The sequence below is a fragment of the Pristiophorus japonicus genome, chromosome 1, assembly GCF_044704955.1.
Source record: "Pristiophorus japonicus isolate sPriJap1 chromosome 1, sPriJap1.hap1, whole genome shotgun sequence".
Lineage (NCBI taxonomy): Eukaryota > Metazoa > Chordata > Chondrichthyes > Pristiophoridae > Pristiophorus > Pristiophorus japonicus.
The window spans coordinates 35,100,787-35,244,965 of record NC_091977.1 but is presented as its reverse complement, the minus strand read 5'-3'; positions in this window follow the sequence as shown (position 1 = coordinate 35,244,965).

Sequence of the window (144,179 nt, the reverse complement as noted above, 5' to 3'; positions counted from 1 at the left end):
TAGCCTTTAGCCGACTGTAATGCTGCTTTGCTGCTCCCAAGTTGGGTTGCTGTTTAAGGCTCAGAAATGCCCTGCATTTGGAGTCTATTAGTTCTTGAATCTCCTGATCATTCTCACCAAACCAGTCCTGGTGTTTCCTGGTTGAGTGACCGAGCATCTCCTTGCGGACACAGGTTATGGAGGCCTGGAGGACAGACCAAGCGCTGTGGGTACTTCCCCTATCTCGGGAGCCTCCTATCAACCAGAGCAGGCATTGATGATGAGATCCAACACCGCCTCCAGTGCGCCAGTGCAGCCTTCGACCGCCTGAGGAAAAGAATGTTTGAAGATCAGTCCCTCAAAACTGTCACCAAGCTCATGGTCTACAGGGCCATAGTAATACCTGCCCTCCTGTATGGCTCAGAGATGTGGACCATGTACAGTAGACACCTCAAGTCGCTGGAGAAATGCCACCAGCGATGTCTCTGCAAGATCCTGCAAATCCCCTGGGAGGACAGACGCACAAACATTATCGTCCTCGTCCAGGCCAACATCCCCAGCATTGAAGCACTGACCACACTTGATCAGCTCCATTGGGCAGGCCACATAGTTCACATGCCAGACACGAGACTCCCAAAGCAAGCGCTCTACTCGGGACTCTTCCACGGAAAACGAGCCAAAAGCAGGCAGAGTAAACGTTACAAGGACACCCTCAAAGCCTCCCTGATAAAGTGCGACATCCCCACTGACACATGGGAGCCCCTGGCCTTAGACCGCCCTAAGTGGAGGAAGTGCATCCGCCCTAATTGGAGGGAGGGCGCTGAGCTCCTCGAGTATCGTCACCGAGAGCATGCAGAAATCAAGCGCAGACAGCAGAAGGAGCGTGTGGCAAACCAGGATCCCTGCCCACCCTTTCCCTCAACGATTGTTTGTCCCATCTGTGACAGAAACTGTGGTTCCCGTATTGTACTGTACAGCTACCTAAGAACTCATGCGAAGAGTGGAAGGAACAAGGAGAAAGGCAGCAAAATATGGCCAGAGTGAGAAGGCCCAAAAGGGCTGGCAATAGGAGGCCTTACCCTTCAAGGGTATTCTGGCAGCAGTTCTCCGACATCAATTTCACTGAGGAACAGTGTGTTCGTAGACTGCGCTTCAGCAAGGATGTGGTCACAGAGCTCTCCAAAATCTGCTGCAACCAGACCTGAAGCCTCAGACCAGGGTGAGGATGGCTCTTTCAGTGGCAGTCAAGATCACTATTACACTCAATTTCTACGCCAGTGGATCCTTCCAGGGAGCAACAGGAGACATCTCCAACATCTTCCAGTTTGCCATCTATTGCTCCATCCACGAGGTCGCAGATGCTCTGTACAGAAAGAGGAGGGACTACATCTCCTTCCCCATGATCAATAAGAGCGTGCATGTGGCTTTGCCGGGATAGCAGGATTCCCCATGGTGCCGGGTGAAATTGACTGCACCCACGATGCTTTGTGGGCACCGCATCACGATCCTGAGGTATTCTGTAACTGCAAAGGCTCACTGAATGTGCAGCTGGTCTGCGACCACACACGTTGATTGCCTACTATCCTGGCAGCAGTCACGATGCCTTCATCTTGCACCAGACTGGTGTGCCTGCTCTGTTCCAGCCACCACATCAAGTTCGTGGCTGGCTGCTCGGAGACAAGGGCAATTCGCTCTCCACCTGCCTCATGACTCCCCTCTGCAACCCCACCACTCTTGCCCAGCACTCGTACAATGAGAGCCATGCTGCCACCAGGAATATCATTGAGCAGACCATCAGAGTGCTAAAGCAACGGTTCCGCTGCATTGACCGCTCAGGAGGAGTCCTCCAGTACTCACGCCTGAGCGGGTGTCCCTGTTCGTCGTCATCTGCTTCATGCTGCACAACCTTGACATCATGAGGGCACAGCCATTGTCACCAGGCATAGCCGCACCACCTGAGGTGGAGGAGGAGGACGAGGAGGAGGAGCAGGAGAAGCAAAAGGAGGAACAGGAAGAAGAGCAGGAGCAGCAACAACAGCGACGGAGGAGGCAGCGAGCCCATCGCGATTCTGCACAAGTGGTGTGCGACCGTCTCTTCACAGATCACTTCCACTGAATTCCATCCCACTTCCCAGTCCATCTGGACGTTCCCTTAACCACATCCATTTTCCCTTCCGTTCTCAAGCCCCAAAACTAAAATGAGATATAACAGGAAAGAAAAAACCTTCCAATCCAAATTTATATCAGAACAACAAACGCTTACATAATGGGCTAGAAATTCCCCAGCCTGTCATTATTTGATAAATAACGTCATTTTAGTGAATAAATAAGAATAAAAATGTTGCATTTTTTAAGGGAGTAAATATGGCCACAAAATACGCCTATCGTTAAAAAACAGCGTTGCCCAACGATTCGCGTTAAAAGCCGTGATCTCGCCAACTTTAACCATGGTCTAATCAACGCCAAAAATTCAAATATCACAAAACATTTCCAAGACCCTTAACTAAGTAATTTCTACAAAAGAATTAAAAAATAAAAACTTTAACTTAGCTTTCTTGCAGGTCTTCCTACTTACTGACGTTTCTGAGGCTGCAACGCCTGTTGTTCTCGTACGTTTTTTTTTCCATCCGAGAACGGGTTCGCCGAATGGCCAAACTTAGACGGTGCGATTTTTTTTCGCGTTGCACATTGGCAATCCGCTTTTTGACGATATTTTGAAAACGCCATTCTTAAAGTTTGGGGAATTTTGTGCACTTAATTTTAAGAACAAAAAAGCACTTTTAACGTGAAAAAAAATCACGTTATAGCATGGGTCTGACTGGGGAAATTCTAGCCCAATGTATTTACTAATCACACTTGTGCATTTCCTTATATCCACTCTTTGCTTTAACTAATCTAGTGCTCCTATACAATCTGTCCCCTGTGGCTGCAGCATAGCTGGTGGAAGGCCGCTGTGTGACAGTGCCAGAGATTACAGATGGCCTGGCAGGACGCCGGATGAGAGGCAGTGACAAGTGCAATGGCGGAGTGCCAGTGGTGGGCTCAGGAATGCTGTCATCCTGAGAGGGGACAGCACGTTCCTGCTCCACTGACCCACTGCCACTCCCCCAGGGCAGCACCTCAGCATCCCCACCAATCTGCTAGAGCAAGGTTTGGTGGACTGTGGTGGACCCAGCGGCAATGGCATCAGTTACAGTCTGAGTCTGGATGCCAGCAGTCATTGTCTGTGGCATCATAGAAACATAGAAACATAGAAAATAGGTGCAGGAGTAGGCCATTTGGCCCTTCGGGCCTGCACCACCATTCAATAAGATCATGGCTGCGCATTCACCTCAGTATCCCTTTCCTGCTTTCTCGCCATACCCCTTGATCCATTTAGCTGTAAGGCCATATCTAACTCCCTCTTGAATACATCCAATGAACTGACATCAGCAACTTTCAACCTGTGGAATTCCTTACTGTAAACAACTCTCTGAGTGAAGATGTTTCTCCTCATCTCAGCCCTAAATGGCTTACCCCTTATCTTTAGAGTATGTCCCTTGGTTCTGCACTTCCCCAACATCGGGAACATTCTTCCTGCATCTAACCTGTCCAGTCCCGTCAGAATTTTATATGTTTCTATGAGATCCCCTCTCATCCTTCTAAACTCCAGTGAACACAGGCCCAGTCAATCCAGTCTCTCCTCATCTGCCATCCCGGGAATCAGTCTGGTGAACCTTTGCTGCACTCCCTCAATAGCAAGAATGTCCATCGTCAGATTAGGAGACCAAAACTGAACACAATATTCAAGGTGAGGCCTCACTAAGGCCCTGTACAACTACAGTAAGATCTCCCTGCTTCTATACTCAAATCCACTAGCTATGAAGGCCAACATGCCATTTGCCTTCTTCACTGCCTGCTGAACCTGCATGCCAACTTTTAATGACTGATGTACCATGACACCCAGGTCTCGCTGCACCTCCACTTTTCCTAATCTGCCGACATTCAGATAATATTCTGCCTTCGTGTTTTTGCCCCCAAAGTGGATAACCTCACATTTATCCACATTATACTGCATCTGCAACGCATTTGCCCGCTCACCTAATCTGTCCAAGACACCCTACAGCCTTTTAGCATCCTCCTCATAGCTCACCCTGCCGCCCAACTTAGTGTCATCTGCAAACTTGGAGATATTACACTCAATTCCCTCATACGAATCATGAATGTATATTGTAAATAGCTGGGGTCCCAGCACTGAGCCCTGCGGCACCCCACTAGTCACTGCCTGCCATTTTGAAAGGATCCATTTTTCCCAACTCTCTGCTTCCTGTCTGCCAACCAGTTCTTTATCCATTACATTGTCCCCAATACCATGTGTTTTAATTTTGCACACCAATCTTGTAGTGTATGGAGAAAGAGTCAGACTGAACACTGTGAGCTCAAAGTAAAGTGTTTGACCTTAGTCTTTTATTGCAGGTCTCCAGAGTGCCTCTCCAACCTGGGCAGCACTCTTAAATACCAGTGCTCTCAAGGGATTATGAGATCCCTTGGGACTCCAGAGAATGAGCCCTCTGGTGGCTGTACAGAGTATATACAAGTCCAGATACATAACAACATCCCTGGGTACATTGCTTAACTGCGAGCATGTATTACATCTGTGAAGGCAGGACTCTAAGTCCGCATCGATACCGGGCCACCACACGTGTGGTCGGGCTATCGCTTTCATCATTACGATGCCTGGGTGGGTACTGTGGAGATCATTGATGAAGGTGTCTCTGCCCTTCTTGGGGACCACGACTTGATTGCCTCACAGAAGGCAGTCTGCCTGTATAGACATTTCATCTTTGCGCCACTGGAATGGCTTTATCTCTTCCTGCATTTCCACTGAGACACTGGAGCAGCTCCCATGAAGCACACAGCTTTTGACGAGAGATAATGGGCCCAAGTTTCCACATGATTCGCGCCTGATTTTTAGGAGCAACTGGTGGAGAACGGACTATTTTAGAAATCGCAATTCTCCACATTTTTTTTTCTGCAGTTCTAGTCAGGTAGAACAGTTCTAGTTTAGAACAGAATTTTTTCTTCAAAAGGGGGCGTGTCCGGCCACTGACGCCTGAGTTGAAAGTTTCCACAGTGAAAATGTACTCCAAACTAAAGTAGAATGGCGCCAGTGAAGATTTTTGTAGAACTGAAAAAACCTGTTCTACACATTAAAAAATCAGGCGCAGGTTACAAATTAGGCGTCCAGAACGAGGTGGGGGGGAGGGGGGGGGGGAGGGAAGTCATTAAATTCGACAATAAATCCTTATTTATACTTCTACAAATATTATACAAATAAATCCAACCTGAATAAACATTTAAAAGTCAAGAAAAGATTAAATAAACCATCTTCCTACCTGTGTGAAAGTGCTTCAGGCAGGGAGAATTCTGCAGTTGTTCGTGCCGCTGAGCAAGAGAGGGAGGGAGAAAGGGGAGGGAGAGAGGAGAGGGAGGGAGAGAGGAGAGAGGGAGGGGAGAGAGGGAGGGAGGGAGGGGGGGGAGAGAGAGAGAGGGAGGGAGGGGAGGGAGGGAGGGGAGAGAGAGAGAGAGAGGGAGGGGGGAGAGAGAGAGAGAGAGGGAGGGAGGGGAGAGAGGGAGGGAGGGAGGGGGGGGGAGAGAGAGAGAGGGAGGGAGGGGAGGGAGGGAGGGGAGAGAGAGAGAGAGAGGGAGGGGGGAGAGAGAGAGAGAGAGGGAGGGAGGGAGGGGAGAGAGGGAGGGAGGGGAGAGGGGGAGGGAGGGAGGGGAGGGGAGAGGGAGGGAGGGGAGAGGGAGGGAGGGGAGAGGGAGGGAGGGAGGGGAGAGGGAGAGGGGGGAGGGAAGAGAGGGGGGGGTCGGGGAACAGGAGCGGGTGTCGGGTCGGGGGGGGGGGGGAGTGGGCCTCGGGTCGGGGAGCGGGTGTCGGGGCGGGCGGGCGGGGGGGGGAGAGCGGGTGTCGGGACGGGGGGGGGGGGGCGGGAGAGCGGGTGTCTGGTCTCGGTCGGGGCGGGGAGGAGCGGGTCTCCGGTGTCGGGTCAGGGGGGTGGGGGGGGAGCGAGTGTCGGGTCTGGTCGGGCGGGGAGCAGGAGCTAGCCGTGGGAGGAGCCTCATTCACGCACATCAGTGAGGCCATTGGGCCAGGGCTAGGGGCTGGATGCTTCGGGCCCCTCCCACACAGTTCGGCGCCTGGAGCTACTGCACTTGCGTGCCGACTGTAGCGCGCATGTGCAGAGGTCCCGGCACTGTTTTCAGCGCAGGGACCTGGCTCCGCCCACCCACAGCTCGTGCCGGCTGCGCCGAGTGCCACAGGACCTGTAAGTCGGTGGAGAATACCGAGGATTTTTTTAGGCGCCGTTTTAGGCGCGAAAAACGGGCGCCCAGCTCGGAGGGGCGCCCGTTTTTTTTCTTGTGGAAACTTGGGCCCATTAAGGGGTCCTGGCTTGTCCAGGTTTTGATCTGCCGAGCAGTGATGGGTGATTGCTCACTCTCAAATGCTTCCATAACCATGGCTCGATCTGCGGACTGTGCCATTTTCACCCCCGTGGTCGGCAATGGCAGCCTACTGAGAGCATCGGCGCAGTTTTCTGTGCCTGGCATGTGGCGGATGGCGTAGTTGTATGCGGATAACGTGAGCGCCCATCTCTGGATGCGGGCCGATACATTCGTATTTATCCCTTTGCTCTCGGAAAACAGGGATATAAGTGGCTTATGGTCAGTTTCCAATTCGAATTTTGGCCCAAACAATTATTGATGCATTTTCTTTGCCCCATAGACACACGCTAACGCTTCTTTTTCAATCATGCTGTAGGCTCTCTCAGCCTTAGACAGACTCCTGGAAGCAGAAGCAACCGGTTGCAGTTTCCCAAAATCATCAGCTTGTTGCAATACACACCTGACGCCAAATGACGACGCATCACATGCTAGTACCAAACGCTTACATGGATCACACAACACAAGCAATTTGTTTGAGCATAACAATTTTCTCGCTTTTACAAAGGCATTTTATTGGCTTTTGCCCCAAACCCATTCGCCTACTTTTATTAGTAAGACATGTAGGGGCTCTCGCAGGGTGTTGAGACCCAGTAAGAAGTTACTAAAGTAGTTCAAGAGTCCCAGGAACGACTGCAGCTCTGTCACGTTCTGTGGCCTCGGTGCATTCTCAATTGCCTCAGTCTTCGCGTTGGTGGGCCTGATGCCGTCCTCCTTCCCAAGAATTCCACTTCAGGCACCAGGAAAACGCAGTTGAGCGTTTTAACCTGAGCCCCACGCGGTTAAGCAGACTAAGAACCTCCTCCAGTTTCTGTAGATGCTCGACTGTGTTCCGACCTGTGACCAAGATGTCGTCCTGAAAGACCTCGGTGTGTGGAACCGACTTTAGTAAACTTTCCATGTTTCTCTGGAATATCGTGCCGAAGATCGGATTCCAAACGGGCATCTTGTTATAAACAAAAAGACCTTTGTGCATGTTGATGCAGGTGAGGGCCTTCAATGATTCCTCCAGTTCCTGCATCATGTAGGCTGAGGTCAGATCCAGCTTCGTGAACGTCTTTCCTCCCGCCAGCATTGCAAAGAGGTCGTCGGCTTTTGGAAGTGAGTATTGGTCCTGCAGGGAGAGACGATTGATAGTTACTTTATAATCGCCACAGATTCTAACGGTGCCATCTCCCTTGAGGACTGGGATAATAGGATTGGCCCATTCGCTGTATTCAGTCGGTGAGATGATGCCCTCTCTTTGCAGCCGGTCGAGCTCGATTTCTACCCTTTCTCTCATCATGTACGGTACTGCTCTCGCCTTATGATGGATGGGTCGCGTCCCCGGAATTAGGTGCATCTGCATTTTTGCTCCTTGGAATTTCCCAATGCCTGGTTTGAACAGTGAAGGAAATTTGTTTAAAACCTGGGCACACGAAGTGTCGTCAGCGGGCGATAGCGCTCGGATGTGGTCCCAGTTCCATCGTATGTTTCGCAGCCAGCTCCTGCGGAGCAGCATGCGACCATCGCCCGGTACCACCCAGAGTGGTAGCTTGGGCACTGCTCCATCGTAGGAGACCTTCACGGTAGCACTGCCGATTACAAGAATCAGTTATTTCGTGTAAGTTCTTAGTTTCGTGTGAATTGGAGTTAAGACTGGCCTTGAGTACTTGTTGCACTACAACCTTTTGAAAGTCTTTCTGCCCACGTTGGACTGGCTCACGCCCGTGTCCAGCTCCATTGACACTGGGAGTCCATTTAGTTCAACCTTCAGCATTATCGGGGGACAATTCGTGGTGAATGTGTGCACCCCACGTACCTCTGCCTCCTCTATCTGAGGCTCTGGTTCGTAGTGATCCTCCGTGGATCTGTCCTCCTCTGTAACGTGGTGGTTTGCAGGTTTAGCAAGCTTAGCAGCTCTCCTGCACACTCATTGGAGGTGTCCCCTTGTTTCATAGCCCTTGCCAATGAATCGGCATCAATGGAAACGATGATCACCCCCGCAGCGCCAACAAGGTGTTAATGGCTTTGCATTCATCACCCTTGATGGTGGACTCTGAGACATCTGCGGATGTGTAACTGCAGCTATGTTTTACCTGTCCTGTCCGTTACGATTCGAAAACAACATTGCTTTGTTCACAACACTTGCAGGAGCACTTGTGTGCTGAGAGATTTGCTTAGTATTGTCACTGGTGGCACTGAACGCTTGGGCTATCGCTATGGCCTTACGCAAGGTTGGGGTCTCTACAGTCAAAAGTTTGGGAAGTATGGTTTTGTGGTCAATGCCAAGTACGAAAAAGTCTCTGAGCAAGTGCTCCAAATGTCCTTCAAATTCGCAATGTCCTGCAAGGCGTCTTAGCTTGGCGACATAACTCACCAGTTCCTGGCGTTCAGACCTTTCATCGGTGTAGAACCGGTCCCTCGCGATCAGAACGCTTTCCTTCAGGTTCAAATGCTCTCGGACCAGTTTGCACAAATTGCCGTATGATTTCTCCATGGGTTTCGCTGGAGTGAGCAGATTCTTCATGAGGCCATACGTTTGTATCCCACAGCCTGTGAGGAGCATCGCTCTATGTTTGGCAGCACTCTCTACCCCATCTAGTTTGTTGGCAACGAAGTATCGGTCGAGACGCTCCACAAAAATTTCCCAATCATCTCCCTCCGAGAATTTCTCCAGGATGCCCACTGTTCTCTGCATCTTTGGGTTCGCTATCTGTATCTCATCGCCAGTTGTTGTGTATGGAGAAAGAGTCAGACTGAACACTGTGAGCTCAAAATAAAGTGTGACCTTAGACTTTTATTGCAGGTCTCCAGAGTGCCTCTCCAACCTGTGAGGCACTCTTAAATACCTGTGCTCCAAGGGATTATCAGATCCTTTGGGACTCCGGGGAATGAGTCCTCTGGTGGCTGTACAGAGTATATACAAGTCCAGATACATAACAAATCTCTCGTGTGGGACCTTGTCAAAAGCCTTTTGAAAGTCCAAATATACCACATCCACTGGTTCTCCCTTGTCCACTCTACCAGTACATCCTCAAAAAATTCGAGAAAATTTGTCAAGCAAGGTTTCCCTTTCATAAATCCATGCTGATTTGGGCCGATCCCATTATTGCTTTCCAAATGTGCTGCTATTTCATCTTTAATAATTGATTCCAACATTTTTCCCACTACTGATGTCAGGCTAACCGATCTATAATTACCCATTTTCCCTGTCCCTCCTTTCTTAAAAAGTGGTGTTACATTAGCTACCCTCCAGTCCATCGGAATCGATCCAGAGTCGATAGATTGTTGAAAAATGATCACCAATGCATCCACTATTTCTAGGGCTACTTCCTTAATACTCTGGGATGCAGACTATCTGGCCCTGGGGATTTATCGGCCTTCAATCCCATCAATTTCCCTAACGCCATTTTCGCCTAATAAGGATTTCCTTCAGTTCCTCCTTCTCACTAGACCCTCGGTCCCCTAGTATTTCCGGAAGGTTATTTGGGTCTTCCTTCGTGAAGACTGAACTAAAGTACTTGTTTAACTGATCCGCCATTTCTTTGTTCCCCATTATAAATTCACCTGAATCTGACTACAAGGGACCTACATTTGTTTCCACTAATCTTTTTCACTCATCAAGCTGAGACTACATGAGAGCAGTCTGAGCTTCGATGCCACCAACCATTGTCTGTATTACAGCACCAGGACATTGAGTTGCTTCCACCTGTGCCGCAATGGAAGCTGCCACATTACCCATGACACGCGTCATGAGGTCTGGATTCACATGGTCTCTCTGGGAGTTCACCATCATCTGCAGACTGGCGCAAAGCTCTCTGCAATGCTAGAGGCAGACTCCTCCACACTCCATACCACTACTGAGAGGCACTCAGGCAAATTTCCCATTGCACCTATGATGGCAGAGTTCATGGACATTACCTTTTATGTAAATACCTCCCCTTCAAGATCCTCATCTGAGTCCTGTGGAGCAGAACTCGCGTGCAAACTCGCCCTCCCGGGAGATGGCTCCCGAGGTTTGCTATCCTCTTGCCCTTGCTGCAGCCCACTAGGCCCCGTTGCATCATGCAGTGCAGACCTGTCTACTAGCTACCCTCTAAGGAATGCGTAGTGACAGTATCTAAGCTGGTGCCTGCAGGTGAAAGAAGCAATGACACACTGTGCTCGACTCCTCCTCCTGTTTTGCCTCCTCTTCCTTTTCCTCCACAAGGGTCTTGAGGGCCTCAGGTACAGGATGGACATCTTCTACCTGGTTTGCTGAAAGCTTAAATGGCACAAGACTCGCATTAAGGGGAGGACAGTGGGGCAGAAATGGAGCAAGGAGTCCAGACAGTGTCGCGAGCTGGAAAGTGATAAAGCATTCTGGTGTCGGGGCGTGCGAAGTGATATGAGAAAAAGAGAGGTGATAAAGATTCCGCTGTTCCCTCCAGCGGGGTCGATGTCTCCGCTGGTCACGGCGCCCACCACCCATGAGCAACAACACTTGTTCCTTAAGGTCAGAAAGGGACCGCTGTTCAGTTTCCCTATCTCCAGTCCTGTGCGGTTCCCGTCTGATATGTGCCAGCTTGGTCTGCAAAAGAAAGGAACTCATGTGAGTAAGAGTCCAGCTATGAATGTGGAAGTTATGCCTGCCGTGGTTGAATGTAGGCAAGGTGTGAGATGAGGATGTGAGTGTGAGTATCTCCAGATGCTTGGTGGTTGAGTGGTGGGGAAGTGGTGGTTTGCACAGTGTGCACAGACAGAGGTTGAGAGGCTGATAGAAACATAGACATAGAAACATGGAATATAGGTGCAGGAGTAGGCCATTCGGCCCTTTGAGCCTGCACCGCCATTCAATGAGTTCATGGCTGAACATGCAACTTCAGTACCACATTCCTGCTTTCTCGTCATACCCCTTGATCCCCCGAGTAGTAAGGACTTCAGCTAACTCCCTTTTGAATATATTTAGTGAATTGGCCTCAACAACTTTCTGTGATAGAGAATTCCACAGGTTCACCACTCTCTGGGTGAAGAAGTTTCTCCTCATCTCGATCCTAAATGGCTTATCCCTTATCCTTAGACTGTGACCCCTGGTTCTGGACTTCCCCAACATTGGGAACATTCTTCCTGCATCTAACCTGTCTAAACCCATCAGAATTTTAAACGTTTCTGTGAGATTCCCTCTCATTCTTCTGAACTCCAGTGAAGCGGGTGTGGAAACTTGTACTCACTATCACCACCCGACATAGGTAATTGAATTACTTGCAGCACTGGGTGAGGCTTCACTGTACCACAGTGTGGGCGACTCTTCCTCGGCCACCTCTTGCTACATGGCACGGAAAACTTGCGGTGATGGCCTCCTTCCCGATGCAGGGAACAGGGACACCCTCCTGGTCTTGAGTGCCCCCACCAATCCCTCCAGAGCCACATTGTTAAATCTTGTGGCTCCCTCCCTTGAAGGGGGATTACCAGCAGCCATTTTGCAAGCTCCATCAGCTTCAGAGATGGGTGGCTGAACTTCAGCAATGACCTCAGGTTCAAATGACCTCCCCTTTAAGAGCCAGATGGAGCTGGAGTCAAGGATTGAAGGCTGACTGCTGAATGATACTCAATTGAAATTGGTAAGTGGCTGTGAATAGCACCCCTATTGTGCCCAGCTGAGGGCATTAGTGCCTCATTTACCGCCCCCCCCCCCCACTCCCCTTCACTCCTGAGGCGAAACGCCCAATTTCCCACAATGCGGGAAGGCATCTCGCTGGGTGCTAAATTTTCTCAAAGTAAAAAATTACCGTCCCAAACGGGGTGTTACCGCATTTCGCCCCCAAGAATGTGTATGTTACAAGACATTGTCGACAACATTCGAAGTGGTAAATGTAATTTACAGCTTTCTTAATTCTTGTGATTTTGGAAAATATGTGACGCCTTTGATGGCGTTGCATTTCAAGATTTTATTGCTTTATAATTTTATTCATTATAAGTTGCACATCCATGGGCCATAATTCTTCCTTGCCTTATGTTGGCAATTTGCTTTTTGTAGGCCTTTGAATAGCTCTTGGTCTGAGTAATTTTATTTTGTCCAGGCCCTTTGATGTAGACAAATGCTCTTTTGTACCCTAATTGCCTCCCATTTCCATAAATCCTTTTGCTAAAATATAAAGCCAATGCCCCCTAAAATGCAACTTATGCCTTAATGCTGTTTTCGAGACAAGTTTCCTTTGTTACTGCCAGTGGTTATAAAGCCTGACATATTAACAGAGGTCAGGAGGCTTATTTCCTGTTGTGAAGCTGTTTAATCTGCAAGGCCGTGTCTAAAATTCTATTGGAAAGCTTAATTTAGCGAAGTCTGCAAAGTGGTAAATCACACATTCACACTTGGATGGTAATTGTGAATAATTATCCTGCAGTTACTGATCAAAACTAAACAGCCACATATCAGAAGATTGTACAAAGGTGCACATCATTTCTGACAGATTAGAATAATAGCACAGGAAGATTCAGGTTTTATTTTTAGGCCGAGGCTAAAACCTTTCCTTAGTGGAGCTTTCTAGAACTCTTTGGCAGAAATTACTCAGTGCGTTAGAACTAACACGCATGCTAACTGCGTACTCGTTCGGTATGTTATCATTAACAGAGCATTGGAACATTTTGTTGAAGCTTTGAAAAGTTCGTCGGGGTCGGAACCAGTTTAATGCATACTGCTGCATAGCCTTGGTAATTGCATTATGTGGCTTGTTAGGGACTAATCAAAAGCAAACACGTAAATTTGCACAGATTCCAGAATCGGCAGTATTTTGCTTTTGTAAATTTGCACATGCTTGCCCTACAATCTATGAAGTGTTGCTGATGCCTGCTATAAAATTGGTGTTAAGGTAGAAGGTAAGTCATCAGAGGTCCAGCACAGAGAAGAGCAGGAGACTCTATCAAAGAGCAATTCATTTGTTTTTAATTAGTTCTGAAATGTGGGCGTCGCTAGCAAAGCCAGCATTTATTGCCCATCCCTAATTGCCCTGGAGAAGGTGGTGGTCATCAGCCTTCTTGAACCGCTGCAGTCCATGTGGTGTTACAATATACATAACATAATGGGTTCATCACCATGTCTTACTTTGCTTAATTTTCTGGAGATGGAGGATGATCAGTAAAGCAATGTTAGGGAAGTTCTAGACGATAGGAAGAGAACTACCAGGAGGCACTCGTAGACTGCCAGAATGTCTACCGCCAGCAGAATAGCTACCTTGACCTCACGGTAGTGTCGGCTGTAGCTCAGTTGGTAGCACTCTCGCCTCTGAGACAGAAGGTTGTGGATTTAAGTCACACTCCAAAGACCTGAGCACAGAAATCTAGGCTGACACTCCAGTGCAGTGCTGAGGGAGTGCTGCATTGTTGGAGGTGCCGTCTTTCTGATGAGACGTTAAACCAATACCCCGTCTGCTCTCTCGGGTGAGCATAAAAGATCCCACAGCGCTATTTCGAAGAAGAGCAGGGGAGTTATCCATTGTATCCTGGCCAATGTTTATCCCCCCAATTGACATCACTAAAAATAGTTTATCCTGTCATTATCTCATTGCTGTTGTGGGAGCTTGCTGTGCACAAATTTTGTTACTGTGTTTCCCATTTTACAACAGTAACTACCGTTGAAAAGTACGTGGTTGGCTGTAAAGCACTTTGGGACATATGATGGTTGTGAAAGGTACTATATAAATGCAAGTCTTTCATTTCTTTTGGCCTCACTGAGAATATAATACTTGAGGAGACAATGGCCAAAATTCAGCCTCCCAAAAAGGCTGCTTACCGCTGGAAAGTGGCAGCCAAGTGGCGGAGTTGAGTGGTCGCCGATTTATAGTCGAATGGCCGTCGGCAGTGAAATTCTCCCCGGTGGTTTTTCTGACAGTCCCCACTTCTGCCCCACTGCTGCCGACCCCGCCCAAGTACATCATCAAAGGTTACACCGCACCTTCCGCACCTCAATCAATATTCAGCACAAAAAATCTTCGGGCCTCCGAGTGGTGCCCCCAACAGCTTTTTCTGTCAGTGCACCTTGTTTTCTGTAAGTGGCGGCCATTCAAGGGGAGGGCGCACTCCGACTTCCAGATCGGCCGGACAATTATACCCCCCGGGTTCGGCCGGGCTGCCAATAGAGAGCCCGGCTGAAACCCTCCCAGATGGCCCAGTGGACCGAACTAAAATCTTCGTGGAGCTCACAGCAGCTCTCCCCTTTAAGAGAATCGGTTAAACTGTGATAAGATGATAGATCATTTACAGTTATAGGGTGAACTCCAGCCATCAGCAGCCCGAGCCATTAGAGGGAGCAGTGTACAGCGGCCCGGTCCGGAAATCGACGTGGTCTCGGCCTGCAAGATCATCAGGAGGTCGGAGCCATTAGAGGGAGCAGCGTGCAGCAGCATACCACTGCAGGGAGCAGTGCATGCTGCTGCAGGAGGGCAATAGCTGACTGCAGTGCGGGCAGACACAGCAGGAGCGGCGAGGTCGGGGCAAAGGGAAGGCAAGAGATCATAGAGGGATGTGATCTGGGCCCAGGAGAGGCGTGAGTTCGCGGCTCAGAAAAGGCGAGTGCCCAGTGGCAGCACGGGCCAGCCCACATTGCGATATGTGTGCGCACTAGGTCTGTGCAGCAGAGCTGGTCTCCAGTTGTCTTGGTTAATCCTTGCCACTGGACCAAGACCTAGCTCTGTCAAGCCCGTGTGGTGGCTGGTGTGCAACGGCCACCACACATTAAAAAAAACTCCATGCACAGGTTTCTTCCACCCTTCAACATGTAGTTCGGGATCCGGAATATTAGGTCCTTCATTGAAACATTTGTGAACTCAACCCTTTTCGGCATGGAAGCAAGTCATTCTCGTTTTGAGGGACTGCCGATGATGATGACTTTGGTTCTTGATGCAAAGAGTGATTAACAGTCCCAATGGTCTTCTGTGTAGTGGAGGCAAAATCCCTGCAGGAGGTTTGATGCTGGGAGGGAGGGACTGCAGGGTTTTTCTAGATGTTTGACCTAAAATGGGAATACTAATTAATAAAAGTTATTTCTGGTGCTGTGATAAATTATGTTTTCTCATTGAAAGCACAATGCGTTTTTGTTCAAAATTCACACCTAACCTAAGCTATTGGAGGTGAGGTTTTTCCAACTTGCAGGCATTAAAGCTTTTTGAAAGAGCTAAGTGGCTCTAAAGGACTTCATTTACCACCCATGCAGGCACACTGTAAAGTCCAATAAGTAACATCTTAACTAACAACTGCCGGTAAGTTATGAAGTTAAATGATATTATTCGAATCTTGTATCTCAGTGGGACATTTATCAACAATAATGTGCACAAACATATTACAAATGAATGAGCTATCAGGCACTGTTGGTGGTCAGCACCAACAATTTGCATTTAAATCACGCAGAAAAATATCCCAAGACACTTACTTCACAGACGTGTAATGAGATAACCAATGCTCAGCCAAAGAGGGAAGGAATAGGACTGGTGGCCTAACGTTTGGTTTTAAGGAGGTCTGAAAGGAAGAGAGGTTAGTGAAGAGGAGGAACGGTTTAGGGAAGGACTTCCAGAGCATGGGGCCGAGGCAGCTGAAGGAATGGCTGCCAATGATAGTCTGAGGAATGGAGAGTTTCGGGAGGGGGTTGTAGGGCTGGAGGAAGTCCAAGGGATAGGGAGGGGCGAGGCCCTGAAGGAATTTAAACAGGAGGATAAGAACTTTTAATTTGAGGCATTGGTAGCAGGAACCAGTGTAATCCCTGGAAGACAGGGGTGATGGATAAGCTGGTTAGGATACAAACAGCAGAGTTTTAGATGAGCTGAGGATTACGGAGGGTTGAGAGTGGAAGCCACCCAGGAGAGCATTGGTCAAGTCTGGAGGTGAAAGAGATGTGGGTGAGTGTTTCAGCGACACATGAGCTGAGGTGGAGGTGGAGGCAGGCGTGGAATGATGCAGTCCCTATGATGGAATGGATATTGAAAGAAAGAACTTCTATTTATATAGGGGTTGGATGGGATTCAGAGGTTTCAAAAAGATCGATTTTGCCAGAGACAGTGGCCAGCAGGGGGAATGGAGTCGGTGGATAGGGTATGAATCATGTGGCGAAAATGGCTTTGGTCATCTCAATGTTTAGCTGAAGGAAATTGGGGCCCATCCAAGACTGGATATCAGACAAGCAATCTAATAGCACAGAGAAAGAAAGAAAGCCTTGCATTTATATAGCACCTGTCACAACCTCCAGATGTCTCAAAGCACTTTACAGCCAATGAAGTATTTTCAGGATGTCATCATCATCATAGGCAGTCCCTCAAAATCGAGGAAGACTTTGCGTTGGCAATAGTAAGCTATATGCCTGCTTTTACCAGGCGTAAGAGTTTGAAGGACATTCGCTGGGCAGGACTTGGGGGAAAAAAGCCCAATCTCTGCCCCGCGGATGCACTTCCTGACAGATCAGAACAACCGTTTCTCAGTGCATGCGCATCAGCGTGCCGAGAACCGGCTTTTGTGAGGCCTCGCTGGGTATGTGCACACTTCGTACGCACCCGGCGAGGCCGCACTTTTCGGCCCAATGCATCCGGTCTTGAACCTAGCAATGTCTCTGAGGTGCTAGTACTGAAGCTTAGGAGTCAATAGCCGCAGGAGCCAGCACAGCACTGACCGCGAGCTCGCTGGGCCAGCTGCAACTCCCTTTGCATAACGCCCCGGATTTATTTCCCCGCAATGTGCACGGCAACTTTTTCAGACGTCAGCGCCACCAGCTGCTAAGTGAGGCAGCAAAAGTAAATTTGCCGAGACCGGCGCCAAGGAGGCATTGCAAGCTTACTGACGTCAGGATTTCCATGGCGGTAGTCGGCGGGCAGCAAATCTTTATATTTGAAAAAGGACAACTGAATTTCCCATTAGGCGGCACCCACGCTTAAGGCCACTTGCCAGCAGTTCACGCCCCGTGCCGCCTCACTCAGCTGGTGGTAGCATGCGGGTTTCGACCCCTTTAAGCTGGTACTTCGGTGCTGGATTGAAGAAGTGTTGCAATGTCAGAGAAGGCTAGAAATTTGGTAGGTTAGCGCCTCCCATTAGTGCCTGGGGGGGGGGGGGGGCAGGGGCGCTAACGGGATGCTAAAGGTTTAACGATCAGGCAAGGCGAATGCAGCGACGCCCGCGAACTTCACTGCCGGTTTAGCGTGGCCGCTAACACTTGCCGCCTGGGCCTCGAGAGCCTTGCAGATCATGACATCATAAAGTGCGCAGTGCCCCGTTACCACCCCGGATGCAAAATTGCCTCTCGCCAATAGTGCCAACAAGAGGAGGCGTTGTGAACTCGGCTTGGGGAGCTGTAATTAAAGGGAATGGTTCTCAGCTAGTGTGTCCTTTATTATTTGCACCAGTGTGGTGCCGATGCAAAGTTTTTCATGTTTCATTGCTGTACGATGTCCAAGTCCTCCACTTTATGAGAGTGTTTGGGGCTGTAATGGCAGTCGCGCAGATGGCCTTGCAAAACAGAACTGCCGACAACTGGCTTGTGCAGCATCATTGGCCCTTCTTTTTAAGCGGGGGAAGCAGTCTCTGACTCTGTTAGAAATTCGCTGCAAATTGTTCAGCGCTCTGCCACTGCCGCCCCGCTCTCGGTCTTTAGCATCCTCTTATGCCATTACCAATGTGCTTGAAATTGTTTAACACTCTGCTCTCGGACTTTAGCAGCCTAAGAGGAATGGTTAGTGCTTGATTTGGTGCTCTACTTCCCTCTTGGAGTGCTAAAACTGAATATCGCTGGAGGAAAGACTAATTGGCGCCTGCTGTTACTTTTTCCATTTTTCAGAAATGAACGCCCCAACCGGGCGTTACTGAATTTCTATCCCATTGTCCTTTGGATGAGCTGTTAAACCGAGGCCCCGTCTGCTCTCTCAAATCAATGTAAATGATCCAATGGCACTATTCGAAGAAGGCGGTTCTAGAAACATAGAAAATAGGTGCAGGAGTAGGTCATTCGGCCCTTCGAGCCATTCAATGAGCTCATGGCTGAACATGCAACTTCAGTACCCCATTCCTGCTTTCTCGCCATACCCCTTGATCCCCCTAGTAGTAAGGACTACATCTAACTTCTTTTTGAATATATTTAGTGAATTGGCCTCAACAACTTTCTGTGGTAGAGAATTCCACAGGTTCACCACTCTCTGGGTGAATAAGTTTCTCCTCATCTCGGTCCTAAATGACTTGCCCCTTATCCTTAGAGTGTGACCCCTGGTTCTGGACTTCCCCAACATTGGGAGCATTCTTCCTGCATCTAACCTGTCTAAACCCATCAGAATTTTAAACGTTTCTATGAGATCCCCTCTCATTCTTCTGAACTCCAGTGAATACAAGCCCAGTTGATCCAGTCTTTCTTGATATGTCAGTCCCGCCATCCCGGGAATCAGTCTGGTGAACCTTCGCTGCACTCCCTCAATAGCAAGAATGTCCTTCCTCAAGTTAGGAGGCCAAAACTGTACACAATGCTCCAGGTGTGGCCTCACCAAGGCTGTGTACAACTATAGTAACACCTCCCTGCCCCTGTACTCAAATCCCCTCACTATGAAGGCCAACATGCCATTTGCTTTCTTAACCGCCTGCTGTACCTGCATGCCAACCTTCAATGACTGATGTACCATGACACCCAGGTCTCGTTGCAGCTCCCCTTTTCCTAATCTGTCACCATTCAGATAATAGTCTGTCTCTCTCTTTTTACCACCAAAGTGGATAACCTCACATTTATCCACATTATACTTCATCTGCCATGCATTTGCCCACTCACCTAACCTATCCAAGTCACTCTGCAGCCTCACAGCATCCTCCTCGCAGCTCACACTGCCACCCAACTTAGTGTCATCCACAAATTTGGAGATAGTACATTTAATCCCCTCGTCTAAATCATTAATGTACAATGTAAACAGCTGGGGCCCCAGCACAGAACCTTGCGGTACTCCACTAGTCACTGCCTGCCATTCTGAAAAGTACCCATTTACTCCGACTCTTTGCTTCCTGTCTGCCAACCAGTTCTCAATCCACACCAGCATACTACCCCCAATCCCATGAGCTTTAACTTTGCACATTAATCTCTTGTGTGGCACCTTGTCGAAAGCCTTCTGAAAGTCCAAATATACCACATCAACTGGTTCTCTCTTGTCCACTCTACTGGAAACATCCTCAAAAAATTCCAGAAGATTTGTCAAGCATGATTTCCCTTTCACAAATCCATGCTGACTTGGACCTATCATGTCACCTCTTTCCAAATGCGCTGCTATGACATCCTTAATAATTGATTCCATCATTTTACCCACTACCGATGTCAGGATGACCGGTCTATAATTCCCTGTTTTCTCTCTCCCTCCTTTGTTAAAAAGTGGAGTTACATTGGCTACCCTCCATTCCATAGGAACTGATCCAGGGTCTATGGAATGTTGGAAAATGACTGTCAATGCATCCGCTATTTCAAAGGCCACCTCCTTAAGTACTCTGGGATGCAGTCCATCAGGCCCTGGGGATTTATCGGCCTTCAATCCCATCAATTTCCCCAACACAATTTCCCGACTAATAAGGATTTCCCTCAGTTCCTCCTCCTTACTAGACCCTCTGACCACTTTTATATTCGGAAGGTTGTTTGTGTCCTCCTGAGTGAATACCAAACCAAAGTACTTGTTCAATTGGTCTGCCATTTCTTTGTTCCCCGTATGACTTCCCTTGATTCTGACTGCAGGGGACCTACGTTTGTCTTTACTAACCTTTTTCTCTTTACATATCTATAGAAGCTTTTGCAGTCCGTCTTAATGTTCCCTGCAAGCTTCCTCTCCTACTCTATTTTCTCTGCCCGAATCAAACCCTTTATCCTCCTCTGCTGAGTTCTAAATTTCTCCCAGTCCCCGGGTTCGTTGCTATTTCTGGCCAATGTGTATGCCACTTCCTTGGCTTTAATACTATCCCTGATTTCCCTTGATAGCCACGGTTCAGCCACCTTCTCTTTTTTATTTTTACGCCAGACAAGGATGTACAATTGTTGTAGTTCATCCATGCGGTCTCTAAATGTCTGCCATTGCCCATCCACTGTCAACCCCTTAAGCATCATTCGCCAATCTATCCTAGCCAATTTATGCCTCATACCTTCAAAGTTACCCTTCTTTAAGTTCTGGACCATGGCCTCTGAATGAACTGTTTCATTCTCCATCCTAATGTAGAATTCCACCATATTATGGTCACTCTTCTCCAAGGGGCCTCACACAACGAGATTGCTAATTAATCTTCTCTCATTACACAACACCCAGTCTAAGATGGCCTCCCCCCTAGTTGGTTCCTCGACATATTGGTCTAGGAAACCATCCCTTATGCACTCAAGGAAATCCTCCTCCACCGTATTGCTTCCAGTTTGGCTAGCCGAATCTATATGCATATTAAAGTCACCCATGATAACTGCTGCACCTTTATTGCATGCACCCCTAATTTCCTCTCGATGTCCTGGCCATCAGAAACACATGATCTGATCATTTATTTCATTGCTGATTGTGGAAGCTGGCTGTAGCTGCCATGTTTGCCTATGGTACTACAGTAACTTCATTGGCTATGAAGTATTTTGGCACGTCCCGAGGATGTGATAGGTGCTATATAAATGCGAGTTCTTTCTTTCTTCTTTCTTTTCTATTAAATGTCAACTCAAAAAAAAAATGAATTCTTTTACAATTTTTCACATCCTCAGGATGTCCCAAAGCCTTTAACAACTACTGAACTATATTTAAAATGTTGCCACTGTTGTTGACCAATTCAGATGCTATTTTGTACACCACAAGGTCCTACAAACACCATTGGGATGAATAAGCGGTTAACCGGTTTCTGGTGGTCTTGGTTGATGGATGAATGTTGACCAGGATACCAGAAGAACACGCTGCTCTTCTTCAAACAATATGCTAAGAGATCTGTTGTGTGCATCATCCTGTCTTTTCACAAAACAAAGGGGCGATGCAGACACTGCTATGGAGCAGGAGGAGTGTGAAATATTAGATAAAATAAACATACTGAGAGTGGAGGTATTAAGGGGTTTAGCAGCTTTGAAAGTGGATAATTCCCCAGGCCCGGATGAAATGCATCCCAGGCTGTTAAAGCAAAAGATGAAATAGCAGAGGCTTTGACCATCATTTTCCAATCCTCTCTGGCTTCAGCTGTGGTACCAGCGGACTGGCGGACTGCTGATGTATTACCTTTGTTTTAGAAGGGAGAAAAGGATAGACCGAATAATTACAGGCCTGTCAGCCTAAACTCAGTTGTGGGAAAATTATTGGAAAAAATCCTGAAGGACAGGATAAATCTACATTTATAAAGACATGAGTTAATCAGGGACAGTTAGTATGGATTTGTTAAGGGAAGGTCGTGACTGACTAACTAGATTGAATTTTTCGATAAGGTAACCAGGAAGGTCGATGAGGGCTGTGTGTATGATGTAGTGTATATGGATTTTAACAAAGCTTTTGATAAGGTCCCACATGGCAGACTGGTCACGAAAGTAAAAGCCCATGGGATCCAGGGCAAAGTGGCAAGTTGGATCCAAAATTAGCTCAGAGGCAGGAAGGAAATGGTAATGGTGACTGGAAGGATGTTTTCAGTGGAGTTCCGCAGGGCTCAGTACTGGGTTCCTTGCTTTTTGTGGTATACAAGACTTGAATATAGGAGGTACGATTAAGAAGTTTGCAGATGATACAAAAATAGGCTGTGTGGTTGATAATGAAGAAGAAAGCTGCGGACTGCAGGAAGATGCCAATCAACTGGTCAGGTGGGCAGAACAGTGCCAAAGGGAATTTAATGCAGAGAAGTGTGAGGTAATGCATTTGGGGAGGGCTAACAAGGAAAGAGAATACACATTAAATGGTAGGACACTGAGAAGTGTAGAGGAACAAAGGGACCTGGGAGTGCATGTCCATAGATCCCTGAAGGTAGCAGGCCAGGTGGATAAGGTGGTTAAGAAGGCATACAGAATGCATGCCTTTATTAGCCGAGGCATAGAATACAAGAGCAGGTGGGTTATACTTGAACTGTATAAAACACTGGTTAGGCCACAGCTGGAGTATTGTGTGCAGTTCTGGTCATCGCATTACACGAAGGACGCGATTGCACTGCAGAGAGTACAGAGGAGATTTACGAGGATGTTGCCGGGAGTGGAGAATCTTGTTGGCTGGCACGGACACAATGGGCCAAAATGGCCTCCTTCCGTGCTGCAAACTTCTATGATTCTATGGTTCTATGATTCTACATGTAGGGCCACATTTTAACATCTCATCCAACAGTGCACAACACTGCCTTCGTACCGTACTGAGCCGTCAGCCTTGATTATATGCTAAAGACACTAGAGTGAGACTTCAACCCGCAAACTTTTATCTTAGAGATGAGATTGCTATGACTGAGCCAAGGTAAGAGAGGCTACAGAGGAGATTTACGAGGATGGTTCCAGGACAGGAGAATTTTAGCTATGAGGAAAGATGGGATCGGCTGGAGTTGTTTTCGTTGGAACAGAGTGTTGTGTATGGAGAAAGAGTCAAACTGAACACTGTGAGCTCAAAGTAAAGTGTGACCTTAGTCTTTTATTGCAGGTCTCCAGAGTGCCTCTCCAGCCTGTGAAGCCTTCTTAAATACCTGTGCTCTCAAGGGATTATGGGATCCCTTGGGACTCTGGGGAATGAGCCCCTGGTGGTTGTACATAGTAAATATAAGTATACTTATATAACACAATCTATATTAACGACTTGAAGTTTACATATATAACAACATTCCTTTTAAAGTCAATAGTGTAACTATTTACAATGTGAGTCGATCTGGGGCCTTTCTTGCCCTGGTTGATTGCCTTGGTGTGAAAGCTGGTGTTGAATCATTTGTTGGGCCCTCGCTGCGCTGCTATGCAGCTGGCCTTGCTGGGCTGCCTGGTGTGTTACCTTTGCTGAGCTTCTGTGGATGATGGGTTCTGCTTTGTGGTCAACCGTGGTGTCGGTTGCCACTGGTGTGTGTGTTGGGGAATCAAAAAAGGTAGGGTCCAAGGTGGGTTGCTCAGGTTCGTCCGTGAATCTGAGTTTGATTTGGTCCAAGTGTTTCTGGTGAATGAGTCCATTTGAAAGTTTGACCCGAAACACCCTGCTCTCTTCTTTGGCCACGACAGAGCCGGGAAGCCACTTGGGACGTTGTCCATAATTTAATACAAATACAGGATCATTGACTTCAATCTCGTGTGACACATTTGCGCTATCATGGTATGCAATTTGTTGAAGCCACCTGCTCTCTACCTGTACATGTAGATCAGGGTGAACGAATGAGAGCCTTATCTTAAGTGCTCTTTTCATGAGTATTCAGCAGGTGGGATTCCAGTGAGTGAGTGTGGTCTCGTGCGGTAGCTAAGCAGGACTCATATGAACATAAGATAAGAACATAAGAATTAGGAATAGGAATAGGCCATCTAGCCCCTCAAGTCTGCTCTGCCACTCAACAAGATCATGGCTGATCTGGCCGTGGACTCAGCTCCACTTACCCGCCCGCTCCCCATAACCCTTAATTCCCTTATTGGTTAAAAATCTATCTATCTGTGATTTGAATACATTCAATGAGCTAGACTCAACTGCTTCCTTGGGCAGAGAATTCCACAGATTCACAACCCTCTGGGAGAAGAAATTCCTTCTCAACTCGGTTTTAAATTGGCTCCCCTGTATTTTGAGGCTGTGCCCCCTAGTTCTAGTCTCCCCGACCAGTGGAAACAACCTCTCTGCCTCTATCTTGTCTATCCCTTTCATAATTTTAAATGTTTCTATAAGATCACCCCTCATCCTTGTGAACTCCAACGAGTAAAGACCCAGTCTATTCAATCTATCATCATAAGGTAACCCCCTCATCTCCGGAATCAGCCGAGTGAATCGTCTCTGTACCCCCTCCAAAGCTAGTATATCCTTCCTTAAGTAAGGTGACCAAAACTGCACGCAGTACTCCAGGTGCGGCCTCACCAATACCCTGTACAGTTGCAGCAGGACCTCCCTGCTTTTGTACTCCATCCCTCTCGCAATGAAGGCCAACATTCCATTTGCCTTCCTGATTACCTGCTGCACCTGCAAACTAACTTTTTGGAATTCATGCACAAGGACCCCCAGGTCCCTCTGCACCACAGCATGTTGTAATTTCTCCCCATTCAAATAATATTCCCATTTACTGTTTTTTTTTCCAAGGTGGATGACCTCACATTTTCTGACATTGTATTCCATCTGCCAAACCTGAGCCCATTCGCTTAACCTATCTAAATCTCTTTGCAGTCTCTCTGTGTCCTCTACACAACCCGCTTTCCCACTAATCTTTGTGTCATCTGCAAATTTTGTGATGCTACAATCTGTCCCCTCTTCCAGGTCATCTATGTATATTGTAAACAGTTGTGGTCCCAGCACCGATCCCTGTGGCACACCACAAACCACTGATTTCCAACCCAATAAGGACCCATTTATCCCTACTCTCTGCTTTCTGTTGGCCAGCCAATTCTCGATCCATGCTAATACATTTCCTCTGACTCCGCATACCTTTATCTTCTGCAGTAACCTTTTGTGTGGCACCTTATCGAATGCCTTTTGGAAATCTAAATACACCACATCCATCGGTACACCTCTATCCACCATGCTCATTTTCTCCTCGGGATAGGCGAGTCTGCAGTGAGCCTTCATTTACCCTCTTCAATCCTTGCTTGATGGTTTGCACTGCTCTCTCTGCCTGGCCATTGGATGCTGGTTTAAATGGGACAGATGTGACAAGTTTGATTCCATTACGGGTCATGAATTCTTTGAACACAGCACTGGTAAAACATGGCCCGTTGTCGCTCACCAGGATAATGGGTAAGCCGTGTGTGGCAAACATGGCCTACAGGTTTTCAGTGGTGGCAGCGGATATGCTAGCCGACATTATCTCACATTCAATCCACTTGGAGTATGCGTCTACAACCACAAGGAACATTTTACTCCAGAATGGGCCTGCATAGTCGACGTGTATACTAGACCTCTGTTCGCAGGGGCAAGATCATAAACTTAGCATCGCCTCCCTGGGTACATTGCTTAACTGCGAGCATGTATTATATCTGTGAACGCAGGACTCTAAGTCCGCATCGATACCGGATCACCACATGTGGGATCTGGCTATCGCTTTCATCATTACGATACCTGGGTGGGTACTATGGAGGTCATTGATGAAGGTGTCTCTGCCCTTCTTAGGGACCACTACTCGATTGGCCCACAGAAGGCAGTCTGCCTGTATAGACATTTCATCTTTGCACCACTGGAACGGCTTTATCTCTTCCTGCATTTCCACTGGGACACTGGACCAGCTCCCGTGAAGCACACAGCTTTTGGCTAGAGATAATAAGGGGTCCTGGCTTGTCCAGGTTTTGATCTGCCGGGCAGTGACGGGTGATTGCTCACTCTCAAATGCTTCCATAACCATGGCTAGATCTGCGGGCTGCGCTATTTCCACCTCTGTGCTGGTCAATGGCAGCCTACTGAGAGCATCGGCGCAGTTTTCTGTGCCTGGCCTGTGGCGGATGGCGTAGTTGTATGCGGACAACGTGAGTGCCCATCTCTGGATGCGGGCCAATGCGTTGGTATTTATCCCTTTACTTTTAGAAAACAGGGATTTCAGTGTCTTATGGTCAGTTTCCAATTCGAATTTTAGCCCAAACAGGTACTGATCCATTTTCTTTACCCCATAGACACACGCGAATGTTATTTTTTCAATCATGCTTTAGGCTCTCTCAGCCTTAGACTCCTGGATGCATAAACAACCAGTTGCAGTTTCCCGAAATCATTAGCTTGTGGCAATACAAACCCGACGCCATTTGACAATGCATCACATGCTAGTACCAAACGCTTACATGGATTATACAACACAAGCAATTTGTTTGAGCATAACAATTTTCTCGCTTTTACAAAGGCATTTTCTTGGCTTTTGCCCCAAACCCAATTGTCCCCTTTTCGTAGTAAGACATGTAGCGGTTCTAGCAGTGTGCTGAGAACCGGTAAGAAGTTACCAAAGTAGTTCAAGAGTCCCAGAAATGATCGCAACTCCGTCACGTTCTGTGGCCACGGTGCATTCTCGATTGCTTCCTTCTTCACGTTGGTGGGCCTGATGCCGTCCGCCGCAATCCTCCTTCCCAGGAACTCCACTTCAGGTGCCAGGAAAGCGCACTTGAGCATTTTAACCTGAGCCCCATGCGGTTGAGTCGACTAAGAACCTCCTCCAGGTTCTGCAGGTGCTCGACTGTGTTCCGATCTGTGACCAAGATGTCGTCCTGGAAGACCACGGTGTGTGGGACCAACTTCAGTAAACTTCCAAGTTTCTCTGGAATATCGCTGCCACTGATCGGATTCCAAACGGGCATCTGTTATAAACAAAAATACCTTTGAGCGTGTTGATGCAGGTGAGGGCATTCAATGATTTCTCCAGTTCCTGCGTCATGTAGGCTGAAGTCAGATCCAGCTTCTGGAACGTCTCTCCTCCCACCAGCGTTGCAAAGAGGTCGTCGGCTTTTGGTAGTGGGTATTGGTCCTGCAGGGAGAAACGATTGCGAGTTACTTTGTAATCGCCACAGATTCTGACGGTGCCGTCTCCCTTGAGGACTGGGACAATAGGACTGGCCCACTCGCTGAACTCAATCAGTGAAATGATGCCCTCTGATTGCAGCCAGTCTAGCTCGATCTCTACCCTTTCTCTCATCATGAACGGTATCACTCTCGTCTTCCGTTGGATGGGTCGTGCCCCCGGAATTAGGTGAATCTTCACTTTTGCTCTTTGGAATTTCCCGATGTCTGGTACGAACAGCGAAGGAAATTTGTTTAACACCTGGGCACACGAAGTGTCGTCAGCGGGTGACAGCGCTCGGACGTCGTCCCAGTTCCAGCATATCTTTCTCAGCCTGTTCCTGCTGAGCAGTGTGGGACCATCGCCCAGTACCACCCAGTAGTAGCTTGTGCACCGCTCCATCGTAGGAGACCTTTACGGTAGCATTGCCGATTACAGGAATCAGTTCTTTAGTGTAAGTTTTAGTCTCGTGCGAACTGGTGTTAAGACTGACATTGAGGCCTTGTTGCACCACAACCTTTTGAAAGTCTTTTTCCCATGTTGGACTGGCTCGCGCCCGTGTTCAGCTCCATTTACACCAGGAGTCCATTTAGTTCAACATTCAGCTTTATCAGGGGACAATTCGTGGTGAAGGTGTGCACCCCATGTACCTCTGCCTCCTTTATCTGAGGCTCTGGTTCGTAGTGCTCCTCCGTGGATCTGTCCTCCTCTGCAATGCGGTGGTTTGCAGGTTTAACAGGCTTAGCAGCTCGCCTGCATTCTCATTGGAGGTGACCCATTGTTACACAGCCCTTGCAAACATATCTTTTGAATCGGCATGAATGGAAACGATGATCACCCCCACAACGGCAACAAGGTGTTAATGGCTTTGCATTCATCACCCTTGATGGTGGACTCTGAGACATCTGCGGACGTCTAGCTGCAGGTATATGTGACCTGCCCTGTCCATTATGATTCGAAAGCAACATCACTTTGTTCACAGTACTTGTAGCAGCACGTGTGCTGAGAGATTTGCTTGGTATTGTCACTGGTGGCAATGAACGCCTGGGCTATCGCTATGGCCTTACTCAAGGTTGGAGTCTCTGCAGTCAAAAGCTTGTGAAGTATGGTTTCCTGGCCAATGCCAAGTATACAAAAATCTCTGAGCATGTGCTCAAATGTCCTTCCAATTCGCAATGTTCTGCAAGGCATCTCAGCTCGGCGACATAACTCGACACTTCCTGGCCTTCAGACCTTTTGTAGTGTAGAACAAATACCTCGCCATCAGAACGCTTTCCTTCCGGTTCAAATGCTCTTGGACCAGTGTGCACAAATCTTCATACGATTTCTCCATGAGTTTCGCTGGAGTGAGCAGATTCTTCATGAGGCCATACGTTGGTGCCCCACAGACAGTGAGGAAGATCACTCTACGTTTGGCAGCGCTCTCTTCCCCATCCAGCTCGTTGGCCACGAAGTATTGGTCGAGTCTCTCCACAAAAGTTTCCCAATCATCTCCCTCCGAAAATTTCTCCAGGATGCCCACTGTTCTCTGCATCTTTGGGTTCGCCATCTGTATCTCGTCGCCAGTTGTTGTGCATGGAGAAAGAGTCAGACTGAACACTGTGAGCTCAAAGTAAACTGTGACCTTAGTCTTTTATTGCAGTTCTCCAGAGTGCCTCTCCAACCTGTGAAGCCTTCTTATATACCTGTGGTCCCAAGGGATTATGGGATCCCTTGGGACTCTGGGGAATGAGTCCTCTGGTGGCTGTACAGAGTAAATACAAGTCCACTTATATAACACAGAGGAAGTTGCGAAGAGACTTAATTGAGGTGAATAAAATTATGAGGGGCCTAGATAGAGTAGACAGGAAGGACTTATTTCCCTTAGCAGAGGGATCAATAACCAGAGGGCATAGATTTTAAGTAATCGGTAGAAGGATTAGAAGGGAGATGAGGAGAAATGAGGAGATGAGGGTGGTGGAGTTCTGGAACTCACTGCCTGAAAGAGTGGTAGAGGCAGAAACCCTCATCGCATTTAAAAAATACTTGAAGTGTTGTAACCTACAGGGCTACGGACCAAGAGCTGGAAAGTGGGATTAGGCTGGATAGCTGTTTTTCGGCCGGCATGCACACAATGGGCTGAATGGCCTCTTTCTGTGCCATACATTTCTATGATTCTATCAATTTGTAAATACTGACAACTAACTTGCTGTATACTGAATCTCTTGAACAGAGATAGTAAACGCATTCCAGCGTGTTTCAAATTATAGTCGATTAGTTATTCCTGACATTCAATTCAAACAGACATAGATATCAGTCTCCAATTGTAATGCCACATGCTGCATAGATGCATGTTTAACTGTGCTGATCAAAACAGATTTACTGTCATTACAAAATAGATATTAATTTATTTTACTAATTCATCCATAAAATTAAAACTTTATCACCTGCTGGGGTTCAAGAACTGTGCCTTATCATTTGCGACTTTCATCATTAAACACTTTGCATCTTCTGAAGTGTTACACAGGATGGTCCATTCACATTTCTTCCTCAAGAGGTGAACCTCAGATGATTAATATGACCTTCCTGATGAAGAATCATTTGACCCCAAAATACCAAATTCCCCCTGTAGGTTTTAATGTATTTGATTTTAAAAAATGTAATAGGAAACATTTAGCATTGATTATTTTTGTAATTTTAGAGCTGTTTTTTCTCCGTGTCATTTCTAGCCTGGAAGTGCTGATTCCTGCGGAGATACAATTCATCAGATGTCACCAGGCCTCCAGTACCTCACAGAATCCATCCTTCATGTGTGCGCTCAGACGGTGTTTGCTGGTAGACGATATGACGGTGGAGGGTGTTATAAGTAGGGGAACTTCTTGCTTCATTTTAGGTGCTGGCTACACGTTCAGTGTCTTTGGGAGTCATTTTGACTTTTGGCGATAGTGTAAAATGTCAATGTCGGTTCGGCCACCCATTAAACACCTCTCTGTTGTTTTTCGTTCCATGTATGTGAGTTGTGGTTCAGTGGGTACCACACTTGCCTCTGAGTCAGAAGGTTGTGGGTACAAGACCCACTCCAGAGACTGGAGTGCAAAAAAAATCTAGGCTGATATTCCAGTGCTATGCTGAGGGAGTGCTGCACTGTCGGAGGTGCTGTCTTTCAGATGAGATGTTAAAACAAGGCCCCATCTGCCCTCTCAGGTGAAACTAAAAGATCCAATTACATTATTTAGAAGAGCAGGGGAATTCTTCCCAGTGTCTTGGGAAATATTTATCACTCAATCAACACCATTAAAAAAAACAGATTATCTGGTCATTATCAGATTGCCACATTTCCTACATTACAACAGTGACTACACTTGAAAAAGTATTTAATTGGCTGTAAATTGCTTTGGGGCGTCCGGTGGTCATGAAAGACGCTATATAAATACAAGTCTTTCTTCCTTAAGATCCGTATATCATCATAAACATCATAGGCAGTCCCTTGTATCGAGGATGACTTGCTTCCTCGCCAAAAAGGGATGCGTTCACAGGTGTTTCAATGAAGGACCTAATATTCCGGATCCCGAACTACACCTTGAAGGGTGGAAGATGCTTCTGCGTGGATTTTTTTAACGTGTGGTGGCCGTTGCACACCAGCCACCACACGGGCTTGACAGAGCTAGGTCTTGGTCCAGTGGCAAGGGTTAACCAAAACAACTGTAGACCTGCTCTGCTGCACGGGCCTACTGCGCACACATATCGCAGTGTGGGCTGGCCAGTGCTGCCCCTGGGCCCTCGCCTCTTCTGGCCCCGAACTCACGCCTCTCCTGGGTCCCGATCACATTCCTCTACATTCTTTCACTGCTCCTTCGCCCCGACCTCGCCACTCCTGCTGTACCTGCCCAAGCTCCAATCACCGACCTGGACCTTGATGACATCCCTATTCGCTGCTGTCGCCCTCCTGCACCAGCTTACGCTGTACCTTGAAATGGTATGCCGTCATGCTGTCCAGGGGCCACCATTCACCATTCCTTTTATGGCCCCGACCTGCCGCTGATGGTGTCTCCCAGGTCGGGGCAACCACGCTGTCCAGGGGCCGCCGCTCAGCAATACTTTTGTGACTACTTGGATGAAGGAATAAAGGGGCTGAAATTCCCCTCCTCTGCGCCGGGGTCCGGGAGTGGGAAGTCCCGCCTTGCCTTAGTTACGCCCCCAAATGGGTGTAACCGAATTTCACTCCAAAGAGTTGTATATCCAAGTTTGCAGATAACACTAAGTTAGGATGCACACCAAGTTGTGTATATGGAAGCAGGAAGTTACAAAGGGACATAGACAGATCGAATGAGTGGGCAAAACTGTAGTAGGTGGATGTCTATGTGGGGAACTGTGCGGTCAATCACTTTAGATCTAAGAAAATTCAGAATAATTTCTAAATGTTAAGAAGCTAGAAATTGTGGGGGAGCAGAGTGATTTAGGAGTCCATGTGCAGAATGCCTAAAAGTGAGTGGACAAGTACAAAAATTAATTAAAAATTATTGACGCCCCAGAAAGGCCAACCATTTTTGGTTCACTACTGTTTAATTATTGTGCTGTTTTAATAATCATAATGTATTTGTGCTTCTGTATATTTACTTTATAAATAAATCTGAACAAGTAGCTTAGCCTGTGCAGTTGATTTTATTTTCCACCTTCTGAAGTGACAGAAGAATGCAGTGGCCATTCTGCAGCAAGATAATTAACACAATTTGTTGTTACTGGCACCTTAGACTATAGATAGCAGGGAATAAAGACAATTGTCTGGAAGTATGAGCCATTTATCTTTCAAGACTATTTTAAGGGTTGTAAAAATAGCCATTTGGCCCTGTTTAATGCCATGATTCCTCTGGCTTGAAGTCTACAAACGACAGAAAACCCCTGGCTTAATAATTGTCGTATCAATACAGAATGCTGGTTAAACATCCTATCTTAATTGGCATTGCTCTTGTTTTTCATACAGTGTGAGATATTACTTAAAAGTGGAGTTTTTTGGTGAACTTTGCAGCATGGGTATCACTTCCGTCTGTCAACGTTGCATACTTCGGCGGCAGTTGGGAGCAGCGTCGAGGAGGTGCGTGGAGCGGCCTATAAAAGGCACAGCAGGGAGTCCGGGGCCCAGAGTCGGCGGCAGTCGGGAGCAGCGTCGAGGAGGTGCATGGAGAGGCCTATAAAAGGCACAGCAGGGAGTCCGGGGCCAGCGTCGGCGGCAGTCGGGAGCAGCGTCGAGGAGGTGCGTGGAGCGGCCTATAAAAGGCACAGCAGGGAGTCCGGGGCCCAGAGTCGGCGGCAGTCGGGAGCAGCGTCGAGGAGGTGCGTGGAGAGGCCTATAAAAGGCACAGCAGGGAGTCCGGGGCCCAGCGTCGGCGGCAGTCGGGAGCAGCGTCGAGGAGGTGCGTGGTGAGGCCTATAAAAGGCGGAGCTTGTGCAGCTACAGGGAGAAGGCAAAAAAGAAGTAGAAAGAAATCAAAAGGTGACGTCACAGCCAAGAGGGTAAGTGATTGGCTGGTGATTGATGAGTAGTTTTTCTTTTTTCTCTTCTATATCAGTGAGTAACTTTTAACACTGTTGTTGCCAATTTAAGTGTATATAAGGGTTAAGTCATGGCAGGAGAGCTCGGTCGGGTGTTATGCTCCTCCTGTACCATGTGGGAACTCGGGGACACTTCCGATGTCCCTGACGATTGCGTGTGCGGGAAGTGTATCCGCCTCCAGCTCCTGACAGACCGTGTTGCGGAGTTGGAGCTGAGGGTGGATTCACTCTGGAGCATCCACGATGCTGAGAATGACGTGAGTATCACGTGTAGCGAGTTGGTCGTACCACAGGGAAAGGGTCCACAGCCAGATAGGGAATGGAAGACCAACAGGAAGAGCAGTGCAAGGAAGGTAGTGCAGGAGTCCCCTGTGGTCATCCCCCTGCAAAACAGATACACTGCTTTGGGTACTGTTGAGGGGGATGACTCATCAGGGGAGGGCAGCAGCAGCCAAGTTCATGGCACCGTGGCTGGCTCTGCTGCACAGGAGGGCAGGAAAAAGAGTGGGAGAGCAATAGTGATTGGGGATTCAATGGTGAGGGGAATAGATAGGCATTTCTGCGGCCGCAACCGAGACTCCAGGATGGTATGTTGCCTCCCTGGTGCAAGGGTCAAGGATGTCTCGGAGCGGGTGCAGGACATTCTAAAAAGGGAGGGAGAACAGCCAGTTGTCGTGGTGCACATTGGTACCAACGACATAGGTAAAAAGAGGGATGAGGTCCTACGAAACGAATTTAAGGAGCTAGGAGCTAAATTAAAAAGTAGGACCTCAAAAGTAGTAATCTCGGGATTGCTACCAGTGCCACGTGATAGTCAGAGTAGGAATCGCAGGATAGCGCAGATGAATACGTGGCTTGAGCAGTGGTGCAACAGGGAGGGATTCAAATTCCTGGGGCATTGGAACCGGTTCTGGGGGAGGTGGGACCAGTACAAACCGGACGGTCTGCACCTGGGCAGGACCGGAACCAATGTCCTAGGGGGAGTGTTTGCTAGTGCTGTTGGGGAGGATTTAAACTGATATGGCAGGGGGATGGGAACCAATGCAGGGAGACAGAGGGAAACAAAAAGGAGGCAAAAGCAAAAGACAGAAAGGAGATGAGGAAAAGTGGAGGGCAGAGAAACCCAAGGCAAAGAACAAAAAGGGCCACTGTACAGCAAAATTCTAAAAGGACAAAGGGTGTTAAAAGAACAAGCCTGAAGGCTTTGTGTCTTAATGCAAGGAGTATCCGCAATAAAGTGGATGAATTAACTGTGCAAATAGATGTTAACAAATATGATGTGATTGGGATTACGGAGACGTGGCTCCAGGATGATCAGGGCTGGGAACTCAACATCCAGGGGTATTCAACATTCAGGAAAGATAGAATAAAAGGAAAAGGAGGTGGGGTAGCATTGCTGGTTAAGGAGCAAATTAAGGCAATAGTTCGGAAGGACATTAGCTTGGATGATGTGGAATCTATATGGGTAGAGCTGCAGAATACCAAAGGACAAAAAACGTTAGTGGGAGTTGTGTACAGACCTCCAAACAGTAGTAGTGATGTTGGGGAGGGCATCAAACATGAAATTAGGGGTGCGTGCAATAAAGGTGCAGCAGTTATAATGGGTGACTTTAATATGCAGATAGATTGGGTTAACCAAACTGGAAGCAATACGGTAGAGGAGGATTTCCTGGAGTGCATAAGGGATGGTTTTTTAGACCAATATGTCGAGGAACCAACTAGGGGGGAGGCCATCTTAGACTGGGTGTTGTGTAATGAGAGAGGATTAATTAGCAATCTCGTTGTGCGAGGCCCCTTGGGGAAGAGTGACCATAATATGGTGGAATTCTGCATTAGGATGGAGAATGAAACAGTTAATTCAGAGACCATGGTCCAGAACTTAAAGAAGGGTAACTTTGAAGGTATGAGGCGTGAATTGGCTAGGATAGATTGGCGAATGATACTGAAGGGGTTGACTGTGGATGGGCAATGGCAGACATTTAGAGACCGCATGGATGAACTACAACAATTGTACATTCCTGTCTGTCGTAAAAATAAAAAAGGGAAGGTGGCTCAACCGTGGCTATCAAGGGAAATCAGGGATAGCATTAAAGCCAAGGAAGTGGCATACAAATTGACCAGAAATAGCAGAGAACCCGGGGACTGGGAGAAATTTAGAACTCAGCAGAGGAGGACAAAGGGTTTGATTAGGGCAGGGAAAATGGAGTACGAGAAGAAGCTTGCAGGGAACATTAAGACGGATTGCAAAAGTTTCTATAGATATGTAAAGAGAAAAAGGTTAGTAAAGACAAACGTAGGTCCCCTGCAGTCAGAATCAGGGGAAGTCATAACGGGGAACAAAGAAATGGCGGACCAATTGAACAAGTACTTTGGTTCGGTATTCACTGAGGAGGACACAAACAACCTTCCGGATATAAAAGGGGTCGGAGGGTCTAGTAAGGAGGAGGAACTGAGGGAAATCCTTATTAGTCGGGAAATTGTGTTGGGGAAATTGATGGGATTGCAGGCCGGTAAATCCCCAGGGCCTGATGGACTGCATCCCAGAGTACTTAAGGAGGTGGTCTTGGAAATAGTGGATGCATTGACAGTCATTTTCCAACATTCCATTGACTCTGGATCAGTTCCTATGGAGTGGAGGGTAGCCAATGTAACCCCACTTTTTAAAAAAGGAGGGAGAGAGAAAACAGGGAATTACAGACCGGTCAGCCTGACATCGGTAGTGGGTAAAATGATGGAATCAATTATTAAGGATGTCATCGCAGTGCATTTGGAAAGAGGTAATATGATAGGTCCAAGTCAGCATGGATTTGTGAAAGGGAAATCATGCTTGACAAATCTTCTGGAATTTTTTGAGGATGTTTCCAGTAGAGTGGACAAGGGAGAACCAGTCGATGTGGTATATTTGGATTTTCAGAAGGCTTTCGACAAGGTCCCACACAAGAGATTAATGTGCAAAGTTAAAGCACATGGGATTGGGGGTAGTGTGCTGACATGGATTGAGAACTGGTTGTCAGACAGGAAGCAAAGAGTAGGAGTAAATGGGGACTTTTCAGAATGGCAGGCAGTGACTAGTGGGGTACCGCAAGGTTCTGTGCTGGGGCCCCAGCTGTTTACACTGTACATTAATGATTTAGACGAGGGGATTAAATGTAGTATCTCCAAATTTGCAGATGACACTAAGTTGGGTGGCAGTGTGAGCTGCAAGGAGGATTCTATGAGGCTGCAGAGCGACTTGGATAGGTTAGGTGAGTGGGCAAATGCATGGCAGATGAAGTATAATGTGGATAACTGTGAGGTTATCCACTTTGGTGGTAAAAACAGAGAGACAGACTATTATCTGAATGGTGACAGATTAGGAAAAGGAGAGGTGCAACGAGACCTGGGTGTCATGGTACATCAGTCATTGAAGGTTGGCATGCAGGTACAGCAGGCGGTTAAGAAAGCAAATGGCATGTTGGCCTTCATAGCGAGGGGATTTGAGTACAAGGGCAGGGAGGTGTTGCTACAATTGTACAGGGCCTTGGTGAGGCCACACCTGGAGTATTGTGTACAGTTTTGGTCTCCTAACCTGAGGAAGGACATTCTTGCTATTGAGGGAGTGCAGCGAAGGTTCACCAGACTGATTCCCGGGATGGCGGGACTGACCTATCAAGAAAGACTGGATCAACTGGGCTTGTATTCACTGGAGTTCAGAAGAATGAGAGGGGACCTCATAGAAACATTTAAAATTCTGACGGGGTTAGACAGATTAGATGCAGGAAGAATGTTCCCAATGTTGGGGAAGTCCAGAACCAGGGGACACAGTCTAAGGATAAGGGGGAAGCCATTTAGGACTGAGATGAGGAGGAATTTCTTCACCCAGAGAGTGGTGAACCTGTGGAATTCTCTACCACAGAAAGTTGTTGAGGCCAATTCACTAAATATATTCAAAAAGGAGTTAGATGAAGTCCTTACTACTAGGGGAATCAAGGGGTATGGTGAGAAAGCAGGAATGGGGTACTGAAGTTGCATGTTCAGCCATGAACTCATTGAATGGCGGTGCAGGCTAGAAGGGCCGAATGGCCACTCCTGCACCTATTTTCTATGTTTCTATGTTTCTATAATGAGCAGCAGCAGGAGATTCAAGGCCATTGTAGACAGATTTACAGATCTGCTCCTACCAATGCAGCATAAAGATCGCCTGGTTCCTGTTGGTGCATTGCACCTAATTGCAATAATGAGTTGGCGATTAGCAATAGAAGTGGTGAAGAACCTTACCAAAAATGGATTGCCCACTTCAGCGTGCAACATGTTGCTGGGGCACAGATATATGCAGAATGCAAAAACTGGTATACAAAGGGAAAAAAAAACTGAAATAAGTTAGTAACCCATTATCAATGTGTGAAAATCATGATGATAAGCATTTCCAATTAAGTGTTATATTAGGCAGGTACATGCTGTAGCAAACATACTTTTAACAGCAGTATTATGAAGAAGTGCTAGAAGATCCCAGCAATATACCAGTGTGCTTTAAGTATTCTCTGTGCCTGGGCAGTGAAGCAGAAGAGGGGATCAATATGAAAGGCGACCGTGATTCATCTCCTGTTACCTCACAAAGTGGCCACTTGCATCCCCGTATCCACTGAATCTGAAACTATACACAGAGACTGCTAGGAAAACACACAACTGTCATGTAAGTCACATCACAGGAAGAAAAGATCAATGCATGGGGAAGCAATTGTGTCATGAGCATGAGGCATAATTCACCGAGGCAACTGTCATTGTGGAAAGAGGTAAAATGTGGGCTGGAATTGATGAATGCAAACCGGGAAAGGATGGTCACAGCAAAGAAGGTCTTGGCAATAGAAACAGAGCTGAATCAATGAAAAGCTGTGCTCCTGAACGATGGACACCATGGGGTAGAGGTTAATCTGGGCCCGTTTGGTGACCCAGACTTGACGCTGCATGAGCAAACTGGGCCTCAGGCCTCACCTATATATTTGGGGCGAGGAATGAATGCTCTGGGATGCCAGCAGTGACCCTCAGGTATGTTCTGGGAGGGGGCATTGAAGGGTTGAATCGGGCAATGGTTGGGAGTTGAGTGTGGAGTCGGGGATAGATAATGAATATTTTCAAAAGAAGCATCTAACACTCACCTTTTGTTGGTGGCCGCGAGGGCTTGTTAGAAATGCTGAGTCGCACAGGCACTACAGCTGCCCCGATCATCGTGAAATAATTTCTGAAAGGGATCTTTTAACAGGCATTATGCCTCTAATTTACATAGTCAAGAAGACTAACACTTATTATAGGGGTCCTCCTGGGACACTTAACAAATGAGCCCCACAAATTTGACATTGGTTCATGTCACTGCTAAATTGGTAAACTTTGCACCTGTTTCATGTCCGAAAAAAGGTAAGGTTATCAAGGGATGCAAAGCAAAGGCGGATAAAGGGGGTTGAGATATATATCAATCATGATCTAATTGAATGACGGCTCAGACTCGAGGGGTTGAATGTCCGACTCCTGTTGTTAATGTTCCTATGTTCCATTAGGAACTGTTCCATCCATGAGAAGTGCAGTTTTTTGTGTCTCCGCCCACCTCATTTATTCTTCTGTAAGATCCCTCTATCCACCTACCTTTGCAATCTTCCTCCTCATGCCCTCCCATCACCACTACCCAATATGGAGCAGTCTTCTTCGCCCTCCCAATATGGTCTATTAGCTAACATCATTGGGCACATGATGAAATTCCCCTTCACCCAGAGGGTGGTGGGGGTCTTGATCTCATTGCCACAGGGATCGGTGCTGGTTCCTCAACTATTTACAATCTATATTAATGACTTGGATGAAGGGACTGAGTGTAATGTAGCCAAGTTTGCTGACAATACAAAGATGAGCGGGAAAGCAAATTGTGAGGAGGACACAAAAAATCTGCAAAGGGATATAGACAGGCTAAGTGAGTGGGCAAAAATTTGGTAGATGGAGTATAATGTGGGAAAATGTAAGGTTATCCACTTTCGCAGAAATAATAGAAAAGCAAATTATAATTTTAATGGAGAAAAATTGCAAAGAACTGCAGTGCAGAGAGACCTGGGAGGTCCTTGTGCATGAAGCACAAAAAGTTAGTATGCAGATACAGCAAGTAATCAGAAAGGCAAATGGAATGTTTATTGCAAGGGGGATGGAGTATAAAAGCAGGGAAGTCCTGCTACAACTGTACAGAGTATTGGTGAGGCCACACCTGGAGTACTGTGTACAGTTTTGGTCTCTGTATTTAAGGAAGGATATACTTGTGATGGAGGCTGTTCAGAGAAAGTTCACTTGGTTCGTTCCTGAGATGAAGGGGTTGACTTATGAAGATAGGTTGAGTAGGTTTGGCCTTGTAAGGGGGTTGAGTATTGTAAGGAGATAAAGTATTTTCTCCAAAGTGGAAGTAGACAGACAGATGGTCACTAAAGTGGATACTGAAGGCAGTGAATTGATCTGACATATAAAATAGAAACATAGAAATTTACAGTGCAGAGGGATGCCATTTCGTGTCAGCGCTGGCAGACACAGAGCCTCCCGGCCCTTGGTCAGCAACCCTAAAGGTTATATTTAAACCTATGACGAAAAGGCAAAGAGCACCCAGCCCAACCGGTCCACCTCACACCCCTTATACTGAAACATTCTACACTCTACCCCAGCCGGAGCCATGTGATCTCTTAGGAGAGGCAAAAACCAGATAAAAACCCAGGCCAATTGAGGGAGAAAAAAATCTGGGAAATTTTTTCTCCGACCCATCCAGGCGATCGAAACTAGTCCAGGAGATCACCTTGGCCGTGTTCTATTCCCTGCAGTACTTACCATTATATCTACGCTGTCCAACAAATGGTCATCCAGTCCAATCCCAATTACCAGCTCTAGGTCCGTAACCCTGCAGGTTGCTGCACTTTAAGTGCCCATCCAACCATCTCTTAAAAGTGCTGAGGGTTTCTGCATCCACCACTCTTCCAGGCAGTGAGTTCCAGATCCCCACAATCCTCTGCGTAAAGAAGCCCCCCCTCAAATCCCCTCAACATTTCATCAACCACCTTAATACTATGCCACCCTGGTAATAGACCTCTCCACCAATGGAAATAGGCCCTTACTATCCACTATATCCAGGCCCCTCAATATTTTGTACACCTCAATGAGGTCTCCTCTCAATCTCTTCTGTTCCAATGAGAACAAACCCAGCTTATCCAATCTGTCCTCATAACTAAGATTCTCCATTCCAGGCAGCACCTTAGCAAATCTCCTCTGCATCTCGAGTGCAATCATGTTCTTCCTATAATATGACGATCAGGACTGCACGCAGTACTCCAGCTGTGGCCAAACCAAAGTATTATACAATTTAACCATAACTTCCCTGCTCTTCTATTCTATGCCTCGGCCAATAAAGGCAAGCATTCCATATGCCTTCTTAACCACCTTATCCACCTGGCCTGCTACTTTCAGGGATCTGTGGACAAGGGTGGAGCTGTTGGAGGTGTGGCCTGATCATTTGGAGCCTGGAGCAGTGAGGGAAGGAGCTCCCTGCTTGAGCTCCTGCCTGAAGGCCTGGAGAGAACCCTGAGACCAGCCCAGGAAGAGGAGGAAGGGGCTTACTTCATTACAATCCATCCCCAAGGAGAGGAGGAGAGCAGAAAATTTATCAACTTTATTACTGCTACAGAGAGTTGGAGAGAGGGGGAAAGAACAACAACCTGTGTGCAAGGAGGGAGACTCCACAACATTCTACAGGTGGGTGTATTGGTGCATTCCCCTAAAGACATTGTTTTATTGGTGAGGGGAGAAAAGAAGATTTCTTCGAGGCCCGGAACATCGCTTACAGCTAGGCCCCACACACCACTGAAGCACCCCTCCCCCATTGCCTAGCCTGGGATAGCTGGAGCTACCTGGCTGAAGAATTATTAATCACTCTATTTAACATCGTTGGGTGTGTGTGCCTGGGTGGCTCCAGCTGCCCCAGGTGAAGACATCTTCTCCCCCACCCGAAGACCATCCTATAAGACTGTGTCTTGTTTTTTTCCATCATCTGGGGAGTGCACCCCAGAAAGCGCCAACCCATCGCTGTGAGGGGAGACCTGCCCTCACAGCTTCCCTCTTTCCCACCCCTCACTCTCTCTCTGTCACTCTCTCTGTCTCTCCCCTCTCTCTCTGAGAGCCCCTTTCCTCCATAATCAAAATTAAATTAAGACAACTGAGCAGAGGGAGCAAGGCCCCTAGGGGAGAGGTGTGCCCCACTAAGAGCTCCCTCTGCTCAAACACCAACGAGGCCAATTAAAGACCATTAAGGCCTGTGACTTTTGGGTGGGTGCAGCCCTTAAAGGGACCCCGTCATGGCGACCCCATCCACGCCGGCAGCAGGGCCAGCTTAGACGTACGCGCAGGCGGCGTCCACATCCACGGTGCCTCCTGCGCCTCCTGCTGCCCTGCCACCATTTAAACTAATTACAAAAAAACACGGGGTCAAGAGCTACACTCACCCCACAATGAGCACTGAGGAGTGCGTGCGGGCGATGGCTGGGGTAGTCAGCACCTCGGCCATTGTCGCAGCCTCCAAAATGTCTGGGAAGGCGATGTTCTTCCTGGGGTCGGAGCGGGCGGTGTCCCTGGCCCTTGAAAAGGGGCTCACGGTGGGTGGGACGTTCCTGCCGGTGGACCCTCTTGTGGGTCGTCCTCTCCAACGTCCCGCCCTTTGTTCCCGCTGAGCTCCTCCTCCCTCACCTGCACCAACTGGGGGAGGTAAGGTCAGGGAGTAACCCCATACCGCTCGGCCTCAGGGAGAACAGCCTGCGTCACGTGTTCTCCTTCCGCCGCCAGCTTTTTGTCCGGCTGGCGCGGGAGGAGACGACAGAGGGCAGTTTTAATGTGGCGCACGAGGGGACTGCCTACCGCGTCTTTTGGACGTCGGACGGCGTGCAGTGCAATGCCTGTAGGGAGGTGGGGCACGTTCGCAAGGCCTCCAAGGCCTCCAAGGCCGCCAAACCACCGAAGGCGGCCAAGGCTGGCGCCGCCGCCACCCCTCCCCCTAGTTGCGTCTGCGTACCGGCCTCTGGCCTCTGGCGGGTGGGAGGGAGAGCGTCCGGCCGGAAAGAAGGCGCGGAGGAAGGCGAAACATCTCGAGGCGGGTCCCCTCAGTGCGCCAGACAGTCTGATTACCGCGCTCAGCCCAACCTTGTCACCGGCGAGCGCGGGGTGCCCTGAGCCCGTGCCCGAGCCTTGACCAATACCGCAGAGGAGCTAGGGCGCAGGCAAGAAAAGAAAAAGGGGGGAGTGGAGCGGGAGGCCTCGGCAGACATGGAGGTCTCCCTGCCTCCGCGCCCCTCCAGGAACAAAAGGAGGCGCTGCTCCAATGAGGCGGAGGGGGAACAACATCCCTCAGCGGTGGAGTCGGTGCCCGCGTCCCCCATCAGCGCCCCCAAACTGCGCCGTAGGCGAGAGGAATCTGTCCCCGGGGAGGGTGGGGCAGTCGAGGCTGCCCAGCCTCTGCCTCCCGGGGATGGCGTGGAAGATCTGCCTGTCATGGGGGGTGTGGGGCCAGCGGAGGAATGCGTTGCCGCCGGGTCGAGCGTCCCGGGGACTGAAGCGGGCGGGGCCGAAAAGGCCGAACCTGAGCCCGCCCAGCTATGAACCAACTTCCCCCAGGAGTTGCTCAACCTGGAAGAAATAAAAAGTGTCAACAATTTTAATGATTCTGTACACGCTGGGCTGGGGGGTGGCGGCGGGGAGGGGGAAGAACACCAACCCACGCCCCCAACTTTGGAGCTGGGGGACTGGGTAGACCTGGAACATTTCTTTGATCAGGTCTCTCTGTGTTCTCCGGTTCCTGGGGCGGAGGAGGAACCCCTTCCGCTGTCGCTTCCTGACCCAGCACCGCTTTTAAAAGAGCCCAGTGGGGACTCCTCTGCCGACGATCCTTGGCATGGGATCAGGGCAGAGCAAGGGCCGGATGGAGCGGCCGGGCTGTTTGCCGTACCTCGTGCGGTCGATGGGCCGGCTGCTGGCGGTGACCTCCCGGAGGGGATCGGGGACTCGGTGGGGGACTCGGGAGAAGATCTCGAGTCCATCGCCAGTGAGGCGGTGGATCTCCTCATGCCCGCCGCTGTGTCCCCCCTCATTCCTGCAAAGGAGCTCCGGGACGTTTTGGTCCAGAGCCAGGGTCGCCGCAACCGAGCCCATCTGGCCCGGGAAAGATGGTCCGAGCCGGGGCTGCTCGTTGCGTCTGTCCGCGCCGCCGCTGAAACCATGGCCGCGGGCGGGCCCTTATCAAAGGCGCAAGGCCTTGAGCTGCGCCAGCTCAAAAGGTTCCTCGCTGGGCTGCTGAAGGAATGGAGGTCAACAAATGACTCCACTCCCCCACCACGATAGGTTAGGTAGAGGTTGCACTATGCTTTTGTCATGAAGATAACCATAGCCAGCCTCAACATCAACGGTGGCAGAGAGGCACGCCGCAGATTTAACAATTTTTTGCTCCTGCGGGAGGGGAAATATGCGGTGTGCTTCCTGCAAGAAACCCACACCGTTCCGGGAGACGAAGCCACGTGGCTCCTGGAATGGCAAGGAGAGGTCCGCATGAGCCACCTCACCGCCACTTCTTGTGGGGTGGCCATCTTGCTGGCCCCCATTTTCAGCCGACGATCTTGGGGGTCGAGGAGCCCGTGCCAGGCCGCTTGCTGCATGTCACAGTTTGCCTGGGGGACGTGCCGCTCCATCTCGTGAACGTGTACGCCCCTCAGCCCGGCCCGCAACAAACGCGCTTCTTCGAAGAAGTGTCCGCTCTTCTTGGCTCCGTTGACGTCGGCGACTGCATTGTCCTCGGGGGGGATTTTAACTGCACCCTCGAGGCGAGGGACCGCTCCGGTGCCCCTCAGAGCATGCCGGCGATGGAGAAGTTGAGGGACCTGGTCGGGTCCTTCGACTTGGCGGACTTCTGGCGAAATCTCCAGCCCGACTCCAGCGCCTTTACTTGGGTGAGGCCTGGAGTACGATGGTCCAGAGTCGACTGCCTTTACGTGTCTCGGGTGTACGTTTCCTGCGTCCCGGCGGCCTCCATGCGGCCGGTGCCATGTTCGGACCACCACCTGGTGTGGGCGGAGCTCGCTTCGCTCCGCGCGAGGACGGGATCCGCGTACTGGCACTTTAACAACCGGCTGCTGGAGGACGTGCGATTCCAGGACTCGTTCCGTCGATTCTGGTCCGACTGGAGAAGGAAGCAGGGGGGCTTCCCCTCCTTGAGGCTATGGTGGGACGTGGGCAAGGCTCACGTCCGCGTCTTCTGTCAAGAGTACGCGAGAGGGTCGACCAAGAGGCGGGCGGCCAGAGTCGGGCGCCTAGAAAAAGAGGTGCTCGACCTGGAGTCCCGTCTCGGTCAAGTTGTCGAGGACCCGGCCCTGCGGACGGCGTACGAAGCGAAGAAGGCCGCGCTGAACGACCTGCAGCTCGTCGGGTCCCGAGGCGCGTTCGTGAGGTCGCGGATCAGGTTCCTGCGGGATCTGGACCGCGGCTCCCCCTTCTTCTACTCGCTGGAAAAAAGGCAGGGTGTCCGTAAGCAGCTCTTGACGCTGCTGGCCGACGACGGCTCTCTCGTCTCGGATCCGGAGGGCGTCAACAACAGGGCCCATGAATATTACGGGGCTCTGTTCTCTCCGGAGCCGTCCAGCGAGGAAGCGCGTAGAGTTTTGTGGGAGGACCTGCCGAAGGTCAGCCCAGAGGGCGCCAAAAATCTGGAAGCTCCGCTAAGCCTGGCGGAGCTGACCAGTGCCCTCAACCAGCTCTCGAGGGGAAAAGCCCCGGTGCTCGACAGGCTGACTGTGGAGTTCCACAAGGCGTTCTGGGACGTCCTGGGGGGTGACTACGCGCGGGTCCTGGGAGAAAGTCTGGCGACCGGGGAGATGCCCCTCTCTTGGCGCAGGGCAGTCATCATCCTGCTGCCTAAGAAGGGCGATCTCCGCCTCCTTAAGAACTGGCGCCCGGTCTCCCTCCTCAGCACGGACTACAAAATCTTCGCCAGGGCGATGTCTGCTCACCTTGGTGCCGTGCTGGACCACATGATCCACCCCGACCAATCCTACACAGTCCCGGGCCGGACAATTGACGATAACATCCATCTGGTCCCGGACCTCATCCATCATTCCCACGAGGCTGGTCTGTCGTCGCCTTCATATCTCTCGACCAAGAGAAGGCGTTCGACAGGGTGGATCACGAATATCTGTTCGGGACTCTGCGCGCTTTCGGGTTCGGGATGCATTTCGTCGCCCGGATCCGACTTTAATATGCCGCCGTGGAGTGTCTGATTTGGGTTAACGGGTCCTTGACGGTGCCCCTTAGCTTTGGGAGAGGGGTGCGCCAGGGATGCCCCATGTCCGGCCAGTTATATGCCGTCTGCGTGGAGCCTTTCCTGCGCCTCCTGCAGACGAGGTTGACGGGACTGGCTCTGCAAGGGCCGTGCGTGGAGGTCGTCCTCTCGGCTTACGCCGATGACGTGCTCCTCGCAGTAGAGGATCCCGCTGACCTGCGGAGGATGCGTGAGTGCCAGGAGATTTACTCGGCCGCATCCTCCGCCAGGATCAACTGGGAGAAATGTTCCGGACTCCTGGTGGGTCAGTGACGGGTGGACTCCCTGCCGGAGGAGCTCAGGCCTTTTGCCTGGAGCACGACCCATCTCCTCTATCTGGGAGTCTACCTTAGCCCCGACGAGGAAGCCTGGCCGGCGAACTGGCAGGAGCTGGAGGCCAAGGTCGCCGCTCGCCTAGGGCGCTGGACAGGACTGCTCCGAGTGCTGTCCTACAGGGGTCGAGCGCTAGTCATAAACCAGATGGTGGCCGCCATGCTGTGGTACCGGCTGGTCACTTTGACCCCTCCCCCTGCGTTTGTCACCAAGATACAGAAGAAGCTGGTGAACTTCTTCTGGAACAACAGGAAGCACTGGGTCTCTGCCGCAGTCTTGAGTCTCCCGCTTGGGGAGGGCGGTCAGTCGTTGGTGTGCATCAGCGCCCAGCTCATGACTTTCCGTCTTCAGACCCTGCAGAGATACCTTTACGTTGAGCCCCCTCCTAGGTGGCGTGCTCTGGCGACGTATTTCTTCCGCCAGCAGCACGGCCTCAACTACGACATGCAGCTTCTGTTTGTGAGCTTGGGGGGCGTCAGGACCGCCGTCCAGGAGCTGCCTTTATTTTACAAGGAATTCACCAGGGTCTGGAACAAAGTCTCCACCAAGCGCAGCTCTCCACCGACTGGAGTGGCGGCTGTCCGTACCTCCACGACCGAGGTTTTTGGTGGCAGTCGGACGAGAGGGCTGTGGCTGGTGAGGTGACCATAGTAAGGGACCTGCTCGATGGCGGAGGAGCGGGCTGGATGGTGCCAGACACTCTGGCGCGGCGCCTAAATTCGGCTGACGTCCGCCGCGCGGCCGATGCCATCGAGTCGCTAAAAACAGCTCTGGGCCCTGACTCCGTTAGGTGCATCGAGGAGGCTCAAGCACGTGGAGAGATCCCGTCCAAAATGACCCCCGTCCGGACGGAATTCCTTGGGAGCCGGCGCCTCACTACTTAAGCCGCCTCGGGGAAATCCCCTCCGTGCCTTTCAGTTCCGCGCGGAGGGGTTTCCTGTACAGGCTGCACCTGCACACCCTCAACTTTTCCATCCTCACCTGCCAACCGGACACGCCATGGCGTACCATCTTGCCATCTGGAGGAGGCGGGGGTCCCCGATGGAGGGCACTCTACGCGGGAGTCCTCCCACTATTTATCGGGGACTTGGCCTGGAGGGTGGTGCATGGAGCAGTGCCGTGCAATAAATTTTTAAGCTGGTTCACGGGCTCCCAGGCCGCCTGCAATTTCTGCGGTCTGGTAGAGTCCGTGTTCCATGTTTTTATCGAATGCACGAGGTTGCAGCCCCTGTTTTATTATTTAAAGGGGCTGCTCCTGAAATTCTGGCTGCACTTCAGTCCCACACTCCTGATCTTTGAGCACACTGTGCGGAAGGGAGCGGGTAGGTCCGAGGGTCTCCTCATAGGACTGCTCCTGGGCACGGCCAAGGGTGCCATCAGCCGATCCAGGCAGCAGGCAGTCGAGGGGGTCGTTCATCCTGACTGCCTGCCTCTCTTCCGCACGTACATCCGGTCCAGGGTGTCCTTGGAGACGGAGCACGCGGTGTCCACCGGTACGCTCGCGGCCTTCCGCGAGAGGTGGGCACCGGAGGGACTGGAGTGCATCGTTACCCCCGGCAACCAAATTTTAATTTGATTTTATTTATTTTACAGTTTGATTTGTTTTAATTGCTGGTTTTAGTGTCCCCCTCCCCTTTTATAGTTGACACTTGTAAAATTAATGATTTTATGGCCCAAAATTTTTTTTATTTAAAAGTCAAAAAAAAAGTCATAAAAAAAACAAACAAAAAAAACAAAAAATGGCTGTTTGAAAAATGTTTGGAGTTTCCCCCAGATTGGGGGGCATTTGATTTAATGTTTATTTCATTATCCAACCAAAAAGAGTTCTGTGGACAAGCACTCCAAGGTCCTTTTGTTCATCTGCACTATTAAGTTTAGTGCTATTACTGCTTAATGTTTATACCCTTTCCTTATTAGCCCTCCCAAAGTGCATCACATCTGAATTAAATTCCATTTGCCACTGCTTTGCCCACCTAACCAGTAGATTGATATCCTCCTGCAGCCCATGACTTTCTTCTTCATTATCAACCATACAGCCAATTTTAGTATCGTCTGCAAACTTCTGAATCATACTCCCTATATTCAAATTGTTGATATATTCCATAAAAAGCAAGTGACCCAGCACTGAATCGTGCGTGAACCCCACTGGAAACACCCTTCCAGTCACATAAACATTCATTAATTATTACCCTTTGCTTCCTACCTCCAAGCCAATTTTGGATCCAATTTGCCACTTTGCCCTGTGTCCCATGGGCTTCATGCTTCATGACCAGTCTACCATGTGGGACCTTATCAAAAGGCTTTCCTAAATTCCATATATACTACATTGTACGCACTACCCTCATCAACCCTCTTGATTACCTCCTCCAAAAATTCAATCTGGTTAGTCAAACACGATCTTCCCTTAACAAATCCATGCTGACTGTCCCTAATTAAACCTTGCCTTTCCAAATGTAGATTTATTCTGTTTTTCAGGATTTTTTCCAATAATTTTCCGACCACTGAGGCTACGCTGACAGGCCTGTAATTACTCGGCCTATCCCTTTCTCCCTTCTTAAACAAGGGTGTTACATTAGCAGTCCTCTAATCCTCCAGCAACATGCCCAGATCCAAAGAGGACTGGAAAATGATGGTCAAGGCTTCTGCTATTTCCTCTTTTACATCGCTCAACAGCCTGGGAGAGATTTCATTCGGGCCTGGGGACTTATCTACTTTCAAAGCTGCTAAACCCCTTAATAATTCCTCTCTCACTATATTTATTTCATCCAGAATATCACACTCCTCCTCGATGGTCCAGATTAAAGGGCTTATCAGTATTAGGAGGTTGTGAGGAGTCAGGAATTCCTCCATCTCACAGTAGGGATTGTAATATATCGCCTGTTGACAGATTGTATGTAAAACTTGCTTATGTATGTAAAGCTCGCTTATAAAACTTGCTTACAAATGAATTTTTGGAGAAAGGCTAAGAAGCAAAGATCGATGGTAAATGAACCATCAGCTGTGTTGAACTTTAGTGCAGACTGATAGAAAATGGAAACTTACATATTCAGTACAGAACAACACCTACCAAGGACAGTAGGGAGTGGGCTGTCTGGAAACATAGATTGTAGCAGCAGCTGCACTCATGGGAATGAGATCGTTTTCATTGGAGTTCTTGGGAAAGGGATAATATTGGCTGATAAGAAACCAGGTGCACAGCAAACTCTGGGAAAAAAGGTTAACCAACATGTCTGAGGAACTGAGGCAAAGTTGACACTGTAGGACAACACATTCCAGAAGGGTGACATGTGATGGGAGATGGGCAGGTTGGGAAACCACTCAACAGCCAGCCTCATAGAAACATAGAAAATAGGGTCTGCGAATCAATGAAGCTCCGCTGTTAAGATATAGGCCAATCGGTGGTCATAGAAGTTTTGTAGGAGAGTTGCACACCTCGAAAAACTGTATAATTGTGCATGTAGAAACCCTTGTATTTCGAAGGGTTCATCGAAAATCTTCCCCTGCATATGCTTGAATAAATATCAGTTGAACCGAGGTTTCATCTCAGTGATTCCGTGGTTGATATACGAGTGGGTGTTGATACCTTATTTCAGGGGATTCACCTTGAATAAGAGAAGTCTTCTTTTTATCCAACAGGCCTATATACATTGGAGTTCAGAAGAATGAGAGGTGATCTTATTGAAACTTATGGGATAATGAGGGGGCTCAATAAGGATGCAGAGAGGATATTTCCACTCATAGGGGAAACTAAAACTAGGGAACTATGGGCTAGAACCTCCACTTTTTTTGCATGCTTAATGCCCATTTAACTCTCATTTTACTGCTAAAATGACGTATAATGCCAATATATTGTCCATTTTGGCACAAAATAGAAACTGATGGGCATTTTTCTGAAACTTATCACCAAGCGTTACTTTCCCCATGTGCTTAACGCTGGGAAAAAATATTACTGCCCGCCCACTTTTTTGGGGCAGAATCAGCAGAATGGGCGAATTCAACGCTCATAATATCACCCAGCGTTACTTTTCGCAAGGATTTAACACTGAAATTGAATATTAATGCCTGGAGACCATTTTTTGTTGTAAAGAGCATAGTTACCAAAACTAGCGGCCATGAGATCGCCCTGCATCAATTTCACCACCTCACACACATATTGCCCACAATATCGCTCGCCCAAAGAAACGCCCAGAAAAAGTGGAACTAACCGGAATGAATCACAGTGTTATGGATGCCATGTGGTCTCGGTCACATGTCGTGTCCTTTAAAAGGCTGCTGGTGCTTCAACCTCAGCGGAGTTTGGATGTACTCTACAGGTCGTTGGAGTTGATGTGAACATCTGTAACAACATACTGTGACCGATTGGAATTGAAGAGGTGTTTTCATTGGGGCATTCCTTGTTTGTGACCAATCGAGCTGCAGCAATGGGGCCTATCCTTTCTCACTCTCTCTTGGTGACCAATTACAGGTAGCACACTCGACATAGCCAAAGGAACACTCCATTGCATTATGTGCCCAATACAAGATATGACAGACAGATGAGGAGGACCAGATGTTACACCCCACGCAAGTACAAGGCGAAGCATTCTTACCTCGACTTGCCCTACACCATCTGCCTTCCACAAAGAGGTTATCACTGAGGTATGCCAGCTGATAAGGGCAGATTTGTAGTTTGCCAGCACCATCAGTACTGCACTGTCCGTCGAGGTCAAAGTCACCACGGCACTGTCGTTCTATGTCTCGGGTTCTTTTCAGGCCACAGCTGGAGACATTTGTGGACTTTCTCAGTATGCCACACATCGCTGCATTAGACAGGTCACTGAAGCCCTGTACGCACACAGGAGGGACTTGATCAGGACCAGGGAGGCACAAAGTGAGAGGGCTCTAGGATTCTCCAGAATTGCAAACATCCCCATGTTGCAGGGAGCAATAAACTGGATGCACATTGCGATGCAGGCACCTTTTCAGGATGCAGAGGTTTTCAAGAACCGCAAGGGATTCCACTCCCTGAATGTCCAACTGGTTGGCGACCACCAGCAAATTATACTGGCAGTGAATGCTCAATTTCCGGGCAGCATCCATGATGCTCACATCCTGCTTGAGAGCACTGTATCTGACTTGTTTAACAATGAGCCACAAGGTTAATGCTGGATTCTTGGTGACCACCTGGCTGATGACCCCCCTGCGTGGCACCCACACCAAAGCCAGAGGCAATACAACGAGAGCCACAGAGCAACTCGCAATATCGTGGAGAAAACCATTGGAGTGCTGAAGCAACTCTTTAGATGCCTAGACCACTCAGGAGGCGAGCCCCAATACCACCCTGAGCAAGAAGCTCAATTCATGGGGTGTGCTCCATTTTGCACAACTTGGCTATCAGGAGGGGACAAGAATTGCCTGATGAGTCTGACAATCCACCTTACCAGAGAGAGGAAGAGGAGGGCGAGGAGGTGGATGCTGACCTCGGGCCAGACAATCAGGCTGACATTGAAGCCATGCCCCATGTCCCTGTAGACCGCATGAAAGGGCCCGTGGTGGCATGATAGCTACAAGGCTGAAAGAACGTTGGTGATATTTACAAAGCTGACACACTGCTGGGTGTGCAGGTCATACATCAAAGGTGGGTAACGCCTTGGTGACAGTTAAAGTTTAAGTTGATTGAAGTTAAGTGTAATTATACCCTTTGATGTTAAGGAATCACCAGTGTGTAACGGTGCAGCTATCTGAGCCAATGCGCAACAAGGTTTTGTTAAATAAAAAACATTTAAACCGAATATTTGTCTGAAATCATAAGTATATCTGTAAAAACCAACCCTTCCCCCCCCCCCCACACTTCTCATCCCACCTCTACTCCTTCCCCTTCCTCTCCTGACTCCAAGCCGCCTGACCTCAGGCGATGCTTCATTGGGGGGCGGGGGGGGGGAATGACGGCTGAAGCGCTGCTCAGACAGATAGGATTGTCCCCGAGGTGGGAACGTGCTCCGAGCTATGAGCAAGATGTTGCTGCTGACTCTCATGTGTGGTTGGCAATGGGGCTGCAGCACCTTGGGGTGCAGTGTGGCGCTCCGGGACAACTCAGAGCCTTCTGCCACCAGTGTTCTGGCTAACAGCTCCAGGGCCTCCTCCATCCATTCCATGTTACATCTGATTTGTTGGACAAAAACTCGGTGCCAACTATGTTCTTGGTGCTTAGTGGGCTTTTTGCTGCTGGTGAATCTCCATCGTTCCTCCCACAACACCCAGACAAGCACACACCACAGCCATACACGCTTTCAGTCCCTCTGAGCTCCCTCTCTCTCTGTCTCCTCTTCTGCACATGTCATGATGACCCTTGATATCCTGAATCGCGGGAATCGAGCATTGCCGTTGCTAAGGACGGCCACACTTTATGGCAGAAGGTCAAAAAATTTAACGCTACCGCCCATTTGATATCGCTCGCGGTAACGCCCATTTTCAAAAATGGAAACTAAGTGTTTTGAGAATGGACGAGAAGCCGGCAATCTGAAAACCCTTTTTTAATGCCCACGCCGGAAATAATGCCCATTTTTGGGCGATAAGCATAAAAGTGGAGGTTCTAGTCTTATAATAAGGGGCCACCCATTTAAAACTGAGATGAGGAGAAATGTCGTCTCTCAGAGGATCGTTAATCTATGGAATTCTCTGTCCCAGAGAACTGTGGAGGCTGGGTCATTGAATATATTTAATGCGGAAATAGGCAGATTTTTGCTTGATAAGGGAGTAAAGGGTTATGGGGATCTGGCAGAAAAGTGGAGCTGTCCATGATCAGATCAGCCGTGATCTTATTGAATGGCGGAGCAGGCTCAGGTGCCAAATAGCCTACTCCTGCTCTTATTTCTTATGTTCTTATGTTCTTAAAAGATGGTAGAGGCAGAAACCCACGTCACATTTAAAAAGTACTTGAATATGCACTTGAAATGCAGTAACCTACAGGTGATGGATCAAGAGCTGGAAAGGAGGATTAGGCCGGCTTTCTCTTTTTCAGCCAGCATGGACATGATGGGCTGAATGGCCTCCTTCTGTATCATAAACTTCTACAATTTTTTTAAAACTTGCTTTTATATAGCGCATTTCACGGCCACCGGACGTCTCAAAGCGCTTTACAGCCAATGAAGTACTTTTGTCGTCACTGTTGTGATGTATGATTCTATGAAAGATGAGAAGAGTGCTGGTTTATCTCCATAATTAATGACCCACTAATCAAGTTGCACAATGTGGGCAGTTCAGTATAGAAGTAAAATGTATATGTGACAGAAGAATTAGATTTTTACAAACAAAGACTAAGATCCTGAATGACAACAATTCATTCCAACATATGACGTTATTGCTTAATGTGTTCATCTAACATTCCTCTCTCCACTATTTTATTGTGGTAATAAACTATTTGTCTTTAGAACAAGCAAATGCCACCACTAAAACAGTGGACAGAGGAATTTCAGACAAATATGGTAATCAAGTATGGTAAGCATTTGCACCTTCATATCTTTCTGCAAAATCTCAAGCTCTAAGTGACATTTTCTCCATTCAGCAAGAAAACCTGAGTCACAGACACTATGGGCTAGATTTTCAAAAATATCCGCCAGCGCTGGATTGCCGCCCAAAATACCGCTAAGATCTTAAAATTACCGCCAGTGAAAAATTCCATAAAAAAAGGAAATAATTCCAACCGGCAAAAAAAAAATGAACCTTATCCCCAATTCTCAGTGGAAAATGGAATCTTGGGCCAATTGGGCAGTTCTTAAACAAAATGGGCGATAATTATTAAAATTTACACCGAGGCTGTGGGTTGGGCCTAGGAGTCGAAAACACAAAAAATTATTTTATCCAAAAAACGTAAAAATCAGGAAACAGTTCACCTTAAGCACTGTAAGAGAATTTTTAAATAATTATTAAAAAAAACCTTAATCACTGTAAGATAATTTTTAAATAATTATTAAAAAACCATTAACTTATCTTTTTTTTGAAGGGCTACTTATCAACCGCCCAACACCACCCAGCTCCCACTGTTACTCGTGGGTGGTGTTTTTTCTACTCACCTACAGTTCATTGCTGTCAAAAATCGGGCAATGGTGGTCTATGGATGGTGCACGCTGGCAGTCCATTCCCCAGCGGTACTTCAAAACCGCTGGCGGTACCCTTTGTGGAAATTTTGGCCGACCCGGTTTTCGCCCAAAATGACCAAAACCCTGCCGAGAAACCGGGTGGCAAAGAACTGGAAATTCTAGCCCTCGGAATTAAAAACATTTTACAGTATAAAAATATCTATTGGAAGATAAACATTTATCTGCTGTTCTCCATCCTATGTGTACATCCGAATGATGAATTCTGGCCAATCCAAGCAAGAAATTAGTTCCAATATTTAAATTGACTCATTAATAGTCTGCAATATGCATTGGAGAGGGGGCAAAAATGGAATTCCTCAAAATGACAAATGTCAGTTGCCTAATGTGAATGTTTCTCCCTTTAAGTATCTGGCTCAAGTCATGGAAAGTAAAAAATCATTCTTCAGCTTTTCATTATGTGGCATTCAGAACTACTTTCGCCTCAAGAAGGTGGGGATCAGATTATCAGCCATTAAAATGATGAACATGTCCTGCTCAAACAATCCCTATTCCTCTTTGCTCGTAGCCACGGTGACAACTAGTAACGATCCTGCATCAAGGGCAGGTTGGAAATTCTATCACGTTTGGAAATTACACTCTTTGATGTCCGGAGGAAAGTAACATTTATTTCAGTGCTACTAACCCAACTGACGTTATAGTGGAAGGATGATTGGAGTCTCTATGTACGCTTTAAATCAGCAACGTTTATGGGGGAATTTTAACACCCTTAGCCCAGTAGCAATGGTGCGGGCGGTGTATTAAGATGATGGGAAGTTTGCGCCGATTTAAATCTGCATTCCTACATCCCCCCCACCTCCCCACTCCACCATTTTAATGAGTCTGAAATCAGGCACGGGAAGACCACCCGTCCCAGAGGAGCGGAAGCCTAATTTAAATGTCAAAGTCACACTCAGATGATGCCACTATTTTAACCACGTGCCCAATTAAGAATCACACTATCTCAAACCTGCCAATGAAAGCTGCTGCCAGCCAGGATCCTGGCCATAAGAGTACTCCTCCTGGCTCCACAAAGATATCTTGAAATTCACTGCGCCCCCGCCCGCCCCTCTCTGATCGTGGACTCTCTTGATCTCCCCCACCCCCATTCCTTACTTACCATATTGGGGACCATTTCCGTGGTCCCCGGTAGCATACTGGCCCCAGCGCCCCCCCCACACACCTCATGAACTTTGACCCCACCCACCTGTGGTGATGTCATTCCCACTGGCTTTGGGTGAGAGTCAATGTCAGGAAATGGTAATGCGGCCCGGGAATTAACATTTTCAGTGATTGATTCCGAAAAAGAAGGTTGCGTGTTCAAGCCCCGCTTTTAATTTAAGCATGTCATTGAGATTGACTCTAATCTCAGGTGGTTTCTGCTTTGTCAGAGGTGATGCCTTTTGGATCAGATGTTAACCCCAGGCTTGTTCAGGGGGACATATAAGATCTCAGTCCACTTTTGAAGAGCAGGGAGTTCTCCTGATGGTGTAATTGTTCTTCCCTCAAAAAACCGAAAGCTTAATATCTGAACATTAATTTACTCGCTGTTGGTGTGGGATCTTGCTGTGCACATATTAGTAACTGCATTTTCCCAAATAAGAATAGGGGCTGCATTTCAGCACTAATACAAAGGCTGTCAATCGCTTTAGAAGGGACATTCTGAGGGCTTAGCAAGGCACTATATAAATGCAGGTTATTTCTTTCTTGGCCCTTGTTGAATTTGGTGACCTCAGTCCAAATAGTGATAAACTACACCAACAAGCCACAGCATTCCTAGGCTAGAGAAAGAAATCAATGAAGACAGAAAGAAAGAACTTGAATTTGCATGGTGCATTTTACATCTTCAGGGAATCCCAAAGCACTTTACAACCCAATGAATTAATTTTTGAAGGGAGTAACTGTTGTTTTCCACTCCCTAATCTCTGTAATCTCCTCCAGTCCCACAACCCTCCAAGATATCTGCACTCCTCAAATTCTGTCCTCTTGAGCATCCCTGATTATAATCGCTCAACTATTGGTGGCTGTGCCTTCTGTTGCCTAGGCCCTAAGCTCTGGAACTCTGTCTCTCTAAGCCTCTCTGCCTCTCTACCTCTCCTTCCTCCTTTAAGATGCTCCTCAAAACCTACCTCTTTGACTAAACTTTTGGTTACCTGCCCTAAAATCTTCTAGTGTGGCTCGGTGTCAAATTTTGTGTTATTACGCTCCCGTGAAGCACCTTGGGACATTTTACTACGGTAAAGGTGCTGTATAAATAAAAGTTGATGATGTTGCAGAAAATGCTTACATAGCAAGGTCCCAGAAGCAGCAAAGAGATGAATCTAAAGTTGTTGGTGTTGGTTGAGGGATAAACATTGGTCAGAACATCAGAAGAATGATGGTCTTGTGTTGCTAACCACTATCCAGTGACCCCTCTGAGAAAGTATGTGGGTGTAGTGTAGGATTTGGCCAGTGCCAACATCAGTCTGTGCATGGGCCGGAAGGATTTTTGGACTTTTACCCTTTTAAAATGGAGACGCACATGGGCAGTGTTTCAAAATGGAGTTTGGACTTTTGGACATCAAAACGACTGATTTTTGGTTTCTGTGAAGTATAGCAGGAACTGTCAGTCTGTTGGGTTGCCATGGGACCAGTCTCAATGCTGACATCATGAAATGCAGGGGCCTTTTCATTTTGAACTTCGTGTGATTTGTGGGAAAACAGCTTTTGTCCATGGGGCCGGGATGTCTGGATGGACAATGAGGTTTGCAGGTGAAATGTAACACCTGGACTCTTTCAATGAAGGCGCAGTCAAGAACTCAACAAGCAGTTAGCACTTCGAGAACTGCTCATTTACAAAAATGGCTTACCATTGTTTTCATCGAAATGACTAATCCAGGACAGAGACGTCACCAGGAAGACCAACTAGCGGCTCTGCGACCATGGTAACCAGGAATCAACCAGCCAGTTTTGTGTATTATACGGGGTGTAAATATGCTGAACTTTGGGGATTCAGGGCTCACTTTTCTCTACCATCTGGAATGGGATTCCCCACGTGGCTATGCATTTGTCAACTCTCCAGGAACGCCCGAAGTGAGTGCCTCACCATATCGCCTGAACGTAACTCTCTAGGCCTCATCGCTTGCCTCTGTTAGGCATGGTTTTGTCTTTAGAGTTGAATGGACCCGGGGCCATGTGAATCAACAGCAAGGGCTGGTAATTATATCCAGCATACACCTTTGGAAATCCCCAAGACCGTCAGCGTGTTCAGCTGCTAAGGAACTGCAAGAGTCCAAGATACAGGCCAACACACGTATGTGTGAGCAGGCTTCCACGTGTGGGTTCTGACCAAACCGGGAAAGGGGTTTAGTTAGAAGGGTTTCCATTATCTAGGCTTAGATTCTGGGAAGGGGGTTGATTCGGCGTAACCGACAGGTAGGGTATTTAGTCTAAGGTTTTAAGCTAGGGTTGTCATTTTGTGAGTGTAATAAAAGGAATCGAACTTTGACCAACCTGAACCGCTTTGTTTTGTCTGAGTCAATTATAATCTATCCATAGTAACTCCTTGAGTCCGAACTTGGGGGTTGTGGGGCTTGTGGTTCGAGGTATAATTCGGAAGACCAACTGGGTGCCATCCGCTCACGGCCGGGTTACACAGTAATCCCACTGGGGACGCTGCGTATCGGGCATGGGAGAAGACCTATCTGACCTTGGTCTCTCTCTCTGTGGGATTACCCACTAATCGACGGGCTCGGCAGGAACTATTGGCAAAAATTCCTGCCGTCCAAAGGGAAACAACCCGAACCGGGGAGTTTAAAACACGGGTCGAATCAAGGGAGAGTCATAGAGACACAGAGCACACAAAACACCCTACAGTAGATGTTAGATGAGTACAGGATTGACTTCAGCTGTGATGCCTCCCTTGATTAAGAACCCACTGACAAATAGTGTCCAAGGTCCCGTTGGACAAATGCACTTGGGTAAAGTACAAAAGAATTGCTGGTGCCTGTGGTATTATACCCAAGAATGTGTCACCACATTCAGGGGGAAAAAGGAAAATTGGATAAGCATCAGCTGCTAATTGTTTCGAAAGTAAGTAGTTTAGTTCAATCCAAACTGGTTGGATGGCACTTTGTTGGCAGTGCATTTATGGAGATTACAACGAGATACACCCCACAAAATAAAGTATTGGATTAAATGGAATAGAGTATCAGCTAAGAAACTCGATTGCAATGTTGAGTAACATCCCTTCACTCCACCACTGTACCTTCAGCTGCTGAGAATCCATGCTCTGAAATTCCTTCCCTAAATCCCTCGAGTTCTCCACCTCCTTCTCCATTTTTTAGACCCTGCAAGAAACCCACCTCTTTGACCAAGTTTTTGGTCACCCCACCCAATATCTCACTCTTTGGTTCAACATCCATTTCTGCCGGATTGCACATCTGCAAGAATGCCCTGGGACACTTTTCTCTGTTAAAGCCACTGGGGCTGAAATTCAGGGTCTCAACGAGACCTGTTAATGCGTGTTTGCGGTGACCATTCTTAAAAATCGAATGGGACGAGGTCAGGGCGAGGACGGGTCGGGACGAGGAAAGGGGTGGAGGCGAGGTCGAGCCGCCGAGAGCCGGGGTAGGTTGGACCGATGAGGTAAGGGGGCGAGGTTGGGCCGCCGAGGTAAGGGGGCGAGGTCGGGTCGATGAGGTAAGGGGGCGAGGTCGGGTCGATGAGGTAAGGGGGCGAGGTCGAGTCGACGAGGTAAGGGGGCGAGGTCAGGTCGACGAGGTAAGGGGGCGAGGTCGGGCGGGGGCAACATAAGGGGGCGAGGTCGGGCAGGGGCAACGTAACGGGGCGAGGTTGGGCCGATGAGGTAAGGGGGCGAGGTCAGGCCGCCGAGGACCGGGGTGAGGTCGGGTCGATCAGGTAAGGGGGTGAGGTTGGGCTGCCGAGGTAAGGGGGCGAGATCGGGTCGATGAGGTAAGGGGGCGAGGTCGGGTCGATGAGGTAAGGGGGCGAGGTCGGGTCGATGAGGTAAGGGGGCGAGGTTGGGCCACCGAGGACCGGGGCGAGGTCGGGTCAATGAGGTAAGGGGGTGAGGTTGGGCCACCGAGGTAAGGGGGCGAGGTCGGGTCGATGAGGTAAGGGGGCGAGGTCGGGTCGATGAGGTAAGGGGGTGAGGTTGGGCCACCGAGGTAAGGGGGCGAGGTCGGGTCGATGAGGTAAGGGGGCGAGGTCGGGTCGATGAGGTAAGGGGGCGAGGTCGGGTCGACGAGGACCAGGGCGAGATCGGGCTAGGGAAAGGTAAGGGGGCGAGGTTGGGCCGCCGAGGACCGGGGCGAGGTCGGGTCGATGAGGTAAGGGGGCGAGGTCGGGTCGACGAGGACAAGGGCGAGGTCGGGCTGGGGCAAGGTAAGGGGGCGAGGTCGGGCCGCCGAGGACCGGGGCGAGGTCGGGTCGATGAGGTAAGGGGGTGAGGTTGGGCCGCCGAGGTAAGGGGGCGAGGTCAGGTCGATGAGGTAAGGGGGCGAGGTTGGGCCGCCGAGGACCGGGGCGAGGTCGGGTCGATGAGGTAAGGGGGCGAGGTCGGGCCGGCGAGGACCGGGGCGAGGTCGGGTCGATGAGGTAAGGGGTGAGGTTGGGCCGCCGAGGTAAGGGGGCGAGGTCGGGTCGATGAGGTAAGGGGGCGAGGTTGGGCCGCCGAGGACCGGGGCGAGGTCGGGTCGATGAGGTAAGGGGGCGAGGTTGGGCCGCCGAGGACCGGGGCGAGGTCGGGTCGATGAGGTAAGGGGGCAAGGTCGGGCCGCCGAGGACCGGGGCGAGGTCGGGTCGATGAGGTAAGGGGGTGAGGTCGGGTCGATGAGGTAAGGGGGTGAGGTTGGGCCGCCGAGGTAAGGGGGCGAGGTCGGGTCGACGAGGACCAGGGCGAGGTCGGGCTGGGGCAAGGTAAGGGGGCGAGGTCGGGTCGATGAGGTAAGGGGGCGAGGTCGGGTCGATGAGGTAAGGGGGTGAGGTTGGGTCGATGAGGTAAGGGGGCGAGGTCGGGTCGATGAGGTAAGGGGGCGAGGTTGGGCCGCCGAGGACTGGGGCGAGGTCGGGTCGATGAGGTAAGGGGGCGAGGTCGGGTCGACGAGGTAAGGGGGCGAGGTCGGGCTGGGGCAAGGTAAGGGGGCGAGGTCAGGCAGAGGCAACATAAGGGGACGAGGTCGGGCTGGGGCAACGTAATGGGGCGAGGTTGGGCCGATGAGGTAAGGGGGCGAGGTCGGGCTGACGAGGTAAGGGGGCGAGGTCAGGCAGGGGCAACATAAGGGGACGAGTTCGGGCCGGGGCAACGTAACGGGGCGAGGTTGGGCCGATGAGGCAAGGGGGCGAGGTTGGGCTGACGAGGTAAGGGGGCGAGGTCGGGCTGGGGCAAGGTAAGGGGGCGAGGTCGGGCTGACGAGGGCCGGGGCAGTTCAGGCCGGGGCGAGTTAAGGGAGCGAGGTCAGGCCGGGACGAGGTAAGGGGGCGAGTGTCGGGCCGGGGCGAGTTAAGGGAGCGAGGTCGGGCCGGGGCGAGGTAAGGGAGCGAGGTCGGGCCGGGGCGAGTTAAGGGAGCGAGGTCAGGCCGGGACGAGGTAAGGGGGCGAGGTCGGGCCGGGGCGAGTTAAGGGGGCGAGGTCGGGCAGGGGCGAGGTAAGGGGGCGAGGTCGGGCCGGGGCGAGGTAAGGGAGCGAGGTCGGGCCGGGGCGAGGTAAGGGGGCGAGGTCAGGACGCCAAGCTAAGGTGGGGAGGTGAAACGGGCCGCAGAGGGCCAGGGCCAGGTCGGGCCGCCAAGACGGGGGAGTCCAGATTTTGGAACATTTTCCAGTTTACGGATGACCCCGCCACGGATCGGCCGGCCCGGTGTCCGGATTCCGGAACATTCTGAATTTCAGAACTCTGAATTTCGGATGCTCAACCTGTACTTCAAAAATGGCCAACATGCTCCACCCTTTGTCGATGATTGGTCCCCTTGGAGGATAAGCCACACCCTGAAGTTTCACTGGAATGTGTAACTGGAACCACCCATCCCAAGGTCTCACTGACTTTGCAATTGTAACTCGATCCACTTTGGCTTCCTGAAGCGACAGACACTGAGCTCCCCAGAAGACAGCAAGGGCCAACCAAAGTGCCTTACCCCAGCGCAGGTACATCCTTCCATCCCCCACCCCCCCTCCCCCACCATTGATGGGTCAGGCATTGTGTACAGATTGTTAACAGGGTTATTGGGTATGAAGTGAATAGTGACAGTGTCATCACTTCTGGATTCAATCCACTCCAACGATGTTCCTTGTAAGGAGTTGTAAGAACGTGATCCGTCTTCTGTGAGTTCCCTCACTCCCCTCCGATCCAACCCCCCGCCTCCAACCCGTGACTCCCCCCGCCCAGTCTCTGTCTCTCTCTCCCAGTCTCTCTCTCTCCCCCAGCCTCTCTCATTCTCTCCAGCTTCTCTCTCTCCCCCAGCCTCTCTCGCATTCTCTCTCTCTCTCCCCAGTCTCTCTCAATCTCTCCAGCCTCTCTCTCTCCAGGTCTCTCTCACTCCCCCAGTCTCTCTCACTCTCCCCCAGACTCTCTCTCCCTCCCCCAGTCTCTCCCTCTCTCCCAGTCTCTCTCTCCCCTGCATCTCTCTCTCTCTCTCCCTGCCTCTCTCTCTCTCTCTCCCCATCAATCTCCTTCTCCTTCCCCCAGTCTCTCTATCTCTTCCTCAGTATCTCTCTCTCTTCCAACCAGAATGTTCGCAACCTTGGTGTTATATTTGACCGTGAAATGAACTATTGACCACATATCCACAGCACAACTAAAACCACCTATTTCCACCTCTGTAACATCGCCTGTCTCTGCCCTTACCTCAGCTCATCTGCTGCTGACGCCATCATCCATGCCTTTGTTAACTCTAGACATAACTATTCCAATGCAATCTTGGCTGGCCTCCCACATTCTACCCTACGTAAACTAGTGGTGATACAAAACTCGGCTGCCCATGTCCTAACTCGCACCAAGGCCTGCTCAATCATCAACCCTGTTCTTGCTGACCTACATTCATCATCATAGGCAGTCCCTCGAAATCGAGGAATCATGCTTCCACTTTAAAAGTGAGTTCCCAGGTTACTGAACAGTCTAATACGGGAATTACAGTCTCGGTCACAGATGGGACAGACAGTCGTTGAAGGAAAGGATGGATGGGGAGTCTGGTTTCCCGCACGCTCCTTCCGCTGCCTGCGCTTGCTTTCTGCATGCTCTCGGTGACGAGACTCGAGGTGCTCAGCACCCCTCGAACGCTTGGGCCTCCGAACCCTTCGACGATGCTTGGGCCTGCAACTCTTCAGTGACGTCCCGGCCACTGGCCCCACTCAACGGCGGGGTCCCTGTTGAGCACGTGGTGTGCACAATGGCTGTGGTAACTTTGATCTATTTGACTTCTCCTCCTCCCACACTGTGGACCTCTGACCTTCCCAATGCCTGCCCTCAGCCAGGCCTCGGTTTTCTCACCAGCTCACCGAAGGGCTCTGCTCAGCGCCGAGCTTATGGCTCGCATCCCGCCGCAGGCAACGAGGCTCATACAGCAGTGCCTGGTCTCTAGTTGTCTTGGACCCCCTTGTCAGAAGGCCAAGACCTTGCTCTGCTCAGCCCGTGTGGTAGCCGGTGTGCAATGGCCATCCCACATTAAAAGATCTCACGCACAGGCATCTTCCATCGGCCTACATTGGCTCCCGGTTAAGCAACGCCTCAATTTCAAAATTCTCATCCTTGTTGTCAAATCCCTCCATGGCCTCGCCCCTCCCTATCTCTGTAATCTCCTCCAGCTCCACAATCGAATGGCCTCCTTCCATGCTGCACGTTTCTATGATTCTATGATTCTAAGATTCTATGACTCTAGCCTTTCGAGATGTCTGTGCTCCTCTAATTCTGCCCTCTTGAGCATCCCTGATTATAATTGTTCAACCATTGGCTCTAAGCTCTGGAATTCTCTGCCTAAACCTCTCCGTCTCTCTACCTCTCGTTCCTCCTTCAAGACTCTCCTTAAAACCTACCTCTATGTCCAAGCTTTTGGTCATCTGCCCTAATTTCTCTTTATGTGGCTCAGTGTCAATTTTTAAAAATCTCATAATACTCCTGTGAAGCGCCTTGAGACGTTTCACTATGTTAAAGGCACTATATAAATACAAGTTGTTGTTGTTGCGAAGGAAGGCAGCAAGTCAATGTTGAATGATACAGCACATAGCATTAGTCAGATGATGTGGGGTTTCAAGTTCGAACAATTTATATGAAGCAGAAATTATTTTCATTTCTACAACCCATTAGAAAAAAAACAAGTACATTTTATCACTGTCAAATGGAAACACAGTCAACATATTTTTCGGTCATTTACTCATAAAGTTTAATGTATCTGAACAGCATTTAATCAGTAATAAATAATGCTAAAATAAATCTGTTTAACAAATGTGCTTGTAAGAGGCACAACTAAAGAAATGGTGAATTTTTGATAACTAAACACATTCAAGGTGTTCTGAAAAACCGGGATGTCATCTCCTGCAATAAATTCCTTAGTATTAAAGAAAAAAAGAAAAAAATATTTTTTTTAGTATTAAAGATAATTGGTTACATTTTTTAAATTATAGGAAAGCAGGCGTTTACAATTTTAGCAAGTCATTACTTGACCAATATATATCATTTTAATGGTCCGAATTAATATTTCCCTCCTTAGCCACAACTTCATCCATAATCTTTAATTCATATTTATCATTTGTTGCCTTCTTAATGCAATTCTCATTGCACTGTAAATTCCGAGTTAGAGATAAATGTACTCTAAGTCAGCTGAAGAAAACTGAGTTTTTACGTGTCTAGTATCCTTAAAAGTTGAAAGCAAGAATGAAGATGATTGTGTGTTATAAATTGATTTTTATTTTACTGCTCAGGTGTTAATATGCTCAGGTGCTCAGGTTTTAGAGCTGGATAATGGCCTTGATATTTTTTTCCCTGGCTGATGAATGCAGGTCCGGGGGAGGATGTCAGAAGCGGAGGTGGCCATTTTCAGTTCATGCTCCGAATCCAAAATTTCCTATTCATCACCTCTGATTACAAAATTGATATTCAAATAGAATGTTGATAAGTGTCTGGCATGTTAGCAACATTTTGGGTGGTCATTTTGTCTGTCAGGAACTGGAAGAATTAACCAGGAATTTTACTGCAAATACTTTCTTTCCAGAATTGATTTGTGGTTAATTCTTTTCAAAACCGTACCTACCCTTACCTTTTAAACAGAAGTTAATGAAAGAAAGACTTCTATTTACATAGCGCCTTATTGCCTCTCTGTCAGTTATGGCTCAGTGTCTGGGTTCAAGGTGGTGAGTTCAAGTCCTGCCACTTCAGGACATTACTGAGGGAGCCAGAGGTGTCATCTTTTGGATGAGACATTAAACTTCTCAGATAGACATAAAAGATTCCATGGCACTGTTTTGAAGAAGAGCAGGGGAGTTCTCTCCAGTATCCTGGCCAATATTTATCCCTCATCCTACATCACTAAAAGAGATTATTGGATCATTATCACATTGTTGTTCGTGGGAGCTTGCTGTGCGCAAATTGGCTGCTGTGTTTCCTATATTACAACAGTGACTACACTTCAAAAGTATTTAATTGGCTGTAAAGTGCTTTGGAACATGCTAAGGTTGTGAAAGGCGCCGTCGAGATGCAAGTTCTCCCTTTCTTTTTTTCTCTTAGAAAGTCTGAAAGCAGTTCAGATGCAATGAATGATTTTGAAGTGCAGTAATCACTCTTACGTAAGCAAATGAGACAGTCATTTTGTGAACTACCGACTCCCAATCTGTCCTCTTTGGTGGTGCCAGAAGAACGCCATGTCCAAAGAGTGTCAGGCAGCAATAAACAAGGCAAATCAGGTGCCTGGTTATTTTACCAAATTGATTGAGTTCAAAGTTCCAGAAACTGCACAGCGCCCGAGTCAGACACATATCCAGAACATCACATAGAGGGCTAGTTGCGAATTTGCAGGAGTCATTCAGGCCGTACTAGCAGTTGCTGAGTAGAACCATAAGGTCGATCATTGGGGGAGAAATTTGGGACATTTGTGGCTCCCGTTGAGGCCCCGGGAGGGGCGCTAAGGGGCCGCAAACAACTTGTGTCACGAACAACTCCCGTGAAATTCAGCGGGAGTTTAGCGGCCGTGGTAACCAATAGTGCCCCGCTCCAAGGGTAGCGCCCCGCTCCGCTGCAGTGCCCTGGAGCAAAAAGACAGTAGGCCCCTGAAGCTGCGCCGGGCTGAAAATTAAAGGGGAGGCGGGGAACTGGAAAAAAAATGGCCGACTTACCGGTTGCGGCCTTCTTCCTGCTCAATCGCGGGGAACGTACCGCGCTCTTGCAGCCCAGCACTGCGCTTGTGTGCCGGCCTGCTGCCACAGCACCCCACTCCCTGGTGGTCCAGGGATGGCCCCGTTTCTCGGCTGCAGAGTCGGCAGCTTGGCCCTGCCCTTGGATGAAGGGGAGGGGCCTGTCTACACGGCCGCGCTACATCTCCCACCACATGGCGCTGCACCCCTCGCCGAGTCCCTCCACCCCGCTCCCAACCCAGTCGTGCCCCACAGAGCAAGTGGAGCACGATATTTTCTCTCGGGGGCGATAACCCGAATGCAGTTCGCGGGGCGGGACTTGCGCAGGAACTCTCGTCTCGCGGGCTGTGGGGCGGAACGCAATTTTGCCCTTGGTGTCAGATGAACGAACTACAAACAATCAAATGATGCGAGGGTTTTTCATCCTCAGAAAGAGGCATCTCAGAGTGACCTTATAAAATGTTTCAAAAGCCTGTTGGCGTAGTGCAAGCAATATGCTCAGACATGCCAGGGCAGCAGGACAAGACGGCACAAGTTCAGAGGTACAAAGGGCATGTTTAACAGTAGGAAGTGTTTCTTTAGACAGGGGTGATTAATAGGTTGTCAAGGAGGGTGAATTTAAGAAAAATCTAGATGCTGCAATGAAGAGATGGTAGGATTGGTATTCAGAAAGAATGAGATCAAATGGGCCTTTTTTCTTTGAAATTACGCTGTGACCTGACCTGCATTCCTGAGCTGTAATCCACCTCACTACAATTTGGCATGTGATTGGTTGATGATTGGCTTCAAACTTCAATATTTTTAGCCAATTGGTTACAGAGACAGCAAAAACTAACCTGATTATGGTGGAATGGTCAATTTTCCCCAGTTATCTGCGTCGCTTTTTTGGCGTGCGCCGCTTTTTTTTTGGCCTAAATTAAAATACTCAAGTTCCCCAAAGATTGTGCGCCAACATAACTCAGTTAGTTACGATTTTTTTAGGTTCGTTTTTTTTATGTCACAGGGGGCTGATGTCTGTGCCAGGTTTTCACATTTATGTAAGTTTGGCCAACTTACATTTTTCCTAGGACGGCGTAAGTGACCACTCCCAAAAAACCAGCGCACATTTAAAAATCGGTGCAGGAAGATGCCATTGTTTCTAGACGCACTTTAGGAGGGAGTCAAGAAAATTTAAATATGCATCATAAGATTAATTTTTTCAAACTTAAAATATAGAAAATGGAAGTTTTATGCAATTCTTTAATTTTGGATTTGGTGGGTGGGTGTTTGCCTGTGTCCGGGCGAGGGAACGAGGCAACGCTTCTGCTGGCCGACCCTCGAGCCCGGAAAGGAGACGTTCGATCGGTGGTGGGGTGATACTTTGAAATGAATCTAAAATTAAAGAATTGCATTAGACTTCGTTGCTCCAAATGTCCTCATTGAATGCCTAGCTTCCCGTTCTAAGCAAGCCTATTGCGCACGTGCAGACCTGGGTATGGTTCATATTAGGGCGTCGACCTTGGGGAGAGAGACAACAAAGAAGCTTGTCCTGCTGAGCTTCTTGCAAAGGTACAATTTAATCATGGGGGCAATACTGACAATGCCATACCTCATGCAAGCCTTCTGCATGATTGTGCTGCGGAGGAGACGATTAATTCGACGTATTCGCATGAGGAACCTCAGAGCACGTAGAATGATAGGCAGGAGACCATACCCATGTTGGGTATATCGAGACAGGCGTTCATACCTGCACCTGTGTGATGCAGACTGTGTGAGAAGGCTACGTTTCCACAAAGAAGTTGTAACCGAGATCTGTGAGTTAGTAAAAGCAGATCTGAAACCTAGAAGCATCAGGAAGAATGCCTTGTCAGTTGAAGTGAAGGTTACAGCTGCATTTTCATTCTATGCAACTGGATCATTGCAGGCCACAACTGGGGATGTATGCACCATTTCTCAACATGCAACACATATCTGCATTCGGCAGGTGACTGCTGCACTATATGCCTGGAGGAATGACTACATAAAGTTCTCCATGATCGCCCAGGCAATGCATGAAAGGGTTGTGGGTTTCTCCAGGATTGCTAGCTTCCTAAAGGTACAGGGCTGCATTGATTGTACCCACATCACCTTGCGAGCACCTTTGGAGGATTCCGAGATATACAGGAACAAAAAAGGCTTCCACTCCGTTAATGTGCAGCTTGTGGGTGACGACATGCATCACATCATGTCAGTTGATGCAAGATACCCTGGGAGCATCCATGGTGCGTTCATCCTATGCGAGAGCGCTATATCTGCCATGTTTTAGCAGCAACCAGGAGGGCAGAGCTGGCTCTGGGAAACAAAAGGTACAGCCTCGCCACCTGGCTCATGACGTCCCTACGCGTAACCCGGTGGGAAGCTGCGTAGGAATACAACATGTCGCACATTTTGACATCTGGAAACAGCATTTCCGATGCCTGGACCATTCCGGAGGTTACTTACAATACCCCCCTGAGATTGTCGGTCAGTTCACCATTGTAGCCAGCATGAGGCAGCAGCAGCTGGTAGTAGAAGACTCACCTGAGGTAAGAGTGGCTGATGATGAGGAGGAAGATGCAGATGATGAGGAGGATGACGAGAAAGCCATGCAACTACCTGAATCCGGAGCACAACGGTGGAGGAGAGCGGGCCGTCATGCCCCTTTAATGATTGCTCGAGCCTTGCGCCAGCAGTTCATCCATGAACACTTTGCTGCCTGAAGGCTCAGCGACAACTATTCCAAATGGATCATGTTTACTGTTTGGAGCTGTTCCGTAATGTTGTGTTGTGTTAATGGAACAAATAATGGAAATTATTCTTCTTTACTTCAAAAAGTTGTGTTAATAATGGAACAAACAATGGAAATGATTCAGTTATAATTTGAAATATATTTTGTTTGTACTTAACTTTAATAAAAATATTCTTGTATCAAACTTTAAAGTTTTCAGTTAAGATCGCTTACAAACTTTAAGATCACTTACACACTTTAAACTTATAAATTTACATAACTTACAAAAAACTTTTAATTTAAGAACAGTTACAACAGTAAGTTGGCTTGAAGTTGACCCCACAATGGTAGCCAATGTGTGCCAGACCGCTGGCCTGGCTGAAGCCTTCCCTGGTGGCCCAGTGGGCATCACTAAAGTGGCTGCAGAGCTCACAGCGGCCCTCCCCTTTAACTAAAGGGGAGGGATGTTGCTGCACATCAGCATGATGCGGCACATCTGCGTTGCATTGACGGCACTGTCCATTTTCCGCCCCGCTCATGACGCACTTCCGCCCGAAACACTACCCGGACAATTTGAAAACGTTTAAGAGGCCAAAATCGCTCTATTCTCCACCCCAATGATTCGGGCTAAGAATAATCATTTAATTCAAATTATCTACCCCATTTGGGGCAGAGGGCAATTTCGCTCATTTAGTGTTTACTTTTTACCAGCACATAGGCTGAGTCTTTTAAAGAGGTTTACCAATTCCCAATCCCACTTAAATTCCATCATGTTTGTTTGCGGTAAGGTTCTCTGTATTTACTTTATAATAAGTAAATAATTTACAGCAACAGCCATGATGGGTGACGTACTCCTCTATATAGGACGTCAGGAGGATGGTGCAAACACAAAAGATGTTATTCATTCAAAAATGTCTTGAGAAAATTTAATTTGAGCAATAACTCCTTCATGCTTTGAATCCTCAAGTAGAACAGTTTGCGCACAGGTCAAATAAATATTTACTTAAAGGAATTGAATTGATTCCTTATTCAACTAGGAGTGGAAGAATATGGGTTGTGAACTGCTGGAGGACCTAGACTAGTGACTGAGCTGAATTGTTAGAAGTCTCCCTGTGCTAATTCTGTTATCTTCATTATATATTTAATTTGGTTATTCTTGGTCTCCTAATATGAGGAAGGACGTTCTTGCTATTGAGGGAGTGCAGCGAAGGTTCACCAGACTGATCCCCGGGATTGCAGGACTGACATATGAGGAGAGACTGGATCGACTAGGCTTGTATTCACTGGAGTTTAGAAGGATGAGAGGGGATCTCACAGAAACATATAAAATTCTGATGGGACTGGACAGGTTAGATGCAGGAAGAATGTTTCCGATGTTGGGGAAGTCCAGAACCAGGGGACATAGTCGAAGGATAAGGGGTAAGCCATTTAGGACTCAGATGAGGAGAAACTTCTTCACTCAGAAAGTTGTTAACCTGTGGAATTCCCTACCGCAGGGAGTTGTTGATGCCAGTTCATTGGATATGTTCAAGAGGGAGTTAGATATGGCCTTATGGCTAAAGGGATCAAGGGGTATGGAGAAAAATCAGGAAAGGGGTACAAAGTGAATGATCAGTCATGATCTTATTGATCGTTGGTGCAGGCTCGAAGGGCTGAATTGCCTTCTCTTGCACCTATTTTCTATGTTTCTATGTTAACAGTAACAACAATAATAATAACAACAACAACAACAACAACAGCAGCAGCAAAGAAAGGCTGCACCCATCTCTCCTCCACTTTATTCTGAGACCGCCCGCTTCACTTGGTCTTGTTGACTCCACCCCTGCCCGCAGGCAGTGGTGCAGCGTTTCTCGAGTTGGTACCAAGCTTATTCTTTCGAACATCTCGGGTAATGCGCACTTCTTGATGGGGTGGGGGGGCGGGAGGGGTGGTGCAGGGGCAGGCGGTAATGTGGAAGGCCCGGCTTGGGCCTTTTTAGAGGCTGGTCTGAGGATTGGAGTGGGTGTAGCAGTTGAATCTGTCAATGGGCACAGGGTCTGGGCGTGTTCCCTTATCGCAGCAGTTACCTCTGACAATCCCTTCCTCACGTGTCCTGACAATGTCTCAACTACCTCCAACATTCCCTCCCTCATGTTTGTCGACAGTGTATCAGCTACCTGTGACGTTCCCTCCCTCATGTTCACTGGCAGCGCATCAGCTATTGTGACATTCCCTTTCTCATGTGCACCGACATTGTATCAGCTGCCTGCGACATTCCCTCCCTCACATTCCTGGACAGTGTTCCCATATCTCGTGAGAGTGTTGTTACTTCTCCCAACAGTCCCGATACCTCATCACCAACCTCACTGATGGTGTCCAGGAGTGATCGTGTAAGGTCAATGCTCTCCGCACTCATTGCCGTCATCTGAACCACATCTGTTAGATCCTGCATCTCAGGAGAGCACTGCCGAGCTCTCCTTCCCCTCCTCACCCTGGGTGTGGCTTACTGCATCCCACTGGGACTCGCAGCCTCGGACAGTGGGGCCCTGGGTATGCCTCACTCTGCATCTGTATCTTCTGTTGCATCGGCTTTGGTCGCGTCAGGGTTGGCCTCAAGTTCTGCAAAATATAACAGAACAGATAAATGGTTAGCAACAGAGGAGGGGACAGGGTGGGTGGCATGAGTAGGCTCACACAGCAGAGGCCGCAGGCTCACTTGAAGGTCCATGATGAATGACAGCACATTGCATCAACCGAAGCGTAGCTGATGGAGACATACCCATGAACCGAAGCATGCCTAGCTCGCGCAGTACTTAACATTTAGCAAAGCCAGACTGTGGAATTTGCAGGATTTACCCTCTCCCTCGAGTGTGGGCCCAGCTTGTGCAGTGGTGGTTGCTTTTCTCCAGGCAGGACCCATCAAAGCAGCGACCCTGTCTCCCAAGGGTGTCAGTGGGTGCAGATTTGCCGGGCCTCCTCCTTTTCGAGTTCTTTCCCTTTTGTTGTGTGACACCTTCCTTTGCAAAGATTAAAATGTAACTTTTTAGAGAGGGTGCCTTTCTGATGGGTGGGACATATACAGATGGTCACATTTACAATTGCAATTCCAGTGAATAAATGAACATATTGCTTACACTAACTACTTGACCAAGGTCCTGCCACTTCTTTTTGCACTGGGCTCCAGACCTCGAGGTGATCACCATTGCACAGTAATCTTCTGCAAGTTGTTTCCAGTGGTTCTTCATTTCTTTTGGTGAAACTTTTATGTGACCTCTGCTGGTGTCCAGCTCGTGCCATCTAACCTCAATTACAGTAATCAGTGCCTCCACTTCATCCTGTAAGAAATTCTTGGTCTTTGAGCCATGATGCCTCTTGTATTGCAACCCTGATTTTTCCAATGGGAATGAAAGTTCTCAAACACAACTGGCTCTTTAAAAATGGCTGAATGCAGACTAGGAGCTGTACTGGGCAAGCGCGCCCATAGCAATCACATCAAAAACGTCCTTTTTTTTCCGCGCATGCGCAGAAGGGGGGAGCATTCTTTTTTTGGCGCAGACATTCGGCTACACACCCCGCCCCCTCCCCGAAGCTAAAGGACAGGCTGCGTGGCGCCAATTTCAAAAAATAGAATGGGGAAACTTGCTAGTTATTTTTTTGTAGTCGGGGCCAAACAAAACAGGCGTAACTCTTGCAGTACGCCAAAAAACGGCATTGGGGAAAATTGAGCCCAAGGTATGTGATGTCTTTTTTCGAAAAAAAAATTATGCAGAGGAGTAAAAAGTGTAATCCTTCTCCTTTCGATTTTTAAACTAATTTTCTTGATAGTTTCTGAAAGTAATTCTATTTTACTGTTGCAATGCAAGCTATTTGAGTTATGCAAAATCCAATCCATAACCAAATTAAGATCTCCCATCTCACCATCAGCCACCAAGAAAGAGACAGAATTTGTAAGTGGTTTTGCCCTTGGTGGTTTCGAATCATCCCTCTTACAACAGTTCTAGTTACCAGAATTATAGTAGTAAACAGAAATACATAGTTATAGCCAGATCTTTCAGTCTCAACCATCACAATGTTTTTATTCAAGTTAAAGCACACACCTGCACCCAGTAAAACACACTCTGGTAGTGTAAAATAAATGAACACAGTACAACACACAACCCTGGCCCGCTTGAACAGGCCCCTATCATGAAGTACCCATGACTAAAACATCCCTGCTTGTTTTGATAGGGCACCACCGAATCTGTCCAACAGACTGTGCATACGCCTATGATCCATGCAGAAACCTCCCCATTAAACCACTAAGGCTTGGTTGGGACACACGACACCCCTTCACACTATGCGTTGGTCCGAAAGAATGCGTGGACTGGGATAATACTCACCAGTTACTCCACTGGCTTACTCGCTACTTCGGCCGATGAACGAGGCTCTCTTTGCTCAGAGATGGTGTTTCTTCTCTCCGTCCCAAACGGGGTGCTCGGTCTTTGAGTGCATTGAACGAAGCAAGCAAGCGTAGAAGAGGAGAGCAACAGCAAGATGGCAGCCAAAACTGCCTCTCTTAAACCTGAAAATGCTTCTTCTCATGCCAAATGTTAGTCCTTTGCCTGAGGCAGTAAAACTAAAAAGCAAATGAACCACCTTTTCGGCCGGTGTCTTTGTCAACTGGCTGTTCCTGGGGATAAGGCTCGAATAAGTCTGGGTGACTGAAAAGATTCCTTTGTGTCTTGAGCACTGACCAATCTTCCTGATGGGTTCCCATCACATGACAAAGGGTCCTCCTTTAGGTTCCTTCCTGCAATGCTTTCCTGCATTCAGCCATCGACCCATCCCTGCCCACCTAATGTGTATTCCTGTGGAACATGTTTGGACCTAGAAACATAGAAACATAGAAATTTACAGCGCAGAAGGAGGCCATTTTGGCCTATCGTGTCCGCGCCAGCTGACAAAAAGCCGCACGGCCTTCGGTCAGCAGCCCTAAATGTTACATATAAACCTACGAACAATGACGAAAGGCAAAGAGCACCCAGCCCAACCATTCCTCACACAACTGCGACACTCCTTATAATAAAACCTTCTAGACTCCACCCCAACCGCAGCCATGTGATCTCCTGGGAGACGCAAAAACTAGATTTAAAAACCCAAGCCAATTAGGGAGAAAAAAATCTGGGAAAATTCCTCTCCGACCCATCCAGGCGATGAAAACTAGTCCAGGATTTCACCCTGGCTGTATTCGATTCCCTGCAGTACTTACCATTATATCTGTGCCGGCCACAAAAGGTCATCCAGTCTAATCCCAATTACCAGCTCTAGGTCCGTAACCCTGCAGGTTACGGCACTTTAAGTGCCCATCCAACCATCTCTTAAAAGTGGTGAGGGTTTCTGCATCCACCCCACTCTTCCAGGCAGCGAGTTCCAGATCTCCACGGCCCTCTGCGTAAAGAAGCCCCCCCCGTCACATCCCCTCTAAACCTTCCACCAAACACCTTAAAATTATGCCCCTTCGTAATAGACCCCTCTACCAATGGAAATAGACCCTTACTATCCACTGACCTGTCATGCTATCTGCCCTTCTGTAGTAACAGCAAAGTTAAAAGCAGTGTCCAAAACATAAAAATCCAAAAGTTTATGCTTTTGCTGTGGATGTTTTAGCCGAATCCATACAAATTAGAACTGGACATTATCATTATGAAGAAAAGAGAGCGGATAGAATTAATTACAAATGTCATGTGTGGTAGACCTTCTGCAATCACTTAATTACCTAATTTCTTTTAAAGTTAATACAACCAAATCAAAGCATTATTTTTATCCATCCTATTTACATTTCTATATTTCTTCTAATGTGAGATGTGCATCCAATAAGTGACAATATTTCTCACCTTCCAGTTCGAGTTTTAATGTGGCTCACATTAGGATTTCTACAAAAATAAACCACACCACTGTCACATTTCTGCATTACTGTTCGATCATTTCTCATGCAAAATATTATCATCGCTCAGCATAACCAGTATTGACTGTGTCAGTACCACCTCGGCACCTATCTCACTGGCCGACATCTCTTTGCTCGGTGAGAATTGGGGCTGAATTATTTTTAACGCTCTAAAGTAGGCCTTTTGAGCCAACTCATTTCAGTGAGATTTATTTTCAAATCAGATCAGATAATAGCCCCATGTCTCTCAAGTCTCTCCAACATGTAAAGCATGTAATATAATCCTTCCAAAATAACTCTCCTGGCAGATTGAAGATCCATAGTAGGAGCTTATGCAAGTGCTGACATCAAAATGTATTTAATTCAGTCTAGCTTTATCAATTAACATCAAATATATATGAAAATAACTGAAAATAAGGAAGATACAGAGCTCATCATCCATTTGAATTTGGTGCTGTAGATCCAGAAAGTCTCACTATACACATGTATTAATGAGATCAGAAATGGCTGTCAATGTAATAACCGCAGGTTTGAATGCAGGAAGAACTAGCTAAAAAAACGAGTTTAACTCATTGGGACTCATTGCAACAAAAGCAGAACTCATGGCTATTGCAGGCCAATGTTCTCATTGAAGGGGTTCCTCCAGTTTCTGGGAAAATTCATTTTTAGATAGCACATCTGGAGCACAAAACAGACAAATCGGTCAAGGGGGCTGAAATTGTCCCTCTGAAAAAGGCTCGTTAGTGCCTCCCGGAGGCGCTAAAGGGTTTTCGCCCGGGTGCAGCGGCCAGAGCACCACCCCACCCCCGGGGCTCGCTGCGCGAAAAGGGCTTTGCACAAACACGGTGATGACATCACCGGCCTGCGCGCCACCGCGCCAACCCCACCCCCGGAAATTGCCCCGCGGGATGGGGCGATGCCACCGACAGCTGGGCAGATGAATAATTCCAATCACATAACCATGAGAGACACCATCTGCTCCCTTGAACATCTTGTTTCTCCTACTGCACCAAAACAGCCCTAACCAAAGTCATGAACAACAGTTTCTGTGACTGTGACTGTAAATTATTATACCTCCTCTTACTCCTCAAGCTCTATACAGCTTTTGACACTGCTAATAACATCATTCAACCTCAGGTACATTTCCTCCATCATCCAGTTCAATTGGATGCCCTAGCTTGATTGCACTCATCTATCTTATAGCCAGTACCATCTCTGTAATGGCTTTCCCACCCCCACCCTCTCTTCACATTCTCACTTCACAAGTGTCCCAAGGATTTATCCTGGATGCCTCCTTTTTCTCATCTTTATGATGGCCCTTGATGATATTATCTGTAGATGTGAGCTCAGCTTGCACAAGCTTAACCTCTACCTGCTCAACCTATTTAAATGTGGAGCGATTACAAAATGCTGCAGTACAAAGGGATCTGGGGGTTCTTGTACATGAAACGCAAAAAGTTAGCATGCAAGGACAGTAAGTAATCAGGAAGACAAATGAAATGTTGGCCTTTATTGCAAGGGGGATGGAATATAAAAGTAGGTAAGTCCTGCTAAAAGTTGGTAAGATAACACCTGGAGTGCTGCGTACAGTTTTGGTCTTATTTAAGGAAGGATATATTTGCATTGAAGGCTGTTCAGAGAAGGTTCACGAGGTTGAGTCCTGAGATGAAGGGGTTGTCATGGGAAGAAAGGTTGAGCAGGTTGGGCCTATACTCATTGGAGTTTAGAAGAATGAAAGGTGATCTTATTGAAACATAAGATTCTGAGGGGGGTTCTCAGGGTGGATGTTTCCCCACATGGGAGAATCTAGAACTAGGAGGCATAGTTTCAAAATAAGGGTCACACATTTAAAACAGAAATGATGAGGAATTTCTTCTCTGAGAGGAACGTGAATCTTTGGATTTCTCTACCCCAGAGAGCTGTGGAGGCTGGGTCTTTGAATATATTTAAGGTGGAGGTAGACAGATTTTTGAATGATAAGGGAGTCAAGTTATGGGGAGCTGTCCGGTAAGTGGAGTTGAGGCCACGATCATAACAGCTATGATCTTATTGAATGGCGGAGAGGGGCCAAATGGCCTACTCCTTTTTCTATTTATGTTCTCTCCATCACCTCACTCGACCACCTACACTGCATTTATGCTATCAGACTGCTTGTCTAACAATAGATCTTGGATGAGCTGTATTGTCCTCCAACTGAAAATTGGAAAGCATTGTCTTCATCCTGGCATTTTCCATGTCCACCCTCTTTCACAGCCACATTCTCAGGCTGAACCAGACCAATTCACAGCTTTGGCATCCTGTTAAACCTAGATCTATCTTTCTGTCCTTGTATCCTCTCTATCACAAAGACTGCCGACTTCTACCTCCGAAACCTTGCCTGCCCCCACTGCTACCTCAGCTCATCTGCTGCTGAAAGCCTCATACATGCTTTTGTCACCTCCAGACTTAATTACTCAAATGATCCCCTGGCTGGTCTCCCATCCTCCACCCTCCATAAATTCAGCTGAGTCAAAACTCTGCAACCCAATGCTATACTGAAGCAAATATCTTTCGCTCATTTCCCCTATACTCGCCAATCTTTGTTGGCTCCCAGTCATCCAACACACAAAATACGTGCCACAATTTAAAGACCTATGGGCTACACTTTTGTGTTTATTGCCCAAAAATGGGTGCTATATCTGGTGTTACAGATCGCCGACTTCTCGCCCATTCTCAAAGTACCTCGTCTCTATTTTTTAAATTGGGCATTACAACGAGCGATATGAAATGGGCAGTAGCATTAAATCTTGCTGTCCTTCTGCCGCAAAGTATCGCCGCCCTTAGCAACGGCATGACAACGCTCGATTCCCGCGATTCAGGAGGTTAAGGGTCATCATGATATGAGCAGAAGAGGAGACAGAGAGAGAGGGAGATGAGAGGGACTGAAGGCGTGTGTGGGTGTGGTGTGGCTGCTTTGGGAGAAAGGAAGAAGACTTTAGAGCTTTACAGCTAATAAGGGAATAAAAATTAGCTGTTACCAGCCACATATTTGTCCGAATTTGGCCTATAATGGAGGGAGAGGAGGAGGCATCACAGTACGCTGTGGAGACTGACGCTGGCGAGAGCAGTAAGGTGGGAGAGGAGCACATTGGAGGCCGCAAAAGAGCCAGGAGGTTCTCGGACGAGGCAACTGCCTCTCTCCTGCAGGAGGTCATGTTACGCTGGGGTGATTTGACACAGGGAGAGCGTGGGAAGCCCATCCCAAAGGCCTACCAGAAGATATGGACCGAAATAGCAGAAGTGGTCTCGTCGGCGACCAACGAGGTGTGTGAGGGCAACCAATGCCGCAAACGATGGAGCGACCTTGTGGGATCTGCAAGAGTAAGTATTACATTTAATTACATGTACTTATGTATTTATATAATTTGATTTGTAACAGTCATGAGCAGATGTGAAGTCTTCAGCAGATGTGAGGTATTCTACTTTTACCGGGAAGGTTTTCCTCAAAGCCTGCGGTGCACGTCTTTAGGTAAAGAATGATAATTATCATAATAAGCATGATTACATCTGTCAGTTATGTATTGTATCAGTCTCTGTGACAGTACCTAGCAATGATAGCACACAATGATCTCATGACATGTTGTCCTGTCACCTTTTACAGAAGAAGCTCTCGACGATGAGGTCCATGCAGAGGCGAACGGGTGGGGGGGCCACCAGCCCCCAGCGACATCACTGACATGGAGCAGCGGGCGCTCATACTTGTGGGGAAGCACACCCGGACTGCCACAGAAGCTTCTGCAGACCCTGAAGTGATGCGAAAGTCAATAGATGCCACACTCACTCATATCCGAACAATCATATATGATAGATGATTTCTAAACGTGTCCGACAAATAATGCTGGCCTAATGAAAATCATTGCAAGGCAAATGTGTTGATGGTCATGAAATGTGATGTCTGCGATGATTTTGATAGCGGTGGTGCTTTTGTCGTGTTATGCTGTGTGTTGTGCGGGACCCACCATGTGACCCTAGCACCCCCTTCTTCTCTAATAACCTAATTTGTGTTTTGTAGCTCAGCCAGCAGCGCAGCTCCAGGCAAGACCACAGAGGCCAGAAGGTGGGGGTGCAGGGCAGGAGTAGGTGGATGAACCTACTACATCTGTTGCTGAGGAGCTCCGATTATCGCCCATTAATCCGCTGGGTCTGTTATCCATGGATGAGAGCGCCGACTTCGAGGAACCTGTATCGCCAAGCTCCAGAAGCCATTCCAACCCAAGGCCATCTAGTGGTCCTCCGGTCATTCCCGCCTCCACTCTGGAGATGCCGGCCTCAAGCACCTCGCCACAGGGCACCCCATTTGTCTCCAGGACAGCGCCGACCCCGCGGAGGACTCGTGGACGTGGCAGGTCTGGTCCACGAGCGCCACATGACAGCGGAGAGATGGTACCGTCGTCCAGGAGGACTGTAGACATTGGTGACCAGCTCATCAAAGCATTGGGGGGCATATCCCGACAGCTGGCCATAATAACTGAGTACATTCCGCGGATGGTGGAGGCTCTGAAGGCTCTGTGCCTCAATGCGAGGAGTATTTGGATTAAGGTGGACGAATTAACTGCGCGGATAGCAGTTAATGGATATGATGTAATTGGCATCACGGAGACATGGCTCCAAGGTGACCAAGGCTGGGAACTCAACATCCAGGGGTATTCAACATTTAGGAAGGATGGACAGAAAGAAAAAGGAGGTGGGGCGGCGTTGCTGGTTAAAGAGGAAATTAATGCAATAGTAAGGAAGGACATTAGCCTGGATGGTGTGGAATCAGTATGGGTAGAGCTGCGGAATACCAAAGGGCAGAAAACGCTAGTGGAAGTTGTGTACAGACCACCAAACAGTAGTAATGGGGATGGGGACAGCATCAAACAAGAAATTAGGGATGCTTGCAATAAAGGTACAGCAATTATCATGGGCGACGTTAATCTACATATTGACTGGGCTAACCAAAGTGGTAGCAATGCAGTGGAGGAGGATTTCCTGGAGTGTATTAAGGATGATTTTGTGGACCAATATGTCAAGGAACCAACCAGAGAGCTGGCCATCCTAGACTGGGTGATGTGTAATGAGAAAGGACTAATTAACAATATTGTTGTGCGAGGCCCCTTGGGGAAGAGTGACCATACTATGGTAAAATTCTTTATTAAGATGGAGAGTGACACAGTTAATTCAGAAACTAGCTCCTGAACTTGGGGAAAGGTAACATCGATGGTATGAGACATGAATTGGCTAGAATACTTAAAGGGTTGACAGTGGATAGGCAATGGCAAACATTTAAAGATCACATGGACGAACTTCAACAATTGTACATCCCTGTCTGGAGTAAAAATAAAACGGGGAAGATGGCTCAACCGTGGCTAAAAGGGAAATTAAGGATAGTGCTAAATCGAAGGAAGAGGCATATAAATTGGCCAGAAAAAGCAGCAACCTGAGGACTGGGAGAATTTTGTAATACAGCAGAGGAGGACAAAGGGTTTAATTAGAAGGCGGAAAATAGAATATGAGAGGAAGATTGCTGGGAATATAAAAACTGACTGCAAAAGCTTCTATAGATATGTGAAGAGAAAAAGATTAGTGAAAACAAACAAAGGTCCCTTGCAGTCAGATTCAGGTGAATTTATAATGGGGAACAAAGAAATGGCAGACCACTTAAACAAATACTTTTGTTCTGTTTTCATGAAGGAAGACATAAATAACCTTCTGGAAATACTAGGGGACCGAGGGTCTAATGAGAAGGAGGAACTGAAGGATATCCTTATAAAGCGGGAAACTGTGTTCGGGAAATTGATGGGATTGAAGGCCGATAAATCCCCGGGGTCTGACAGTCTGCATCCCAGAGTACTTAAGGAAGTGGCCGTAGAAATAGTGGATGCATTGGTGATCATTTTCCAACAGTCTATCGAATCTGGATCTGTTCCTATGGACTGGAGGGTAGCTAAAGTAACACCACTGTTTAAAAAAGGAGGGAGAGAGAAAGCGGGTAATTATAGATCGGTTTGCCTGACATCAGTAGTGGGGAAAATGTTGGAATCAATTATTAAAGATGAAATAGCAGCGCATTTGGAAAGCAGTAAGAGGATAGGTCCAAGTCAGCATGGATTTATGAAAGGGAAATCATGCTTGACAAATCTTCTGGGATTTTTTGAGGATGTAACTAGTAGAGTGGACAACAGAGAACCAGTGGATGTGGTATATTTGGACTTTCAAAATGCTTTTGACAAGGTCCCACACAAGAGATCGGTGTGCAAAATCAGAGCACATGGTATTGGGGGTAATGTACTGACGTGGATAGAGAACGGGTTGGCAGATAGGAAGCAGAGAGTCGGGATAAACGGGTCCTTTTCAGAATGGGAGGCAGTGACTAGTGGAGTGCCACAGGGCTCAGTGCTTGGACCCCAGCTCTTTACAATACACATTAAAGATTTATATGAAGGAATTGAGTGTAATATCTCCAAGTTTGCGATATGGTGTGAGCTGTGAGGATGAGGCTAAAACGCTGTAGGGTGTGTTGGACAGGTTAGGTGAGTGGGCAAATGCATGGCAGATGCAGAATAATGTGGGTCAATGTGAGGTTATCCACTTTGGGGGCAAAAACACGAAGGCAGAATATTATCTGAATGGTGGCAGATTAGGAAAGCGGGAGGTGCAACGAGACCTGGGTGTCATGGTTCATCAGTCATTGAAAGTTGGCATGCACGTACAGCAGGGGTTGAAGAAGGCAAATGATATGTTGGCCTTCATAGCTAGGGGTTTTGAGTATAAGTGCAGGGAGGTCTTACTGCAGTTGTACAGGGCCTTGATGAGGCCTCACCAAGAATATTGTGTTCAGTTTTAATCTCCTAATCTGAGGAAGGACGTTCTTGCTATTGAGGGCGTACATCGAAGGTTCACCAGACTGATTCCCGGGATGGCGGGTCTGACCTATGAGGAGAGACTGCATCAACTGGGCCTTTATACACTGGAGTTTAGAAGGATGAGGGGGAGTCTCATAGAAACTTACAAGATTCCGATGGGACTGGACAGGTTAGATGAGGGAAGAATGTTCCCAATGATGGGGATATCCTGAACCAGGGGACACAGTCTTAGGATAAGGGGTAGGCCATTTAGGACTGAGATGAGGAGAAACTTCTTCACTCAAGGAGTTGTTAACCTGTGGTATTCCCTACCGCAGAGAGTTGTTGATGCCAGTTCATTGGATATATTCAAGAGGGAGTTAGATATGGCCCTTATGGCTAAAGGGATCAAGAGATATGGATTGTATAAAATTAGTAATCTCAGGATAGCAACTAGCGTCACGTCCTATTCGGAGTAGGAATCGCAGGATAGCTCAGATGAATACGTGCCTTGAGCAGTGGTGCAGCAGGGAGGGATTCAAATTCCTGGGGCATTGGAACCGGTTCTGGGGGAGGTGGGACCAGTACACCTGGGCAGGACCGGAACCAATGTCCTAGGGGGAGTGTTTGCTAGTGCTGTTGGGGAGGAGTTAAACTAATATGGCAGGGGGATTGGAACCAATGCAGGGAGACAGAGGGAAACAAAAAGGAGACAAAACTAAAAATCATGGTTTAAAAACTAGTAAACACTCTACCTAAACGCACGCAACATTCAAAATAAAGTAAATGAGTTGACGGCACAAATCATTACAAATGGGTATGATTTGGTGGCCATTACAGAAACGTGGTTGCAGGGTGGCCAAGACTGGGAATTAAACATACAGGGGTATGTGACAATTTGGAAAGATAGACAAGAAGGGAAAGGAAGTGGGGTAGCTCTGTTAATAAAGAATGATATCAGGGCAGTTGTGAGAGACAATATTGGCTCTAATGAACAAAATGTTGAATCATTGTGGGTGGAGATTAGAGATAGTAAGGGAAAAAAGTCACTGGTGGGTGTAGTTTATAGGCCCCCAAATAATAACTTCACGGTGGGGAGGGCAATAATCAAGGGAATAATGGAGGCATGTGAAAAAGGAACGGAGGTAATCATGGGGATTACCTACATATATAACCTACATATCGATTGGTCAAATCAAATCGCATGGGGTAGCCTGGAGGAGGAATTCATAGAATGCATACGGGATTGTTTCTTAGAACAGTATGTTACAGAACCTACAAGGGAGCAAGCTATCTTAGATCTGGTCCTGTGTAATGAGACAGGAATAATAAACGATCTCCTCGTAAAAGATCTTCTCGGAATGAGTGATCACAGTATGGTTGAATTTGTAATACAGATTGAGAATGAGGAAGTAGTGTCTCAAACGAGCGTACTATACTTAAATAAAGGGGACTACAGTGGGATGAGGGCAGAGTTGGCTAAAGTAGACTGGAAACACAGACTAAATGGTGGCACAATTGAGGAACAGTGGAGGACTTTTAAGGAGCTCTTTCATAGTGCTCAACAAAAATATATTCCAGTGAAAAAGAAGGGCGGTAAGAGAAGCGACAACTAGCCGTGGATAACCAAGGAAATAAAGGAGAGTATCAAATTATAAACCAATGCGTATAAGGTGGCCAAGGTTAGTGGGAAAATAGAAGAGTGGGAAAATTTTAAACGACAGCAAAGAATGACTAAGAAAGCAATAAAGAAAGGAAAGATAGATTATGAAGGTAAACTTGCGCAAAACATAAAAACGGATAGTAAAAGCTTTTACAGATATATAAAATGGAAAAGATTGACTAAAGGAAATGTTGGTCCCTTAGAAGATGAGAAGGGGGATTTAATAATGGGAAATGTGGAAATGGCTGAGACCTTAAACAATTATTTTGCTTTGGTCTTTACAGTGGAAGACACAAAAACCATGCCAAAAATTGCTGGTCACAGGAATGTGGGAAGGGAGGACCTTGAGACAATCACTATCACTAGGAGGGTAGTGCTAGACAGGCTAATGGGACTCAAGGTAGACAAGTCCCCTGGTACTGATGAAATGCATCCCAGGGTATTAAAAGAGATGGCGGAAGTTATAGCAGATGCATTCGTTATAATCTACCAAAATTCTCTGGACTCTGGGGAGGTACCAGCGGATTGGAAAGCAGCTAATGTAACGCCTCTGTTTAAAAAAGGGGTCAGACAAAAGGCAGGTAACTATAGGCTGGTTAGTTTAACATCTGTAGTGGGGAAAATGCTTGAAACTATCATTAAGGAAGAAATAGCGGGACATCTAGATAGGAATAGTGCAATCAAGCAGACGCAGCAGGGATTCATGAAGGGGAAATCATGTTTAACTAATTTACTGGAATTCTTTGAAGATATAACGAGCATGGTGGATAGAGGTGTACCGATGGATGTGGTGTATTTAGATTTTCAAAAGGCATTTGATAAGGTGCCACACAAAATGTTACTGCAGAAGATAAAGGTACGCGGAGTCAGAGGAAGTGTATTTGCATGGATAGAGAATTGGCTGGCGAACAGAAAGCAGAGTCAGGATAAATGGGTCTTTTTCGGGTTGGAAATCGATGGTTAGTGGTGTGCTACAGGGATCACAACTGTTTACAATATGCATAGATGACCTGGAAGAGGGGACAAAGTGTAGTGTAACAAAATTTGCAGATGACACAAAGATTAGTGGGAAAGCGGATTGTGTAGAGGACACAGAAAGGCTGAAAAGAGATTTAGATAGGTTAAGCGAATGGGCTAAGGTTTGGCAGATGGAATACAATGTTGGAAAGTGTGAGGTCATCCACCTTGGGAAAAAAAACAGTAAAAGGGAATATTATTTGAATGGGGAGAAATTACAACATGCTGCACTGCAGAGGGACCTGGGGGTCCTTGTGTATGAATTCCAAAAAGTTAGTTTGCAGCTGCAGCAGGTAATCAGGAAGGCAAATGGAATGTTGGCCTTCATTGCGAGAGAGATGGAGTAAAAAGCAGGGAGGTCCTGCTGCAACTGTATCGGGTATTGGTGAGACCACACCTGGAGTACTGCGTGCAGTTTTGGTCACCTTACTTAAGGAAGGATATATTAGCTTTGGAGGGGGTACAGAGACAATTCACTAGGCTGATTCCGGAGATGAGGGGGTTACCTTATGATGATAGATTGAGTAGACTGGGTCTTTAGTCATTGGAGTTCAGAAGGATGAAGGGTGATCTTATAGAAACATTTAAAATAATGAAAGGGATAGACAAGATAGAGGCAGAGAGGTTGTTTCCACTGGTCGGGGAGACTAGAACTAGGGGGCACAGCCTCAAAATACGGGGGAGCCAATTTAAAACCGAGTTGAGAAGGAATTTCTTCCCCCAGAGGGTTGTGAATCTGTGGAATTCTCTGCCCAAGGAAGCAGTTGAGGCTAGCTCATTGAATGTATTCAAGTCACAGATAGATAGATTTTTAACCAATAAGGTAATTAAGGGTTACGGGGAGCGGGCGGGTAATTGGAGCTGAGTCCACGGCCGGATCAGCCATGATCTTATTGAATGGCGGAGCAGGTTCGAGGGGCTAGATGGCCTACTCCTGTTCCTAATTCTTATGTACTTATGTTCTTGTGAGAGAAAGCAGGAAAAGGGTACTGAGGGAATGATCAGTCATGATCTTATTGAATGGTGGTGCAGGCTCAAAGGGTCGAATGGCCTACTCCTGCACCTATTTTCTATGTTTCTATGATAGCCAGGAACACTGCTGGCACAGGCCTCCCAGTGGCCCCCGAGCGTGGCATTCCACCTCTCGGTTCCACACGACCACTGCGAACGACAGACGAGAGCAAGGACCAAGATCCTGCTCCTGCATCAGAGAATATTGCCCCCTCGGCACACCCCCCCGCCCTTCCCGTACCCGTGCAACCACCGCCTCTGCCTTCTTCCCCCCAATAAGGCACCACCTGAGGAACTCCTCGGCCAGACGCTGTGGAGTGAGGAGGGGAAGGGGTAGAGGTGGATAGAAGAAGGGGAGGGGGGAAGGAAAGTGAGATGCATGTCCGCAGGTGCTGGCTGTATTATATCTCCTTCTGGGTGTCTACAATTTGTTGTAATGTATGGGGCTGGGGACCACGCTCCTGCTTTGCCTTTGTATTCTGTGTTGCTGGACGTGTTGAACATTTGATTGATGTCAATGGTGGAAAAATTGGGGTGTGGGCGGGGGTTGGGTGTATTTGCCTCTGACACTTATGATTTCAGACCAATGTTGGTATGACATTTTTTTTATTGAACATAACCTTGTTGTGCATTGTCTCAGATAGCTGGACCGTTACACACTGGTGATTCCTTAACATGAAAGGGTTAAATAAAACTTAACTTCAATCAAAGTAAACTTTAACTGGCATCAAGTTGATGGGCACCATTGATGTCTGAGCTGCACACACACAGCAGTGTGTCAGCATTGTCACTCACAGCAACATTCTTTCAGGCACACCATTCAGATATCTGCTCCTCATGTAAGAGTCTTACAGCTATGTAGCCACAACGGGCCCTTTCCTGTGGTCTGGAAGCAGTTGTGGGCATGGTTGCATAGCCAGCCTGATTGTCTGGCCCTAGGTCAGTTTCCAGCCCCTCGTCATCCTCTTCCTCTCTTTCCTGAGGTGGAGCATCAATCCCTTCTGGCAATTCTTGGCACCTCCTGATAGCCAGATTGTGCAGCATGGAGCACACGACCACGAATTTACCTACTTGCTCAGGGTTGTATTGTAGCTCCCCTCCTGAGTGGTCCAGACATCTGAAGCACTGCTTAAGCACAGTAATAATTTCTGGACCATATTGCGTGTGTCTCTGTGGTTCTGGTTGTATAGCTTCTCGGCCTCGGTGTGGGGGTCACGCAGGTGGGGGGTCATCAGCCAGGTGGCCAGGCCATATTGGTTATCACCAAGCATCCAGCATTGTCCTTGTGGCTGACCCTAAAATATGTCAGAGACAGCGTGCTCACGCAGGATATGAGCCTCATCGAAGCTGCCCGGACATTTGGCATTCACTGCCATGATGATCTGGTTGTGTCGGCAACTAGTTGGACCTTTAGGGAGTGAAATCCTTTTCTGTTACGAAAACACTCCGGGTCCTGAGAAGGTGGCCGCATGGCAATGTGAGTGCACTGTAAAGCTCCCTGCACACTGGGGAACTTAGCAATGCCGTAGAATGCTGCAGCCCCGTCAGTCTGAGCCTCCGTGATCATGGGGAAGCTGATAAAATCGTGTTCAGGACCTCCGTGACCTGTCTAATGCAGCAATGGGTTGCATAGTGAGACAGAGGGCAAATCTCGACTGCGGAGGCCCGAAAGGAACCGGACACATATAAACACAGTGTTGCGGTGACCTTGGCCTCGACCGACACTGATGTCCTGATGGCAGGCTGCATATATGGCCTGATGAGCTCACAGATTTCATCGATCACCACCTTGTGGAAGCGCAGTCTCCGGAGGCTGGTGTGGTCGGACACATCGAGGTAAGACCTCTTTTCCCTGTACGTGCGGGGTGTGCATGGTCTGGCCCTCCTCCTCATTCTTGCACATCTTAAATTGGGGACATCATGATGTGCATCACACATTGACCCATCTGAACTCTGCAGCATCTGCATATTAATCGATGCAGGCTGAGAAATGGCTGGCCCCATTGCAATGAAAGTATAATAGCGATTAATCAGAATCAATAATTTCCTCACTAAAATACACCTCGAGTAAACCCCCAATGGTCCAGAGTCTGAAAGTATGTCTGAAAGTATGCCACTTCACCTGAGAAGAACTCCAGAGTCAATGCAAATTCCCCCAAAGTTGAAGCAGCCTTTTGAATGAAGCAACTTGCGATTTAAAAAATGGCAGCCACACCGCTGGCTTTAGTTCAGAACAGTTCCACTTTTTCTGGGCGGTTTTTTGGGTAAGTGATATTGTGGGTGATATTTGTGCAAGATCGTGAAAGTGACGGTGGGTGATCTCCTGGGCGTTAGTTTCGCCAAATGTGGTCTTTACTACAAAAAAAAAGTGGGCGGTCAGTATTATTGAATCGTGGCGTTAATTCCGTGCGGAAAGTAATGCTGAGCGATATTATGGGCTTTGATTTCACCCGTTATGATGAATCTACCCAAAAAAAGTGGGAGAGCAGTATTATTTTTCCGCACATAGGGAAAGTAACGTTCTGCGATAAGTATCCGAAAAATGCCCAACAGTTTCCATTTTGTGGTTGTTATACATCATTTCAGCGGTAAAATTAATGTTAAGTGGGCAGTAAGCAGGCAAAAAAGGAGGAAACTCTAGATCATGGAATCTTTCTGATGCCGCTACACACAAAATGGCTGAAGTAGCAGCGGAAGGGAGAACATGCTAAAAAAGAAAAAAAAACATTGAGAAGAGAAAGAAGAAAGAAAAGAAAGTGTTATATATGTAAACCTATAAATACCTTGCTTAACCACCAGAGGGCTCATGCCCTGGAGTCCCAAAGGATCCCACAATCCCTTGAGAGCACAGGTATTTAAGGAAGCTTCACAGGTTGGAGAGGCACTCTGGAGACCTGCAATAAAACACTAAGGTCACACTTTACTTTGAGTTCACAGTATCTGGTCAGCCTCTTTATTCATACACTATAGAAAGAAACACCTGCATTTATTTAATGCCTTTCACGACCTCAGCACGTCTCAAAGCACTTTTCAGCCAATTAAGTACTTTTGAAGTATAGTCACCGGCCTTGCATTTGAGGTCGCAGGCTACCTCCGGAGTGGACCTCTGACCTGCGAATGGTCTACGCACTTACCTCCTGGCTCCAAAGCTACCGAGAATTCGGGTCTTGAGACTCCAGGCGTACGCCTGTGTCAAGGCCCACGGATCCCAGGGATGCTCTGCTAATCTTGAGACCTCCAGGGCAACCTCCTCTGCTGCAGTTAAAGTGGTGAAAAATGGAGGGCCACCTCTGGTCCTCTCCCTCTTCTTGCTGTTGTGCACTCGTTTCAGAAAAGTTACTGCCCCAAAAAAGGGCTCTATGCAATATCTCCCCCTAAATGTTTTGTGGGTGTTTGTGTAAAGAGATTTGCTTGCATTGCCCTTGTCTCGTCTTTGATTAGTTTGTTTTCTGCACTTACTTTTTTCCCCATCAGTTTCCTCTCCTCTGCTTCTCCTCCCCTGAATGTGCTCCTTGTCAGATACAATTCCATTGGCACCCATCATTCTCTGGTACCTCGCATGGGATCCTTTGTGTTTCGAAATACTTTGACAGATTTGCCTGCAGCAGCTGAGCTAAGGACATTCACTCTTCATCCCATTAATCCGTGAGCTATGACATTTATTTACTTCCTTGCGATGGTGTTTATTTTACCCGTTGCTATCACCACATTTAATAATAATATTTATGTGCATTGTAGGCAATACAATGGTTCATTTAATTTTAGATGCATTTTCTTTCCAGTATGTCTTTCCCATCCTTTCATTGATGCCTATGAATCTATAGCTGGGAGCTGAGGCTGTGTGCAGCTGATAAAGACGATTGAATAAAAAGAATCTTTCAGGGTAGAAAATTGAAGAGAAAGTGGAAACCTCAGTGGATCTGATCATTGAAGCCAACAGTTGGGTTCTGCATTTTTATACCGAGCTTTGTGACAGCTCCAATGTAATTATCAGCAGTCCAGATCCAATAGACACTTGGGTCCATTTAAATTTCTTCGACCATTTGTTGTGTTAATGAGATTCCTGTTTATTTAGCAGGGAAAATGTTAACTCTTTGAATACAGTTTGAATACTGTACCCAATATGTGAATTCTATTACTGTTCCCATGCTGTTTATAGCGGGCGTGTTTCAATATACCACGATTTGCCCACTATATGCGGTGGACGGTAAATCCAGAAAGCAAACGAACCACAATATTATTTTTAAAAAACGACGTAACTACCTCTTGTAATTGTCTTCGGTTGCATCCAGAATTGCATCACTAAGAAATTTGCATGTTAATTCAGTGCAAACAGCCCATTGAAGACCCGACATCGCCTGAAATCAACGGTAAGTGCAGGATAAGTAGTTATTGTAACTGCCCGAACCAGTCGGTACGATTCTTACGTTATAAGCGGTGCCTTTGCAATTGGCTCCTTAGGTAATAGCAAATGGTTAGCGTTATTTGCCTGATATAGGCGGCTGCCCGTGATGAGCATGGATGGTATAAGTGGTGGGGATTGTGGATTGCATTAGGGGGACTGAAAAAGCTGTCTCATTCAAATTTGCACCTAACAGGAAGGGCTAGCATCTGTACTAAATGAACAATAAATCAGGACTTGGTAAAAATGAACTGCAGTTGTTGATGACTTCTACAATCACACTGGGGGGGGGGGATTTTACATGTTGTGTTCCGGCACTGAGCTTGCACAATGGGGATGCATACTATGAATTAGCTACAGGAAAAATAGATAAACATAAGCACACTTGATGCACGGCCTGTGTGATTTTCTATCCATTACCACTGATGGACGGAAAATTATGTGGGCTGCAGATTAGGCACGTTGACCTCAGAACATGCAATATGTGCTCCCACTGTTTGAACCTCTGTGCAAGAACAGTAAATTGCAAAATTTCCTACTAAGTACAGAGTTGTAAAGATGGAATCTAACAGAATGCTTTGATTCAACTACATAAACAGTGCTTTATAATGTTTCATGTCGTGACATTTCTCTAGAGTGAATATAAGTACTGTGACTTCAATCTCTGCATTTTCTTCTTGGGTTCCCTCCAAATATATGAATAATCATCATCATCCTCAATGTTCTCGCTTAGGCTAACATCCACGGCATTGAAGCACTGACCACACTCGACCAGCTTCGTTGGGCGGCCACATTGTCCGCATTCCCAACACGAAACTCCCAAAGCAAGCGCTCTACTCGGAGGTCCGACACGGCAAGCGAGCCCCAGGTGGGCAGAGGAAATGTTTCAGGGACTCCCTCGAAGCCTCCTTGATAAAATGCAACAACCCCACCGACAGCTGGGAATCCCTGGCCAAAGACCGCCCGAAGTGGAGGAAGAGCATCTGGGAGGCGCTGAGCACCTCGAGTCTCGTTGCCGAGAGCATGCGGAAATCAAGAAACATAGAAAATAGGTGCAGCAGTAGGCCATTTGGCCCTTCGAGCCTGCACCACCGTTCAATAAGATCATGGCTGATCATAAAACATAGGAAGGGGTGTGCAGCAAACCAGATTCCCCACCCACCCTTTCCTTCAATGACTGTCTGCCCCACCTGTGACAGAGACCGTAATTCCTGCATTGGACTGTACAGTCACCTGAGAACTCACTTTTACAGTGAAAGTAAGTCTTCTTAGATTTTGAGGGACTGCCGATGATGATGATATGAATAATATGTAGATGCTCAGTTGTTGAGTATATTCAAGACAGAGATCGCGAGATTTTTGGATACTAAAGCCAGAATTTTCACCTTTGCTTTGGGTTGGGTGCATGTGGGAGGAGTAGCGGCTCCGAAATGTGAAGTTTTCAGCAACGCACTGCTCGGCATGACTTTCACTTATTGGCCTGAATTAAAAGAGTCACACGCATTTCCCGGCCCTATTAAATGGTGCGGGTCTGATGAATCGTTTCCAGCGCTCATATTTAAAGCAGCCTCAACTCAGTTACAGGTTTCGAGAGGAGGGTGGAAGGTGTCTGAAATGTATTTGCTTCATGGGTTTTTTGCTTCAGAATTCATCGCAACACATTGTTAGTAAGAACTAGTTGGTTTATTAACAAAGGTTTAACAATCACACTACACATTACCAGTTCATCCACTAGGCTCACAACTGCATACCTCATTGTGGAGGACCCAGACTCAACTGACTGGGGTTTTATTGAACCTTGTGAACATCATGTGACTGGCTAAGCCACTCACAATGCAACAGCTCTACAAACCTGTGAGCATACTCACACGAGCATACATGACAGTGTCGATAAAGGGCCACAGGAGAGATAACCTTTTGAAACATGGACAGCCAAAGGCAGAGGGCTGCACCCCAGTTCTCGGATCCTTCCTTTCATACTCTAGTAGACGCAGTGAGGTTCTCTTCCCAGCTGATTGGCAAAGGAGACCTCCACAAGCAACAAAGAGAGCCTGGTTGGATATTGCTGAGGAGGTCAGCAGCGGGGATGTGGTCAGGAGGGCCTGGATACACCATAGGTACCACTTCAATCACCTCATGAGGTTAGAAACAGTGAGTGTGATGCCACAGTCACCCTCATCCTGAAGTGCCTGTCAACACAACTCCATCATTCTGCCTTCCCAGTCTTGCTCCTGCACATCATTACTATTGTTTTCCTAACACTGATGAGACTGCACACAGGGAGGTTAAAGTAACAGTGACCTCAGTCTTTATTAAGACACTCCAGAGTGAGGAATAGGCCTTTGGGGCTGGCTTATATACAGTGCTCCCAAGGGATGCTGGGATCCCTTGGGACTTCAGGGGATGCACTCTCTGGTGGCGGAACATGGGAGTGCATGCTTTACACATACACAACATCACTCTCCCCCAAAGTCAAAGTGAAAGCTATTTACAAGGTAAGGCGGTCGGGAGCCTTTCTTTCCCTGGTGGACCGCCTCGGTACAAATGTCTGTTCTGGTGTGTTGGCTGTGCCCTCAATGGGCTGGCATGTTATTGGCCCTGCAGGGCTGCTGAGTGAGCCTGGCCTTGCTGGGCTGTTGGGTGTGATGGGTATGATTTCCTGGTCCGGGGTGGTGTCGTTGATCCTTTGGGTGTGTGTTCTGGGCTCGAAAAAGGTGGTGTCTGCTGTGTGTTGTTCAGGGCAGTCTGTGAACTGCAGCCTCGTTTGGTCCAGGTGCTTTCTGCAAGTGAGTTCATTGTCGAGTTTGACTACAAACACCCTACTCCCTTCTTTAGCTATCACTGTGCCCGCGATTGACTTGGGACCATGTCCATAGTTTAGCACATACACAGAGTCATTCAGATCAATTTCCCGTGACACAGTGGCGCGACCATCGTTTACATTTTGTTGCTGCTGCCTGCTCGCTACCTGATCATGCAGGTTGGGATGAACCAGGGAGAGTCTGGTTTTAAGTGTCCTTTTCATGAGTAGCTCAGCCGGGGGCACCCCTATGAGCGAGTGGGGTCTCGTGCGGTAGCTGAACAGTACTCGGGACAGGCGGGTTTGGAGTGAGCCTTCTGTGACTCATTTGAGGCTCTGTTTGATTGTTTGTACTGCCCGCTCTGCCTGCCCATTGGAGGTTAGTTTGAACGGGGCCGAGGTGACATGTTTGATCCCATTGTGGGTCATGAATTTTTTAAATTCAGCACTGGTGACCAGTATGTCAGGCAGGCCGTGGGTGGCAAACATGGCCCTCAGGCTTTAAATGGTGGCGGTGGCGGTGCTTTCCAACATTATTTCACGTTCAATCCATTTTGAAAAAGCATCCACCACTACCAGGAACATTTTACCGAGAAACGGGCCCACATAGTCAACATGGATCCTCGACCATGGTCTGGAGGGCCAGGACCACAAACTTAGTGGTGCCTCTCTGGGCGCGTTGCTCAACTGAGCACAAACGCTGCATTGCCGTACACAAGACTCTAAGTCAGAGTCGATACCGGGCCACCAGACGTGGGATCTGGCTATCGCTTTCATCATTACTATACCCGGGTGTGTGCTATGGAGATCCGAGATGAACGTCTTTTTAGGGAGCACTACGCAGTTACCCTCAACAGGCAGTCTGCCTGAATGGACAGCTCGTCCTTTTGCTGTTGGAATGGCTTGATTAGCTCTTGCATTTCAACAAGGATGCTGGCCCAGCTCCCATGCAGTACACAGTTTTTTAATAGGGACAGCAGAGGATCTTGGCTGGTCCAAGTCCTAATCTGGTGGGCCGTGACATAGAAACATAGAAACAGGCCCTTCGAGCCTGCACCGCCGTTCAATTAGTTCATTGCTGAACATGCAACTTCAGTACCCTCTTCCTGCTTTCTCGCCATACCCCTTGATCCCCCGAGTAGACAGGTGATTTATCATTTTCAAACGCTTCCATGACCATCGACAAGTCTGTGGGCTGCGCCACCATCAACAAGTTTGCAGGCTGTGCCATTTCCACCCCCGTGGTAGGCAATGGTAGCCGACTGAGAGTATTTGCACAGTTCTCGGTGCCTGGCCTTTGGCGGATGGTATAGTTATACACTGATAGTGCGAGTGCCCACCTTTGTATGCAGGCTGAGGCATGAGTATTTATCCCCTTGTTTTCAGCGAACAGGGATATGAGGGGCTTGTGATCGGTTTCCAGCTCAAATTTGAGGCCAAACTGGTGCTGATGCATTTTCTTTACCGCAAACACACACGCTAATGCCGCTTTCTCAATCATGCTGCAGGCCCTCTCGGTTTTAGACAAGCTCCTGGAGGCATAGGCGACAGGTTGCAACTTCTCCGCAAAATTAGCTTGTTGTAATAGACACCCGACTCCGTACGACGACGCATCACATGCTAGCACAAGTCTTTTACACGGGTTATACAATACAAGCAGCTTGTTGGAGCATAAAATGTTTCTGGCTTTCTCAAAAGCAATTACTTGGCTTTTTTCCCCATACCCAGTTCTCACCTTTATGCAATAACACATGTAGGGGCTCTAAGAGGGTGCTTAACCTCGGTAGGAAGTTACCAAAATCTTTGAGAAGTCCCAGGAACGATCGCAGCTCCATGACGTTCTGTTACCTGATAGCCTCTGTCTTGGCGTCTGTGGGCCGAATGCCGTCTGCCGCGATCTTTCTTCCCAAAAGCTCCACTTCTGCTGCCATGAAGATGCATTTCGACCTCTTCAGCTGCAGCCCTACGCGATCCAGTCACTGGAGGACCTCCTCCAGGTTTTGTAGGTGCTCGACGGTGTCCCGACCCGTGACCAATATGTCGTCCTGAAAAACCACCGTGCATGGTACCGACTTGAGTAGGCTCCCCATGTTTCTCTGGAAGATCGCTGCAGCCGTCCGAATTCCGAACGGGCATCTATTGTAGATGAACAGTCCCTTGTGCATGTTGATGCAGGTGAGGGCCTTCGAAGACTCCTCCAGCTCCTGCGTCATGTAGGCCGAAGTCAGGTCGAGCTTGGTGAATGTCTTGCCTCCTGCCAGCATTGCAAATAGGTTGTCTGCCTTAGGTAGCGGGTATTGGTCCTGTGACGAGAAACAATTAATAGTTACTTTATAATCGCCGCAAATCCTGACCGTGCCATCACTTTTGAGTACTGGAACAATTGGTCTGGCCCACTCGCTGAATTCCACTGGGGAGATGATGCCCTCGCGTTGCAGCCTGTCCAGCTCGATTTCCACTCTCTCCCTCATTGTGTGAGGTACCGCTCGCGCCTTGTGGTGGATGGGTCGTGCCTCTGTACCTTTGCCCCGGAAAAGTTTCCAATGCCTGGCTCAAAAAGGGAAGGAAATTTGTTAAGAACCTGGGTACATGAGGCCTTATCGACATGTGATAGCACTCGGATGTCATCCCAGTTCCAGCAAATTTAGCCTAGCCAGCTCCTTCCAAGCAGTATGGGGCCATCGCCCAGGACAATCCAGAGTGGCAGTTCGTGCACTGTGTCCTCGAAGATGACCTTGACCATGGCGCTGTCCAGGACAATGATAAGCTCTTTGGTGTACGTTCTCAGTTTCGTGTGGATGGGGCTCAGGTCTGATCAGCGTGCCTTGTTGCACCACAGTCTCTCAAACATCTTTTTACTCATGATGGATTGGCTAGCGCCGGTGTCCAATTCCATGGCTACGAGTAAGCCATTAAATTTTACATTCAGCATTATAGATGGACATTTCATTGAAAATGTGTGCACCCCATGTACTTCAGCATCTGCCTTCTCTCTCTGAGGTTCGATATTGCTTTGATCCACCATGGACCGATCTTCCTCTGCCATGTGGTGGTTATCAGGCTTTGCAGAGCTTGTAGCTCTTGTTCCACAGCTCTTGCAAACATATCCTTTGAAGCGGCATGAATAGGCTGAATGGAAGCCTCCACAACGGCAACAAGGTGTGAATTGCCTTTGCATTCATCCTTTATTGTGGACTCTGAGTCATCTGGGTCACCTGAGGTCTGCTGGCAGTTGCAGACTCGTGGTTTCTGCCCTGTACATTTCTGCTCGCAAACACAGTTCCAGTTAATTTATGAACATTGTTAGCACTTGTGTGCTGAGAGATTTGTTTGGTGTTATCACTGGTGGACATAAACACCTGTGCTATCGCAATGGCCTTGCTGAGGGTCGGTGTCTCTACAGTCAAAGGTTTTCGTAGGATGGTCTCATGACCAATGCCCAGTACAAAAAGTCTCTGAGCATTTGCTCCAGGTAGCCATCAAACTCACATTGTCCTGCAAGTCTCCTTAGCTCGGCGACGTAGCTCGTCACTTCCTGACCTTCAGATCGCTGGCACGTGTAGAGCCGATACCTCGCCATCAGCACGCTCTCCCTCGGGTTAAGATGCTCCCGAACCAATGTACACAGCTTCTCAAACGACTTATCTGTGTGTTTCACCGGAGCCAGAAGATTCTTTATGAGGCGGTAGGTCAGTGCCCCGCAGACCGTGAGGAGGACCACTCTCCTTTATGCAGCGCTTCCTTCTCCATCCAGCTCATTGGCTACAATGTACTGGTCTAGCCGTTTGACATAGGCTTCCCAGTCCTCACCCTCCACGAACTTCTCCAGGATGTCCACAGTTTGCTGCATCTTTGCGTTGTATTCATATACTTGTTGCCAGTTATTGTGTTCCTAACACTGTTGAGACTGCACACAGGGAGGTTAAAGTAACAATGACCTCAGTCTTTATTAAGACACTCCAGAGTGAGGAATAGGCCTTAGGGGCCGGCTTATATACAGTGCTCCCAAGGAATGCTGGGATCCCTTGGGACTTCAGGGGATGTGCTCCCTGGTGGCGGAACATGGGAGTGCATGCTTTACAGCTATACAACAATTACTTACGCCAACATATCTTGCCTCATCCCTCTCTCTCTATCTACATACTCACATCCCAAACTGACTACCCACCCCTCACACTCACCCTCATCCAAATGGAATCATAGCAAGTAACAGAAGGAGTTCATTTGGCATTGACACCCTCATAGTCACCCTTTACAGACCTCACATCCATTCCTTACTTTCATTCATCACTCTCACTCAAACTTCTCTTCTTTCACTCATTGCAGGAGACGAGAGCCCACAACAATAGGGCAAGGTGGAGAAGCGGAGGTGATTTTTCAGTATTTGCACATGTCACAGCAGCAGAGGAGGGGGCCCTGGAAAATTTCAGGAGCTCAGGAGATGTGGGAGACAGAGAGAGGGGCACATTCAGGCAACCTGGTGACAGAATCACATCTCTTAAGGCCCATGGCAAACAACAGGCACCCATATGGTAACTGATGTCAGCAGGCAGTGAAGTGTCATCATGTGCGCAATGGTAACTTGACCCATTCTTATTATAACACTTCTTATTCATCTCTTTACTCTGCCACAATCACCACCACCTCCACTGTCCAGCAGGAGGAGGAAGACGACCCCTCAGAGTAACTGACAGCCTCTGAGGGCGCACTGTCACCAGCCCCAAGCGCACACAGCACCAGCGCAGATACGCACACCTCAGTGGCTCCTTTGCGTTATAGAGTGGAGTTGTCACCTGGTGAGGGCGCAGGACACTCCAGGCTCTGCTCAGCTGCATGAGCCTCGGGGGCCAACGAGAAAGAGGGTGATCTTGGAGGGGCAGCAACAATTGCATGAGACTCTGGCATCTTTTGCAGCCGTGATGTCTGCAAATGTTCAGCGAATGGAGGAGTCCATGGAAAGGACAGCCAGGTGCATGGAGCGGCTAATGCGCCCCTCACATAAGCACATGCTAGCTGTGGACAACTATTGGCAAGCATTCATAGCCCTCCTCTCAAGGAGGGATGTAAACGTTAACCTGGGCCTTCATCGTCCCACTGCTGTGCAGCAAGGTGCTTGCCAGCTCTTTGCTAGCAGGGAAATGCGGGTGGCTCATGAAAGGGTGATGGTGAGAGGGGACATGGAAGTGGGGGCTCTTCTCAAAGCACTCCCACTTCTCCCCCATTGCCTCCCCCCCCACCCCGGTCAGAGCCCCAGATGCTTCCTCGAATCCTTGATGGCTGAGTCTGCCCCTGCAGTCACAGGAGGAACAGACTTTGGTGGGGTCCTCACAGGCTCCAAAGCCCAGAGGACGCACGGCAAAAGTGTTTACTCAGTTGCAGCAGTCACAGCAGGGAAGTGAGCAGGCTGCAACTTGCTCTACTGAAGCCACAGGGGTTGCAGCTTTTTAGAAGCACTCACAAATAAAAAATGACGCAAACATAGATGCACAAGGGTAAGCACATCGGTGTATCAACAAGTGTTAGTGCTAAGTTTCAGTTGCTTTGAATGCACACATAAATGTTTTTCTTTTCACTACTTTGAGATCCTTGCCCATTTTTGCCTCAAGCCTTGTAAGTGGTTTTGCCACTTGGAGTGAATGGGACACATTATTGAACCTCGAGCTATGGGCCTTTCGGTGAGAGCAATGGCTTGATCATTGTAGGGATAATTTGTGGTGGTGTTGTTGTGGTAGTGGGGGGAGCGGGTGGGAGGATGTCCGTACAGCATGTGGCTGCATCAGGTCCTTGTGCATGAAACACAAAAGGTTAGTATGCAGGTACAGCAAGTAATCAGGAAGGCAAATGGAATGTTGGCATTTATTGCAAGGGGGATAGAGTATAAAAGCAAAGAAGTCCTGCTACAATCGTACAGGGTATTGGTGAGGCCACATCTGGAGTACTGCATGCAGTTTTGGTTTCTGTATTTAAGGAGGGATATACTTGCATTGGAGGCTGTTCAGAGAAGGTTCACTAGGTTGATTCTGGAGATGAGCGGGTTGACTTATGAAGATAGGTTGAGTAGGTTGGGCCTATACACATTGGAGTTCAGAAGAATGAGAGTGATCTTATTGAAACTTATAAGATAATGAGGGGGCTCGACAAAGTGGATGCAGAGAGGATATTTCCACTCATAGGGGAAACTAAAACTAGGGGACATAGTCTCAGAATAAGAGGCCTCCCATTTAAAACTGAGTTGAGGAGGAATTTCTTCTCTCAGAGGGTTGTAATTCTGTGGAATACTCCGCCGCAGATAGCTGAGGAGGCTGGGTCTTTGAATGTATTTAAGGCGGAGATAGACAGATTTTTGAGTGATAAGAGAATAAAGAGTTATGGGGAGCGGGCAGGGAAGTGGAGATCAGTGAGCAGCGGGGGTTCGTGAGAGGCGGGAGTTCGGGAGGCGAGCGGCCTACAAAAAGGCCCGTCAGTGAGCAGCGGGGGTTCGTGAGAGGCGGGAGTTCAGGAGGCAAGCGGCCTACAAAAGGCCAGCTGGTGTAGCTGCAGCACGGAGGCAAAAAAGTAGAAAAAATCGAAAGGTGACGTCTCAGCCAAGGGGGTAAGTGATTGGCTGGTGATTGTAAGTAGCTTTTCTTTTTCTTTTCTTTATCAGTAAGTAACAGTTAGCATTGTTGTTGCCAAATTAAGTTTATCTAGGGGTTAATTCATGGCAGGAGAGCTCGGACACGTGTTATGCTCATCCTGTTCTATGTGGGAAGTCAGGGACGCTTCTGGTGTCCCTGACGACTACGTATGAGGGAAGTGTATCAGCCTCCAGCTCCTGACGGACCGCATTGTGACCCTGGAGCTGCAGGTGGAGAAACTCTGGAGCATCCACAATGCTGAGAATGACGTGAATAGCACGTTTAGCGAGTTGGTCTTACCGCAGGCAAAGGGTACACAGCCAGATTATAAATGGGTGACCAACAGGAAGAGCAGTGCAAGGAAGGTAGTGCAGGGGTCCCCTGCAGTCATCCCCCTGCAAAACAGATACACTGCGTTGGGTACTGTTGAAGGGGATGACTCATCAGTGGGGAGCAGCAGCAGCCAAGTTCATGGCACCTTGGGTGGCTCTGCTGCACAGGAGGGCAGGAAAAAGACTGCGGGAGCTATAGTGATAGGGGATTCGATTTTAAGGCGAATAGATAGGCGTTTCTGCGGCTGCAACCGAGACTTCAAGATGGTATGTTGCCTCCCTGGTGCAAGGGTCAAGGATGTCTCGGAGCGGGTGCAGGACATTCTGAAAAGGGAGAGTGAACAGTAAGTTGTCGTGGTGCATATAGGTACCAACGATATAGATAAAAAACGGGATGAGATCCTAAAAGACGAATTTAGGGAGCGAGGAGCAAAAATTAAAAAGTAGGACCTCAAAGGTAGTAATCTCAGCATTGCTACTGGTGCCACATGCTCGTCAGAGTAGCAATCGCAGGATAGCTCAGATGAATACATGGCTTGAGGAGTGGTGCAAAAGGGAGGGATTCAAATTCCCGGGACATTGGAACTGGTTCTGGGGGAGGTGGGACCAGTAAAAACCGGATGGTCTGCACCTGGGCAGGACTGGAACCAGTGTCCGAGGGGAAGTATTTGCTAGTGCTGTTGGGGAGGAGTTAAACTAACATGGTGGGGGGATGAGAAACTATGCAGGGAGACAGAGGGAAATAAAATGGAGATAGAAGCAAAAGATAGAAAGGAGAATAGTAAAAGTGGAGGGCAAAAAACAAAAAGGGCCACGTTACAGAAAAATTCTAAAGAGGCAAAGTGTGTTAAAAAGACAAGCCTGAAGGCTCTGTGCCTCAATGCGAGGAGTATTCGGAATAAGGTGGACGAATTAACTGCGCAGACAACAATTAACGGATATGATTTAATTGGCATCACGGAGACATGGTTCCAGGGTGACCAAGGCTGGGAACTCAACATCCAGGGGTATTCAACATTTAGGAAGGATAGGCAGAGAGGAAAAGGAGGCGGGGTGGCATGCTGGTTAAAGAGGAAATTAATGCAATAGTAAGGAGGGACATTAGCCTGGATGATGTGGAATCGGTATGGGTGGAGCTGTGGAATACCAAATGGCAGAAAACGCCAGTGGGAGTTGTGAACAGACCACCAAACAGTAGTAGTGAGGTTGGGGACAGCATCAAACAAGAAATGAGGGATGTGTGCAATAAAGGTACAGCAGTTATCATGGGCGACTTTAATCTACATATTGATTGGGCGAACCAAACTGGTAGCAATGCGGTGGAGGAGGATTTCCTGGAGCGTATTAGGGATGGTTTTCTCGACTAATATGTCGAGGAACCAACTAGAGAGCTGGCCATCCAAGATTGGCTGATATGTAATGAGAAGGTACTAATTAGCAATCTTGTTGTGTGAGGCCCCTTGGAGAAGAGTGACCATAATATGATAGAATTCTTTATTAAGATGGAGAATGACACAGTTAATTCGAAAACTAGGGTCCTGAACTTAAGGAAAGGCAACTTCGACGGTATGAGGCGTGAATTGGCTAGAATAGACTGGCAAAGGATACTTAAAGGGTTGACAGTGGATAAGCAATGGCAAACATTTAAAGATCACGTGGATGAACTTCAGCAATTGTACATCCCTGTTTGGAGTAAAAATAAAACTGGGAAAGTGGCTCAACCATGGCTAACAAGGAAAATTAAGGATAGTGTTAAAGCCAAGGAAGAGGCATATAATTTGGCTAGAAAAAGCAACAAACCTGAGGACTGGGAGAAATTTAGAATTCAACAGAGGAGGACAAAGGGTTTAATTAAGAGGGGGAAAATAGAGTATGAGAGGAAGCTCGCAGGGAACATAAAAACTGACTGCAAAAGCTTCTATAAATATGTGACGAGAAAAAGATTAGTGAAGACAAATGTAGGTCCCTTGCAGTTGGATTCAGGTGAATTTATAATGGGGAACAAAGAAATGGCAGACCAGTTGAACAAATTCTTCGGTACTGTCTTCACGAGGGAAGACACAAATAACCTTCCGAAGGTACGAGGGGACAGTGGGCCCAGTGAGAAGGAGGAACTGAAGGATATCCTTATTAGGCGGGAAATTGTGTTAGGGAAATTGATGGGATTGAAGGCCGATAAGTCCCCGGGGACTGATAGTCTGCATCCCAGAGTACTTCAGGAAGTGGCCCTAGAAATAGTGGATGCATTGGTGGTCATTTTCCAACAGTCTATCTACTCTGGATCAGTTCCTATGGACTTGAGAGTAGCTATTGAAACACCACTTTTTAAAAAGGGAGGGAGAGAGAAAATGGTTAATTATAGACCGGGTTGCCTGACATCAATAGTGGGAAAAATGTTGGAATCAATCATTAAGGATGAAATAAAGCGCATTTGGAAAGCAATGACAGGATCGGTCCAAGTCAGCATGGATTTATGAAAGGGAAATCATGCTTTACGAATCTTCTGGAATTTTTTGAGGATGTAACTCGCAGAGTGGACAAGGGAGAACCAGTGGATGTGGTGTATTTGGACTTTCAAAAGGCTTTTGACAAGGTCCCGCACAAGAGATTGGTGTGCAAAATCAAAGCGGATGGTATTGAGGGTAATGTACTGACGTGGATAGAGAACTGGTTAGCAGACAGGAAGCAGAGGGTCGGGATAAATGGGTCCTTTTCAGAATGGCAGGCAGTGACTAGTGGAGTGCCGCAAGGCTCAGTGCTGGGACCTCAGCTCTTTATAATATACATTAACGATTTAGATGAAGGAATTGAGTGTAATATCTCCAAGTTTGCAGATGACACTAAACTGGGTAGCGGCGTGAGCTGTGAGGAGCTAAGAGGCTGCAGGGTGACTTGGACAGGTTAGGTGAGTGGGCAAATGCATGGCAGATGCAGTATAATGTGGATAAATGTGAGGTTATCCATTTTTGGGGAAAAAACACAAAGGCAGAATCATATCTGAATGGTGGCAGATTAGGAAAAGGGGAGGTGCAACGAGACCTGGGTGTCATGGTTCATCAGTCATTGAAAGTTAGCATGCAGGTGCAGCAGGCGGTGAAGAAGGAAAATGGTATGTTGGGCTTCATAGCTAGGGAATTAGAGTATAGGAGCAGGGAGGTCTCACTGCAATTGTACAGGGCCTCAATGAGGCCTCACCTGGAATATTATGTTCAGTTTTGGTCTCCTAATCTGAGGAAGGACGTTCTTGCTATTGAGGGAGTGCAGCAAAGGTTCACCAGACTGTTTCCAGGGATGGCTGGACTGTCATATGAGGAGAGACGGGATCAACTGGGCCTTTATTCACTGGAGTTTAGAAGGATGAGCGGGGATCTCATAGAAACATATAAAATTATGACGGGACTGGACAGGTTAGACGAGGGAAGAATGTTCCCTCTGTTGTGGAAGTCCAGAACCAGGGGACATAGTCTTAGGATAAGGGGTAGGCCATTTAGGACTGAGATGAGGAGAAACTTCTTCATTCAGAGAGTTGTGAACCTGTGGAATTCCCTGCCGCAGAGAGTTGTTGTTGCCAGTTCATTGGATATATTCAAGAGGGAATTAGATATGGCCCTTATGGCTAAGGGGATCAAGGGATATGGAGAGAAAGCAGGAAAGGGGCACTGAGGGAGTGATGAGCCATGATCTTATTGAATGGCAGTGCAAGCCCGAAGGGCCAAATGGCCTACTCCTGCACCTATTTTCTAGATGGCAGGTGAAGTCGTGATCAGAGGGACAATTCTTCAACGTTCTAATACTGAGTAGAAATGTGGTGAGAGTGGCTTCCGAGGTGACCTGCAAACTTCAAAAATCGAAATGAATGCACAGAATGGAGCCTTTCCCTTTGCCAACTAAAGAGGTGTAAGGTGTGTCTATTTATCTGCTATCAATGACTGCCCTCGCGCAATGGCCACTGAACGTCGGCCTCCCCTTCACCGGCGAGGTTCCCGAGCTGTGGGCTTATACCATTAAATTCAGAAGCTGCTGTTAAAACATCAGGTATGGGTCTGATAACACACGTTTAATGAGTTTAATTAGCTCACCAGCCTCTGCCATTGGGTAAGTAGCGTGCTGGAAAACAAGCCCGAGTTAAAGCTGCGAGGAGGGGGGATGATGGCGCGTTCCCGACGCGCTGCCTATTTTCGCTATTTGTCCAACCAACTGGCCTCCAAACCCGGCGAGGGGAAAATGCTGGCCCAAGGTACTCGAGGGATATGGAGATCGTGCAGTATGATAGAGTTGAGACAGGAGAACAGTCATGATCTTATTTTTTTATTTGTTCCTGCCTTATGAGTGTCGCTGGTGAGGCCAGCATTTATTGCCCATCCCTAATTTCCCTCGAGAAGGTGGTGGTGAGCCGCCTTATTGAACCGTTGCCGTCTTGAGGTGAAGTAAATTGTTAGGGAGGGAGCTCCAAGATTTTGACCCAGCGATGATGAAGGAATGGTGATATACTTCCAAGTCAAGATGGCGTGTTACTTAAAGGGGAACTTGCAGGTGATGGTATTGTCCTTCTAGGTGGTAGAGATCGCTGATTTGGGAGGTGCTGCTGAAGTTGCTGCAGTGCATCTTATAGATGGTACACACTGCAGCCACGGTGCACCGGTGGTGGAAGGAGTGAACGTTTAAGGTGGTGGATGGGGTGCCAATCAACCGGACTGCTTTGTCTTGGATGGTCTCGAGCTTCTTGAGTGTTGTTGGAGCTGCACTCATCCAGGCAAGTGGAGAGTATTCCATCACACTCCTTACTTGTGACTTGTAGATAGTGGAAAGGCTTTGGGGAGTTAGGAGGTGAGTCACTCGCCGCATAATATCCAGCCTCTGACCTGCTCTTGTAGCCACAGTATTTATGTGGCTGGTCCAGTTAAGTTTCTGGTCAATAGTGATCCCCGGGATGTTGATAGTGGGGCATTTGGCGATGGTAATGCTGTTGAATGTCAAGGGGCAGTGGTTAGACCTCTTGCTTGTTGTAGATAGTCATTGCCTGCCACATATGTGGTGCTAATGTTACTTGCCACTTATCAACCCAAGATTGAATGTTGTCCTGGGCTTGTTGCATGTGGGCATGGACTGCTTCATTATCTGAGGAGTTGCGATTGGAACTGAACACTGTGATTGGTGGAGCAGGATCAAAAGGCTGAATGGCCTACTCCTGCTCCTATTTATATTCTTATATGAATCATTGGTGATCTTTGTTTGGCACAGTGTCAATCTTTTTTTGTCTGATAATCCTCTGAAGCACTTTGGGACATTTCCTATGGTAAAGGCACAATATAAATGCAAGTTTGCACTGTCTTGTGTTTGATGCTTTGCAATAGCTAATTCCAATATGCAAATCAAATTGAACTAGGGCTAACATCATTAATGCCATGAAAACAATTTGTAATGTTAGGCATAAATCTATTAAACAGATAGGTAAGAATGTTAGAATGGGTTATAATCCTCGGCTATCTCTGCCCTTGCCTCAGCTCATCCATTACCAAAGCTTTTATCCATGCCTTTTTTACATCTAGACCTGATTATTCCAATGCACTCCTGGCTGGCCTCCTACATTCTATCCTATATAAACTAGAGATGATCCAAAACTCGGCTGCCCATGTCCAAACTCACACCAAGTCCCGCTCACCCATCACCGCTGAGCTCGCTGACGTACATTGGCTCGTGGTTAAGCAATGCCTTGATTTCAAAATTCTGATCTTTACTTTCAAATCCCTCCATGGCCTCGTCCCTCCCTAGCTCTGTAATCTCCTCCAACCCCATAACCGCCCTCACCCCAACCCCCCGCCCTCCACCAATATATCTGTGCTCCTCTAATTCTGCCCTCTTGAGCATCCCTGATTATAATCGCTCAGCCATTGGTGGCCGTGCCTTCTGTTGCCTCGGCCCCAAGTTCTGGAACTTCCTGCCTAAACCTCTCTGTCTCTCTACCTCTCTTTCCTCTTTCAAGCCTACCACTTTGATTAAGCTTTTGGTTACCAGCCCTCATTTCTCCTTATGTGGCTCGGTGTCAAATTTTTTGAATAATACCCCTGTGAAGCGCCTTGGGACGTTTGACTACATTAAAGGCGTTATATAAATGCAAGTTGTTGTTGTAGTTGGAAGGAGAGGCTTTGATCAGGTGCTTTGTAGCATGTGGAATGTTTGCAGATTCTTGGTTCAACATTTATTATTGAAGCCCATTCTGCAAAGATAGAAAGGATTTAACACTGTTGGAGAAACAGTAACATTGAGAGCTTTTGTCCTCGTTAGACTGAGAAGCTAATGTTTTATTGGCGTGAAAGCAGTCTTGCAATGTATATGTAAATGCTGGAAACACTCAGCAGGCCAGGCACTGTAATTATTTCAAGAGTATGCTAATGAAATGGCCAATTTAAAGATTTAGGAGCTTTATGATGTGAGAGGTGTTTTGCAGGCTGCATTACAGATGTGACAGCAACAACATTCTTTGGGATCAGTGCTTGATACATGCAGAGTCTATCTATCCATCCCTTCGCTTCAGTAAGCAGCTATTTCTGTTCCTCACCTGCCACTTTACCTCAGTCCAGAGAACATTTTCCTCATCTGCTCCCATGAGCAAAGTACAACAGGGACACCATTCACCTGATGATGTGCTTGCTGTGCACTGGGTCTATTTGGTCAATTTCCCCACCTCCCCCTACCACATGGCTCAATGCTCCATGAGAATGGGAAAAATCCACAGGGCGTTTATGCAGATCATGTTAAATCTCCCCAAATTACCACTTTCCTTAGTTCTATTTCCTCCAGTGAAAGCTTCAGACTCTCCTTTGTGAAAGGGGTTGGGGGTGGGGAGGGCGGTGGGGAGGCAGGGGGTGCTCAGTGGAGGGGGCCACGGTTGGTGTGCTGTACTGGGAACTCCTCCAACAGTGTTGTCCAGTAAGTCAGCCTCCAAACAAAAATTAGTGCCATTCTGTAACAATGCAGTAACCCTTTAAGAATACTCCTGATAACTCAACCCCCAACATGTGACTCAACACTCCCTTCAAATAGGAAAAATTCATAGGGAGCTTATTCGGATATTGTTAATCAGCCAACTTGACTGAATCCGGTGGGGTTGGGCTACCACTCTACCAGCAGGCCATCTTGATCACGATTGGATAATTGGCTGTAAAATATTGTATGAGTAAATATTCACCGAGGGCAATACATTGTTTTTTCATTTAAAGCTGCTCCCTTCCACTTTGGTGAAGGCTTCTGCTCGCCCAAGTGCCGCCCAAAGGACCGCCGATGGCTGCCGAGGTGCCTGACGGTTCTTTGGGCGGGGTTTTCATCACCCAGGTCCCTCGAAGGTTGTCGGGCGGCAAAGCAGCGACGTACGCCGCCAATCTGGGCGGCAGCCGGCGGGAGGTCTCATTCTCTGCGGCAGAAGTGCTTGCCGCCCAAGTGCCACCGAGGATGGAGTCGGGCCCATGTGGGGCGGGGGGGGGTCGAAGAGCTTAAAATTAAAATCATCATTAAAAAAAAAATCCATCGGAAGCCCGTCAGGAGACACCATTGAGGTAAGTCGCTGTGAAAAAAAATGTTTTTTAAAGTTCACTAACCATTTTTTCAGGATCTTTCTACCTACCGTCGGGGTCAGACCAGCCTCCAGCCAGCGGTCCACCCCTGTTCTGGCGCCCGACTCCCGCTGACTCCCGCCCGCATCAAATATATGAGCTCGGCGGGCGGGAGGTCACTTACGCCGCTCGACCGTCCGCTGACGTCAGCGGGTGGTCCCGACGGCTCTCCTTTCCCACTCACTCCAGCCCACCTCGAAAGTGGCACTGGGCAGATCTTCACAAGGGATGTCAGCGGCATTGGCGGTAAGGTGATCAAATTCGGGCCCTCAGTGGTTGGTGGGAAACAAAGCATGCTGTCCCCGCACTGCCATTCAAACCTACCATTTAAGCTCTACCATTCAGCTTGTAATATCAAAGTATCCATGCATTAAGATTAGATCAATCAAATTTTAGCTCAAAATAATTTCAATACACTGATAAATTAATGTTCTTACATTTCTGGTAATCATTGTTCACTCATTTATTTGAGCATTTTTGCAATGAAAATCTGTTCGTTGATTAGGTTTTCGAACGGAAGGGAATGGCAGTTTAAGAGTTAGAGAAGAGACAGAACGTTGGCGTCAGTTAGATAGTGGGTGTGACATTGAAGCGTAGCGACAGATTTGGAGTGGTAAATCAGCAGCTAATGAGATAAGTAGCAAATGGGACTGGAGGGAGATGGTGATTTCTGTTAATTTTGTCGTGGTTGTTTTCAAAGAATAATTTTTCAAAATTCTCCCAATTTCATGGAATCGCAGAGCCCATTCCGGTCAAGAAAGAGATACATCTCTAACAATGATTCGGAAATGAGTGCAATCAATCATCATAGGCAGTCCCTCAGAATCGAGGAAGACTTGCTTCCTCTGTTAGGTGGCTGAACAGTCCAATACGAGAACCACAATCCCTGTCACAGGTGGGAGATATAGTCATTGAGGGAAGGGGTGGGTGGGACAAGTTTGCCGCATGCTCCTTCCGCTGCCTACGCTTGATTTCTGCATGCTCTCAGAATGCTCGAGGTGCTCAGCGCCCTCCTGGATGCACTTCCTCCACTTAGGGCGGCCTTTGGCTAGGGACTCCCAGGTGTCGGTGGGGATGTTGCACTTTATCAGAGAGGCTTTGAGGATGTCCTTGTAATGTTTCCTCTATCCACCTTTGGCTCGTTTGCCGTGAAGGAGTTTTGAGTAGAGCGCTTGCTTTGGGAGACTCGTGTCTGGCATGCGGACAATGTGGCCTGCCCAGCGGAGCTGATCAAGTGTGATCAGTGCTTCAATGCTGGGGATGTTGGCTTGGTTGACACAGTGGCACAATCACTGACAACAATCGTCGATACACAGAAGGGAAATATTTAGATTTAACTTGACTATAATCAGAAGTAAGCAATTGAATTTCCTTTGTTTGAATTTCATGTACACTTTAAGCGAATACAATCATGCGTGTGACCATTTGGACATAAGAACATAAGAAATAGGAACAGGAGGCAGCCATACGGCCACTCGAGCCTGCTCCGACATTCAATAAGATCATGGACTCAGCTCCACTTCCTCACCCGCTCCCCATAACCCCTTATTCCCTTATCGCTTAAGAAACTGTCTATTTCTGTCTTAAATTTATTCAATGTACCAGCTTCCACAGCTCTTTGAGGCAGTGAATTCCACAGATTTACAACTCTCTGAGAGAAGAAATTTCTCCTCATCTCTATTCTAAGATCATGCCCTCTAGTTCTAATCTCTCCCATCAGTGGAAACATCCTCCCTTTGTCAAGCCTCCTCATAATCTTATACATTTCGATATATTTTTCTGAATTCTAATGAGTAGAGGCCCAACCTAATCAACCTTTCATCATAAGTCCAACGCCTCATCCCTGGAATCAACCGAGTGAACCATCTCTGAACTGCCTCCAAAGCAAGTATATCCTTTCGTTAATATGGAAACCAAAACTGCACGCAGTATTCCAGGTGTGGCCTCACCAATACCTTATATAGCTGTAGCAAGACTTTCCTGCTTTTATACTCCATCCCCTTTGTAATAAAGGCCAAGATACTATTGGTCTTCCTGATCACTTGCTGTACCTGCATACTAGAGCTGCTAGGAGGATGCTATGAGGCTGCAGAGTGATTTGGATAGGTTAGGTGAGTGGGAAAATGCATGGCAGATGAAGTATAATGTGGATAAATGTGAGGTTATCCACTTTGGTGGTAAAATCAGAGAGACAGACTATTATCTGAATGGTGACAGATTAGGAAAAGGGGAGGTGCAATGAGACCTGGGTGTCATGGTACATCAGTCATTGAAGGTTGGCATACAGGTACAGCAGGCGGTTAAGAAAGCAAATGGCATGTTGGCCTTCATAGCGAGGGGATTTGAGTACAGGGGCAGGGAAGTGTTACTACAGTTGTACAGGGCATTGGTGAGGCCACACCTGGAGTATTGTGTACAGTTTTGGTCTCCTAACTTGAGGAAGGACATTCCTGCTATTGAGGGAGTGCAGCGAAGGTTCACCAGACTGATTCCCGGGATGGCGGGACTGACATATCAAGAAAGACTGGACCAACTGGGCTTGTATTCACTGGAGTTCAGAAGAATGAGAGGCGATCTCATAGAAACGTTCAAAATTCTGACGGGTTTAGACAAGTTAGATGCAGGAAGAATGTTCCCAATATTGGGGAAGTCCAGAACCAGGGGTCACAGTCTAAGGATAAGGGGAAAGCCATTTAGGACCGAGATGAGGAGAAACTTCTTCACCCAGAGAGTGGTGAACCTGTGGAATTCTCTACCACAGAAAGTTGTTGAGGCCAATTCACTAAATATATTCAAAAAGGAGTTAGATGTAGTCCTTACTACTCGGGGGATCAAGGGGTATGGCTAGAAAGCAGGAATGGGGTACTGAAGTTGCATGTTCAGCCATGAACTCATTGAATGGCGGTGCAGGCTCGAAGGGCTGAATGGCCTACTCCTGCATCTATTTTCTATGTTTCTATGTTTCTATCCTTTTGCGTTTCATGCACAAGTATCCCCAGGTCCCGCTGTACTGTGGCACTTTGCAATCCTTCTCCATTTAAATAATAACTTGCTCTTTGATTTTTTTCTGTCAAAGTGCATGACCTCACGCTTTCCAACATTATATTCCATCTGCCACATTTTTGCCCACTCACTTAGCCTGTCTATATCCTCTTTCAGATATTTTGTGCCCTCCTCACACATTGTATTTCCTCCAATCTTTGTATCGTCAGCAAACTTGGCTACGTTACACTCAGTCCCTTCTTCCAAGTCATTAATATAGATTGTAAATAGTGCAAATCACTATGGCTTCATTTGTTTAACCATTCCCAGAGGCTCTGACTAGTACCAAATTCCAAGTGACTGGTGCGGAAGCCCTACCACTGCTGACACATGACTATGAAGGGCTGTTGAAGATGTTTGGGGAGTTTGTACCATTTGGATCTATACGTGTTACTTACAATTTGTGCTGATGATGCTGTTGAAATGATTCCATGTGGGCTGTCAGCCGCACAATGTGCGCATCGTAAAATGAAATAGATATAATTTTTCTAATATGTTTGTATCTGCATAATAATCATTGAAGGTGGCGAGAAAAGAGCTGTATGTACTGGCAACTTATAACCTCGAGCAGCATTTTTACGAGGGATCATTAACTATAAATTTTTACCACATTACCTTAGGCTTTTGTATATCTTTGATAAGGTCATAAAAATATAGGAAAAGAAACAAAATTGGTAAAAATAAACAGTTCGGCTCATTGAGCTCACCTCTTTAGCATTCTAATTCACCCAACCTGGCATCCAACTGCATCCTGAACTCCTCAAGCGACTTTGATAATTAAAGTTTCTGCTGACAGTGCTGTTGAATCTGGGGGTGGGTGGAAGTTTCACCTCCACGCAATAGTGTTGGTGGGCGGCCCAGACCATTTTGAAGGCCGAGCCTCATTAACATAGGGCTGGTGGTCTGCCTTGGGGTGCTTGTTTACTGCCTGCAACCCGCCAGCCTTATGTAAATCAAACTCGACCCTCAAAATCGACCAGGCCTCTCTCCAAACTTGCATTGGCTGGCCTCCAAGACCAGAAACAAGGTTGGTCTGCGGGAATATATTCTCGGTGTGGCAGTGGCCCAGGTTGTTTTTGGGAAGCTAGGAGGAGCACCTAACGCTTACCTTCTGGGCTCCTCTTCAACTGAAAAGGATGACTTGCATTTATTTAGAGTCTTTTACGAGCTAAGGATGTCCCAAAGCGCTTTGCAGCCAATTAGCTTATTTTAAACTGTTGTAATTCGGACCATGAGTTGTATCGGTGGTGTATTCACCATTCAGCTGGGTCCAAAGATGGCAATTGTGGTCCTATGTACATCGTAGGACCCTGATTTATGTATGAAAAGGGCCCACTGCCCAGTGATAAGCCGGTGAGAAGATAATGTCAGCCGCACTGCGGGTAGGAATGGGGCTGTATCTCACACCCCACCACTTTTGGGGCACTACCACCACATTTTCACCTAGCGGGAGACCTAAAAATAACTATTCACTCTTTTCATGTGGGCTATCAATTACACAATGTGCACATTGTCAGCCTTGGTTGACACATTTATTTTAAACCATAATTTTAAAAACTTTTTAAAAACTCAGAAATTTTTTTCTCTTAAGAACTCGTAGATACGGAGTTCCCATTGCTATTAATTGAGAATACTCCACCTGATTGGTTGAGCAGTTACACATGACTGCATCTTCTGTGTGGAAACCTCAAGGATGGTAGCGCGCTTCGCAGTGCAGGAAGAGAAGGCCTCTCCACCGGAATCCCACGCTCCTCCCAGACCACCAGGTACTGTCGGAAAAATTCTCCGGTCAGAGTCAAATGCCCGTGGGAAGACTCCGGCCGGAATTTCAGGGCCAATAATGGAGGCCATATTGAACAATATATTACTTCACAATTCTCTGTGTTAAATTTCATCTGCCATGTTTCTGCCCATTTCACCAGTCTGCCGATATCCTTCTGAAGTCTGTTACTATTGTCCTCATTGTTTATTATATTTCTGAGTTTCGTATCATCTGCAAACTTTGAAATTATGCCCTGTATATCATTAATATATATCAAAAAGATCTGTGGTCCTAAAACCACCACCTGGAGAACACCACTGCATACCTCCCCCAGTCTGGTTGACCAGGCCACTGGATGAACTCCACACCTTTTCTTCAAATAGTGCTGTGGGAATGTTTATGTACGCCTGAGACTGTAAACAGGGACTCACTTTAAGATCACATCTGAAAGACAACACATATGTCATTGCAGCACTGAAGTGCCAGCCTACGTTATATGAGCAAGTACCCAGAGTCGGTTTTGACCCTACAATCTGCTACCCAGAGGCGAGCGTGGTAGCTTTGAGCCAAGGCATATTGTCTTGTTTTATCCAGGATTTTAATGTTTACTGTTGGCTTTTTCCTGCAAAAATAAAATTGCACCACCTTAATTACAGCCCTTCAAATTGCTATTCCAATGAGAGGTTAGCAGTTTGAATATATGGAAGTGTCGTTGCATGGGGATTCCACTTTTCATCTTGCAGCTATTACGTCTGAGTCCCAAGACGACCTGACATTTGACAAAAGTGCAAAATAATCCAATTTGATTAAGCTCCGTTCAGGATTTGGATGCCATATCTGCTGATTTCAGGTCAGTTTGGTGCCAGGTAATCATAGAATCATAGAATCATAGAAATTTACAGATGGAAGGAGGCCATTTCAGCCCATCATATCCGTGCCGGCCAACTAAGAGCTTTCCAATCTAATCCCACTTTCCAGCTCTTGGTCCATAGCCTTGTAGGTTAGGGCACATCATGGCTGTCGGCCAGCTGCTGTATCTCCTGTGCTTTCTCCATCCACCATCTGTTCTTTAGGTCCCGGGTTTTTTGTTGGGCTTTAGTCTTTAGCCATCTGTAATGCTGCTTTGCTGCTCCCGAGTTGGGTTGCAGTTTAAGGCTCAGAAATGCCCTGCGCTTGCAATCTATTAGCTCTTGAATCTCCTGATCATTCTCATCAAACCAGTCCTGGTGTTTCCTGGTTGAGTTTGCAGGCACGGGTTATGGAGGCCTGGAGGACAGACCAAGCGCTGTGGGCATTCTGCGTCTCGGGGTCCTCAAGGCACGCCAGGTTAGCTGTGAGGCGCTGACTGTAAAGGGCTCTCATGGCTGGGTCATTAAGTGCCCCAGCATTGACATCGCAGTCAAGGCCACCGACAGTCCAAACACCAAAGGCCCCACCCCGCTGTTGGCCAAGAATGGGGAAACACTCATCAAGGACACCAAGGCAGTCAGGGCCCGCTGGAAGGAGCACTTCGAAGTTCTCCTCAATTAAAACTCTGCTTTTGACGCGAGTGTTCTCGACTCCATTCCACAGCATGCTACCCTCAGTGAGGCCCCAACACTGCACGAGGTAGAAAAAGCCATAAGACAGCAAAAAAACAACAAGGCTACGGGAGCGAATAGAATCATAGAAACATAGAAACATAGAAAATAGGTGCAGGAGTAGGCCTTTCAGCCCTTCGAGCCTGCACCACCATTCAATAAGATCATGGCTGATCATTCCTTCAGTACCCATTTCCTGCTTTCTCTCCATACCCTTTGATCCCCTTAACCGTAAGGGCCATATCTAACTCCCTTTTGAATATATCCACTGAACTGGCATCAACAACTCTCTGCGGCAGGAAATTCCACAGGTTAACAATTCTCTGAGTGAAGAAGTTTCTCCTCATCCCAGACCTAAATGGCCTGCCCCTTATCCTAAGACTGTGTCCCATGGTTCTGGACTTCCCCAACATCGGGAACATTCTTCCTGCATCTAGCCTGTCTAGTCCAGTCAGAATCTTATATGTTTCTATGAGATCCCCTTTCATCCTTCTAAACTCCAGTGAAAAAGGCCCAGTTGATCCAGTCCCTCCTCATATGTCAGTCCAGCCATCCCTGGAATCAGTCTTGTGAACCTTCGCTGCACTCCCTCAATAGCCAGAACGTCCTTCCTCAGATTAGGAGACCAAAACTGAACACAATATTCCAAGGCCCTGTACAACTGCAGCAAGACTTCCCTGCTCCTATACTCAAATCCCCTTGCTATGAAGGCCAATATACCTGCAGCCTTCTTCACTACCTGCTGTACCTGCATGCCAACTTTCAGTGACTGATGAACCATGACACCCAGGTCTCGCTGCACCTCCCCTTTTCCTAATCTTCCGCCATTCAGATAATATTCTGCCTTCGTGTTTTTGCCCCCAAAGTGGATAACCTCACATTTATCCACATTATACTGCATCTGCCATGTACTTGCCCGCTTGCCTAACCTGTCCAAGTCACCCTGCAGCCTCTTAGTGTCCTCCTCACAGATCACACCGCCACCAAGTTTAGTGTCATCTGCAAACTTGAAGATATTACACTCAATTCCATCATCTAAATCATTAATATATATTGTAAAGAGCTGGGGTCCCAGCACTGAGCCCTGCGGCACTCCACTAGTCACTGCCTGCCATTCTGAAAAGGACCCGTTAATCCCGACTCTCTGCTTCCTGTCTTCCAACCAGTTCTCTATCCACGTCAGTACATTATCCCCAATACCATGTGCTTTGATTTTGCACATCAATCTCTTGTGTGGGACCTTGTCAAAAGCCTTTCGAAAGTCCAAATACACCACATCCACTGGTTCTCCCTTGTCCACTCTACTAGTTACATCCTCAAAAAATTACAGAAGATTTGTCAAGCATGATTTCCCTTTCATAAATCCATGCTGACTTGGACTAATCCTATCACTGCTCTCCAAATGCACTGCTATTTCATCCTTAATGATCGATTCCAACATTTTCCCCACTACTGATGTCAGGCTAACTGGTCTGTAATTACCCGTCTTTTCTCTCCCTCCTTTTTTAAAAAGTGGTGTTACATTAGCAATCCTCCAGTCCATTGGAACTGATTCAGAGTCGATAGACTGTTGGAAAATTATCATCAATGCATCCAATATTTCTAGAGCCACTTCCTTAAGTACTCTGGGATGCAGACTATCAGGCCCTGGAGATTTATCGGTCTTCAACCCCGTCAATTTCCCTAACACAATTCCCCGCCTAATAAGGATATCCTTCAGTTCCTCCTTCTCACTAGTCCTTCAGACCCCAAGTACATCGGGAAGGTTATTTGTCTCTTCCTTTGTGAAGACAGAACCAAAGTACTTGTTCAATTGGTCTGCCATTTCTTTGTTCCCCATTATAAATTCACCCAAATCCGACTGCAAGGGACCAAAGCTGGTCTTCACTTATCTTTTTCTCTTCACATACCTATAGAAGCTTTTGCAGTCATTTTTTATGTATCCGGCAAGCTTCCTCTCTTACTCTATTTTCCCCCTCTTAATTAAACCCTTTGACCTCCTCTGCTGTATTCTAAATTTCTCCCAGTCCTCCGGTTTGCTACTTTTTCTGGCAAATTTGTATGCCTCTTCCTTGGATTTAACACTATCCTTAATTTCCCTTGTTAGCCACAGTTGAGCCACCTTCCCCGTTTTATTTTTACTCCAGACAGGGATTTGCAATTGTTGAAGTTCATCCATGTGATCTTTAAAGGTCTGCCATTGCTTATCCACCGCCAACCCTTTAAGTATCATTTGCCAGTCTAATCTAGCCAATTCGCGCCTCATACCATCAAAGTTACTTTAACTTAAGTTCAGGACCCTAGTTTCTGAATTAACTTTGTCACTCTCCATCTTAATAAAGAATTCTACCATGTTATGGTCACTCTTCCCCAAGGGGCCTCGCATAACAAGATTTCTAATTAGTCCCTTCTCATTACACATCACCCAGTCTAGGATGGCCAGCTCTCTGGTTGGTTCCTCAACATATTGGTCCAGAAATCCATCCCTAATACACTCCAGGAAATCCTCCTCCACCGTATTGCTACCTGTTAGGTTAGCCCAATCAATATGTAGATTAAAGTCACCCATGATTACTGCTGTACCTTTATTGCACACACCCCTTATTTGTTGTTTGATGCTGTCCCCAACCTCACTACTACTATGTGGTGGCCTGTACACAACTCCCACTCGTGTTTTCTGCCCTTTGGTATTCTGTAGCTCCACCCATACCGATTCCACATCATCCAAGCTAATGTCCTTCCTTGCTATTACATTAATTTCTTCTTCAACCAGCAATGCCACCTGGCCTCCTTTTCCTTTCTGTCTATCCTTCTTTAATGCTGAATACCCCTGGATGTTAAGTTCCCAGCCTTGGTCACCCTGGAGCCATGTCTCCGTGATGCCATACCCGTTAACTGCTATCTGCGCAGTTAATTTGTCCACCTTATTCCGAATACTCTAGCATTGAGGGACAGAGTCTTCAGGCTTGTCTTTTTAACACACTTTGACCCTTTAGAATTCTGCTGTAAAGTGGCTCTTTTTATTTTTTGACTTGGGTTTCTCTGCCCTCCACTTTTACTATTCTCCTTTCTATCTTTTGCTTCTGTCACCATTTTATTCTCCTCTGTCTCCCTGCATAGGTTCCCATACCTCTGCCATATTAGTTTAACTCCTCCCCAACAGCACCAGCAAACACTCCCCCAAGGACATTAGTTCCGGTCCTGCCCAGATACAGACCGTCTGGTTTGTACTGGTCCCACCTCCCCCAGAACCGGTTCCAATGTCCCAGGAATTTGAATCCCTCCCCTCTGCACCATTGCTCAAGCCACGTATTCATCTGAGCTATCCTGTGATTCCTAATCTGACTAGCACGTGGCACTGATAGTAATCCTGAGATTACTACTTTTGAGGTCCTATTTTTTAATTTAACTCCTAGCTCCCTAAATTCGTCTCGTAGGACCTCATCCCGTTTTTTACCTATATCGTTGGTACCTATTTGCACCACGACAACTGGCTGTTCACCCTCCCTTTTCAGAATATCCTGCACCTGCTCCGAGACATCCTTGACCCTTGCACCAGGGAGGCAACATACCATCCTGGAGTCTCGTTTGCGGCCGCAGAAATGCCTATCTATTCCCCTTACAATCGAATCCCCTATCACTATCGCTCTCCCACTCTTTTTCCTGCCCTCCTGTGCAGCAGAGCCAGCCACGGTGACATAAACCTGGCTGCTGCTGCTCCCCCCTGATGAGTCATCCCCCTCAGCAGTACCCAAAGCGGTGTATCTGTTTTGCAGGGTGGATGACCGCAGGGGACCCCTGCACTACCTTCCTTGCACTGCTCTTCCTGTTGGTCTTCCATTCCCTATCTGGCTGTGTACCCTTTACCTGCGGTAAGACCAACTCACTAAATGTGTTATTCACATCATTCTCAGCATCGTGCATGCTCCAGAGTGAATCCACCCGCAGCTCCAGTGCCGCAACGCGGTAGGCCAGGAGCTGGAGGCGGATACACTTCCCGCACACGTAGTCATCAGGGACACCTACATAGTACAGGACGTACATAACACGTGTCCGAGCTGTCCTGTCATGACTTAACCCCTAGATTGACTTAATTTGGCAACAAGAACGCTAAAGGTTACTTACTGAAATAGAAAAGAAAAAGAAAAGCTACTTACCAATCACCAGCTAATCACTTACCCCCTTGGTTGTGACGTCACCTTTCGATTTCTTTCTACTTCTTTTTTGTCTCCACGCTGCAGCTGCACAAACACGCCTCAGCAACAAACTCCCGACTCTGCTCGCACTCTGGGCCTTTTGTAGGCCTGCCGATGCTCTGACCCCGGAACTCCCGCCTCAGCAACGAACAGCTGAGGCACTGAAGTATGGTGGAGAGGCACTACTGGCGCGAATACACCACCTCATCTCTCTCCTTTGGAGGGAGGAGAGCATGCCAGGAAGTCTTAGGGATGCAGTGATCGTGACCACCTTTAAATAAAGGGGACAAGTCCGACTGCGGCAACTACAGAGGAATCTCCCTGCTATCAGCCACTGGGAAAGTCGTCGCTAGAGTCCTCCTCAACTGTCTTCTTCCCGTGGCTGAAGAGCTCTTCCCGGAGTCGCAGTGCAGATTTTGTCCTCTCCAGGTCACAATGGACATGATTTTTGCAGCACGACAGCTGCAGGGAACAGCGCCAGCCCTTATACATGGCCTTCTTCAACCTTACAAAGGCCTTTGACACTTTCAACCACGAGAGTCTATGGAGCGTTCTCCTCCATTTCGGATGCCCCCAAAAGTACCTCACCATCCTCCGCCTGCTCCACAACGACATGCAAGCCGTGATCCTTACCAACGGATCCATCACAGACCCAATCCGCGTCTGAACCGGGGCTGCGTCATCGCCCCAACCCGCTTCTCAATATTCCTCGCTGCCATGCTCCACCTCACAGTTGACAAGCTCCCCGCTGGAGTGGAACTAAACTACAGAACCAGTGGGAACCTGTTCAACCTTCGCCATCTTCAGGCCAGGACCACTCCAACCTCTGTCGTCGAGCTACAGTACGCGGACGACATCTGCGTCTGTGCACACACAAAGGCTGAACGCCAGGACATAGTCAACGGATTTACCAAGGTGTATGAAAGCATGGGCCTTACGCTAAACATCAGTAAGACAAATGTCCTCCACCAGCCTGTCCTCACTACACAGCACTGCCCCGCAAACATCGAGATCCACGGCACAGCCCTGAACAACGTGGACCACTTTCCTTATCACAGGAGCCTCCTATCAACAAGAGCAGGCATTGATGACGAGATCCAACACCGCTTCCAGTGCACCAGTGCAGCCTTCAGTCGCCTGAGAAAAAGAGTGTTTGAAGACCAGACTCTCAAAACTGTCACCAAGCTCATGGTCTACAGGGCCGTAGTAATACCCGCTCTCCTGTATGGCTCAGAAACATTTCCCCTGGGAGGACAGACACACCAACATTAGCGTCCTTATCCAGGCTAACATCGCCAGCATTGATGGACTGACCACACTTGATCAGCTCCACTGGGCAGGCTACATAGTTCGCATGTTAGACACGAGACTCCCAAAGCAAGCGCTCTACTCGGAACTCGTCCACGGCAAATGAGCCAAAGGTGGGCAGTGGAAACGTTACAAGGATACCTCAAAGCCTCCCTGATAAAGTGCGACATCCCCACTGACATCTGGGAGTCCCTAGCCAAAGACCGCCTGAAGTGGAGGAAGTGCATCCGGGAGGGCGCTGAGCTCCTCGAGTATCGTCGCCGAGAGCATGCAGAAATCAAGCGCAGGCAGCGGAAGGAGCATGCGGCAAACCAGGCTCCCTGCCTACCCTACCCTTCAACCACAGTCTGTCCCTCCTGTGACAGAGACTGGTTCTCGTCGTGGACTGTACAGCCACCTAAGAAATCATGCTAAGAGTGGAAGCAAGTCTTACTCGATTCCGAGGGACTGCCTATGATGATGATGAGGTTAGGGCACTATAAGTGTACATTCAAGTATCTTTTAAATATGGTGAGGGTTCCTGCCTCTACCACCCTTTCAGGCAGTGAATTCCAAACCCCCACCACCCTCTGGATGAAGACAAGGAAGGAGAGAGAAAACGGGGAATTATAGACTGGTCAGCCTGACATCGGTAGTGGGTAAAATGATGGAATCAATTATTAAGGATGTCATAGCGGCGCATTTGGAAAGAGGTGACATGATAGGTCCAAGTCAGCATGGATTTGTGAAAAGGAAATCATGCTTGACAAATCTTCTAGAATTTTTTGAGGATGCTTCCAGTCGAGTGGAAAGAGAGAACCAGTTGATGCGGTGTTTTTGGACTTTCAGAAGGCTTTCGACAAGGTCCCACACAAGAGATTATGTGCAAAGTTAAAGCACATGGGGTTGGGGGTAGTGTGCTGATGTGGATTGAGAACTGGTTGGCAGACAGGAAGCAAAGAGTAGGAGTAAATGGGTACTTTTCAGTATGGCAGGCAGTGACTAGTGGGGTACCGCAAGTTCTTTGCTGGGGCCCCAGCTGTTTACATTGTACATTATTGATTTAGACGAGGGGATTAAATGTAGTATCTTCAAATTTGCGGATGACACTAAGTTGGGTGGCAGTGTGAGCTGCGAGGAGGATGCTATGAGGCTGCAGAGCGACTTGGATAGGTTAGATGAGTGGGCAAATGCATGGCAGATGAAGTATAATGTGGATAAATGTGAGGTTATCCACTTTGGTGGTAAAAACAGAGAGACAGACTATGATCTGAATGGTGACAGATTAGGAAAAGGGGAGGTGCAATGAGACCTGGATGTCATGGTACATCAGTCATTGAAGGTTGGCATGCAGGTACAGCAGGCGGTTAAGAAGGCAAATGGCATGTTGGTCTTCATAGCGAGGGGATTTGAGTACAGGGGCAGGGAGGTGTTGCTACAGTTGTACAGGGCCTTGGTGAGGCCACACCTGGAGTATTGTATACAGTTTTGGTCTCCTAACTTGAGGAAGGACATTCTTGCTATTGAGAGAGTGCAGCGAAGGTTCACCAGACTGATTCCCGGGATGGCGGGACTGACATATCAAGAAAGAGTGGATCAATTGGGCTTGTATTAATTGGAGTTCAGAAGAATGAGAGGGGATCTCATAGAAATGTTTAAAATTCTGATGGGTTTAGACAGGTAAGATGCAGGAAGAATGTTCCCAATGTTGGGGAAGTCCAGAACCAGGGGTCACAGTCTAAGGATAAGGGGTAAGCCATTTAGGACCGAGATGAGGAGAAACTTCTTCACCCAGAGAGTGGTGAACCTCTGGAATTCTCTATCACAGAAAGTTGTTGAGGCCAATTCACTAAATATATTCAAAAAGGAGTTAAATGTAGTCCTTACTACTAGGGGGATCAAGGGGTATGGCGAGAAAGCAGGAATGGGGTACTGAAATTGCATGTTCAGCCATGAACTCATTGAATGGCGGTGCAGGCTCGAAGAGCCGAATGGCCTACTCCTGCACCTATTTTCTATGTTTCTATGTTTCATATCTCCTCTAACCCTCCCCCCAATTATTTTAAATCTATGCCCCCTTAGTTGTTGACCCCTCTGCCAACGGAAACAGGTCCTTCCTACCCACTCTATCCAGGCGCCTCATAATTTTATATACCTCAATCAGGTCTCCCCTCAGCCCCCACTGTTCCAAAGGAAACAGAACCAGCATCTCTAATCTTTTCTCATATTCTCCAGTCCAGGCAACATTCTTGTAAATCTCCTCTGCATCCTTCCCAGTGCAATCACATCTTCCCTGTAATGAGGTGACCAGAACTGCACACAGTACTCCTGCAGTGGCCTAACCAGAGGTTTGTACAGTTCAAGTGTAACCTCCTTGCTCTTGTATTCCATACTTCGACTAATAAAGGCAAGTATTCCACATGCCTTCTTAACCATCTGTGGACTTGCACTCCGTCCCTTTGTCCCACTATACTTTTCAGTGTCGTACCATTTAATGTGTATGCCCTTGCCTTGTAAGACCTGCGCAAATGCATTACCTCACACTTATCCGGATGTAATTCCATTTGCCACTGCTCTGCCCACCCAACTAGTACATTGATATCTTCGATACATCGTGGGCGAAGGTGCATCGAATGAGGGTATGAGAAGAGCCCAGGGGCAGCACGGGCCTGCCCACATTGCGATATATGTGCGCACTAGGTCCATGCAGCAGAGCAAGTCTCCAGTCTTCCTGGTTCAACCCTTGCCACTGGATAAAGGCCGAGCTTTGGTGAGCCCGTGTGGTGGCTGATCTGCTACGGTCACCACACGTTAAAATAATTCACACGCCGGCATCTTCCACCCCCTCAATTGGAGTTCAGGACTGGAACATCGGGTCCTTCATTGAAACATCTGTGAACACTTGTGTAAGCAAGTCATCCTCATTCGAGGGACCACCACTGATGGTGATATCTTCCTGCAGTCCACCACTTTATTCTTCATTATCAACCACACAGCCTATTTTAGTGTCATCTGTAAACTTCTTAATCATACCCCCAACATTTAAGTCCAAGTCATTGATATATACCACAAAAAGCAAGGGACCTAATACTGAGCCCTGAAGAACCCCACTGGATACAACCTTCCAGTCACAAAAACACCCATTAACTATTACCCTTTGCTTCCTGTCTCCGAGCCAATTTTGGATCCAACGCGCCACTTTGCCCTGGATCCCATGGCCAATATTTTCGTGACCAGTCTGCCATGTGAATCCTTATCAAAAGCTTTGCTAAAATCCATATACACGACATCATATGCACTGCTCTCATCGACTCTCCTGGTTACTTGGTTCAATCAAGTTACTCAGACACGACTTTCCCTTGACAAATCCATGTTGACTTTCCTTGATTAATCCATGTCTTTCCAAATGAAGATTTATCCTGTCCCTCAGGATTTTTTCCAATAACTTTCCCACCACCGAGTTTAGGCTGGCTGACCTGTAAATACTCGGTTTATCTTTTTTCCCTTTTTAAAAAAAGGTACTACATTAGCTGTCCTCCAGTCCTCTGGCACCACACCTGTAGCTGGAGAGGATTGGAAAATGATGGTCAGAGCCTCTGCTATTTCCTCTTTTACTTCTCTTAACAGCCTGTGATACATTTCATCCAGGCCTGGGGAATTATCCACTTTCAAAGCTGCTAAGACCCTTAATACTTCCTCTCTCACTATGTTTATCTTGTCTATTATTTCACACTCCTCCTCCCTCATTGCAAAGTCTGCATTGCCCCTCTCTTTTCTGAAAACAGATGCAAAGTATTCATTAAGAATCATACCCACATCTTCGCCTCCACACACCAATTTCCTTTCTGGTCTCTAATAGGCCTCACTCTTTCTCTAGTTATCCTCTTGCTCTTAATGTGTTGATAAAACATCTTTGGGTTTTCCCTGATTTTACTTGCCAACATTCTTTCATGCTCTCTCTTTGTTTTCCTGATATCTTTTTTAATTGCAACCCTGCACTTCATATACTCCTCTACAGTTTCTGCAGTATTGAGTTCTCAGTATCTCTCATAAGCTTCCCTTTTTTCTTTATCCTTCCCTGTATGTCCCTTGACATCCAGGGGGCTCTAGATTTGTTAGCCCCACCTTTTTTTTTAAGGGAACATACTTGCTCTGTTCCCTCAAGATCTGTACTTGTTCTGTTCCCTCCTTGAATGCTTCCCATTGCTCTGACACTGCTTTACCATCAAGTAGCTGTTTCCAGTCCACTTTGGCCAAATCCCATCTCAGCTCAGCAAAACTGACTTTACTCCATTGAGAACTTTTATTTCTGGTCCCCCTTTGTCCTTTTTCACAACTACCCGAAATCTTACTGAATTATGATCACCAGCACCAAAATGCTCTCCCACTGATACCCCTTCCACCTGCCCCTCTTCATTCCCCAAAACCAAGCCCAGAACTGCCCCTCCCTTTTTGGGCTTGTTACATACTGTCTATAGAAGTCCTCCTGAATGCATTTTAGGAATTCTGCACTCTCTTTGCCATTCACACTACCTTTTCCCCTGTTACTATTAGGGCAGTTCAATTACCCCATTATTCCACCTCTATAGTTTTTGCACTTCTCAGCAATTTGCCCACATATTTATTCGTCTATCTCCCTCTGACTGCTTGGGAGTCGACAATACACGCCCAGCAGTGTGATCGTTCCTTGTTTGTTCTTTAATTCGACCCATATGGCCTCATTTGATGACCCCTCTAACATATCATCCCTTCTGACAGCTGTAATTGTTTCGGTAATCAATACTGCGCCCCCCCCTTCTTTATCCGCCCCCCTCTATCCCGTCTGAAGACCCTGTAACCAGGAATGTTGAGCTGCCATACCTGCCCTTCTTTCAGCCATATCTCAGTAATAGCTATAATATTATACTCCCAATTGTCAATCTGTGTTCTCAGCTCATCTATCTTATTTCCTATACTCCTTGCATTAAAGTATATACTATTTAGTATTGCCAAACTCCCCTGTTGTCTATTTTCCAGCCCTTGTTTCCTCTGTCTTCCAAATTCACTTTCTACTTCTACTTCTCTGCTGCCCAATTCCAGCTTTGCATCGCTCCCCACTGAATCTATTCTGCAGTTCCTCTACCCCTGCCAAGCTAGTTTATACCCTCCCCAACAGCACTAGCAAACCCTCCAATGAGGATACTGGTCCCGGCTCTGTGGAAGTGCAGCCCGTCTGGCTTGTAAAGGTCCCAACTCTCCCAGAAACGGTCCCAGTGTCTCAGGAATCTAAAGTCCTCCTGCCTGCACCATCTCTCCAGCCACGCATTCCTCTTCTCTATCCTCCTATTTCTGTACTTACCAGCACAAGGCACTGGCAGTAATCCAGGGATTACTACCTTTGAGGTCCTGCTTTGTAATCTCTCTTCTAGCTCGCTAAACTCTGCCTACAGGACCTCATCCCCCTTTCTACCTATGTCATTGGTACCAATATGGACCACGCCCTCTCCTCCCAGAATATCTTGCAACCACTCGGTGATAATCTTGACCCTGGCACCACGGAGGCAACATACCATCCTGGAGTCACGACTGCGGCCGCAGAAACGTCAGTCTGCTCTGCTGACTCTTGAATCCCCTATCACTATCGCTCTTCCATTCTTCTTCCTCCCGCCCATGTGCAGCTGAGCCACTCGTGGTGCCGTGGGCTTGGCTCTGGCTGCATTCCCCAGAGGCATCATCACTCTCACCAGTACTCAGAATAGAATACTAGTTGGAGAGTGAGATGGACTCCTGCACTAACTGCCTAGAATTCCTCTTCTGTCTGGTGGTCACCCACTTCCTCTCTACCTGCACACTCTGAAGCTGCAGGGTGACCACCGCCATGAAATTCTCAGTCTCGCGGATGCGCCGCAGTGACTCCAAAAGTGGAGCTCATGCTGTTGTGGCTGGAGACAACTCCTGCAGATGTGGTCGTCCCAGCTGCACGAAGGGTCCAGGACTTCCCACATGCCACAGGATGTGCAATCCACGGGACTGAGCTTCCCTGCCATGCCTCCAGTTAATAGACTCGGAACTATCGAGCAGAAATAAACTCTAAAACTTAGCGAAACACACCCAGCAGCTACTCAGCAATCAGCTGATTGAATTAATGAGGTTTTTTAGAGTCGAAATATCACTTATCTATGTTTACTTTTTTAATTGCGGCTCTTAACTTAAACCAGTGCCCAAGGTTTAAAAAAAAGAGAAATAGAGAAATACTCACCAACCAACCAATCACTTGCCTGCTTGGCTGTGATGTCACACTTTGAATCTTTTTACTTCTTATCCACTCAGGTCCGTTTGGCGCTGCTGCAGATAGCTCCTCCCGAACTCCGGCTCCCGTTGTGTGCCGCTGCCTTTTGAAGCCCCGCTTTGCTCAGGTCTCTAAGTAATGTGACTGAATATTGAATAGTAAATTACCTTGAAAAGAACAATTGTATCATAAAGAGATCGAAATCCAAAGCTTCGAGGTAGAGACTCAGAAACTTATGGGTGAAATTTAAGCATGCAAAAATGTTGTCATGAAACTCCTTTATCTGTTATTTCAACAAAGATACCAACCTATTTACTTTAATATGAATTTTGCGCGCACACATTCATATACTAATTGCAAAGTCCTATCCCCTCAGTACAGATTCACACGAGGCATGTCGTGAAGTCAAGGTCACTCTGGACCTGCACCTTTATTTCACAGCTCTGGAATGCTGCACTTGCCTGAGACCTGTGTATATATACCTGTCTCTTGCAAGTGCACCCCTGGTGGTAAGGTATGCTGGTGGTTACAGGTCATATCTTATTACAGTCATGTATAGCATGTTGGGATACAGTTATATATAATAATGTAAGATACATGACATCACCCTCCCCCAAGGTCTTATTGTCTTTATAAGTTCAGTCTTTCAGGTGGTCTACGCTCTCGCGTGGAGCGTCTGAGTTGTGGTTCAGTTGTTTGCCTTGGTGTCTGTTTTTCTTTGGGTGTGGTTGCTGGTATCTTGTCTGGGCTGTCTGTTTCGATTGGTGTGATTGTTGTTGACTCGCCTGGGCTGTCTGTTGGGATTGCCCTTTCCTCAGGTTGGTCCCTCTGTCTGTCCGCCAGGTGTGGTGCGAGTTCCACATTGTAGTCTGCCTCTGGTTCCGTAGTGCTGTTGGTAAATCTGCTTTTGACTTGGTCTACATGCCTCCAGCAGGTTTTGCCATTGTCCATTTGAACTACCAGTAGCCTGTTTCCTTCCTTTCCCGTTACTGTCCCTGCAAGCCATTTGGGACCCCTGCCATAGTTTAGTACAAACACTTTGTCCCCTATCTCATTCCATCTCCCCCTCGAATTTCTGTCATGGTACTCAATCAGCTAACAGCGCTTTGCCTCAACGATTTCGTGCATGTCTGGGAGGATTAATGAGAGCCTTGTTTTTAAAGTCCTTTTCATCAACAGTTGCGCGGGGGGGATCCCAGTCAGTGAGTGCGGACGAGATCTGTATGCCAACAGCAGTCGCGACAGGCAACCCTGCAGCGTGGGACCTTGGATTTTAAACATGCCTTGTTTAATGATTTGCACTGCTCTCTTTGCCTGGCCGTTGAAGGCCGGCTTGAACGGTGCCGTCTTATCGTGATTTATGCCGTGGTCAATTATAAAGTCTTGGAATTCTGCGCTGGTGAAGCACGGACCATTGTCACTGACTAATATGTCAGGGACTCCGTGCGTTGCAAACATGGTTGCGAGGCTCTCCACAGTGGTGGAGGTTGTGCTCAAGTTTAAAATGGTGCATTCGATCCACTTTGAAAATGCATCCACAACTACGAGGAACATTTTGCCCATGAATGGGCCCGCATAGTCTACGTGCACCCGCGACCATGGTTTGGTAGGCCAGGGCCAGGGGCTCAGTGGAGCCTCCCTGGGGGCATTGCTGAGTTGGGCACAAATGGTGCACCTTCGGATGCAGAGCTCCAAGTCCGCGTCAATACCAGGCCACCAGACGTGGGATCTGGCTATGGCCTTCATGAGAACGATCCCCGGGTGCTCGCGGTGGAGCTCCCGGACAAATGCCTCGCTGCCTCACAGAGGCATGACTACTCGGCTGCCCCACATCAGGCAGTCTGCTTGTAGTGATAGCTCATGCATGCGTCTGTGAAAGGGTTTTAATTCCTCGGTTAGGACACATCTTTTTACGAAGGATAACGTGGGGTTACTGGCCATCCAGGCTCTGATTTGGTGACCCGTCATGGGCGAACCTGTGGACTCAAAGGCATTGATTGCCATGACTATCTCACAGTCCTGTTCGTCAGACCCTTCCGTGGTCGCCAGGGGTAGCCTGCTGAGCGCGTCGGCACAGTTGTCTGTGCCTGGTCTGTGCCTTATTGTGTTGTCGTAGGACGCCAGCATGAGCGCCCACCGTTGAATTCGCGCCGAGGCATTGGTGTTTATTGTCTTGCTCTCAGGAGGGACATGAGGGGCTTGTGGTCGGTTTCTAACGTGAACTTGGCCCCGAAAAGGTATTGGTGGATCTTTTTGACACCGTACATGCACGCGAGCGCTTCCTTCTCTACCATTCCGTACCTGCGCTCCGCCCCGAAAGTGACCTGGAGGCATAAGCTATCGGTTGTAATTTGCCCACACTATTGACATGTTGCAAAATGCACCCGACCCCATACGCTGACGCATCGCATATGAGAACTAGCTTTTTACCTGTGTCAAAGAAAGTCAAAACACTGTTGGAACACAGAAGGTTGCGTGCCTTATTGAAGGCACGTTCCTGGGCGTCCCCCCAAAACCAATCGCACCTCTTCCTGAGTAGCATGTGGAGAGGCTCCAGCAGCGTGCTTAAGTTCTGCATAAAGTTCCCAAAGTAATTGAGTAGCCCGAGAAAGGCGCGCAGTTCTGAAACATTCCCGGGGCTGGGTGCCAGGCGAATTGCTTCTGTTTTGGACTCTGTTGGGCGGATTCCATCAGCGGCAATCCTTCTGCCCAAAAATTCAACCTCGGGTGCGAGAAACAGGCACTTGGATTTCTTGACTCGTAGGCCTACCCGATCCAACCGCTTTAGTACTTCCTCCAAATTACGGAGATGGGAATCGGTGTCCCTGCCCGTGATAAGTATGTCGTCTTGAAATACAACCGTCTCCGGGATGGACTTGAGCAGACTTTCCATGTTGCGCTGAAATATGGCAACTGCCAACCTGATGCCGAATGGGCATCAATTGTACATGAAAAGGCCTCGATGTGTGTTGATGGTGGTGAGTAGCTTGGATTCCTCTGTCAAGGTCTAATTTTGAGAAAAGTTTACCTCCAGCCAATGTTGCAAATAAGTCCACCGCTCTGGGCAGCGGGTACTGGTCCTGTAGGGAGACTCTGTTTATGGTAGATTTGTAGTCCCCACAGATTCATACGGATCCATCAGGCTTCATGACTGGGGCGATGGGACTTGCCCAGTCGCTAAATTCCACAGGTGATATAATGTCTTCCCGCAGAAGCCTGTCTAGTTCGTGTTCAATCTTTTACCTCATTACATAGGGTACAGCTCTGGCCTTGTGATGGACAGTCTAGCATCCTGTGTGATGTTGACTTTGACTTTGGCCCCTTTGAAAGTGCCCACACCTGGCTGAAAGAGATGTTCAAATCGCTTTATAACTGTTGAGCAGGAGGTCCATTCCTCTAATGACATGGCATGGACATCATCCCATTTCCAGTTTAGCTTTGCCAGCCAGCTTCTCCCCAGCAGTGCTGGGGGGTCTCCGGGGACAATCCACAGGGGAAGTCGGTTCACTGTCCCTTTGTGTGTGACAGAGAGCATGGTGCTGCCGAGGACTGGTACGATTTCTTTGGTATAGGTCCTTAGTTTGGTGTCAGCCCTTGTGAGTTTTGGTCTGTCTCTTTTATGTGGCCACAGTTATTCAAATTTTTGAGCGCCCATGAGAGATTGACTCGCTCCTGTATCCAGTTCCATGTTGACAGATATCCCGTTGAGTAGGACCCGTATCATTATCGGAGGCGTCCTGTCGTAGGAGCAACGGCCATTGATCCGTGTTGACCCGCTGTGCATCGGTGTCCCGGGTACTGTCCCCACCGTCTTCTGGTCCGCTTTCTGACCCATCCGATTCATATACCAGCCGAGCTGTCGTTTTTTTGCACATGTGGGCCAAATGCCCTATATATTCACAGTTCCTGCAAACAGCCTGCTGAAAACGACATTCCCTTGACAAGTGCCCACCCCCACACCTCCACCACAGACTGCTTGCAAAGAATGAGCTGCGTCTGGCTGATCTCTCTTGAGCTTCTCTCAGTTTGTAATTGATTGCTCGCATTGTGGGTTGATGAGGTGTGAACGGCCATTCCTTGATGGCTTCTGTTGCCACTGCTTGCTGTCGAAAGCCTGTTCTGCCGGTTTTGTCTGTGTGTGGGGGTGGCAGCTTTTCTAATGCTGTGAACTCCTTGTTCCATTATTTCGTTAGTTGTCGTACCTGCATTGTAAATCAACCTCGTTTCTTCTTCCCCTACCAAGAATGTCTGTGCAACCAGTGCTGCTGCCTCTAAGGTCAGGTTCTTGGTCTCTATGAGCTTTCGGAATATGCCTGCGTGGCCTATTCCTTCAATGAAAAAGTCTCTAAGCATTTCTCTCCTCAGTTCATCAGAGAACTCACATAAACTAGCCAACCTCCGAAGTTCCGCCATGAAGTAGGGTATGCTCTGGCCCACACAGCGTCTGTAGTTGTAGAACCTGTGTCTGGCCATGTGCAGGCTGCTCACTGGCTTCAGGTGGTCTCTTACCAGTGTGCTCAATTCTTCAAACGACTTGCTTGCTGGTTTCTCAGGTGCCAACAGATCCTTCATTAAAGCGTATGTTTTCGAGCCACAGCTGGTCACGAGATGGGCCCTTCTCTTGTCTGCCTCATCGTCGCCTAACCAGTCTTTGGTTACAAAGCTTTGCTGGAGCCTTTCTATAAAGTCCTCCCAATTGTCTCCCGCATTGTACTTTTCATCTGATCCATTGTTCGCCATTCTGTGGATTCTGTAATCCCGTAACCCGTCGCCACTGTAAAGTCCTGTCCCCTCAGTACAGATTCACACGAGGCATGTCGTGAAGTCAAGGTCACTCTGGACCTGCACCTTTATTTCACAGCTCTGGAATGCTGCACTTGCCTGAGACCTGTGCTTATATACCTGTCTCTTGCAAGTGCACCCCTGGTGGTAAGGTATGCTGGTGGTTACAAGTCATATCTTATTACGGTCATGTATAGCATGTTAGGATACAGTTATATATAATAATGTAAGATACATGACACTAATATGCAATGCAATTTTAAACCATTGAGGTGCAAAATCTCAACATTCCACAGACTTGGTGAGCTCTGCAGTTGTTAGCCAGAGTGCTAGATGGAATATCCTCACTCATTTAAAACATGAAACAAACAGCCATGGCGATTTCATTATTTGTGTATAGGCCTGGGAGAAGTAGCGCAATGGTTATGCTCCTGGTCTAGTAATCCAGAAGTCGGGACTAATAATCCAGAAAATGTGAGTTCCAATCCCATCAGAATTTGAATTCAGTAGTTAATAAAGCTGATATCAGTAAAAGGAACCATGAATCTATCGGATTGTCTTAAAATCCCAATTGGTTCATGACTGATGACACAAAACTTGGAAGTATAGTCAACAGTGAGGAGGATAGTGATAGACTTCTAGAGGTCATCGTCATCATCATAGACAGTCCCTCGGAATCGAGGAAGACTTGCTTCCCCTCCCAAAGTGATTTCTTTGATGGCTGAACAGTCCGATACGAGAGCCACAGACCCTGTCACAGGTGGGACAGACATTCGTCGAGGGAAGGAGTCGGTGGGGCTGGTTTGTCACGTGCTCAATCCGCTGCCTGCGCTTCACGTTCTTTGCGTTGAGACTCGAAGAGCTCGATGCCCTCCTGGATGCACTTTCTTCACCTCGGGCGGTCTTCGGCCAGGGTCTCCCAGGTGTCTGTGGCGATGTCGCACTTTACAAGGGAGGCTTTGAGGGCTTCCTTAGAACGTTTCCGCTGTCCTCCTTTGGCTCGTTTACCACGAAGGAGCTCCGCATAAAGCATTTGCTTAGGGAGTCTCATATCTGGCATGCGAACTATGTGGCCTGCCCAGCGAAGCTGATCGAGTGTGGTCAGTGCTCCAATACTGGGGATGTTCATAGACAGGCCCGTTGAATGGGCAGACGTCTGGCAGATGAAATTTAACACAGAAAAATGCAAAGTGGAAAGAATGAGGAGAGGAAATATAAACTGAAGGTTACAATCCCAAAGGAAGTGCATGAACAGAGAGACCTGGGGTACACGTGCACAAAACATTGAAGGTGGCAGGGAAGGTTGAGAGGTATAGAGTACAAAAGCGTGGATATTATGATGACCTGTATAAACCACTGGTTCGGCCTCAACTGGAATATTGTATCCAATTCTGGGCACTGCACTTTCGGAAGAATGTGAAGGCCTTAGAGACGGTGTAGAAAATATTTACTAGAATGATTCCAGGGGTGAGGGACTTCAGTTACATGGATAGACTGGAGAAGCTGGGGTTGCTCTCCTTAAAGCAGAGAAGGTTGAGAGGAGATTTGATAGAGGTGTTCAAAATCATGAGGAGTCGGGACAGAGTAGATAGAGAGAAACTGTTCCTATTGGCAGAAGGGTCGAGAACCAGAGGCCACAGATTTAAGGTGATTGGCAAAAGAAGCAAAGGCGACATAAGGAAAAACATTATCACGCAGCAAGTGGTTCGGATCTGGAATGCACTGCCTGAAAGGGTGGTGAAAGCAGACTCAATCATGGCTTTCAAAAGGGAGTTGGATCAGCACCCGAGAGAAAACAAATTGCAGGGTTATGGGGAAAGGGCGAGGGAATGGGACGAGCTGAGGTGTTATTGCAGAGAGCTGGCACGGGCTTGATGGGCTGAATGGCCTTTCTCTGTGCTATAATCATTCTATGATTGGACGGGGGCAAAACTGGGTGCCTTTACGCCTCCCGTTAGCGACCCTGATGGGGTGACGAGGGGGGAGGGGGCATGAACGGGCCACAAATGGCTTTGCAACCGGGCGTGGTGACATCGAGTCCTGCCATATTCAGTGGCGCTACAGTGTTGCGTCCCGATCTTCTTCACCTGGAGGTCATGACATCATCGGCATGTGCATTACTCTGGTAGTGCCCTGGACACAACATTAATTTCAGCCCCTGCAGCAGCATCCGGCACAAACAACAGCAGCTGCAGGAGGCGTGCATTGGGCGGCTGGCCGCTTCGAGGGCAATGTTTAAAGGCGAGGTAGCTGAGGCAAGTAAAGGAAAAACTCACCTTTTTTTCGTCTAGTTGTTTCCCTGAGTTCCTGCACACAATCAATCAGCCCGGGACAGGAGCCTTTGAACACGGTCGCGCTGCATGGCCCAGAATTTCAAACTTTTATAAATTAGCGGCCCTTTAATGGAAGCCGCACCGACGCTGCAGAAGGCCACAGCCTCACTGCACCACTGGGTGAAGGCTTGTTGTGGCACGGCCGGGTGGACCGAAGATTTTCGGCGGTGGGTGGGATGGGAGATCAGCGGTGCACACGATTGTTGTGTATCTGTTAAGCATGCACTCCCATGTTCCATCATCAGAGAGTGCATCCCCTGTAGTCCCAAGCAATCCCAGCATCTTTTGAGAGCACCGTATATAAGCCGGCCCCTCAGGCCTGTTCCTCACTCTGGAGTGTCTTATTAAGGACTGAGGTCACTGTTACTTTATCTTCCCTGTGTGCAGTCTCATCTGTGTGAGGAACACAATAACTGGTGACAAGAATACGAATCCAACGCAAAGATGCAGCAAACTGTGGGCATCCTGGAGAAGTTCTCAGATGGTGAGGACTGGGAAACCTATGTCGACTGGCTAGACCAGTACTCTTTGTAGCCAATGAGCTGGACGGAGAAGGAAGCGCTGCAAAAAGGAGAGCGGTCCTCCTCATAGTCTGCGGGGCACCGACCTACAGCCTCATGAAGAATCTTCTGGCTCCAGTGAAACCCACAGATAAGTCATATGAGGAGCTGGGCACACAGGTTCGGGAGCATCTTAAACCGAGGGAGAGCATGCTGATGGCGAGGTATCGGTTCTACATGTGCCAGCGATCTGAAGGTCAGCAAGTGGCGAGCTACATCGCCAAGCTAAGGCGACTTGCAGGACAATGTGAGTTTGATGGCTACCTGGAGCAAATGCTCAGAGACTTTTTAGCACTGGGCATTGGCCACGAGACAATCCTATGAAAACTGTTGACTGTAGAGACACCGACCCACAGCAAGGCCATTACGATAGCAGAGGCATTTATGGCCACCAGTGATAACACCAAACAAATCTCTCAGCACACAAGTGCTAGCAATGTTCATAAATTAACTGGAACTGTGTTTGCGAGCAGAAATGTACAGGGCAGAACCCATGAGTCTGCAACTGCCAGCAGGCCTCAGGTGACCCAGATGACTCAGAGTCCCCAACAAAGGATGAATGCAAGGGAATTCACATCTTATTGGCATTGTGGAGGCTTCCATTCAGCCTATTCATGCTGCTTCAAAGGGTATGTTTGCAAGAGCTGTGGAACAATGGGGCACTTCCAACGAGCTTGCAAACGAGCTGCAAGCTCTGCAAAACCTGCTAACCACCACGTGGCAGAGGAAGATCGGTCCATGGTGGATCAAACCGATTTCGAGCCTCAGATAGAGGAGGCAGATGCTGAAGTACAAGGGGTGCACACATTTTCGATGAAATGTCCACCTATAATGCTAAACGTAAAATTGAATGGCTTACCCATAGCCATGGAACTGGACACTGCTGCTAGCCAATCCATCATGAGTAAAAAGATGTTTGAGAGACTGTGGTGTAACAAAGCATTCAGATCAGTCCTGAGCCCCATCCACACGAAACTGAGAACGTACACCAAAGAGCTTATCACTGTTCTGGGCAGCGCCATGGTCAAGGTCACCTACAAGGGCACGGTGCATGAACTGCCACTCTGGATTGTCCCGGGCGATGGCCCCAAACTGCTTGGAAGGAGCTGGGCAAAATCCGCTGGAACTGGGATGATATCCAAGCGCTATCACATGTCGATGAGGGCTCACGTACCCAGGTTCTTAACAAATGTCCTTCCCTTTTTGAGCCAGGCGTTGGAAACATTTCCGGGGCGAAGGTGCAGTTCCACTTGGTCCCAGAGGCACGACCCATTCACCACAAGGCGCGAGCGGTACCTCACATGATGAGGGAGAGATTGGAAATTGAGCTGGACAGGCTGCAACGCAAATGGAATTCAGTGAGTGGGCCAGCCCAATTGTTCCAGTACTCAAAATTGATGGCACGGTCAGGATTTGCGACGATTATAAAGTAACTATTAATCGTTTCTCGCTACAGGACTAATATCTGCTACCTAAGGCAGACGACCAATTTGCAACACTGGCAGGTGGCAAGACATTCACCAAGCTCAACCTGACTTCAGCCTACCTGACGGAGGAGCTGGAGGAGTCTTCGAAGGGCCTAAGGGCCTCACCTGCATCAACATGCACAAGGGACTGTTCATCTACAACAGATGCCCGTTTGGAATTCGGTTGACTGTAGCGATCATTCAGAGAAACATGGAGAGCCTACTCAAGTCGGGTACCACACATGGTGGTCTTTCAGGACGACATATTGGTCACGGGTCGGGACACTGCCAAGCACCTACAAAACCTGGAGGAGGTCCTCCAGTGACTGGATCGCGTAGTGCTGCGGCTGAAGAGGTCGAAATGCATCTTCATGGCAACAGAAGTGGAGTTTTTGGGGAGAAATATCGTGGCAGATGGCATTCGGCCCACAGACGCCAAGACAGAGGCTATCAGGAACGCGCCCAGGCTACAGAACATCACGGAGCTGCGGTCATTCCAGGGACTCCTCAACTATTTTGGTAACTTCCTACCGGGGTTAAGCACCCTTTTCGAGCCCCTACATGTGTTATTGTGCAAAGGTGAGAACTGGGTATGGGGAAAAAAACAAGTAATTGCTTTTGAGAAAGCCAGAAACATTTTATGCTCCAACAAGCTGCTTGTATTGTATAACCTGTGTAAAAGACTTGTGCTAGCATGTGATGCATCGCCGTACGGAGTCGGGTGTGTATTACAACAAGGTAATGTTGCGGGGAAGTTGCAACCTTTCGTCTATGCTTCCCAAGAGCTTGTCTAAGACCGCGAGGGCCTGCAGCATGATTGAGAAAAAGGCATTAACGTGTGTGTTCAGGGTAAAGAAAATGCATCATTACCTGTTTGGCCTCAAATTTGAGCTGAAAACCGATCACAAGCCCCTCACATCCCTGTTTGCTGAAAACAAGGGGATAAATACCAATGTCTCAGCCCGCATCTCAGTGCTATCAACTTATGACTATACCATCCGCCACAGGCCAGGCACAGAGAACTATGCGGATGCTCTCAGTCGGCTACCATTGCCCACCACGGGGGTTTAATGGCGCAGCCTGCAAACTTGTTGATGGTGGCGCAGCCCGCAGACTTGTTGATGGTCATGGAAGCGTTTGAAAATGATAAATCACCTGTCACGGCCCGCCAGATTGGGACTTGGACCAGGCAAGATCCTCTGTTGTCCCTTGTAAAAAACTGTGTACTGCATGGGAGCTGGGCCAGCATCCCCGTTGAAATGCAAGAGCTAATCAAGCTGTTCCAGCGGCGAAAGGATGAGCTGCCCATTCAGGCAGACTGCCTGTTGTGGGGAAACCGTGTAGTGCTGGCAAAAAAGGGCAGAGAGACGTTCATCTCGGATCTCCACAGCACACACCCGGGCATAGTAATGATGAAAGCGATAGCCAGATCCCACGTCTGGTGGCCCGGTATCGACTCTGACTTAGAGTCCTGTGTACGGCAATGTGTTCAGTTGAGCAATGCGCCCAGAGAGGCACCACTAAGTTTGTGGTCCTGGCCCTCCAGACTATGGTCGAGGATCCATGTCGACTATGCGGGCCCGTTTCTCGGTAAAATGTTCCTGGTGGTGGTGGATATTTTTTCAAAATGGATTGAATGTGAAATAATGTCGGGAAGCACCGCCACTGCCACCATTGAAAGCCTGAGGGCCATGTTTGCCACCCACGGCCTGCCTGACATAATGGTCAGTGACAACGAGCCATGTTTCATCAGTGCTGAATTTAAAGAATTCATGACCCACAATGGGATCAAACATGTCACCTCGGCCCCGTTTAAACCAACCTCCAATGGACAGGCAGAGCGGGTAGTACAAATCATCAAACAGAGCCTTAAATGAGTCATAGAAGGCTCACTCCAAACCCACCTGTCCCGAGTACTGCTCAGCTACTGCACGAGACCACACTCGCTCACAGGGATTCCCCAGGCTGAGCTACTCATGAAAAGGACACTTAAAATCAGACTCTCGCTGGTTCACCCCAACCTGCATGATCAGGTAGAGAGCAGGAGACAGCAACAAAATGTAAACGATGGTCGCGCCACTAAGTCACGGGAAATTGATCTGAATGGCCCTGTATATGTGCTAACATACACTGTGTATGACATGGTCCCAAGTGGATCGCAGGCACGGTGATAACTAAAGAAGGGAATAAGGTGTTTGTAGTCAAACTAGACAATGGACAAATTTGTAGAAAGTACCTGGACCAAACGAGGCTGTGGTTCACAGACTGCCCTGAACAACCCACAGCAGACACCACCTTTTTCGAGCCCACAACACACACCCAAAGGATCAACGACACCACCCTGGACCAGGAAATGGAACCCATCATGCCCAACAGCCCAGCAAGGCCAGGCTCACCCAGCAGCACTGCAGGGCCGACAACACGCCAGCCCAGCGAGGGCACAGCCAACACACCAGAACAGACATTTGTACCGAGGCGGTCCACCAGGGAAAGAAAGGCTCCCGACCGCCCCAACTTGTAAATAGTTTTCACTTTGACTTTGGCGGGGAGTGATGTTTTGTATCTGTGATGCATGCACTCCCATGTTCCGCCACCAGGGAGCGCAACCCCTGAAGTCCTAAGGGATCCCAGCACCCTTTGAGAGCACTGTATATAAGCCGGCCCCTAAGGCCTGTTCCTCACTCTGGAGTGTCTTATTAAAGACTGAGGTCACTGTTACTTTAACCTCCTTGTGTGCAGTCTCATCCGTGTTAGGAAGACAATAACAGTGATGATGTGCATACCACAGATCGGCAGCAGCAGAGCGGTAAGGAGGGGATCGGGGCATCACCGGTATAACTCGGAGAGCAATTGGGCTAGCAGCAGCCATTCCACCATAAGTTGGCGGCCATTCCACTCCGCTGCGTTGCCGCCAATTTGCCGAGGTAACAGGTCTTACGGACAGGGGCTATTTTGGACCCTATTTTATTAAAGATTGAAACTTCCCTTCCTTACCCAGCAGTCTCACACAGCCATCATTGTGGTTGACTCTTAACTGCCCTCCGAAGTGGCCTAGTTAGCAGCTTCCCATGGCAACGAGAGATGGCCAATAAATGCTGGCCTTGCTCGCAACGCCCACATCCTGAGAATAATGACTTGTCCAAAACTGTGGTGAGGTTGTTTCTGAAGCAATATTTAAAGGTGATGAAACATTAATCTTCGAATGTTCACTTAATTTGGTTCATGAGGCTCAGGATTGCTGAAGGGTATACGTGGCCAAGTATTCATAGCAAGTGACAGGGTGGAGCTCTGGAACACAGCAGGACAATTACAGCTGAGCGAAAGCACTTCTGGGGCAGCTGGCGGCCGCGACCAATAGATGGAAAAAGAAGGAATTCGATTGAAATGGAGCATGGTGTCAGCTAAGCTCTGTAGTTTGAACTAATGAGATATATGTGAGTGCCTTGCTTATAGATCACATTTGGTTGTGTGCCATATATTCCTCTGTAAGTATAGATCAGTAATTCCCCGAGGGAATTTCTGACAAATTTCTCCCAATGCAAGACGAAATAAAAACAGGCATGTTAGTTGAAAAATCACAGGAGAACATTTATTTTTACCACACAGGCATTGTATTGAATTAAATGTAACTGGAAGCTAACACAAAAAACCCACATAATTGAGCGGCAGTCAGAATGTAGTTGTATAAATGCTGCTGAACTAGCTAAACAGACTTTGTACCAGTACAAATTACACAGTGTAGACCAACCAAGCTGTGGAATCTGCAATTCCTATCAGTGAAGGAGGAATGGGGCAAAGGGCATCAACCAAAATGTATGTATCAAGGTTGGCAGATTATAATAGATGGCATGATGCCATAGCAACATGCTCTCTACAGAGCAGAGAGCAAGCCTCCAATGCCCAGAGAGTAAACTAGGTACGTTGGACCGTCAGATTGTAAATCAAAGCTATGTCACATGCCAATCGAATCTGGAAAGTTTTTTGGAAGAAAATCTTTGACTGGAAAAAAAAATTGCTGAGATACCCAGGGGGGAGATGGCAAGTTTTCTTTTCTACGCAGCGAGTTGTTATGATCTGGAACGCACTACCTTAAAGGGTCGTGGAGGCAGATTCAATTGTAACTTTCAAAAAGGAATTGGATAAATACTTTGAAGGAAAACATTTGCAAGGCAATGGGGAAAGAGAAGGCAAGTGGGACTACTTGGATAGCTCTTTCAAAGAGCCGGCACGATGGGCCAAATGAGTGTATGTTTCAGGACAATCGAAAGCATAAGGTATGGCTGTTGTGCTTAATAAGGGAGGGTGGAAGTTTTATTTCTGCCCAGCTTGATTGTAAAAATAACTGGTGCCCTAACAGTTAGGCCTAGAAATTGGGGTAATTTGCGCCTTCCAGTAGCCAAGACGCTAATGGGGCGCAAACGACTTTTTGCCCGGGCATGGCGCTACTAACGACACCCGCTAACTTCCATGGGAGTTTAGCGCTGGTGGTAACTCATAGCACGCTGCTCAGGCTGCGCCCGTGATGACGATGTCATCACCATGCGCAGTGCCCCGTTATCGCCCTGCACCCTAACTTGGGTATCGTACCCTGAAGCTGCGCCGGGCGATGCCAGCGACAGCTGTAGAGGACGTGAACTGGGCGGCCGGCCGCTCATGGGGCAATACTTAAAGGGGATTGAAGTTAAAAATCTGACGATATATTCTGCACCCCGTTGGCACTTCGATCGCGGGGTCCGTGCCATGATCGGTCAGGCCGCACTCTACTTGAGTGCTGAGCTGTTGCCACAGCACCCTTTAATGAAGGGAAGGGCCCCTCCTATGCGGCAGCACAACGCGGCCCAGTGCGTAGAGCTGCGCCCCGCTCCCGACCCATCCGCCCCACTGCTGCCCCAGAAAGGAAGTGGAGTGCGTTATTTTGCGCTCCACTTCCTGCCGGGGGGGCGATAACCTGAATATTTCGAGTGGGGCGGGTCTTCCGTGCCTGGCGCAAAATGTCCCACCTCCTCAATGTTACCACCCCCAAATGGAGAGCAATGGAATTTCACCCCCTTATCCTTATATTTATCAAAAAAGACCGTAAGAGTGTTTTAAGTTACATTTAAAAAGTTTGCCCATTGGCGCTAATGCATTAAATATAAGAGAGAGGGTGGCCATCACTTTCCTTCTGGAGGTAATAAGCTGAGCCAATTTTCATCATACCTTTCGAAAAAAAACAGGATCTGATCTGCATGAGTTGAAATATTATTCTTGATAAAAATACATTGCAGTTCTAAAAGCCCAAGTGTAACTTAAAACCCAGTAGTACCCCTGAGAGAATCGCACATTAATCAGAAGTGTATTCTGAGAAACCCCAAGAGGATTAAAGTGGTAACGTTTGAACGTTTACTCGCAGATTTGCCTATAAATTAGTTAATTAGATAATTACTGACATGGAGCAGTTTATGCAACTGTACATGTGCCTTGGTCTCATTATAAGTAGCATTCCAGCAAATAATTATGATACAAAATACATGCTTTTTAGAAAATGGAATGCAGTTTAGAAAGGAATGGAATCTCACTTCAAAGTTTATTTGTATTTATTGTCAGCTAAACCTCTCCCCCCAAAAGAAACTCCCAGCCAGCACGATCACCAATATTCTATCATCATCATCATAGGCAGTCCCTCGAAATCGAGGAAGACTTGTTTCCACTCTAAAAGTGAATTCTCAGGTGACTGTACATTCCAATCCTGGAATTATATGGCCCCAAGTTTCCACATGATTTGCTCCTGATTTTTAAGAGCAACTGGTGGAGAACGGAGTATCTTAGAAATCACAATTCTCCACATTTAAGTTTTCTGCAGTTCTAGTCAGGTGGAACAGGGGGCGTGTCCGGCCACTGACGCCTGATTTGAAAGTTTCCACATTGAAAACGTACTCCAAACTAACTTAGAATGGAGCAAGTGAAGATTTTTGTAGGCTTGAAAAAACCTTGTCTACACATTAAAAAATCAGGCGCAGGTTACAAATTAGGCGTCGGGAACGAGGTGGGGGGGTGGGGGGGGGAAGAGAAGTCATTAAATTCTACAATCAATCCTTAGTTATACTTATACAAATATTATACAAATAAATCCAACCTGAATAAAAATTTATAAGCAAAGAAAAGATTAAATAAACCATGTTCCTACCTGTGTGAAAGTACTTCAGGCAGGCCTTTCAGGCAGCGGTTTGCCGTCGGGACCGACCGACGGCAGGGGGAGGGAGAAAGCTGCAAGAAGCCTCAGTGCTGATCATGGAAGGGCAATGTGGTTTTATTAAAAAATGTTAAAAATTGAACAGCGACAAAAAATTTGAATAGTCTCAAACAAGTGCATGTGTCCCGTTTATCACAGTCTATCTTTAATTACAGAATGCACTCCCTCACACACAGAAATATTAAGAAAATTAAAATGCAAGCCTTTGCAAGGGTTCAATAAACAAATTTTCACTTTTTCTGCAGCACTTTTTAAAATGGCCGGCACCAAAAAAACTCATTTAAATTGTACCCGCCCCCTCCTACTTACAAAATCGGCGTGAGTGGTAGGCTCCGCCCCCTGTGCGCCGCGCCAAGCAGACATCGAGCTGCAAGCGCACGAGAATACCACGTTTTTTTTCAGGCGCCGTTTTCGGCGTGAAAAACGGGCGCCCAGCTCGGAGGTGCGCCTGTTTTGCCGCGTGTGGAAACTTGGGGCCATAGTCTCTGTCACAGATGGGACAGACAGTAATTGAAGGAAAGGGTGGGTGGGGAGTCTGGTTTGCCGCACACTCCTTCCGCTGCCTGCGCTTGTTTTCTGCATGCTCTTGGCGACGAGACTCGAGGTGCTCAGCGCCCTCCCGGATGCTCTTCCTCCACTTAGGGCGGTATTTGGCCAGGGATTCCCAGGTGTCCTATATCTATATCCTATATTTCCTGTCTTACTCTTCAACTAACTACATTGTCTCCCTGCTGTTGAAGGCGTAAGGTAGTCTGCAAAATGGTGCTTCACATAAGCTGACAGGAACTCCACGTCATTGGTTAGAAATGCTTATTATTATCAGAGTCAGTTGAATGTCACCTTAACACAGGACAATTAGATGAAAGTGCCACATAATGAGTGTTAGCTGGCGTAATGAATTAAGACAGCAACTTTGGATACGCCTTTAGCATTCAGGTTTCCAGATTAATTTGGAGATTAATCAAATGCTACTTCCCACGCAATTCCCACATTACAGCACTGACTACACTCCAAAAGTACTTCAATGGCTGTCAAGCACTTTGAGATGTCCGGTCGTCATGAAAGGCGCTATATAAATGCAAATCTTTGTTTTTCTTTTATTTCTTTTCCTTTGTTTCCTTCTGGGCTGACTATATTGAATTTCTGTCAATGCTGTTGTTCCTTTTAAATTTTAATTGACCAAAAATGACAACTGAGTCATCTCTTTCTCTTCCCCATTCCATCTGGAATGTTTGCCATCAATCTTGCTTGTGAGGGATCAGTGTAATGATCCTGGAATACGATGTAACTCAGAGCCTTGAAGCCAATACTGGTTCTAATTAAAGCTTTCATTAGCTCCGGCAACTAAACAGGATTTCTGAACTGACCCGAATCAGTTAAATATGATCCCTAATATCAAGTTCTTCTTCAATTATAGTCGTGGGTGCTCATCGGGCTTCTGCTCTTCTCCTTGACACCTCATTATTTTCTAGTGTGTGTGTCAAATAAGAAGTTATAAGAGTACTGTGATCAATAATGAAAATAACATATTAAGTAAAGCATCGAGACATCAGTCAAATTCTTAATTTTATTTACTGTAATGATAAAGATCTCCAAAGGCGAAAAGCAGCACATGTATTATGCTGATGTTATACAATAATGTATAGAAGATATTATTTGTGTAGACAAAACATACCACTTTTGTAGCTCTTGTCATCTACCCAAGGTACTGGACAAATTAGTATTAGCGCCTCCATCATAAGCACAAATCGCTGACTCTCACATGTCAGGTATTACATTAGGATAGGTCTTTATGTAAGATACTCCATACTGTACATACACAGGACAACTGACACCAAACATACAGGGCTAGACTTTCCCGAGAGCCCCTCAACGCCCGCCCAGTTTCACAATGAGTTCCAGATATGATACAATTGTTAGCTTTTAGCCAGAAGACATTCAATATGTAGTATTGTGGTTATATTACTGGACTAGTAATTTATTCATTCACGGGATGTGGGTGTCACTGGCAAGGCCAGCATTTATTGCCCATCCGTAACCGCCTTTAACTGAGTGGCTTGCTAGGCCAGTTCAGAGGACAGTGGTTAAGAGTCAATCACATAGCTGCTATGGCCCATCTTAGTGCACTTGAGAAGGTGGGGGTGAGCCGCAATCTTGAAACAACTGGTTTATTAGGGCCAGTTCAGAGGCCAGTTCAGAGTCAACCACATTGCTGTGGGTCTGGAGTCACATATTGGTCAGACCAGGTAAGGACAGCAGACTTCCTTCCCGAAAGATCAATAGTGAACCAGATGGGTTTTTACAACAATTCAGTAGTTACATGGTCACCATGATAAATACTAGCTTTTCATTCCAGATTTATTTATTAACTGAATTTAAATGCCCCAGCTGCTGTGGTGGGGATTTGAACTCACGCCTCCCGATCATTAGTGCAATCCTTTGGTTACTAATCCAGTAACATAATCACTATGCTACTGTTCCAGTAATGCAGTGGTGTGGATTAATAATCGAGAGAATGTAAAATCAAATCCCATTTTAAAGACCTCACAAGGCAACTGAAGGCACATCCTAAAAGAATCAAATAGGCATGATTCTTCCCCCTCCCCGATCATCCACTCTCTCTGTATTAACTTTGTGACAGGAAGCCTATTCACAAACAACTTCTGGAATCAATAAAGTACTTTTTTAACTCTATGCCACTAATTAAACCCACATTTGTAGTCCTGCAAGCATTATAGTCATGGGATCGATGCGGCCATTTGAGGAAGCAGAAATGGAATTGCCATTCAAACTTCTTAATCATAGAAACATAGGTACAGGAGTAGGCCATTCGGCCCTTCGAGCCTGCACCACCATTCAATAAGATCATGGCTGATCATTCACCTCAGTACCCCTTTCCTGCTTTCTCTCCATACCGCTTGATCCCTTTAGCCGTAAGGGCCATACCTAACTTCCTCTTGAATATATCCAATGAACTGGCATCAACAACTCTCTGCGATAGGGAATTCCACAGGTTAACAACTCTGAGTGAAGAAGTTTCTCCTCATCTCAGTCCTAAATTGCTTACCCCTTATCCTAGTTCTGGACTTCCCCAACATCAGGAACATTCTTCCTGCATCTAACCTGTCCAGTCCCGTCAGAATTTTATATGTTTCTATGAGATCCCCTCTCATCCTTCTAAACTCCAGTGAATACAGGGCCAGTCGATCCAGTCTCTCCTCATATGTCAGTCCTGCCATCCCTGGAATCAGTCTGGTGAACCTTCGTTGCACTCCCTCAATAGCAAGAACGACCTTCCTCAGATTAAGAGACCAAAACTGAACACAATATTCTAGGTGAGGCCTCACCAAGGTCCTGTACAACTGCAATAAGACCTCCCTGCTACTATACTCAAATCTCCGAGCTATGAAGGCCAACATACCATTTCTAGACCAATATGTCAAGGAACCAACTAGAGAACTGGCCATCCTAGACTGGGTGAAGTGTAATGTGAAGGGACTAATTAGTAATCTTGTTGTGCGAGGTCCCTTGGGGAAGAGTGACCATAATATGACAGAATTCTTTATTAAGATGGAGAGTGACACAGTTAAATCAGAAACTAGGGTCCTGAACTTAAGGAAAGGTAACTTCGACGGTATGAGACGTGAATTAGCTAGAATAGACTGGCAAATGATACTTAAAGGTTTGACGGTGGATAGGCAATAGCAAACATTTAAAGATCACATGGATGAACTTCAACAATTGTACATTCCTGCCTAGAGTAAAAATAAAACGGGGAAGGTGGCTCAACCATGGGAACAAGGGAAATTAAGGATAGTGTTAAATCCAAGGAAGAGGCATATAAATTGGCCAGAAAAAGCAGCAAACCTGAGGACCGGGAGAAATTTAGAATTCGACAGAGGAGGATTCAGGGTTTGATTAAGAAGGGGAAAATAGAGTAGGAGAGGAAGCTTACAGGGAACATAAAAACTGACTGCAAAAGCTTCTGTAGATATGTGAAGAGAAAAAGATTAGTGAAAACAAATGTAGGTTCCTTGCAGTCGGATTCAGATGAATTTATAATGGGGAACAAAGAAATGGCAGACCAATTGAACAAATAGTTTGGTTCTGTCTTCACGAAGGAAGACACAAATAACCTTCCGGAGGTACTAGGGGACCGAGGGTCTAGTGAGAAGTAGGAACTGAAGGATATCCTTATTGGGCGGGAAATTGTGTTAGGGAAATTGATGGGATTGAAGGCTGATAAATCCCCGGGGCCTGATAGTCTGCATCCCAGAGTATTTAAGGAAGTGGTCCTAGAAATAGTGGATGCATTGGTGATCATTTTCCAACAGTCTATCGACTCTGGATCAGTTCCTATGGACTGGAGGGTAGCTAATGTAACACCACTTTTAAAAAAAGGAGGGAGACAGAAAACGGGTAATTATAGACCGGTTAGCCTGACATCAGTAGTGGGGAAAATGTTGGAATCAATCATTAAGAATGAAATAGCAGCTCATTTGGAAACCAGTGACAGGATCGGTCCAAGTCAGCATGGATTTGTGAATCGTCTGGAGTTTTTTGAGGATGTAACTAGCAGAGTGGACAAGGGAGAACCAGTGTATTTGGACTTTCAAAAGGCTTTTGATAAGGTCCCAAACAAGAGATTAGTGTGCAAAATCAAAGTACATGGTATTGGGAGTAATATACTGATGTGAATAGAGAACTGGTTAGCAGATAGGAAGCAGAGAGTCAGATTAAACGGGTCCTTTTCAGAATGGCAGACAGTGACTAGTGGAGTGCCACAGGGCTCAGTGCTGGGACCCCAGTTCTTTACAATATCCATTAATGATTTAGATGAAGGAATTGAGTGTAATATCTCCAAGTTTACAGATGACACTAAACTAGGTGGCGGTGTGATCTGTGCGGAGGACACTAAGAGGCTGCAGGGTGACTTGGACAGGTTAGGTGAGTGGGCAAATGCTTGGCAGATGCAGTATAAAGTGGATAAATGTTAAGTTATCCACTTTGGGGCAAAAACACGAAGGCAGAATATTATCTGAATGGTGGCAAATTAGGAAAAG